The sequence below is a fragment of the Trachypithecus francoisi genome, unplaced genomic scaffold (assembly GCF_009764315.1).
Source record: "Trachypithecus francoisi isolate TF-2019V2 unplaced genomic scaffold, Tfra_2.0 Lachesis_group12, whole genome shotgun sequence".
Lineage (NCBI taxonomy): Eukaryota > Metazoa > Chordata > Mammalia > Primates > Cercopithecidae > Trachypithecus > Trachypithecus francoisi.
Window position 1 is genome coordinate 14,126,946 of NW_022681457.1, and position 144,179 is coordinate 14,271,124.

The 144,179-nt window shown below is 41.0% G+C and overlaps 5 protein-coding genes and 1 pseudogene across 10 annotated transcripts in view; 3 read left to right on the top strand and 3 right to left on the bottom strand.

The window, feature by feature from the left end:
• Positions 1-22,383: 22,383 nt before the first annotated feature.
• Positions 22,384-26,945, bottom strand: LOC117092463 (DNA-directed RNA polymerase II subunit RPB1-like). The gene is made up of 2 exons (XM_033226061.1): positions 25,734-26,945; positions 22,384-22,668 (listed from the first exon to the last, which is right to left on the bottom strand). The coding sequence occupies exons 1-2, from the start codon at positions 26,643-26,645 to the stop codon at positions 22,384-22,386; spliced, it is 1,197 nt and encodes a 398-aa protein (XP_033081952.1). The 5' UTR covers positions 26,646-26,945.
• Positions 26,946-33,203: 6,258 nt separating this feature from the next.
• On the top strand, positions 33,204-48,271 carry ZNF285 (zinc finger protein 285). Of its 3 annotated transcripts, none has more exons than XM_033224791.1 (4): positions 33,204-33,247; positions 37,804-37,861; positions 41,707-41,833; positions 45,973-48,271. In XM_033224791.1, the coding sequence occupies exons 1-4, from the start codon at positions 33,240-33,242 to the stop codon at positions 47,601-47,603; spliced, it is 1,824 nt and encodes a 607-aa protein (XP_033080682.1). In that variant the 5' UTR covers positions 33,204-33,239; the 3' UTR covers positions 47,604-48,271. The 3 variants fall into 3 exon arrangements, with proteins under 3 accessions (XP_033080682.1, XP_033080684.1, XP_033080685.1); XM_033224793.1 differs by having other exon boundaries at positions 33,239-33,338; XM_033224794.1 differs by lacking the exons at positions 33,204-33,247; positions 37,804-37,861; positions 41,707-41,833 and adding an exon at positions 44,035-44,068.
• A 9,913-nt stretch (positions 48,272-58,184) lies between these two features.
• ZNF112 (zinc finger protein 112) lies at positions 58,185-90,798 on the top strand. Of its 2 annotated transcripts, none has more exons than XM_033224796.1 (4): positions 58,185-58,263; positions 76,185-76,311; positions 79,781-79,876; positions 87,417-90,798. In XM_033224796.1, exons 2-4 carry the CDS (start codon positions 76,188-76,190, stop codon positions 89,918-89,920), a joined length of 2,724 nt encoding a protein of 907 aa, XP_033080687.1. In that variant the 5' UTR covers positions 58,185-58,263; positions 76,185-76,187; the 3' UTR covers positions 89,921-90,798. The 2 variants fall into 2 exon arrangements, with proteins under 2 accessions (XP_033080687.1, XP_033080686.1); XM_033224795.1 differs by lacking the exon at positions 58,185-58,263 and adding an exon at positions 73,434-73,476.
• Positions 90,799-108,825: 18,027 nt separating this feature from the next.
• On the top strand, positions 108,826-131,062 carry ZNF235 (zinc finger protein 235). Of its 3 annotated transcripts, none has more exons than XM_033224805.1 (6): positions 108,826-108,892; positions 110,441-110,503; positions 113,820-113,946; positions 114,641-114,736; positions 128,129-130,142; positions 130,227-131,062. In XM_033224805.1, exons 2-5 carry the CDS (start codon positions 110,489-110,491, stop codon positions 130,105-130,107), a joined length of 2,217 nt encoding a protein of 738 aa, XP_033080696.1. In that variant the 5' UTR covers positions 108,826-108,892; positions 110,441-110,488; the 3' UTR covers positions 130,108-130,142; positions 130,227-131,062. The 3 variants fall into 3 exon arrangements, with proteins under 3 accessions (XP_033080696.1, XP_033080697.1, XP_033080698.1); XM_033224806.1 differs by having other exon boundaries at positions 128,129-130,118; positions 130,203-131,062; XM_033224807.1 differs by having other exon boundaries at positions 114,641-114,724.
• LOC117091886 lies at positions 119,658-120,056 on the bottom strand (annotated as a pseudogene).
• Positions 131,063-142,910: 11,848 nt separating the features above from the next.
• ZNF233 (zinc finger protein 233) overlaps positions 142,911-144,179 on the bottom strand; it is a 15,813-nt gene continuing 14,544 nt past the window's right edge. The window contains 2 exon segments of the mRNA XM_033224808.1: positions 142,911-143,582; positions 143,585-144,179. The exon segment at positions 143,585-144,179 is cut by the window's right edge and continues 1,148 nt beyond it. Coding sequence (XP_033080699.1) covers positions 143,554-143,582; positions 143,585-144,179 — 624 coding nt within the window. The 3' untranslated portion in view covers positions 142,911-143,553.

Sequence of the window (144,179 nt, forward strand, 5' to 3'; positions counted from 1 at the left end):
AATAAAGTCATGTTCATAGATACTGGGGGTGAGGACTTGAATATATTTTTGGGATGGGGGCACAAAATTCAACCCACAACAAAGCCATGCATTTTTTTCTGGTCTTTGTGATATAACAATTATGTATATGTGTATATTTATAGCATTTTATATTTCATAACCTTTGTATCTTTTCATTTAATGTCACTGGCTCTGTCACTTTCAGAACGCAAATGATGTCCTTCATCACACTTGATCCCTGATCTATGTGAGTGCATGTCCATTCTTAAAAATCCCATCCACCCAAATGGCATACTATTTGGTATCTGTTTCTTTCCCCACGGGTCATATATCAGGGATAATTCTCCAAATCATTAGATAACCAAATTATTTGCAATGCCTGCCTGGGATTGTTCAGTTTTTAGGACGTTACCACCTTGTCCCCCAGTGAGCTTAACACTTTCCATTTCAGCATATCCAATGTAGACCTGCTGACGTTCTTTCATTATTTTATGTTTCATAGACTACATTTGCCAAGGCTCGCATGTTCTATTATTCTGTTTATAAAAACTATCCAGACTGGGCAAATCTATGGAGATAGAGTGGAGATCTCTATGGAGCTGTGACCTAGGGCTGCAGTTGTGGTTGGGGGTTTGGGTTGGGGCCCGGAGACAGAATGAGGAATGTCTAATGTTTACAGGGATTTTATTAGGGGGGGTTGATGAAAATGTCATAAATCATATTGTGATTGAAAATGGACTGTGCACAATTATGAATACACTAAAGGCCATACAATTCATCACCTTAAATGGGTGAATCGTATCCAGGGCATCCACGTGGAGACAGGGGCGGAGACAGGGGCAGAGACAGGGAAAGAGGATGAGTAAATGTCTGAAATAGAGGCTGAAAGAGAGACAGTGAGAAGGCCTGTGAATGGAAGACACGGATCGCACGGAAAACGGTCATATGTATACATCAGGGATGTGAGAACAGGGGTTCACACCGACAGTGTCACTGCCAGGAAAGCAGGTCAAGCAAGCGATGTCACCAGTGGCGTCTCCGGCAGTAACGCAAATAGGCCGGGGGTTCTCCCTGCCATGGGCGCCGGCAGCCATGTCGGCAGGCAGGAGGGTCCCTCTGCACAGCTGAGGGGTGACGATAGCCCGGGTGGTGATGCTGGCCATTAGAGGGGTCTCTCCTGCCAACAAGTGTGTGACAGTAGCAAGTAGGGCAGGTCTGTGTGTGAGGCTGGAACATGGGAGGGGCTCTTCTGTGGCTGGATGTGGGGCCCTGAGTAGGAATGTGAAGTAATGGCCAGGTAACTGCATCACGTTGGCCAGGAGGCTGGCAAGGACTTCGAGCTGAATGATGATATCGGGGAGTGACTGTGAGGCCCCGTGAGGATCTAAGTGTAAAAGAAGATGGGTGCAGGGCACCCGGGGAGTATGTGGCAGCCACTGCTATGTAGATGGAGGTCGCTGAGGAAGAGTCTGGTGAGCTCTGTGAATTTCTAAGGGTCTCCTGAGTGCTGGAGACTGAGTCTGCAGAAAACTGGGGATGGTTGGAGAGTAGCTGGGAGACATGGAAGAGATCCTAAGTAATGGAGGTACAAAGGTCAGAGAGGTGGGGGAGGAGCACAGTGAGGTCTGTGAGTTTCCAGGTGACTCCTGTGTGTTAGGGGCTGGCCCCAGGAGAAATCTGGGGATGGTTGGAGAGGAGCAGGGAGACACGGGAAAGACTCTGAGGGATGGGGATGCAGAGATGGGAGACATGGGCGAGGAGCACAGGGAGGTCTGTGGGTTGCTAGGTGATTCCTGGGCATGAGAAGTTGACTCCTGGGCAAGAGAAATCTGCGGATGGCTGGAGGGGAGCTGGGAGACACAGGAGAGTCCCTGAGGGCTGCAGGTGAGGAAATGGGAGACATGATTGAGGAAGGCACTGAGATCTGTGAGTCCGTCAGTTACCCCTGGGTGTGGGGGGCTGAGTGTTGCAGAAATCTTGGGATGATGGGAGACTAGCTGGGACAAACAAGAGAGTAGCTGAGGGCCTGGGGTCAAGAGTTGGGAGACATGAGTTCGGAGCCCCGTGAGGACCCTGAGTTTCTAGGTGTTTCCTGGGTGTGGGCAGCTGACTGGTGGGGAAACGTGGGGAGGTCTGGAGGGTAACTGGGAGTCCTGGGATTGTCCCTGAGGGCCGGGGGTGAGGAGATAGGACACATAGGGGAGGAGTGCAGTGAGGACTCTGAATTACTGGGTGTTGCCTGGGTGTGCAGGCATGAATGTTGTAGAAATCTGGGGCTGATTGGAGAGGAGCTGGGAGAAACCGGAGAGTCTCTGGGTGATGGGGCTCAAGAGATGGGAGACATGGGGGAGGAGCACAGGGAGGTCTCTGAGCTTCTAGGTGATTCCTGTGTGTGAGGGGCTGAGCCCAACAGAAATTTGGCGATGGTGGGGGAGGAGCTGGGAGACACAGGAGAGTCCCTGAGCGTTGCAGGTGAAAAGATGGGAGACGTGATGGAAGAGGGCCCTGAAATGTGTGAGCCTGTAGGCTATTCCTGGGTTTGGGGAGCTGAGGGTTGCAGTAAGCTTGGTATGATGGGAGAGTAGCTAGTAGACACAGGAGAGTACCTGAGGGCCTGGAAGAAAGAGTTGGGAGACATGGGGCAGAGTCCTGTGAGGCCCCTGAGTTTCTGGTTGTTAGAGTATGGTTGGGACGTGACAGTCTAAGGAATCCAGGGATGGTTCAAGAGTAACTAGGAGACATGGGAGAGTCCCTGGGGTCTGCAGATGATGAGATGGGAGACATAGGGCAGGATCCCAGTGAGGTCTGTGTCTCTCTACTTCCTGGGTGTGGCAGGCTGACGGGGTTGGAAATCTGGGGTTGTTTGGGGAGTAGCTGGGAGACACAGGAGACTCCCTGTGAGCTGGGGGTGAGCTGCTGGGCAATGGCAGTAAGAACATGTGGTATATTACTGATGAACGTGGCCACCCTGAAGAATCCCAGGGGAGCATATGGGAAAGCACAATGGCTTCAGTGACTGTCCATCGTGGTTAGGAAAGGGAAATGGGGAAGTGTGGCATTCTGGTGATGATGGAGGTGAGCTTCTTGTAGCCCTGCAGGGTGATGAAAAGCATCCCTGGGTCTTTGGTGAGGAGGCCGCTCTTGGGCCTACGTTTCTGAGAGGGGTGAGGGAGATGCTGGGTGAGGCTGCCATGGATCTTGAGGAATTCATTGCACTTCAGCCTGTAACCATCTAGTGTTGTGATCTCACATTGTGGTTTTTAGAGCAGCAGCATCCTTGCCGCGGTCAAAGCCCGGAGACCCACAAATCTCTATTCTAAAAAACCCTCCTCGTGACCCTGATACTTGACACTATGAGAACTACCCGTGTAAGTGAAGAGACTTTTAAGAAAAAGTGGCCATATGTGTCGTAGAAACATTCTTCTGCTCTGGAACCTTCTAGCGACACTGATGCCAGGGGGTGGTGCATTCATTAGATGAGGGTGATGGGAGTAGGAATATCAAGGCATGGCTCCAGATAATTAGATCTTCTAACTGAATTCTCACTTAAGCTAATCTGTTTTAAAATTACATCTGTGAATTCTATTACTCAGACTGAGAGTGCCGACATGCTCCAGTGTAACAAAAACCTAATTTGATGTATTTATGTCAAAGGTAGATCTTATTGTGTGTTCTCATGTGCCTGGTGGGCTCGCTCAGGGTCAACAGCTTTCTATTACCAGGGTTGATGTCTCTCGGTGCAAGTCAAGACGGTGATGACAGGAATATTCTGTGGATCACTGTATTGCCGAATACATGAGTGCCACTTTATCTCACCGGACTGGAACGCTTAGCTTTAAGACACAGTCCAGAATTCACAGCTGAGGATGACATGGCATAGTTTGAAGCTCCTTGGTTCAAAATGCTCCTTCATTTGATGGAGGAGATGGTTGCATAATTACACATTAATTGCTTTCTGTCAGTTGTTGACATAGAAGCCCCTTTAAAAGGATGTGGAAGGGAAGGGAGCTGTGCCAGCAAACAGCAGGGGTTGCCCAGCTGCTGATGAAGGAGGGATCACATGATTCATGACGAACATCATCTTTTCCCAGACACTGGCACACTCCAGGTACTCTTAGGACTGATTTACCAGAAACCAAAGTCCAGAAGAGCAACATGAACACTACTTGGATTCTAGAGTGTCCAGGATCAGGGAAAATACATCATCGTCCCACATGGGGGTTGCTGTGGTGTGACAACAGTCCTAAGAGAGACATATTGATTTCCTGCCCCGTGAACTGTGGCATCTTCCATAGAGGAGCTGGTTGGGCTGCATCCGAGGTGAGCTACAGGTCACATAGTCATTGGCAATATAACTTATTTTGCTCTAGGACTGTGCTGCCCAACAGGAAGTCAATGCAAGCTGCAGCTGAGATTTGAACATTTCTACAACCATACTAAAGAGAATACAAAGAAACACACGAAGTTAACCTTCATTTTTATTTAACTGCCATATCCAATATATTATCATTTCTGCATGAAATCAACATAATATTTTACTAATGAGATAACTGACCTTCTTTGTTCATGTAGGAAGTCTTCAAAATTCAGTGTTTTACACTTAGAGCCTATCTATCTCAATTTGGACTAATCATAGTGAAGTATTCAATACAAGTTGAGGATTCCTTATCTGATATGCTTAGGAGTGGAAGTGTTTCCAATTTTGAAATTTTTTGATTTTTTGAGTATTGGTATAAACATACTGAAATATCTTGGGGTTGGTACACAAGCTTAAGCACGAAACTCTTTTTTGCTTTTTTTTTTAATTGAGATGAAGTGTCGCTCTGTCTCCCAGGCTGGAGTGCATGGTGCAATCTCGCTCACCGACACCTTCGCCTCCCTGGTTCAAGCCATTCTCCGGCCACAGCCTCCTGAGTAACTGGAATTACAGGTGCGCACCATCACACCAGGCTAATTTTTGTATGTTTAGTAGAGATGTGGTTTCACCACGTTGGTCAGGCTGGTCTCAAACTCCTGACCTCATGATCTGCCTGCCTTGGCCTCCCAAAGTGCTGGGAATTCAGGCGTGAGCCACCATGCCCGGCACATTTATGTTTTATATACAAAGGTATACGCGTAGTCTGAAGATGTTTTTATACACTATTTTAAATAATTTTGTGCATGAAACAGTGTGTTGAGCACTGACGTGTTGAATTTTAGACTTGTGTCATCTTGTTAGTGCTCAGAAAATTCCAGATGTTGGATCATTTCAGAGCTCAGATTAGGGATGCTCCATCGGAATCACATATAGTTATTGGCTACCATGTTGACCATGAAACCCTAGGAGGTCAACCTTCATTATATGGGTTGTTGAAGTCGTCTTGTCCAAAATTCCTTCCATGTCAACTGTTTACCAACTGTGCCCCATTTGCAATTTTGAAGCTTGTGTTATATGTGAGCTCCTGCTATACAAGACAGAGTTTAAATGCTTTAGTTTTCTGGTAAGTAAACTTGTTTCTGCCTTGACCCTACATTTGTGGGTCACATGTCAAAAGGATCAAAGTAGGTTAAAATTGAGAGTCCATCTGAACTACTAAATTCTGAAGGCTTAATTTCTAGAAATGGAGGAGAGGAGTAAAAGCCAAAATTTAACATTTATGGATATTACTCACAAGCACCTTGTTAGGGCTGACATTGTATAGTAGTTCACATACCGCTTTCACTGTTCTAAGAACTTCAGACGTAGTAATTCACTTAGTCCCAAGGACAGTGTAAAACAGGGAATATAATTATCCACATCTGAAACATGAGGAAATCAAGTGACAAAGAATTTAAATATTTTAGGAAATCGTGTAGCTGAAATTTAAACAGGGGCATCCTGGCTCCAGATTGTGTCCTGGTCAGTGCCATGTCTCAGAGTCTTCCAAGTAACTGTCACTCTCAATATTCCTACCAACACTGGGCGAGAGGCCTTTTTTCCCCATCGATGTGAAGTCTTTATGAGGTTATTGGTATTAATTGTAAATAACATAAGAATGTGATGTACAGTATTAGTCATTACTAAAAAATTCTAGTGAAATCAATTCCCCCACATCCATCCTTTGTACCCCTTCTCTGTGGCAACTGCAGTTAACACTTTCTCAATATGTTCTTTGAAGGATTTTCTATATATATACACGTGTATATATACATGTATATATGTACATATATGTATATACATGTGGGTACATGCATGTACATATATGCATATACATATGTATATGTATATATGGATGTGTGATGTACTTATATACATATGTGTGTATCCGTGTGCATGTATGCATGTGCATATATGTGTATATATGTATGCATGTATACATACATATGTACATGTGTATAGGTGTATGTGCATATATGCATGTATACATATGTTTATGTGTATACATGTATACCTATGTATATGTATATACATGCATGCATGTATATATGTCACCATATATGTGTATACATAGGTACGTATGTGCACATATATGTATGTGTATGCACATATACGTATATATGTATTTACATATATGTGTATATAAAGAGAGAGTATTTTATATAAAAATGAGATCAATTTGCCAAAATTTTACACCTTTGATTTAAAATTTAATTTGGAAATTTTTTCACACCAAGTATCTGTTGGCCCAGATAGTCTTCATCTCTTGGCCTTGTGATCCACCCACCCAGCCTCCCTTACTGCCGGGATTACAGGTGTGAGCCATTGCGTCTGGCCCTTATATACATTTTTATAAGCTTATTTGGAAGAGTCTTTGTATCAATTCCTAGATATGCAATCATTTCAAGGTTAGGCACATTTTAAAATGTAGCCAGTATTGCCGACTTTTCTGAAAAGATTTTATACCAATGTTAAGCATGTTACATATATATTTGGTCTTCAGCCTTGTTTCCTGGCATATAACTCAAATTTTAAGAATGTTCAAAGTGATAAGTGATTTTCCTTTGGCCATATGCTAATGAGTTTGCTGATGTCTGGTCACCCATAGGTAGCTTCAGGAGAGGGATGTTCACCAGACAGGCCAAGGCAGGATTAGAGGGGTGTGATTTTCAGCCTCATCCCCAATTTCCAGAAAGGGGAGAGAGGCTGCAGGTGGATTTGATCACCCATAGCCTATGGTTTAACCCATCATGCCTATGTAATGAAGCCTCCATAAATCCTCAAAAGGACTGGGTTTAGAGAGCTTCTGGATAAAACTTCCTGGAAGGTAGTGCACCTCTTCCCCATGAATCTTTTTTTTCTTTTTTTTTTTTTTTTTTTTTTTTTTTTTGAGACAGAGTCTTGCTCTGTCGCCCGGGCTGGAGTGCAGTGGCCGGTTCTCAGCTCACTGCAAGCTCCGCCTCCCAGGTTTACGCCATTCTCCTGCCTCAGCCTCCCGAGTAGCTGGGACTACAGGCGCCCGCCACCTCGCCCGGCTAGTTTTTTGTATTTTTTAGTAGAGACGGGGTTTCACTGTGTTAGCCAGGATGGTCTCGATCTCCTGACCTCGTGATCCGCCCGTCTCGGCCTCCCAAAATGCTGGGATTACAGGCTTGAGCCACCGCGCCCGGCCTGAATCTTTTTTTTCATGCCTTGCCCCATGAATCTTTTTTTTCTGAATTTTTTGCAATATCCTTTCTCATAAACTCGTAAATGTTTCCCTGAGCACTGCAAGCTGCTTTAGCAAATTAATGAAACTCAAAGAAGGGGTGTCAGAAACCTGATTTATAGCCAGTTGGTCAGAAGCACACATAAAACAACCTGGGACTGGCCACTGTCATTCCAGTGGAGGCCAGTCTTGTGGGACCAAGTGGCCTGTGGTATCTGATGCTGTGTTTAAGTTGATAGTGTCATCAATGAATTGGAGGACCCCCAGCTGGTGTCCACAGCAGAAGTGACAGTGTGCTTGATTGATGGAAAGAAATCACACATGTGGTCACAGAAATCTTCTGTGTTTACTGCTGTGGTGTGAGAGCAGAGGAAAAACAGTTTTTTGTTTTTTGCACTCAGCCTATAATGTGAGTCTATTTTCTCACACCACAAAGGATCACATGACTTATAATAAAAATGTTTAATCTTCATCAACTTGAGATTAAAAAAAGGATGTTGGGCCGGGCGCGGTGGCTCAAGCCTGTAATCCCAGCACTTTGGGAGGCCGAGACGGGCGGATCGCGAGGTCAGGAGATCGAGTCCATCCTGGCTAACACGGTGAAACCCCGTCTCTACTAAAAATACAAAAAACTAGCCGGGCAAGGTGGCGGGCGCCTGTAGTTCCAGCTACTCGGGAGGCTGAGGCAGGAGAATGGCGTAAAACCGGGAGGCAGAGCTTGCAGTGAGCTGAGATCTGGCCACTGCACTCCAGCCTGGGCGACAGAGCGAGACTCCGTCTCAAAAAAAAAAAACAAAAAAAAAGGATGTTGGTTTTCATTTCATTGCTAACAATCAGCGTGGTCATAGTTGATGTCTTTTTCTCCCTTTTCTGTTAACTGCCTTTTCAAACCTTTCACCCATTTTAAAATTTTTAATTAAAACAACTTAGATGCAAGGTCTTGCTGTGTCACCCAGGCTGAAGTGTAGTGCCATAGTCAAAGCTCACTGCAGCCTCCAACTCCTGGGCTCAAACAATTCTCCCACATCAGCCTCCCAAGTAGCTGGGAGCACAGGCGCACACCAACACACCTTCCCGTTCGTCCATTTTCCAATTGTTCATTTTCCCCCCTTCTCATTGTTTTGTGACCATTTCCTCTTTTATAGAGTAGCTACTATCTGTCATATGTGTTAAGAATCATTTCCCCCAGTCATTTGCTATATGTTTTGATTTTAATATGTGATGAAATTCATAGTCTCTCCTTTATGGCACCTGGGTTGAGAACCATTATTGGAATCAAAAATGAGTCTGTCACTTCTTTGGTTTGAGACTTTATTTCACTCCGAGTGTCTTTTAAATGTCTCCATATTTCTTGGACTAAAGGGGTGGCCTGCCCCTCCACACCTGTGGGCGTTTCTCGTTTGAGAAAAGAAATGAGACACAGAGACAAAGTATAGAGAAAGAAAAAGTGGGCCCAGGGGACCGGTGCTCAGCATACAGAGGACCCACGCCGGCACCGGTCTGTGAGTACCCTCAGTATTTATTGATCATTATCTTGACCATCTTGGAAAAGGGGAAGTGGCAGGATAATAGGATCATCGTAGGGAGAAGGTCAGCAGTAAGACATATGAATAAAGATCTGTGACATGAATAAGTTTAAGGAAAAGTGCTGTGCCTTGATATGCATATGCAAACATCTCCATAAACCTTTTTAGTGCATAAAGAGCAGGATTGCTGCTAACAAGTCCCACCTTCAGCCCTAAAGCGGTTTTCTGCCATCTCAGTAAATAGAACATACAATTGGGTTTTACAGCCAGACGTTCCATTGCCCAGGGACAGGCGGGAAACAGATGCTTTTCTCTATCTAAACTGCCAAGAGGCTTTCTTTCCTCTTTTACTAGTCCTCCTCAGCACAGACCCTTCACGGGTGTCAGGCTGGGTGACAATCAGGTCATTCCCTTCCCATGAGGCCATATTTCAGACTATCACATGGGGAGAAACCTTGGACAATACCTAGCTTTCCTAGGCAGCGGTCCCTGCGACCTTCCTTCCGCAGTGGATGTGTCCCTGGGTACTTGAGATTAAGAGAATGGTGATGACTTTTCACAAGCAAGCTGCCTTCAGGCACTTGTTTAACAAAGCACACCCTGCACAGCCCAAAATCCTTTAAACCTTGAGTCACCACAGTACATGTCTCTTGCAAGGACAGGGTTGGGGGTAGGTCACAGATTAACAGCATCTCAAATACAGAACAAAATGGAGTCTCTTATGTCTACTTCTTTCTATATAGACACAGTAACAGTCTGATCTCTCTTTCTTTTCCCCACATAGGACTTCATTTCTCTTTTTCCTTTTTTTTTTTTTTTGAGATGGAGTCTCGCTCTGTCACCCAGGCTGGAGTGCAGTGGCGCGATCTCGGCTCACTGCAAGCTCCGCCTCCCGGGTTTACGCCATTCTCCTGCCTCAGCCTCCCGAGTAGCTGGGACTACAGGCGCCCGCCATCTCGCCCGGCTAATTTTTTTGTATTTTTTTAGTAGAGACGGGGTTTCACCGTGTTAGCCAGGATGGTCTCGATCTCCTGACCTCGTGATCCACCCGTCTCGGCCTCCCAAAGTGCTGGGATTACAGGCTTGAGCCACCGCGCCCGGCCCTCTTTTTCCTAATGCAAATTACATGTAAGTTTCAGATAATATTGGCTTATGTTTCAACAAAATAGTTAAAATGCAAGCCCCCTTCCTACATCAACAGCCCCTCCCTTAATTCTGTTTCTCTCCCAAAATAACCATCATTAGCAATTTCACCTTTGTTGTTTCAGAACAGTTTCTATATATTCACATGCATATTTGTGTACAGTTAGAAATAGTTTGACAGTTAGTGTTTGTTTTCACTTAGGTGGTGCCATATTGACTAGATATTCTGCACCTTGTTTAGTTTTGTTTTGTTTACATTGTCTCAGAGCTCTTTCCATGTTCATATATATTAATGACCTTATGATTTTTCATGGGGTATAGCATTCCGTACTATGGGTCTATTAGGTTGATACACTGCTATTGGTGAACATCTACATTTTCCTCTTAATAATTCTGCAGTGAACAGTTTTTGGACATATTCTTATAAATGTGTGTTTCCGTAGGATCATTCTTTAGAAATAGTAAATTTAAAACTTTAAAAGAAAGCTTCCATTTCTTTTAAAAGTCTGAGCCAATTTATATTCTAACCAAGAGTAGAGGAGATATCAATTTCCTCAAGCGTACAACAAAACCTATTGTTGATCCTTTTAATTTCTTTTTTTTTTTTTTTTTTTTGAGACAGAGTCTTGCTCTGTCGCCCAGGCTGGAGTGCAGTGGCCGATCTCAGCTCACTGCAAGCTCCGCCCCCTGGGTTTATGCCATTTTCCTGCCTCAGCCTCCCAAGTAGCTGGGACTACAGGCGCCCGCCACCTCGCCCGGCTAGTTTTTTGTATTTTTTAGTAGAGATGGGGTTTCACCGTATTAGCCAGGATGGTCTCGATCTCCTGACCTTGTAATCCGCCCGTCTCGGCCTCCCAAAGTGCTGGGATTACAGGCTTGAGCCACCGCGCCCGGCGATCCTTTTAATTTCAATGCCATGAACGATCACTGCATTCTATTACTGTGAATTTTTCTAGGTAGGGGATATTGGCCATCCTTTTAATTTTTGACAAGGGACTCACTCTGTAACTCAAGGTGTAGTCAATCAAAAGCTCACTGCAGCCTGGAACTCCTGGCCTCAAGCCACTCTCTCACCTCGGCCTCCTGAGTAGCTAGGACTACAGGCATGTGCCATAGGACCCGACTCATTATTTTGTTTTATTATTTTGTATACATGGGGTCTTGTTATGTTGCCCAGGCTGGTCTGCAACTCCTGGGCTCAAGCGATTTTCCTGCCATGGTCTCCAAAAGTATTGGGACTACAGGCGTGAGCCTCCTTACCCAGCCTATCCATCCTCTCATATGCTTAGTCCTTTGTATTTCCCTTGCTATTTACACGGTTTTTTTTTTTTTTTTCTGTTTATGCATTCATCTTATTTATGAACTCTTTTTGTGTATTTTTCCAGGTTTCAATTTTTTTTTTTTGAGACGGAGTCTCACACTTTTGCCCAGACTGGAGTGCAGTGGCATGATCTTGGCTCACTGCAACCTCCCCACGCCTCCCTCCCCCAACCTGGGTTCAGGCGAATTCCAGTTAATGTTTGTGTTTTTAGGAGAGACAACGTTTCATCATGTTGGCCAAGTTGATCTCAAATCCTGACCTCAAGTGATCTTCTCACCTCAGCCTCACAAAGTGCTAGGATTACAGGCATCAGCTACCGCAGCCGGCCTATTATATATTCTTAACAACAAAGTTACTCCCAATCTGTTGGTTGACTTTTAATTTTCGTGGTCTTTTGTTTTAGAAAGTATTATTTCTAAATAAGGTGAGTTACATTGCTAATTGTAGTAGTGATGAATTTTCCATGCATTACTGTTTACCGTAATAAATTTAATGTGCTGATGGACTTTGTATGCTACTTTTTGTAAGTATTTGCAGTTTGATTTATAGGGATATTTGCCTATTGATTTTCTGGCATTTTTGAAGTTTTTGGTTGCTCTATTATCATGTGATTATCAGGGCTATACTAGGATTTGTGGTAGTAACATAATGAATCCAGAAGCTTCCCAGAGCTTTCTGCTCTCTCGAATAGTTAATAATCAACTCATTAAAGGTTTGGCATAATTCTCCCTTAGAACATTCAGAATATATTGCCTATTTGGGCACTAACCTTAGACTTCTGAGGTTTTTGTTTTATTTAGCATTTATTTAGCAATTAAGTTTTATTTAGCTTGTCAAACATGTTTTGGTGCTTTATACATTTCTTGAAAATTATATTCTCCATTTCATTCACTTCTGTTATTTTATTATTATTATCTGCTTTCTGCTTGCTCTGGCTTGGCTTTGTTGTTCTTTATCTGAGACATAGTTCAGTGTTAAGAGCACGAGCTCTGGAAGCTTCCTCGCAGTTTATTGTACTAGATTGTTTAGTAGATACTATGCCTCAGTGTCCTCATCAGTAAAATGACAATAATGCCTGTATTGTAGGATGGCATAAGTCAAATAGCTGAAACACTGAGAACATACAAACTCTCAGTGCATGTTAGTTACCCTTGTTATTACCAGTTTCTTGTAGTGGGAGATAAGTGAATTTATTTTCACTCTTGTTTTCATGAAATCAACTAAAGTTACAAGTCTTCCTTTGAGTATGACTTTCAACTGCCTCCTACTGTCCTGGGTATGTACTACCTCTGTTTCTTTTCAAATAAATACACCTATTCCTTTGATTTCCTACTTAATCCAAGCCTGCATTTAAAAGGTGTCCTGTGGTTCCTTTCAGTCTTCAGGTTGATAAATAATTTACGGAAGCACTTTTTTTGTTTGTCTGTTTATTTTGTTAATTTGATTGCATATGGTCAATGAATGTGACCTATATTGTCGCTGTTGTTGGATATGTGTTCTATTACCTTTAAGAACTATCATGTGGCCGGGCGCGGTAGCTCAAGCCTGTAATCCCAGCACTTTGGGAGGCCGAGACGGGCGGATCACGAGGTCAGGAGATCGAGACCATCTGGCTAACATGGTGAAACCCCGTCTCTACTAAAAATACAAAAAAACTAGCCGGGCAAGGTGGCGGGCGCCTGTAGTCCCAGCTACTCGGGAGGCTGAGGCAGGAGAATGGCATGAACCCGGGAAGCGGAGCTTGCAGTGAGCTGAGATCCGGCCACTGCACTCCAGCCCCGGCGACAGAGCGAGACTCCGCCTCAAAAAAAAAAAAAAAAAAAAAAAAAAAGAACTATCATGTGTCGAACTCATGATCATGAATCAGCAGTTTTGGAGGGGCTCAGCAAGCCTCATTCATGCATCTGAGTCCACTTGTAAGTTGACTCTGCATATAAGTCAACTCATGTATCCCTGGTCAACTGCATCAGCAGGGGCATGGTTGTCTTGGGGTGGGGTGGTTGCCTCCGCTGGGATGTCTGCTCCAAATTGTCTCATCTTCTGGCAGACCACAAGCTCACAAGGTCATAGCAGTCACCATGGAGCAAGAGGCTGAGCAGAGGTGTGCATTCTGTTGGATAAAGCAAGTCACAAGGCCAGCATAAGTTCAAGGAAGGGGGAATAGATTTCACTTCTTGAAGAAATAAGGGGTTACAATGTCACATTGTCAGGAGCGAATAATTTGGTCACTTTAGCCATATCTCACAGAAGAAGATTCTTGAGCTCTCAGGTGTGGTCTCTATTTTGTTCATTTTAGTTTCTCCCAGCTTTTTAATGTGTGTTTGAAAACCGTGTTCATTTTCTTGAGCTGCTGTAATAAACTACCAGAAACTAGGTGGCTTCAAACAACAGAGGTTCTCTCTCTCACAGTTCTGGAGGACAGAAGTCTGAAATCAATTGTCAGCAAGGCCATGTTTTGTCTTAAAGCTCTAGAGAAGAATCCTTCATTGCTTCTTCCTAGCCTTGGCTGACAGCAATCTTTGGCGTTTTTTTGACTTGCACCGCTCCAATTTCTGCCTGCATCTTCACATGGCCATCTGAGTGTGTCTGTGTCCACATTTTCCACTTTTCAGGATACAAATCACTGGATTAGCACCTACCTTAATCCAGTGTGATCTCCTTTTAACTCGATTACATCTGCAAAGATCCCATTGGCAAATAAAGTCATATCTATAAAAGTACTAGGGGTGAAGGGAATGCAGCTGTGACCCTGCCCGGTCGACTGGAGTAGGAGAAGTTGAGGCAAAAATAAAGTACTTCTTTGAAACCAATGAGAATGATGAGATCACATACCAGAATCTCTGGAACACAGCTAAAGCAGTGTTAAGAGGGAAATTTATAGCACTAAATGCCCACAACAGAAAGCACAAAAGATCTAAAATCAACACCTTAACATCACAATTAAAAGAACCAGAGAAGAGCAAACAAATTCAAAAGCTAGCAGAAGGCAAGAAATAACTAAGATCAGAGCAGAACTGAAGTAGATACTGAGATGAAACACCCTTTAAAAAAAATCAGTGACTCCAGAACCTGGTTTTTGGAAAAGATTAACAAAATTACATGGACCACTAGCTAGAATAATGAAGAAGAAAAGAAAGAAGAATCAAATAGACACAATAAAAAATTTATAAACAGGATATCACCACTGATCCCACAGAAATGCAAACTACCATCAGGGAATACTACAGATACCTCTACACAAGTAAACTAGAAGAATATCTCTACACAAGTAAACTAGAAAATCTAGAAGAAATGGATAAATTCCTGGACGCATACACCCTCCCAAGAATAAACCAGGAAGAAGTCAAATCTCTGAGTAGACCAATAACAATTTTTGAAATTAAGGCAGTAATTAATACTATACCAACCAAAAAAGCCCAGGACCAGATGTATTCACAGCCGAATTCTACTGAATTCTACAAAGAGAAGCTGGTACCATTGCTGCTGAAACTATTCCAAACAATAGAAAAGGAGGGATTCCTCCGTAACTCATGTTATGAGGCCAGCATCATCCTCATAGCAAAATCTGGCAGAGATACAACAAGAAAAGAAAATTTCAGGCCAATATCGCTGATGAACATCAATGCGGACATCCTCCATAAAATACTGGCAAACTAAATTCAGCAGCATATCGAAAAGCTTATCAACCACAATCAAGTCGGATTTATCCCTGGGATGCAAGTCTGGTTCAACATACGCAAATCAATAAACATCATCCATCACATAAACAGAACCAATGACAAAAACCACAGGATTATCTCAATAGATGCAGAAAGGCCTTCGATAAAATTCAACATCCCTTCATGCTAAAAAAGACTCTCAATAAAATAGATATGGATGGAACACATCTCAAAATAATAAGATATATTAATGACAAACCCATAGCCAATATCACATGAAATGAGAAAAGCTGGAAGAATTCCTTCTGAAAACCAGCACAAGACAAGGATGCCCTCTCCCACCACTCCTATTTAATATAGTATTGGAAGTTCTGGCTGGGGCAATCAGGCAAGAGAAACAAACAAAGCATATTCAAATAGGAAGAGAGGAAGCAAATTGTTTCTGTTTGCATACAGCATAACTGTGTATTTAGGAAACTCCATCATCTCAGCCCAAAAACTCCTTAAGCTGATAAAAAATCAATGTGCAAAATTCACAAGTATTCCTATAAACCAACAATAGACAAGCAGAGAGTCAAACCATGAGTGAATTCCCATTCACAGTTGCTACAAAGAGAATAAAATACCTAGGAATACCACTCACAAGGGATGTGAAGGACCTCTTCAAGGAGCACTACAAACAACTGCCCGAGGAAATAAGAGAGGACACAAACAAATGGAAGAACGCTCCATGCTCATGGATAGGAAGAATCAATATGAAAATGGCCACCACCATCCTGCCCAAAGTAATTGATACATTCAGTGCTATCCCCATCAAGCTACCAGTGACTTTCTTCGCAGAATTAGAAAAAACTACTTTAAATTTCATATGGAACCACAAAAGAGCCCGTAGAGCCAAGACAATCCTAAGCAAAAAGAACAAAGCTAGAGGAGGCATCACACTACCTGACTTCAAACTATACCTCTACAAGGCTACAGTAACCAAAACAGCATGGTATTGACACCAAAACAGATATATAGACCAATGGGACAGAACAGAGACCTCAAAAATACCACCACACATCTACAACCATCTGACCTTCGACAAACCTGACAAAAACAAGCAATGGGGAAAAGATCCCAATGTAATAAATGATGCTGGGAAAACTGGCTAGCCATGTGCAGAAAATAGAAACTGAAACCCTTCCTTACACCTTATACAAAAATTAACTCAAGATTGGTTAAAGACTTAAATGTAAAACCCCAAACCATAAAAACCCTAGAAATAAACCTAGGCAATACTATTCAGGACACGGGCATGGGCAAAGACTTCATGACTAAAACACCAATAGCAATTGCAACAAAAGCCAAAACTGACAAATGGGATCTAATCAAATCAAAGAGCTTCTGCACAGCAGAAGAAACCATCAACAGAGTGATCAGGCAACCTACAGAATGGGAGAAAATTGTTGCAAGCTACCCGTCTGACAAGGGTCTAATATCCAGAATCTTCAAGGAACTTAAACTTACAAGAAATAACAAACAAGCCCATCAAAAAGGAAAGTGACCTCCCTCCCTACAGGACTCAGGGACAAAGGGCCACACCATTGTTGCTGTCCAATGCAACACCTTTCAGGCGACAATGAGAATTAACCCACAAACTCAAAACGTGAACTCAGAGCCGTGACTCTCTTACGCTGTGTGGCACTTAAGAGTGGAATTCTGAAAAAAAAAAAAAAAAAAAAAGAGTGGAATTCTGCCTGTGTGTGCCTAGATGGCTACAAAAGCAGAGCCAGCAACAATACAGAAAACCATCTCTCGGCCGGGGGCAGTGGCTCATACCTGTAATCTCAGCACTTTGGGAGGCCGAGGTGGGTGGATCACAAGGTCAGGAGTTCCAGACCAGCCTGACCAGTATGGTGAAACCAGTATAGTTGTATACTAACTATACAAAATATACAAAAAAAAAAATACAAAAATATACAAAAAATTAGCTGGACGTGGTGGTGCATGCTTGTAATCCCAGCTACTCAAGAGGCTGAGGCAGGAGAATTGCTTGAACCCAGGAGGCGGAAGGTTGCAGTGACCCGAGATCACGCCACTGCACTCCAGTATGGGCAAGAGTGAGACTCTGTCTCAGAAAAAAAAAAGAAAAGAAAAAAATTAAAAAAAGGAAACCGGCCGGGCGCGGTGGCTCAAGCCTGTAATCCCAGCACTTTGGGAGGCTGAGACGGGCGGATCACGAGGTCAGGAGATCGAGACCATCCTGGCTAAACCGGTGAAACCCCGTCTCTACTAAAAAATACAAAAAAATTAGCCGGGCAAGGTGGTGGGCACCTGTAGTCCCAGCTACTCGGGAGGCTGAGGCAGGAGAATGGCGTGAACCCGGGAGGCGGAGCTTGCAGTGAGGAGAGATCCGGCCACTGCATTCCAGCCTGGGCGACAGAGCGAGACTCCGTCTCAAAAAAAAAAAAAAACAACAACAACAACAAAAAAAACCGTCTCTCACAACTTAACACAATGCTTAGTAAATTTCAAAAGAATAAAAAGAGAACACAAGGAATCAACTTCTGTAGCTCTTTACAAAAATGACTTCACGGTCCCAAAACTCTTAAATTAGTACAGATATGGGTGGGCAACTACCCTGAGAGAATTGATCATGGATCTGAGACTGCCGTGACTGGAGTCTCCCACGCTGAGAGATGGCATCTCAAAGCCACAGCTGCCCAACCGGGCCCGGCCCAATGCCCCAGGCCAGGATGCTCAGTGCCTTGGCCTCCTGAGACCCCTTCTTGCCAGGCCAAGCTTCTGGAAATTCCCTGGCTCTGATTCTGCACCACAGGCCACCCCTTCCTGCAAGTCCTAGATAATCAATCATAATTGAGAATAGAGAGAAGACCCCCACCGAGACCCACCTCCTCATACACCTAACCGTTGTCTGAGAGGAGCTCAGTGGGATGCCGGACGGAAGCGGAAGTGAATGACTCCAGACTGTCGGACATTTCCCAGAACCCTCAGTGGCGGGGGCCAGGAAGGCGGGCGCGCGGTCTGAATTAGGGTCAAGATAGGGCCATAAATGCACGCCCGCTCGAGTTCCGCCCACTGCCCAGCAAGGAGAGCTGTCCCTGCATGGTGTCCTATGGTCGGGTTTCTGCACCACCCCACCTTTCTTTCTTTTTTTCTTTCTTTCTTTCTTTTCTTTTTTTTTCAGACGCAGTCTCGCTCTGTCGCCCAGACTACAGTGCAGTGGCACGATCTCGGCTCACTGCAACCTCTGCCTCCTGGGTTCAAGCGACTCTCCTGCCTTGGCCTCCCAAGTAGCTGGGATTACAGGCTAATTTCTTCTGTTTTTAGAACGTCTTTCCTTACTCCTGAGGTATTCGTGTTGAAGAAAACCTTACAATATTCTCAAAAAATCCATATCCATCACCATTGGATATGCAGTATTACTGGTTGTTTTGGTGTAAATTATGTTTAAAGGTTTATTTCTTTTTTTTTTTTTTTTTTTGAGACGGAGTCTCGCTCTGTCGCCCAGGCTGGAGTGCAGTGGCCGGATCTCAGCTCACTGCAAGCTCCGCCTCCCGGGTTCCCGCCATTCTCCTGCCTCAGCCTCCCGAGTAGCTGGGACTACAGGCGCCTGCCACCTCGCCCGGCTAGATTTTTTTTGTATTTTTTAGTAGAGACGGGGTTTCACCGTGTTAGCCAGGATGGTCTCGATCTCCTGACCTTGTGATCCGCCCGTCTCGGCCTCCCAAAGTGCTGGGATTACAGGCTTGAGCCACCGCGCCTGGCTAAAGGTTTATTTCAAAAGGTGTGCATATTCAATATAAAGAAGGAAAAATATTCTAACAAATTTAAAGTCTTCTGTAATCCTAGCACACATGAACACACTATTAATATGTTGGCTTATTTATTTTCTGATGTTTGTGAGTCTACATATTTTTTTAAATCCCCTTTCCCAAATGGCCCATAAGACCTTGTAACCACTTTTTTTTTTCATTCCCAGATCATATATTGTAGATGGTTTTTCACTGCATACTGAAATCATTTGTAATGGTTGCCTAGGATCATTTAGTTTTTAGATTCCATACTACCTTATCCTCCAGGAAACTTATACTTCCAATTTCAGTGTAAACCAGAAAGAATCATTTTCTTAATTTTATCACTACGTGATAAACTAAACATGCTGACTTATTATTGACTGCATTTCCTTGATCATGGAAATGTTGAACAGGCGTCGATACATCAATGGTGGTGAATTTTCCTTTTCTATCCTTTGTAAAGAATTTTAAAGAAATTTAAATTAAAAACACCTTGATTTGTCCAAATTTGTATGTTTTTATTCTAGATTCTGTATATTCCTGTAGGATCATAAAGACTTTCCTTACCCTGACTCCCAATAAACACATGTCTATATTCACTTCTAAGGCATCTATTGTTTTTAATCCCTGTGTGTGGTAAAAGGAAGATCATGTTTTCTAATTCTCCAAATGTTTGTCGAGTTTTGTCAACATTATTTCCTGAAAAATGTATTCTTTCCCTGTAGAATGAAATACTATTTTGATCACTTACTACATTATTCTACATAATTAGATATATTCTGGGATACAATTCTGTTTCCAAGATAGAACAGACATGTCTAAAGATAGACATGTCTTTTTCTGTGCCATGACAAGAGGTTTCAATTCGAGTGATAACACATTTCCTTATTTCTCCATTCTCATTATTGTTCAAAACCTACATCGTAGAAGTTCCAGGACTCTCTCCCAAATAGACTATTTAATTGTTTTGATACATTCTCAAAAACTGTCAAGGGCTCCACGGCATCCAAAGCCTCCAGGCATTTGGTTACAAACCTACCTCTTTTTGCTTGGCTATGAACTGTCCTAGTTTCCAGCCGTCTTCCATTTTTACAAGTCTCTGACTTTGCCGCTATTGTTCTTCTGTCTATCCTCTCCTTTGTTTTTGAACTCTTACTCAGAATTCATGACCCAACTTGAATATCACTTTCTCCATGGAATCATGGAGAACTGAGGACCAATCCCTATAAAATGTGGGCCCATGAATCTGTTCAAAGACGCAAGATGAACTTTCAGCCCTCATCCTCCCTCATATAAATGACAAAATATTATGTGGGATCCCTCTAATAACTGATTTTTTAAATGCTATAAATCATATCAGTTTGCCATTGTTAAAGGTGTACAGCATTATTGAATACAATGGAATTGATGAAACCCATATCCATGGACAAACCGTGACTTATGATGGTTTGATTTACGATTAAACTTTAGGATGGGTTTTTCTGGATATTAAATAGATTTTCGAGTACACTAGGTTTATCAGTATGTAACCCTATACTCCAGAAATAGCTGTAAAAAGAAAAACACGTGTACCGAAGTAATAAATACTTAGTGACTTCAGAGAAATCAATAGATGTTTACAATTGGAGAACCATGAAAGAGAGATACCAGGCCGGGCGCGGTGGCTCAAGCCTGTAATCCCAGCACTTTGGGAGGCCGAGACGGGCGGATCACGAGGTCAGGAGATCGAGACCATCCTGGCTAACACGGTGAAACCCCGTCTCTACTAAAAATACAAAAACTAGCCGGGCGAGGTGGTGGGCGCCTGTAGTCCCAGCTACTCGGGAGGCTGAGGCAGGAGAATGGCGAAAACCCGGGAGGCGGAGCTTGCAGTGAGCTGAGATCGGGCCACTGCACTCCAGTCCGGGCGACAGAGCGAGACTCCGCCTCAAAAAAAAAAAAAAGAGAGATACCAGTAAATAAAAACAATAACACAATTTTCCTGCAACTGTCGAGGATTTTCGAACAAAACACAGGAAGTAGGATGCACACAATGAATATAAAAGAGAGAGGGCAGAAGCAGCAAGAGAGAAACGGAAGGAAGGAAAGAAGAAAGGAAAGAAGCAAGGAAGGAAGGAAAGAAGGAAGGAGGAAAGGAAGAAAGGAGAGAAGGAAGGAAGGGGAAGGGGAAAACTGGTGTTACTGAAACAAAAAAATGGTTTCTCACATTTAAATATTTGAAATAGAAGGGGAAAACTAAATGTTTGCATATTTCAAATATGTGTGGACTGCAAGGTCAAATAAAAAGAATATCTGTAAACAGTAAAAACACAAACATTTCCATCATGACTAAAAATATGAATCCTGAAAGAGAGTTTTTGGAGACCTGAATGTAAAATACATATACTAGATTATTACAACACAAAAACCACATGATAATTTCAATAGACACAAAAGAGCGTTTGACAAAATCCAACATGATTCATGATAGAAAGATTCTAGAAACTAAGAAAACGTCTTTAACCCGGTAAAGAACATCCACCAGAAACCCACAGCAAACATCATGTTTAATGGCAAAATATTAAATGCTTTCCACCTGACATCACAAACAACACAAAGGGTCGGGTGCAGTGGCTCATGCCCATAATCCCACTACTTGGGAGAATCGCTTGAGCCGAGCAGGTTGAGACCAGCCGAAGCAACAAATGAGAGCCAGTCTCTAGGATAAATGACAATTATGAAAAATTAGTTTGAAAAAAAGACAAAGATGTCTACTCTTGCCATATTTATTCAAGATTTTACCAGAATTTCTAACCAGGAAAATTAGGCAATAAAAAGCATCCAGATAACAAAGGATTAAGTAAAAAAAAAAGATTCTGTTTCTCAAAGACATTATCCTGAATATAGAAAATCTTAAGGAATGCATTAAATGATCTATTAGAACTAATACATGAGTCCAGCAAGGTTTCAGGATACAAGCTTAATATTCGAAAATCCATTAAATTTCCATACAATCGCAATGAACAATTTGAAAATGAAATGTAGCAAATAATTCTACTAACAATAGCATCAAAAAGAATAAAAGGCTTATGGAGACTTATGCCAGTCATCTCAGCACCCTGGGAGGTTGAGGCAGGAAGATCACTTGAACCCAGCAGATTTAGACCAGCCTGGGTGACATGGTGAAACCCCAACTCTAAAATTAAAAAAAAAAAAAAAAATAGCCAGTTGTGGAGGTAAGCACCTGTGGTCCCAGCTATGTGGGAGGCTTACATCAACAGTGTCACTGCCATGTAGGACAGTCATGCTAGCCATGTCAGCGGTATTGTCTCCCGCAGGGACGCTGATGTGCTAGAGGTTGGTGTCAGTATGGACGCTGGCAGCCACGTCGGCAAGCGGGAGGGTCCCGCTGCACAGCTGTGGGGCGATGATAGTCTGGGTGGTGATATCGGCCATTAGAGGAGCCTCTTCTGCTGGCAAGAGTGTGACAGTAGCAAGTAGATGGACAGGACTGTGTGTGAGGACGGAATGCAGGAGGGGCTCTTCTGCGGCTGGATGTGGGGCCCTCACCAGAAATGTGGAGAAATGGCCAGGTAACTGCATCATGTTGGCTAGTAGATTGGCCAGGGCTTCGAACTGAAGGACAATAACAGGGAGTAGCTGTCAGGCCCTGGGAGTGTCTGAGTGTACATGGAGATGGGTTCAGGGTCACCGAGGGATACATGGGAACCATCCCTGTATAGACACAGGTCCTAGGGAAATAATCTCGTGAGGCATGTGAATTTCTAGGGTTCACCTGGGAGCCTGGGGCTGACTGCTGCAGAAATCTGGGGAAGGCGGGAGAGAAGCTGGGAGACACCGGAGAGTCCCTGAAGCCTGGGGGTGAAGAGGTGAAAGAATTGGGGGAGGGTTGCAGTAAGGACTGTGAGTCTGTAGGTGATTCCTGGGTGTGGGAAGCTGACCCCAGCTGAAATCTGGAGACAGTTGGAGAGTAGCTGAGAGAGACAGAAGAGTCCCTGAGGGCTGGGGGTGAAAACATGAGAGAGACTGGGGAGGAACTCAATGAAATGGGTGAGTTTGGTGGTGTGTCCTGGGTGCCTGGAACTGACTCCAGCTGGAATCTAGAGATGGCTTGAGAGTAGCTGAAACTGATAGAAGAGTCCCTGTGGGACGTGAGAGAGACCGGGGAGGATCTCAGTGAGGTCTGTGAGTCTGTAGGTGATTCCTGGGTGTAGGAGGCTGACTCCTGCTGAAATCTGGGTATGGTTGGAGAGTAGCTGGGACAGATGGGAGAGTCCCTGAGGGCTGGGGGTGAAGACACGAGAGAGAATGGGGAGTAACTCCGTGAATTGGTGAGTTTGTAGGTGATTCCTGGGTGCCTGGAACTGACTCCAGCTGAAATCTGGGCGTGGTTGAGAGTAGCTGAGACAGACAGGAGAGTCCCTGAGGGCTGGGGGTGAAGACGTGAGAGAGACTGGGGAGGAACCCAATGAAATTGGTGAGTTTGTAGGTGATTCCTGGGTGCCTGGAACTGACTCCAGCTGAAATCTAGGCGTGGTTGGAGAGTAGCTGGGACAGACGGGAGAGTCCCTGAGGACTGGGGGTGAAGACGTGAGAGAGACTGGGGAATATCTCAGTGAGGTCTGTGAGTTTGTAGCTGATCCCTGCCTGCCTGGAACTGACTCCAGCTGAAATCTGGGCGTGGTTGGAGAGTAGCTGGGACAGACAGGAGAGTCCCTGAGGGCTGGGGGTGAAGACACGAGAGAGACTGGGGAGTAACTCCGTGAAATTGGTGAGTTTGTAGGTGATTCCTGGGTGCCTGGAACTGACTCCAGCTGAAATCTAGGCGTGGTTGGAGAGTAGCTGGGACAGACGGGAGAGTCCCTGAGGGCTGGGGGTGAAGACACGAGAGAGACTGGGGAGTAACTCCGTGAAATTGGTGAGTTTGTAGCTGATCCCTGCCTGCCTGGAACTGACTCCAGCTGAAATCTGGGCGTGGTTGGAGAGTAGCTGGGACAGACAGGAGAGTCCCTGAGGGCTGGGGGTGAAGACACGAGAGAGACTGGGGAGTAACTCCGTGAAATTGGTGAGTTTGTAGGTGATTCCTGGGTGCCTGGAACTGACTCCAGCTGAAATCTGGGCGTGGTTGGAGAGTAGCTGAGACAGATGGGAGAGTCCCTGAGGGCTGGGGGTGAAGACGTGAGAGAGACTGGGGAATATCTCAGTGAGGTCTGTGGGTTTGTAGGTGATCCCTGCCTGCCTGGAACTGACTCCAGCTGAAATCTGGGCATGGTTGGAGAGTAGCTGGGACAGACGGGAGAGTCCCTGAGGACTGGGGGTGAAGACGTGAGAGAGACTGGGGAATATCTCAGTGAGGTCTGTGAGTTTGTAGGTGATCCCTGGGTGCCTGGAACTGACTCCAGCTGAAATCTGGGTGTAGTTGGAGAGTAGCTGAGAGAGACAGGAGAGTCCCTGTGGTCTGGGGATAAAGACATGAGAGAGACTGGGGAGTAACTCCGTGAAATTGGTGAGTTTGTAGCTGATCCCTGCCTGCCTGGAACTGACTCCAGCTGAAATCTGGGTGTGGTTGGAGAGTAGCTGGGACAGACAGGAGAGTCCCTGAGGGCTGGGGGTGAAGACATGAGAGAGACTGAGGAGGAACTCAGTGAAATTGGTGAGTTTGTAGCTGATTCCTGGGTGCCTGGAACTGACTCCAGCTGAAATCTGGGCATGGTTGGAGAGTAGCTGGGACAGACGGGAGAGTCCCTGAGGGCTGGGGGTGAAGACGTGAGAGAGACTGGGGAATATCTCAGTGAGGTCTGTGAGTTTGTAGGTGATTGCTGGCTGCCTGGAACGGACTCCAGGTGAACTCTGGGTGTGGTTGGAGAGTAGCTGAGAGAGACAGGAGAGTCCCTGTGGTCTGAGGATAAAGACACGAGAGAGACTGGGGAGTAACTCAATGAAATTGGTGAGTTTGTAAGTGATTCCTGGGTACCTGGAACTGACTCCAGCTGAAATCTGGGCATGGTGGGAGAGCTGCTGGGACAGACAGGAGAGTCCCTATGGGCTGGGGGTGAAGACGTGAGCGAGACTGGGGAATATCTCAGTGAGGTGTGTGAGTTTGTAGGTGATTCCTGGGTGTCTGGAACTGACTCCAGCTGAAATCTGGGTGTGGTTGGAGAGTAGCTGAGAGAGACAGAAGAGTCCTTGTGGCCTGGGGATAAAGACGTGAGAGAGATTGTGGAGTAACTGAGTGAAATTGGTGGGTTTGTAGGTGATCCCTGCCTGCCCGGAACTGACTCCAGCTGAAATCTTGGCGTGGTTGGAGAGTAGCTGAGAGAGACAGAAGAGTCCCTGTGGCCTGGGGATAAAGACATGAGAGAGACTGGGGAGTAACTCAGTGAAACTGGTGAATTTTGTAGTGAGCCCTGAGTGCCTGGAACTGCCTCCAGCTGAAATCTAGAGAGGGTTGGAGAGTAGCTGACAGAGACAGAAGAGTGCCTGAGTGCTGTGGGTGAAGACATGAGAGAGACTGAGGAGGATCTCACTGAGCTGTGTGAGTTTGTAGGTGATTCTGGGGTGTGCGAGGCTGACTCCCCCTGAAATCTGGGCGTAGTTGGAGAGGAGCTGGAACAGACAGGAGAGTCACTGATGGCTGGGGGTGAGCTGCTGGATGATGGCAGTAAGAACATATGGTATACTATTGAGGAACGGGGTGACTGTGAAGAATCTCCAGAGGAGGACAAGGGAGAGCACAATGACATCAGTGATTGTCCTGCTTGGTTAGCCAGGGGAAATGTAAAGTTGTGAAATTCCGCTGATGATGGATGTGCACGTGGTGAAGTCCTGAGGGATGATGAAGGGTACTTCCACATCCCTGGTGAGGAGCTGCCCCTTGGGTCTGAGTTTCTGGGAGGGGAGAGGGAGAAGCTGGGAGAGGCAGGCATGAATCTTGAGGAGTCAGGGCTGGGGGACCGCTCATAATCTCCTGAGACCTGTGAGTTTCTGGGGGACTCCTGGCTGCATGGGGCTGACTCCCGCAGAAACCTGGGGATGGTTGGAGAGTAACTGGGAGACACAGGAGAGTCCCTGAGGGCTGGGGGTGAAGAGATGAAAGACATAGGGGAGGAGCGCCCTGAGGCTTCTGAGTCTGTAGGTGATTCCTGGGTGTGGGGGGCTGACTCCAGCTGAAATCTGGGGTTGTTTGGAGAGTAGCTGGGAGACACAGGAGACTCCCCTAGAGCTGGGGGTGAGCTGCTGGGTGATGGCAGTAAGAACATGTGGTAGATTACTGATGAACGTGGTGAAGCTAAAGAATCCCCAGAGGAGGACACGGGAGAGCCCAGTGGCTTCACTGATTGCCCATCACGGTTAGGAAAGGGAAATGGGAGCTTGTGGGTTTCTGGTGATGACGGAGGTGAGTGTGGTAAAGCCCTAGAGGATGGTGAATGGTAGCTCCAGATCCCTGGTGAGGAGCTTTCTCTTAGGTCTGAGTTTCTAGGAGGGGAGAGGGACAAGCTGGATGAGGCTAGCATGGATCTTGGGGAGTCCGGGCTGGGGGACCGCTCATAGGAAGAGCCAGAAAACACGCCACTGTTCTTAGACACAGACATGATTAGGAAACCTGTAGCTCCCAGGGCCCCCTACCAATTTTCTGACCCCCAGAATAAAGGAGTGTGTGTGTGTGTGTGTGTGTGTGTGTGTGTCTGTGTCTGTGGTGTGAGGTATGTGCTCGTTAAGAAAATGGAAATAAACAAACCAATGAGATAGACAGACAGAGATTCACTTACCCAAGTGTTCTGTCCTGTCGTCTGAATCCGCTTCCAAGTCGCAAGACGCTGTAAGCTCCAAGTCCACGCAGAGACCTGCCGCAAAACGCTCCGAGGGCTGCTCTCTTCTGCGAAGATCTGAGCACAGGCTCGCCAGGGCGGGTTTAAGTAGCCTTGGGCGCAGCCTGTCAGCGGAAAGGGCGGAGCTTCACTCCTCCTTCCTATGAGTCTCCCCCAACTTTCCCAGGCTCCACCTCGTAGGAAATTGCTCCCCTGATTTGATGTCATGTCACGTATTTGACACCATCTAAGAACTTCAAGTTTTATTGGCCAAATATACTATGAATTAAATGCACTTAAACACTGAAAACCATCTAGTGCTGTGGTTCTGACATTGTGGTTTTGAGACCAGCAGCATCCTTGCAACCCTCAAACCCGGAGATCCGCAGATCTGTGTTGTAACAAGCCCTCGCCCCGACCGTGATGCATGGCAATTTAAGAAGCACCCGTGTAAGCGAAAAGACTTTTAAGAAAAAGTGGAGATATGCGTTGTATAAACATTCTTCTGCTCTGGAACCATCTAGAGACTTCGGGGCCAGTTGGGTGGAGTATTCATAGATGAAGGTGATTGAGTTAGGAATATCAAGGTGTGGTTCCAGATAATTCAATCATCTAATTAAGTTTTCAGTTACGCTAATCTGTTTTATAATTCCGTTTGTGTAAATCCTGTCACTCAGACTGAGAATGGCAATGACCCAATTCCAATTTCCAGGGAGAGTTGAGAGCCTGAGGTTGAGCTGATCACCAATAGCCTATGGTTTAACCCATCATGCCTATGTAATGAAGCCTCCATAAAAACCCAAAAGCACTGGGTTTAGAGACCTTCTGGATAAAACTTCCTGGAACGTACTGTGCCCCTCCACCCATGCGGGGCCCCATGAATCGTTTTTCTGAATTTTTTGCAATATCCTTTATAGTAAAATGGTAAATGTAAGTGTTTCCCTGCGTGCTGTGAGCTGTTCTAGCAAATTAATGGAACTAAAACAGGGAGTGGTGGAAACCTGATTGGTAGCCAGTTGGTCAGAAGCACAGGTAAACAACGTAGGGTTTGCCATTGTTATGAGAGTGGGAGGCCGGTCTTTTGGAACTGAGCCCTGTGTAATCTAATGCTATGTCCAGGTACATAGTGTCATAAATGAATTAGAATATACCCAGCTGGTGTCCACAGCAGAATGGATTGTGTGCTTGACTGACCAGGAGAAATCCCCATACATGTCGTCACAGAAATCTTCTGTGTTGATTCTTGTGATGTGAGAGCGGTTGAAAAACCGTTTTTCTTTTTTCACTGAACCTAAAATGTAAAAGTGTCTATTTTCTCACACTATTGAGGTTCACGTGATTTATAATAAACATGTTGAATCTTTGTCAACTTGATATATAAAAAGGATGTTGGTTTTCATCTCATTGCTAACAATCAAGGTGGTCGTAGTTGATGTCTTTTTGTCATTTTTCATTTCACTGACTCGTCAAGCCTTTCACCCATTTTTAATTATTTCATTTTTAATTAAAAAAAAAGTTTAGGCCGAGCGCAGTGGCCCACGCCTGTAATCACAGCACTTTGGGAGGCCGAGGCGGGCAGATCATGAGGTCAGGAGATCGAGACCATCCTGGCCTACATGGTGAAACCCTGTTTCTACTAAAAATATAAAATTTAGCCAGGCGTGGTGGCACGTGCCTCATAATCCTAGTAATTCAGGAGGCTGAGGCCGAAGAATTGCTTGAAGCCAGAAGGCAGAGGTTGCAGTGAGCTGTGATGGCGCCATTGCACTCCAGCCTGATTACAGAGCTAGACTCCATTTCAAAAAAAAAAAAAAAAGTGTAGAGACAAGGTCTTGCTGTGTCACCCAGGCTGAACTGTAGTGGCCCAATCATAGCTCACTGCAATCTCCAATCCCTGGGCTCAAACAATTCCCCTGCATCAGCCTCTTGAGTAGCTGGGAGCACAGGCACACAGCACCAGGCTTAGCTGTTCACCCATTTTTCAAGTGTTCATTTCCCCCCTCTTCATTGTATTGTGACCACTTCCTCTTCATGAAATTAGCTACTAACAGTCATTTGTGTTGAGAATAACTTTTCTAGTTATTTGCTGTAGGTCTTTTTTTTTTTGAGGCGGAGTCTCGCTCTGTCGCCCAGACTGGAGTGCAGTGGCGCAATCTCGGCTCACTGCAAGCTCCGCCTCCCGGGTTCACACCATTCTCCTGCCTCAGCCTCCCAAGTAGCTGGGACTACAGGCGCCCGCCACCTCGCCCGGCTAGTTTTTTTTGTATTTTTAGTAGAGACGGGGTTTCACCGTGTTAGCCAGGATGGTCTCCATCTCCTGACCTCGTGATCCGCCCGTCTCGGCCTTCCAAAGTGCTGGGATTACAGGCTTGAGCCACTGCGCCCGGCCTTACTGTAGGTCTTAATTGCAATATGTAATCAAATTCTTTGTCTTTAGTTTATGGCACCTGAGTTGAGAACCAGAATTTGAACCAGAAATTGGTCTGTCACTTTTTCAATTTGAGAGTTTGTTTATTTTGCCACTAGTGTTTCATTTTTGGGTTTTTTTGTTGTTTGTTTGTTTTGTTTTTAAGTTCTGGGGTATATGTACAGATTTGTTACATAGGTTAACGTGTGCCATGGAGGTTTGCTGCACCTACCAACCCATCACCTAGGTATTAAGCCCAGGATGCATTAGCTATTTTTCTTAATGCTCTCCCTCCCACAACCCCACCCCATGACAGGCCCCAATGTGTGTTGTTCCCCTTCCTGTGTCCATGTGTTCTCATTTTTCAGCTCCCACTATGAGTGAGAATGTGTGGTGTTTGGTTTTCTGTTCCTGGGTTAGTCTGCTGAGGATAATGACTTCACATCACTAGTGTTTTTTTAAATGTCTGCATATTTCTAGGACTTCATTTCTCTTTTTGCTATTGCAAATTACATGTATGTTTAAGATGTTTCCTTATGTTTTAATTTTTTTAAGTTAAAATGAAAGTCCCATTGCTATATCAACCTCCTCTCTCTTGTTACTTTCATTTGTCTCCCCAAATTACCATTATTAACGATTTCACCTTAGTTGTTTCAGATCGGTTTCTAAATATTTATACCCATATTTCTGTAGAGTTAGGAACAGAGTTTGGGGTTTGTGTGTTTGTTTTTACTTAAGTGCTGTCATATTGACTATCTATTCTGCATCTTGTTTTGGTTTGGTTTTTTACATTGCCTCGGAGATCTTTCCATGTTCATATATGTAAATTACCTTAATATTTTTCACTGTGCATAACATTTCATACAATAGGTATCTTAGGTTAATAAACTGCTATTGGTGAACATCTACTTTTTTCTCTTAATAATTCTGCAGTGAACTGCTTTTTTACATATTCCTATAAATGTGTATTTCTGTAGGATCGTTCCCTAGAAATCGTAAATTTAATAATTAAAAAGGAATTTTCTTTTATTTTTTATTTTTACTTTTTACAATTTATTTATTATTATTATTATTTGAGACAGAGTTTCACTCTTGTTGCCTCAGCTGGTATACAGTGGCACGATCTTGGCTCACTGCAACCTCCGCCTCCCAGGTTCAAGCAATTCTCCTGCCTCAGCCTCCTGAGTAGCTGGGATTACAGGCATGCGCCACCACACCTGGCTAATTTTGTATTTTTAGTAGAGGTGGGGTTTCTCCATGTTGGTTAGGGTGGTCTCGAACTCCTGACCTTGGGTGATTCACCTGCCTCGGCCTCCCGAATGTGGGATTACAGGCATGAGCCACTGTGCCTGGTTTAGGAATTTTCTTGTAAAAGGCTGAACCAACTTATACTCTAACCAGAGTAGATGAGATGTTCATCTCCTCAAGCACACAATAAAACTGGCTGTTACTTTGGGAGGCCAAGGCAGGAAGATCACTTGAGGTCAGGAGTTCAAGACTGGCCTGGCCAACATGGTGAAACCCTGTCTCTACTAAAAATACAACAATTAGTGGAGCATGGTGGCAGACGCCTGTAATCCCAGCTACTTGGGAGATTGAGGCAGGATAATCACCTGAACCTGGGAGGCGGAGGTTGCAGTGAGCCAAAATCACATGTCACTGTACTCCAGACTTGGTGACCGAGCAAGACTCCAGCTCAAAAAAAAACCCACAAAAACTGGCTCTTATTAATCCTTTTAATTTTTACTTTTTTTCCATCAGGTGAACAATTATGGCATTATATTACTGTGAATTTTTCCAGGTAGAAGATATTGGCCATCCTGGTTTTTTTTTGAGACAGGATCTCACCCTGTCACCCAGGCTTTAGTGCAATGGTGGGTTCAGCCTCAAGCGATCCTCAGCCTCTTGAGTAGCTGAAACTACAGGTGTGCACCGCTGCACCTGGTTAATTTCCTTTTAAATTTTTTTGTACAGTCGAGGTCTCACTATGTCGCCCAGGCTTGTCTCAAACTCCTGGTCTCAAGCGATCCTCCTGCCTTGGCCTTCGAAAGTGCTGGGATTACAGGTGTGAGCCACCCCTCCCTGCCTCTTCATCCTCTTATAAGCTTATTCTTTTGTATTTCCCTTGCTATTTACTCCTTATTTCTTTCTGTTTAGGTATTCCTCTTATTTATGAACTCTTTTTGTGTATTTTTATAGGTTTTGATGTTTTATCTTCTGTTATATGCATTAACAAGACAATTACTTTCAACCTGTTGATTGACATTTATTTTCATGGTGATATGTTTTAGAAAGTGATATTTCTTAATAAGATGAATTATATTGCTAAAAGTTATAATGATGAATTTCCATGTATTACTGTTGTACTGTAATAAATTTAATATATTGATGAATTTTGTTTGCTGCTTTTCATAAAATTTTGCAGTTCTATTCATTGAGACATTTTTCTTTAGTTTTCTGGCTTTTGTTGTTATTGTTCTCGTATGGTATAATTTGGTTATCAAGATTATACTAGGATTTGTGCTACTAATGTAGTAAGTTAAGAAGCCTCCCAAAGTGCTGGGATTACAGGCGTGAACCACCACCCCCAGCCTGGGAGCCTTTTTGACATGCACTTTTCAATAATTGACAGATGCATAATGAAAAAATCTAAGTATGCACACAAATAAGCATGTAGCAAATTTAAATAGCACAATTAGCAAGTTTGGTGAAAACATAAATGTATGCATAGCCATCTGATAGAGGACACACATGGTTTTCCAATAGACACATATGTCAGAAAAATTAACCTTGTATTAGGCCAGAAATAAAAATATTCCTGAACTCGTTAAAATTCAAGTATGTCAAATTAAATCAAGTAATCCTTCAACTTAGAGCAACGTATAAGAACATCAAACATGTAAATATCAAAAGACAGAGATAAGCCATAAGAATTTCACTGTCCCTTTATGTGCCCTAAGTTGCAATGTCAAGCTATAGTTGGATATTATTCAACCATTTCCTCCCATTGCCTAGAGGTGTGGGTCTTCACTTACCTGTCTAGTCCAGGACTGGAACTGCCTCACAACCCCTACAGCTTGAGGGTGCATGGAAAAGAGAATGCCAGCCAGATATTCCATGCAGAGCCTCTGCCAGCAGGACCAGGTGACCATACCTAGGAGAGATTGTTCTCACCCATTATTAGGGCTTTCCTCTAGGCTAAAACTGTGGGCCTCTAATGGAATTCTTACTCAATTTTCTTACCCCATTAGGGTACCCAAATTTTTGTTTAATAGAAATCTTAAATCTTAAATGCAATAACATACAGTAAAATAAAGCCTAAGGCCAAACAAGGGGAAATTTTCAAAAATAATCTGAAAACTTCCCGTTTTCTTGTTATGCTGTGTTGTGTCTCTTCTAGGAGGCTCTCAGTATTCCTGCAATTCCGCTGTTAAGGATTCAGACTGTGGTTGTTAATTCTTTCTGCTTCTCCTGAGTCTAGGAAACAAATTACAGGGCTATGTTATATCGCAAGTGTAGATTATCCAGAGTCTTCATCAACAGAAACAAAACATGGTGAGGGGCGGGGAGGGAAAATATTTAAATGAATTTTAATTGAAAAGTTTCGTGGTTATAACATTGAAGGACATGCCTATAAAATAAGAACCTATAAAAGTCTTCACTAAAATGGTAAAGTGTTCATTTCCAAGTAGTAAAATATTGAAACTTTTTCTTTTCATCGTTGATAGTGATTTATTTAACATTTCATTAGTGATTTATTTAACATTTCATTATTTTATCGTTATTATGATTGTCATTATTTTAGACGAATGTACGGAAGTTAAAGGACTTCCGGCCAACCCCTGACTTCACCTCGGTAGCTTTGTGAATAGTCACTGCGGCGCGCGGGGCTTTCTGGGGATTGTAGTCCATAGGCCTCCTAGCGCATGCGCCGTGGTACCGGACGCACGCTGCGGGCGACATTGTTTGGAATGCTGGGGTGAGTCCCGCCTGGACCGCGCCCCTCTTGGAGGCATAACCAGGAGTAGGGGTGTAGGATGTGCAGCTGTGACCCGTCCCTGTGGACTGAAGTAGGAGAAGTGGAAGGGGAACTGGTTTCCAATGATAAGTCCTCGTGGGTGGGGTAGGCTGGGGAAGTTCAGCGGCGCTACCTACCTGGGATGGAATGGGGAGAGCTTGGGCTCGGTTTGGATAGCAGCCTTGGGTTTGAGAAAACAGTGCATCTTCAAGTTTCGTGACAGCGACTTGCGCTGTGCGTCCTCGGGTCGAAGCTTAGTGTCAGTCTTGGGATGTGCATCTCTAGATGAGGGCAGGGGAGCGCTGGCTCAGTGTTTAGGAGTAATGGCTGGGGCTGTGCGTCCCTGAATGGGATGAGGGATTTGCCTAATCAGCGTATCTCTGGGTATAGAGGATGGCTTGGGCTGTTCTCGCTCAGTTTGGTGGGGGCGATTCTGGCTCAGCACCCCTAGATTCTTGGAGGGGGAGTTGTCTTGGGTCAGAACTCTGGATTTTGGCAACTCTGACTCCAGCGGGGCATTTCTAACTTTAGGGCAGAGGTTCTGTCTTCTGGCAATAAAGAAACAACTCAGACTGTAATAACTCTGGAGTTTAATGTCACCGAATTTATTTTGAAAAGAACTGCCCCAGGCCGGGTGCGGTGGCTCACACCTGTAATCCCAGCACTTTGGGAGGCTGAGGTGGGCGGATTACGAGGTCAGGAGATCGAGACTATCCTGGCTAACACGGTGAAGCCCAGTCTCTACTAAAAAAAATACAAAAAATTAGCCGGGCATGGTGGCAGGCGCCTGTAGTACCAGCTACTCGGGAGGCTGAGGCAGGAGAATGGCGTGAACCCGGAAGGCGGAGCTCGCAGTTAGCCGAGATCGCGCCAAAAGAAAAGAAAAGAACTGCCCCAAATTATTAACTCCATTCTCACCTCACATGCTGTGAGCCAGGGAGTAGGGACTTTGAGGATTATAAAGCAGATGAGCAAATATAAGTTGTTAAATTGCACTCAACAAATTTGAAGTTTGAACACTCTCTGTATATTTAACAAGTTAGAGAATTTGTGTTAATTATTTTAGGTGTAATAGCAGCATTTATTACATTTCTGATTGTGTTTCTGGGCAATTGCAACTCCAGATTCAGCTGCACTTTTGTTCTAGGTCCTCATTCCCTGAAGAGGTTGATATGGGCTTCTGGTCTCATTCCTGATGCATTCCTCAGATCAGAGTAGTTGTCAGGTTGAAGGATGAGAAAGGCATTTGTGTGCGAGAGCTGTGTGGACTTTGGCAGGTAGGGAAAAAACAAGAGTCTTGAGGTGACATGTGCCCCATGTCTTTGGCTTCCCTACCTTCTCCCCTGCTGTCTGCCCTGAAAGGCCACAATTGCCTTCTGGCCTTGCTTGTCTTTGGCCAATGGGAAGTCTCAACAGAAAAGTTTGGAGAGAGGAAGAACTGTGATTTGGAGTATCTTGTCCCTCAGTTCTCTCTCTGCAGGATTGTCACAGATTAGCTGCCCTTCTAACAACAGATCATGGTTTGGGTAGCCCTGGCCACACAGTCCTCTCAGTTCCCCGCTCCAGGGACTGCTCCCTCCCCTTACCTCTTAAGGCCCAGGTATTATAATGGCACCTCCCTGTCACTTCCCAGGATAGTCTTATCCACTGTGATTTCCTTACCCCCAGAAAACACCATTGTAAGCCGTCTGTTTATTAAATTCCCTTCAAATTTGAATATGCCATTCTGGTTCCTGCCACAGCCCTGACTTGATACAGGCAGGTAGTGTCTGAAGCCGGAAGTTCAGGAAACCAAACCCCCACCCATATATGTGTGAGTGCATGTGTGTAGATGTGTGCTTGAAAATAAACCTGTCCCATTTTTGGCTCTTAAGTGAGAACAGGTGCTGGAGGTAGAGGGTGAGTTTATGTCTTTGCACATGCATCTAATGTATAATATCCAAGTCAATTCTATTTCTGCATTTGTTAATATCGAGAAACATTGATTGAGTGCTTGTTAAATGATAAGATCCTTACCAAGTACAGTGGATAAAAGACCACAGCTTGGTTATTTTTGTTTTTAGGATTTGTAGTTTTTTGACAGGGGAAAGGAGGAGTGTTTTCTTGGTAGGTTTTAATTATTGTAAAACGATGTAATTCATGCCATACTAATGAGTTGAATACTCCTTATTTTGCCCTTTGTTGGAACCCAAAATAAGATGTGATTAATGATGTCTCTTTTTTTTTTTTTTTTTTTTTTTTTTTTGAGACGGAGTCTCGCTCTGTCTTCCGGACTGGAGTGCAGTGGCCAGATCTCAGCTCACTGCAAGCTCCGCCTCCCGGGTTTACGCCATTCTCCTGCCTCAGCCTCCTGAGTAGCTGGGATTACAGGCGCCCGACACCTTGCCCGGCTCGTTTTTGTATTTTTAGTAGAGATGGGGTTTCACCGTGTTAGCCAGGATGGTCTCGATCTCCTGACCTCGTGATCCGCCCGCCTCGGCCTCCCAAAGTGCTGGGATTACAGGCTTGAGCCACCGCGCCCGGCCTAATGATGTCTCTTAAAGGTAGGAAAGGAGAGAAAAGGAGTCCAAGGATTTACCAAAAAGACATTTCATAGTCTTTTAACCTGATTCTATAACCCTGTGAGCTGCAATTCAAAGGGTAGCCAACAGACCAGTGCCAATAAATGATATTGGTCTGTGACCAGATAATTTGAGAACTTGAGTGTAGATGTTTAAAATTTTGTCTTATCGATTAACATAATAATAACAACTGGGCTTTAAATTGCATACCTTCTTAATTTTCTTTTTCCAGTAATTTCTTTTTCCTGCATCTTACCAAAATATCAGTCTGTGACAGACTGAAAGTAACAGTAATAATAATTTTAAAACTCGTTCTTTATCACAGATAGTCTGAAAAGCACTATGTGAGAAGGCAGAAACATGGTTTTGGGCTTTTATTTTTTAATCTTTGCAGTTCCCACAGTGCCTAAAGTGGCAATTTTATACAGTAAGTTTCTCCACAAAGGCCAGAGACAATTGTGTTTACAGGGTTTATCAGATGGAATCCCAATAAAAAATAAACAGAACACTCAAACTGGGTAATTTGAGAAGAGCTTAATAAAGGGACAATCTATAAAGTTATAGGCAGGCTGTGGTAATCAACAAAGGATATTGCAATATTTCAGAGCTAGTGATAGCTCTGAGGCAGGATAACTTACTGCCTTTAGGACTGAAGGGCTAAGTGAGGAGGCAGTCACTAAAACCTGAAGAAAGATTTATGGGATGACAGCTGCCTGATGGAGGCCACGACCTTTGGTAAATGGATATGGAACATAGCCATTCCACAGCTTACCTGGGAGGATAAATATCCCAATTTCACTCTTGTCCCTTCCCTGGATCTCTTGCTGGCTTTCCCCATTGGCTGAACCAAACTGGAAGCTAATTGGCAAGGGAATCCACTGATAAAAGCAGAACAGGAAGGGCCTTTAGTGTATATGAAGTGGCAAGCTTAGAAGGTCTCTGTCTACCTACTTTGGTCTACCTGCAGTCTGAGAACATTTATGGTTCAGTATACTGTGAGCATTTCCAGAGCAGAGGATGTGTCTTATATGTCATAGGTATGTCATCAATATTTGCAAAAGCAGGGGATAGAATCGGTGCTGGAGAGATAGTTTGGGAAGCCAAGAGTCAAGGTGTAGATGTTTAAAAATTTGTATTATTGATTAATATAATAATAAAAATTGGGATTTAATTTGTATATCTTGGCTAACCTCAAGTTTTTTAGACCACAGGCCTAGCCATACAAGATCAAGTCTTGCATGTGAAAGTGGAAATAGCAGAAGGTTCCTGTCATCCTGAGATTGCTCTCTCTCTCTCTTCTTTTTTTGAGACAAGTCTGTCTCTGTTGCCCAGGCTGGAGTGCAGTGGTGCAATCACGGCTTACTGAAGGCTCCGCCTCACAGGTTCAAGCGATTCTCCTGCCTCAGCCTCCTGAGTAGCTGGGATTATAGGCGCCCGCCACCACACCCAGCTAATTTTGTATTTTTAGTAGAGACAGGGTTTCACCATGTTAGCCAGGCTGGTCTTGGGTTCAAGCGATCCATCCATCTTGGGTTCCTGGCCTCAAGCGATCCATCCATCTTGGGTTCCTAAAGTGCTAGGATTTCAGGCGTGAGCCACTGTGCCCAGCCCTGAGATTGCTCCCTTAATCAGCAATTCTGGGGCCTCTTTTCCTGCGAAATTCAGATGTAGATTATGTCAGTTCGTTCACAAGTCTGAGCAAAGGAAAAGAATGTGCAGGTTTTGACCCAAAACCTTGAGGAGAGAGATAGGAGTTACACAGTGGTTTGAGATTGAGGGACTGGGGCCAAATCGAGGGAAGTCTTGAGGAGGTGGGAGTTCAGTCTGTTCCGAGTGAGAAGAGATGATATCTAGGGAGTGGAGAAATTGTGAGAAACTTTTACAGATAAGGAAGGAACCAATGTTCTTTCACAACTTGTTGAATCCATGATCTCATGGATTCTTTCTTCTTTGCAGTTCTGCTTTTCCAGAATCCTGCCCTTTCCAAAAGGAAGATGGTATGATTAAGTTTCAGGTAAGTTAAGGGTTTCTTTCTCTTTAAATATACTGTTCATTCTGAGGAACCAGACACTTCTGTTTTCTGAAAGGAGGTCAGCATTTTTTGAGTGACTACTATGTATTAGGTACTTTATCTTGCTCTTAATGACTTTGTGAGGCAGGCGGTTTGACTCCCTTTATAGAAGTGAAGAAACAAACTCACAGATTTCAAGATGTCTACTTTGGTGCTACTCTAAGTGTGGTTCATGTACTGGTACCAGTACCAGTCCATGAACTGCTTGTTACTGCCCCATGAGGGAAAAATAATGAAGAGTAAGTTCAGAAACTTTTATAGCAATTTGGTGTTGCCACAGCATCCGAGTGCATGGGCAGCATATACATGACCATACTCTAAGTGTCACTGGTCTAGTTCCATAAGTAGAAAGATTTGAATGGGTATATATTGGTCAGAGTTCAACCAGCAAGGCAGAACCAGTAAGAGATATATATTAAGAGATTTATTGTAAGGAATTGACTTATATGATTATGGGGGCTAACTAGGCAAGTCCAAAATCTATAGGGCAGCCCATCAGGAGGGGTAGGCCAGAACTCTTGGACAGACTGAAGCTGTGGGGGGAATTTCTCCCCCTCTCAGGGAAGCCTCAGTTCTGCTCATAAGACCTTTCAGTTTATTGAATCAGACATACTCAGATTAGTTAGAATAATCTCCCTTAAAGTCAACTGATTATGGACTTTAATCACATCTACAAATTATCTTCACAGCAATACCTGGATTAGTGTTTGATTCAATAACTGAGCACTGTAGCTTAGCCAAGGTGACACATCAAAAAGACCATCACAGTGTGGAGGAAGGATTTTCTTTTAATCATGAAAAAAATTAATTATGAAAGTACACAAAAAGAGCAAATGGTATTATGATCCTCCATTTGCAGTACCCATCATGCGGTTTCAACAATTAACTTTTTGCCAAAGAGATTTGCTTAATCTCTTTTTCAGTTTTTTCTTTCCCAAAGTATTTTAAAGAGGCATGTTATTTCACACTGTATTGGTTTTTCTCTGAGTACATCACTTTTGTGTAGTACCTTATTATATATGCAACCAAAATGAATGAGCTCACACTTTTATCCTTCTGCCTAGAAACCATCTTGCCCAAGTCCAACATTCATTATGTCCATTTTCTATCTTCTAACTTACAGTTTACCAAATGTTCACCACTACATCACCCAGGTCACCATTTTTCCAGCCTCCTATAACAGTGTCCTCAATTGTTATCTCCTGGACCTAAAGCCAATGCCATGAATATTTAGTAGCACTCTGCTGGTTTTGGTTAGCTTGGGTGTGTCCTCATAGTGAAGACAGAGGGGCAAGAGAGCAAGTGGACACGTGAAATCTCTTAAGGCCCAGGTTTAGAACTGGCACATTATCACTTCTGCTTCATTTTGGTAGCCAGAGCAAGTTACATTGCCAAGTCCAAACTAAAGGGGTAAGGAAACACACTCTGGTCCTTTAGTGGGACTGGAGAGCGTGGAAGAGGATATTTCTAAACGGCAATCTAATTTACCACACTCTATGTATTTCAGTATATATTTCCTTAAAAATGGACTAATGAGATAATCAATAATTATTTGGTATTATCTAATACCCAGACAATAATCAAATTTCCCTGATTATCTAAAAAAAATTTTTTTTAACAGTTGATTTGTTCAAATGGGATCTTAACAAGGTCTATACTATCATGTAGTTGGTTGTTACATCTCATAATCTCTTTTAATCCAGAGAAATCTGCCCCTCTACTTTATTCTCTCCTGCTATTGACTTGTTGTAGAAACCAAGTTGTCCTGTGTTCTTTCCTACATTTGGAATGCATTTGTTTACTTCCTTTTGGTGTCTTTCAATGTGTTATTCTATCCACAGTATTTCTTGTAAGTGGAAGCACCAGATACTTGAATAGATTCAGGTTCAAGGTTTTACAAGAATACTTCATAGATGGTTTTACAAGAATACTTCATAGAGGGAAAGATTTAAAGATTTTTGCATGTGTTTATTAGTTTATACATTTGGTTTCTTAATATTTTGGAGTTGTCCTTGTACCTGTATCCTGTGACAATCGCTGCCTAGGATTCCTACAAGGGATCCATCCAGCTACAAGGGTGGTGGAGAAATGAGTGTTTTATTTTCCCAGGCTCTATAGTTGAGGCAGAGAATGGAGAATGGGTAGTATGCTGGGTGAACCTCTATTCCTAACCCCTTCTCCCTACATTGGAACACCCGAAGCAGGCTTCAGGCTATCTGTATTTCCTGAATGATTAACTCCAAGTCAATTTTGTTGCCTCTAACAGTAGTGCTACTGAGAGAGTGGTGCTATTAGGACAATAGTGCTGACTCCCCTAGATTTTGGTTTTATTTTTGTTTTGTTTTGTTTTTTTTTTTGAGACAGAGTCTTGCTCTGCCACCCAGGCTGGAGTGCCCTGGCCGGATCTCAGCTCACTGCAAGCTCCGCCTCCCGGGTTTACGCCATTCTCCTGCCTCAGCCTCCGGAGTAGCTGGGACTACAGGCGCCCGCCACCTCGCCCGGCTAGTTTTTTGTATTTTTAAGTAGAGATGGGGTTTCACCGTGTTAGCCAGGATGGTCTCGATCTCCTGACCTCGTGATCCGCCCGTCTCGGCCTCCCAAAGTGCTGGGATTACAGGCTTGAGCCACCGCGCCCGGCAGATTTTGGTTTTAATCATTGTCAGATTTTGGTAATTGGACAATTGTTAGTAACATATTCCTTGTGAAGTCCTTTGTAACTGCTTACAACTTTTGTTTGAAAGCTCTGCCTTAGTTAGAGATGCAGAGTCTGTTGAGAGAACATATCTGTAAATACTTAACTCTGAGCAGTGTGATATATGCAGCGAGAGAAATATTTTATGTAAAAATTGGTTTCTTGATTAGGAGATGGTTATTAATATCAGCTTATTCCCCACATCCTTTCATTTTGAGAAATTTCAATTTATCAGGAAAATGAAAGAATAGCATAATGTGTAATCTTCACCTAGATTCACCAATTGTTCAGAATCACCCACCAACATATGCATAATATACGTATATACACACACATCTATATTTTATTTTGATGACCCACTTGGGGATAAATTGCAGGCATCATTATAATTCATCCCTAAATATTTCAGCTGATAGCTCTTAAGAATAAGAGCATTCTCCTACATTTCCACATTACTACTAACATACTCAAGAAATTTCACATTGATACCACTATTTTTTTAATACCTAGTTGACATCGAAGTGTTCTTATTTATCCCAATCTCCCTTTTCTCTTTTGTGTTTTTTGAATCTAGGGGCCAATGCTTTTAGTTACCCTGTCTTCTTAGTTCCTTTTAACATGATAAAAATAGATTAATCTGCCATGAAAAAGTGAAAATACCAAATCTTGGTGTGTGATGAGAAATAAACTCATGGAACACTACTAGACTTGTGTATTGGCACAACACCTTAGTGTAGATTTATCTGCACCTGTTTCCTGGGCCATATTTTATAATTTGATTAATATTGTCCTTTGGGAATCCCTGATCCAACAGGATTAGTGTCCTTATGAGAGAGACTCAACACATCTTGCTCTCATTCTCCCTATGCCACGTAAGGACACAGTGAGAGGACAGCTGTCTACAAGGCAAGAGAAGAAACCTGAATGAAACCTATCTTGGTGGTACTTTCTTAGACTTTCCAACCTCCAGAACAGGAAGAAATAAATTTATTTTGTTTAATCTAATCAGACTGTGGTATTTTATTAAGGCAGCCCAAACAGACTAAGACCAGTCATTTGTGTGGATGATTGATGTGGCATGTGGTTGACGTTTTAGGAAAGGGTGACATTCAAGGATGTGGCTGTTGTCTTCACCAAGGAAGAGCTGGCACTATTGGATAAAGCCCAGATAAACCTGTACCAAGATGTGATGCTGGAAAACTTCAGGAACCTTATCTCAGTGGGTGAGTAACTGAGCATCAGACCACTGAACCTGTTTCCTCAAATCATCATTTCAAACCGGATAGAATATTCCAGTGAGATCACAAAGAGAAGCATTGGCCACTGGAAAGAAAAATCCTAAGAGATGCATGTGCAGGTTAGAACCCTGCAGTTAATGAGCTTTTACAGATCAATGTGAGGATGTGGCCACTTGTGATGTGAGGGAGCCCTCCCCAAATCTCATACCCCTGGCCTGTGGGCATTCAGTGCAGGTAGTAACCCCTCCCTCCCTACTCACACATTTAGGCTCTCATTCTTTCCGCATATTTCTCAGAATGGGACTGATAAAATTCACACATCACCAAGGGCTTGATCTGTTGGTTGCTTCTGGAGAAAAATCAATGTTTATCCAATGTGTTGGATAAACCAGTGTTAAAGGAACCAAGGGAGAACTTTGGTTTGGTTGGCAGTTACAATAGCCAACACTTACTGGTATGTAGTAAGTGTAATCTAAGTGTTGGTTTATTTGATTACTTTTTGATAAATATCTAACCTCATTTTTATTTCTCAGAGGTTCATATACAGTTATGTGTTACCTAAGTTTAGCTTATGAGATAGAGATATGGTTTGGCTATGTCCCTACCCAAGTCTCATCTTGAATTGTAGCTCCCATAATTCCCACATGTTGTAGGAGGGACCTGGTAGGAGGTAACCGAATCATGGGGCAGGGGTCTTTCTCATGCTGTTCTCATGAGAGTGAATAAGTCTCATGAGAGCTGATGGTTTTATAAATGGGTGTTCTCCTGCACAGGCTTTCTCTTTGCCTGCCGCCATATAGGACGTCCGTTTGCTCTTCCTTCACCTTCTGCCATGATTGTGAGGCCACCCCAGCCATATGGAACTATGAGTCAATTAAACCTCTTTCCTTTATAAACTACCCAGTTTGGGGTATGTCTTTATTAACAACGTGAGAATGGACTAATACAGATAGTTACGTTATTATCCCCCTTTTATGATGTATTACTCTGTTTTCACACTGCTGATAAAGACATACCCGAGACTGGGCAATTTACAAAAGATAGAGGTGTATTGGACTTACAGTTCCACATGCCTAGGGAGGCCTCACAATCATGGTGGAAGGTGAAAGGCACGTCTCACATGGTGGCAGACAAGAGAAGAGAGCTTCTTCAGGGAACTGCCCCCCGCCCTTTTTTTTTTTTTTTTTTTTTGACAGAGTCTGGCTCTGTAGCCAGGCTGGAGTGCAGTGGTGCTATCTTGGCTCACTGCAACCTCCACCTCCCGGGTTCAAGCAATTCTCCTGCCCCAGTCTCCTGGGTAGCTGGGACTACAGGCATGTGCCACCATGCCCAGCTAATTTTTGTATTTTTAGTAGAGACGGAGTTTCACCATGTTGGCCAGGATGGTCTCAATCTCTTGACCTTGAGATTCGCCCGCCTTGGCGTCCCAAAGTGCTGGGATTACAGGCATGAGGCACCACATCCAGCTGGAAACTCCCCTCTTTAAAGCCATCAGAGCTCATGAGACTCATTCACTATCATGAGAACAACACAGGAAAAACCCGCCCCCATAATTCAATCACCTCCCACTGGGTTCCTCCCATGACACATGGGAATTGTGGGAGTTACAATTCAAGATGAGATTTGGGTGGGGACACAGCTGAACCATATTATCCCACCCTGGCCCCTCCCAAATCTTATGTCCTTACATTTGAAAACCAATCATGCCTCCCAACAGTCCCCCAAAGTCTTAACTCATTTCAGCATTAACTCAAAAGTCCACAGTCCAGTGTCCCATCTGAGATAAGCCAAGTCTATTCCATCTATGAGCCTGTAAAATCAAAAACAAGTTATTTACTTCCTAGGTACAGTGCAGGTACAGGCATTGTGTAAATACAGCTGTTCCAAATGGGAGAAATTGGCCAAATCAAAGGGGCTACAGGCCCCACGCAAGTCTGAAATCCAACAGGGCTGTCAAATCTTAAAGCTCAAATGTGATCTCCTTTGACTCTATGTCTTGCATCCTGGTCACACTGATGTAAAAGGTGGGTTTCCATGGTCTTGGGCAGCTCTGCTCCTGTGGCTCTGCAGAGTATAGTCTCCCTTCTGGCTGCTTTCATGGGCTGGTGTTGTGTGTTTGTGGCTTTTCCAGGCACACGGTGCAAGCTGTCAGTGCATCTAGCATTCTGGGGTCTGAAGGACAGTGGCCCTCTTCTCACAGCTGCACTAGGCAGTGCCCTGGTAAGAACTCTGTGTGGGGGCTCTGACACGTGGGAATTATGGGACACGACACGTGAGAATTATGGGGGTTACAATTCAAGAAGAGATTTGGGTGGGGACACAGCCAAACCATATCAATGAATGAAACAACTGAGTCACAGAATTAATAACTTGCCCACGATCACAACTGCTTGTAAGAAGAACTAGGATTTGAGCCCTCCTAACCTGGCCCTAAGTCCTATGTTTTTAATAAATAACCTCATGAAACCAAAGTGTAAACTGTAGACACAGGGCCTTTTGCATAAATCTGCATATCCTTGCAGTTGTTTCTCAAACTGCAGTATAAAACCCTCTTGGTGAGTCCTGAAATCAAATTACCGTGTCATAACTAGCAATTTTTAAAAAGCAAAGTAGATTAATAGAACAGAAAACAAAAGAATTTATCAAAGTGCATTGCACATAGTATGTAAGCATCAGCTGATAAAACTTCTGTTTTAGTGACCAGTCTGTGCTGATGCTTGTGCCTATTCCTACTGAGTCACAATGCCAATTTTACTGTGGGTTACAAACAAAACATTTGGGAAACCACTGCTTAAGCCCATTCGGGGCAGCTCATGGTCTTCCTTTCCCTGATACTATCTTATAAACTTAAAGTCACTTTCAATTAACCCAGAAAGGAGCTTGAACCAGAAGCGGTATCCAGTGGGACTTGACTCTGATATTCATGCCATTTTGAAACCCATCTTAGGGTCCCAAGAGTATGATCATAGTCTTCTGCCTCAGGCCCCTGTTTGTTATATACCACAGTCTTGCTTCCCTGGGTGCCAGGCCATTGACAGCGCCACAGTATCTGTTCCCCATTCTCATAGTCATGGCTGTTTGAGATTCTGCAGTAACTTAAAAGGGTAGAACTTAAGGAAATGGATTGTAGGATCCGAGTGGTCTTTATCTTTTCATGAAGACAAAGAACCTTGGGGAAAGTAAAAAGGATGTCTCTTAAAGCTCGTCTCAGAGGTTTACGTATGCATCCCTGCACAATGCCAGGACCATATTTCACAATGTTTATCCCCATTTCAATCCCCATTGCCTTTTCATCCCCATCCCCTTTAGGCTCACCATGTACAGTTGTGCAGGTTGTACACAAACATACATGATAGTCCTCCATATGACAGTGATGTGAAGGAAGGGAAGCTATCAGGAGACAGGACTTATTGCTTGTTTCTGAAACCTCTTGTGACCCTTTATGTCCCTCACTCTGCCCAACATATAGAAAACACTCTATCAATATGTATTATTTATATACACACATACACTACATAAAATGGGAGCCTTTCCCATACCTTTTGTAGCAAGATTATTAAAAGCTTTTTATCGACTACTCTTATAGCAGGGAGATGAATTTCTTCCTTCATAAATTTTTCCTAAGACTTCCTTTTTTTCTTTTTTTGCGGCATGGGGGTGGAAAGGTCTTGTTCTGGCACCCAGGCTGGAGCGCAGTGGCACAATCTTGGCTCACTGCAGCCTCTGCCTCCCAGGATTAAACAATCCTCCAACCTCAGATTTCCAAGTGGCTGGGATCATAGGCAAAACTGACCCAATTTTTAATTTTTTTGTAGAGATGGGATCTCACCATATTGCCCAGCCTGGTCTTGATCTCCTGGGCTTGAGTAATTCTCCCACCTCAGCCTCTCAAAGTGTTGCTATTACAGGCATGAGCCTCTGCACCTGGCCAAGATTTCTCTTAATTTCCCTACAACACTTGATTTCTAATTGGCAGCTCACAGGTTAGAATTACCATGGCTCTAATTGTTTCACATGTCATAGAAGCCAGGGACAACTTCCCACTCCATCATATTTCATTTTCTCAAAACCTCTGTACAGATGATTGACTTGTTCTCTCAGCCACATTCTCTTTCTTCTCATAGGAGATGGGATTAAAAACAACATTTTGAATCTTCAGGAAAAGGGGTTAAGTTACCTTTCGCAAGAAGTGCTTCATTGCTGGCAGATTTGGAAACAAAGGATCTGGGATTTAACTGTGAATCAGGATTATATCATGAACCTTCAAGAAGAGTGTTCCCCACATTTAGAAGATGTTTCCCTCTGTGAAGAGTGGGCAGGCGTGTCTCTTCAGATTTCTAAAAATGAAAATTATGTAGTAAATGCCATTATCAAAAATCAAGATATCACAGCATGGCAAGGCCTGACACAGGTTCTTACCCCAGAATCATGGAGGAAAGCCAACATAATGACCGAGCCCCAGAACTCTCAGGGAAGATATAAGGGAATTTACACGGAAGATAAATTGTACAGACGTGCTCGTCATGATGGCAGCCTCAATTGGACTGCACGTGATCATCATGAGTCCCAAGAATGTAAAGGAGAGGACCCTGGCAGACACCCCGACTGTGGGAAAAACTTGGGTATGAAATCAACAGTTGAACAACATAATGCGGCCCATGTATTACCACAGCCTTTCACATGTAATAACTGTGGGGTGGCCTTTGCAGATGATACAGATCCTCGTGTCCATCACAGCGCTCACCTAGGAGAAAAATCTTATAAATGTGACCAGTATGGAAAGAACTTTATTCAGAGCCAAGATCTTATCGTTCATTGTAAAACTCACTCAAGCGAGACTCCCTATGAGTTCCACGAATGGCCTATGGGCTGCAAACAGAGCTCAGACCTTCCCAGATATCAGAAAGTACCCCCGGGAGACAAACCCTACAAATGTAAAGAATGTGGCAAGGGCTTCAGGCGCAACTCCTCCCTTCACAACCATCATCGAGTCCACACAGGAGACATGCCCTACAAATGCGACGTATGTGGGAAAGGGTTTGGATTTAGGTCACTTCTTTGTATTCATCAGGGAGTACACACAGGGAAAAAGCCCTATAAATGTGGTGAGTGTGGGAAGGGCTTTGATCAGAGCTCGAACCTTCTTGTCCATCAGCGAGTCCACACTGGAGAGAAGCCCTACAAATGCAGTGAGTGTGGCAAGTGCTTTAGTTCAAGCTCCGTTCTTCAGGTCCACTGGAGGTTTCACACAGGGGAGAAACCTTATAGGTGTGGTGAGTGTGGAAAGGGCTTCAGCCAAAGTACACACCTTCACATTCACCAGAGAGTCCACACAGGGGAGAAACCATACAAATGCAATGTGTGTGGAAAGGATTTTGCATATAGCTCTGTTCTTCACACTCATCAGAGAGTTCACACTGGAGAAAAACCATATAAATGCGAAGTGTGTGGAAAGTGCTTTAGTTACAGCTCATATTTTCACTTACATCAAAGAGATCACAACAGAGAGAAACCATATAAATGTGATGAGTGTGGTAAAGGCTTCAGTCGGAATTCAGATCTTCATGTTCATCTCAGAGTCCATACAGGAGAGAGGCCCTATAAGTGTAAGGCATGTGGTAAGGGCTTCAGTCGTAATTCGTACCTCCTTGCCCATCAGAGAGTGCATATAGATGAGACACAGTACACACATTGTGAGCGTGGCAAGGACCTTCTGACTCATCAAAGACTACGTGAGCAGAGAGAAACATTATAAATGTAGTAAGTCAGGGTTAAATTAGGAAAACAGAAGCCACACTATATTCCAGATGATAGAGGCTTACTCAGCCTGTGGGAGGGCTGGGGGAGCAAAAGACAGCAGCACTGCCATCGATGATGTCAGCCTGCAGCACTGGAGTGTGGATTTCAAGAACTTCTGTGAAGTTCCCATCGACTGCTGTATGCTGCAATGGCAAAGTAGGTGACTCTCGACAAATGGGTGGTTTTTGGGAGTGGTTGTAGTTAAAGGTCAAATTTCCTTTAAAGGGTGTATCCAGGAAGGAAATTCTAATTGGGATGATTATGATAAGGTCTTCAGTTCAGCCAAAGTCTTTAGATTTTTTTTAGTCCCCACTAGAAAAATACTCCCTGTATGAAGAACATTCAAAAGTGTGCTCAGAAATGAAACCTATGCTTTTACTATGAAAGAACATTAGTACTCAGGTTTTCCATGAGATTCTGTACACAGGTGAGAAGCTCTAAAGAAGTGGTATTTGAAGGATATGGCAGAGGCAGTGCTGTGTTTATCATTTCCTTGCAAATAAGGCTCTGTTTCCCAATAACCCTTGCAGTTAAGAATGTGCCCATGTGATTGAGTTCTAGCCAATGGAGTGTGAGCAAAAGTGATAGAAGCCACTTTCTGGTCGAGCCTTTACACACATCCTCAGGCTTCTCTTTTTTTTTTTTTTTTTTTTTTTTGAGGCGGAGTCTCGCTCTGTCGCCCGGACTGGAGTGCAGTGGCCGGATCTCAGCTCACTGCAAGCTCCGCCTCCCGGGTTTACGCCATTCTCCTGCCTCAGCCTCCGGAGTAGCTGGGACTACAGGCGCCCGCCACCTCGCCCGGCTAGTTTTTGTATTTTTAGTAGAGACGGGGTTTCAGTGTGTTAGCCAGGATGGTCTCGATCTCCTGACCTCGTGATCCGCCCGTCTCGGCCTCCCAAAGTGCTGGGATTACAGGCTTGAGCCACCGCGCCCGGCCTTCCTCAGGCTTCTCTATCCCTGCCAAGGTGACCTTGGAGGCTGCTTATTCCAGACTGGGTTGATAGAAGGTTGCTATCTGATCTGTGTTGGATTTCTTTTTAGAGTAAGAAATAAAAATTCATTGTGTCTCACCACTGAGATTTTTGGTGGTTTATTTTGTTACTGCAGCATTTCCTAGGCTATCTTGACTAGCATGGAGGGATTTTATAGCAATATGTTTCATTGTCATTGGAGTCCATATACAGAAGTAACAATATAATTCAGAGTTCAAAACTTTTAAATCTTTAAGGCTTGATGTGGCAGTGCAACCATCTAAAATGGTATGGATGCGACTTCGTCAGTGATAACTTCATTCGTTGGTATGTACACCAAAGAGAAATGTTCCAGATGATATAGCTGTGGTAAAACTTTACGGAAAAGTACAACCCACAGTCGTAAGAGATCTCATACAATAGAGAAACTCTATAATGTGGGATGCTGAATAAGTTTGTCAGCTCACACTTTAAATGTGATTAAAAATTAACTAGAAGGCCGGGTGCGGTGGCTCACGCCTGTAATCCCAGCACTTTGGGAGGCCGAGGCGGGTGGATCATGAGGTCAGGAGATCGAGACCATCCTGGCTAACACGGTGAAACCCCGTCTCTACTAAAAATCAAAAAATTAGCCGAGCGTGGCGGCAGGCGCCTGTAGTCCCAGCTACTTGGGAGGCTGAGGCAGGAGAATGGTGTGAACCCAGGAGGCGGAGCTTGCAGTGAGCGGAGATTGCGCCACTGCACTCCAGCCTGGGCGACAGAGCGAGACTCCGTCTCAAAAAAAAAAAAAAAAAAAAGAAAAGCCAATATTGAGATTAATTCATTGGTGGATTCTAGTAAACAGTAAAGATGTGAATTGTAAATAAACCCAGAAATGAAAAGAGAAGGGAACACCCACCCACCCCCAGCTTGTTTCATGAGGCCAGCATTAATCTGACAATACCAAACCAGACAAAGAAATTATAAGGAAAGAAAACTGCAGATGAATATCCTTCATGAACTAGGTGAAAAATCCTGAATACAGTAGTCCCTTTGTATCGGTGGAGAATTGGTTCAGGGACCGTTATGGATATCAAAATCCGTGGATTCTCAAGTCTGTTATGTAAAATGGCCATAGTATTCTCATGTAACCTTTTCATATCATCCTGTATACTTCAAATTATTTCTATCCCTATACAATAAAAATGTCATGTAAATAGTTGTTATACTATATTGGGTTTTTTATTTGTGTTATTTTTATTGTTGTGTTGCTAATTTTTATTGTTTTTTTTCTTAATATTTTTGATCCCTGTTTCATTGAATCTGTGGATGATTCTGTAGTCTCCACTGGCTTGAAGATCTTGATGACAGAGATTGAGGTGACCACAAGACCTGGAAAGTGAGGGAAGAAATCCAGGGAAAAAGATGTCAAGCAAAGAACTGCCCCTTATTCTACATTAAACTCGGCCCAAATTTCAGACTGACTGACACCCAGAATATATAAAGACTTGTACAATACAATATTAAAGAGCCCAACACCTCAATTATAATGGGCTTGAACAATTACTTTACAAAGGAAGACATACAGATTGTTAATATAGCCTGTGAAGAAGTGTAACATTATTGATCATCAGGAAAAAGTAAATGCAAACTGCAGAGAGATACAACTACATAACCACCAGAATGGCAGATATTAAAAATACTGATAACAGGCCAGGTGCAGTGGCTCACACGTGTAATCACAGCACGTTGGGAGGCCGAGGTGGGCAGATCGTCCAAGGTCAGGAGTTCAAGACCAGCCTGGCCAACATGGAGAAACCCCGTCTCTACTAAAAATACAAAAATTAGCTAGGCATGGTGGCAGGTGCCTGTAATCCCAGCTACTCGGGAGGCTGAGGCATCACTTGAACCCAGGAGGCAGAGGTTGCAGTGAGCCAAGATCATGCCACTGCACTCCAGCCTGCATGGCAAGAGTGAAACTCCATCTCAAAAAAAAAAAAAAAAAATTTACAGATAACAGCAAATTCTTGTTAGGATTCAAAACAATCAGAAAGTGCATATATTTTGGGAGGCAGTGTAAAATTAATCTTTTGGGAGATGATCTGGTGGTTTCTTAAGCAGTTAAACACATCAAGCAATTCTAATCATAGATATTTATTCCAGAGAAAAGAAAGCATATGCCCGCAAAAAGACTTTTGTAAGTATGCTGCAGGATCTTTATTCATAAAAATATTTAAACAATTAAAATGTAAGTAAGTTTCCAAAGACATATATTCATGCAATAGAACATCACTCAGTAATAAAAAGGATCAAATGACTGATACGTGCATCAACATGGATGGATCTGAAAAACACTATGCTCAAAGAATTGTAATGCAGAAGAGTACTTACCATATGGTTCCATATATTTCATATTCTAAAAATAGTAAAATTTATGGTGGAAAAGTAGAATGGTGGTTGCCACTGGGGGAAGGGGTTAGAGACCGACTGGGAAGTGTCATGAGGGAATTTGTGCAGTAATGTTAATGCTCTGATGGATAAGTGATAAGTAAAATAGCTAGATGGATGGTTAAGACATAAATGTTGCCAATTTTAGAATCTAAGCTGAGAATATATGGGTGACTACTGTATAATTCTTCCAACTCTTCTTTATGTTATACAATTTCAGGGCTAGGCACAGTGGCTTCTGCCTGTAATGCCAGCACTTTGGGAGGCCAAGGTGGGAGGATCACTTGAGGCCAGGAGCTTGAGACCAGCCTGGGCAACATAGTGGGACCCCATCTTTGCAAAAAAAAAAAATTAGCCAGGTGTGGTTGGGCACACCTATACTCCCAGCTACTTTGGAAGCTGAGATGGGAAGATGGCTTGAGCCCAGGTGGTCAAGGCCACAGTGAACTGTGATCATGCCACTGCACTCTAGCCTAGGTGACAAGCTGAGACCCTGTCTCAAAAAAAATTATTTTTGGGAGGCCGAGACGGGCGGATCACGAGGTCAGGAGATCGAGACCATCCTGGCTAACACGGTGAAACCCCGTCTCTACTAAAAAAATACAAAATTAGCCGGGCGAGATGGCGGGCGCCTGTAGTCCCAGCTACTCGGGAGGCTGAGGCGAGAGAATGGCGTAAACCCGGGAGGCGGAGCTTGCAGTGAGCTGAGATCTGGCCACTGCACTCCAGCCTGGGCGACAGAGCGAGACTCCGTCTCAAAAAAAAAAAAAAAAAAAAAAAATTATTTTGTAGTAAACTATTGAGAAAAACATAATTTTGAGTGAAAAATTTTAAAAGAGTTTTATAACACTATATATATATCTCCAAAATTCCACACATTTTGCCAAAAGGACATACCAGCAACAGACACACATTAAACAGATCCGCCTGGCTACTGATGCAGCAGGGGAGAAAATGAGAGTGGGTAGTGGGGGATATAATGGAATAAATAAATGATATGTTTTTTTTTCTTTTATGTATTACTTATTTATTTTGAGACGGAGTCTCGCTCTATCGCCCAGGCTGGAGTGCAGTGGTGCCATCTCAGCTCACTGCAAACTCTGCGTCCCGGGTTTACGCCATTCTCCTGCCTCAGCCTCCTGAGTAGCTGGGACTACAGGCACCCGCCACAACGCCCGGCTAATTTTTTTGTATTTTTAGTAAAGACCGGGTTTCACCATGTTAGACAGGATGGTCTCAATCTCCTGAACTTGTGATCAGCCCACCTCGGCCTCCCACAGTGCTGGGATTACAGGCGTGAGCCACCGTGTCCGGCCTTTATTTTTAATATGTGTGCCCTCAAACATTCTCCTATTCAAATAAATATTTTTATGTTCACATTTTATTCAGCAGTTCTATGTAAACAAACTAGGAAGACAGTCTGTGGAAGCTTTATCTGTGTTGTTGCCAAAGGCTTGTAATATTTTTTTTTTTTTTTTTTTTTTTTTGAGACGAGTCTCGCTCTGTCGCCCAGGCTGGAGTGCAGTGGCCGGATCTCAGCTCACTGCAAGCTCTGCCTCCTGGGTTTACGCCATTCTCCTGCCTCAACCTCCCGAGTAGCTGGGACTACAGGCGCCCGCCACCTCGCCGGCTAATTTTTTTGTATTTTTAGTAGAGACGGGGTTTCACCGTGTTAGCCAGGATGGTCTCGATCTCCTGACCTCGTGATCCGCCCGTCTCGGCCTCCCAAAGTGCTGGGATTACAGGCTTGAGCCACCGCGCCCGGCCATATTTTTTGAAGAATATTTTCCAGAAATAATTTAGAAGTGATTCACAATTGAATCTTGTATGCCAAGAATACAGCACATGAACAAAACATTCTCTGACCGTGGATCAATCTTTTCATCTCAAAATTCCATAGATTATTTTTATATTTTATTACTACTTTTAATGTTGCAGACAATAATTAAAATGCAAAGCTTATTTTTTCATTCCTTTGAAATTGACTCTATTCTTTATTCTTCAGCCTTGCCATTAAAAAATTTGTCAATGTCTACAAGTCTCTTCCTCCTTTTACTCTTACTCTTCCTCCTCCTACTTCTCCTCCTCTTAGACACCCTCGCCTTCCTCCCCCTTCTCCTCCAGCTTCTCCTCCTCCTTCCAATATGTGATTTTGCCCATGAGGATAAATTGTTTATTCTCTCTTAATGATTTATTTGTTACCATCTGCTTCCTTCTCTAATCCTCATTTTTTCTCATTAGTTTATAAGATACACCTGATCAATATGTTCATATTCATTATAGAGTTTCTCATTATTTTTAGCCCTTCCCTCTAAGTTCTGAAAAAAGTTCTATGCCATGTATTCAGTTTCCTTTGAAGCATATCATTGATTTTTTTGAAATAGACTTTATTTTAAGAGCAGTTTTAGGTTTACAGAGAAATTGCAGAGAAAGTAATAATATTTCCCATATACTCTCCTTTCCCCTGCCCAGTTTCTTCTATTATTTGCATCTTGCATGTGTGTGACATATTTGTTACAACTAGTGAACCAATATCGATACATTATTACTAACTAAAGTCTGTGGTTTACATTAGGGCTTACTCTTTGTGTTGTACATTCCATGGGTTTTGACAAAGCATAATGTCCTTTATCCAGCATACCATATCATACAGAATAGTGTCACTGCTTAAAAATACCTTGTGCTCTACCAATTAATCTCCCACCCATGAACCTCTAACAACCACTGATAACTTTACTGACCTTTAGTTTTGCCTTTTCCAGATTATCATATAATTGAATTATAGTATGTAGCTTTGACAGACTAGCTTCTTTCCATTAACAATATACATTTAAGGTTATTCCATGTGTTTTTATAACTTCATATCTGATTTCTTTTTATGGCTGAATAATACTTGATTGTATTGATGTACCACAGTTTGTTGGTCATATATCATTTTTTTTTTTTACAGATTTAAATATCACTAACATTCAGAAAAGTGTCTAAAATCATAAATATACATGTGAAAGCATGAACATAAAATGAACAAAGCTGTATAATCACCACCCACAACAAAAAATGAAGCATGGTAGAATTGCAAAAACCCCACTCTCACAGCATCATGATGCTTTCTTCCCCATGAAAAGAAACCACTACCCTAAGTTTTAAGATTCCCTTGCTTTTCTTTATATTTTTACTATTTAAATGTCCAAAATCATCCTACAGATGAATTTTGCATGTCTAATGAACTTTGTACCAATGGAATCACACTGCATCTACTGGGTTTGTCTAGTTATTTTGCTCAACATATTTATGGGAGTAATCATGGTGTTGCATGTACAGCTAAAGTTTGTTCAATGTCCTTGCTCTTACCTTGTGTAAATAACAAAAATATTTATCCATACTATGATCGATAGACATCTGGAGTATTCTCAGCAAGTCATTGTGATGAATGATGCTGTTTGAACATTCTTATATGTGTATTTTGGTACACATTTCTTATGAGTTTATACACTGAGTAGATTGAAAGTGTCATAAGAAATGCTTTTCAAATCGGGCTCTACAATCCACCAGCCTTATATTGTTGCATATAGTCGGAAGTATAGGTCAATTTCAGTTTTATTTCACAATACTCAATTTAACAGCAACATGTATTGAATATTTGCCCTGTTCCCATGGCGCTGCAGTGCCACATTTGTTGCAATTCTGAAGTCAACATGACAGTGCATGTAAAATTCAAAAGATCTACACATAAATTATTAAAATTAATTAGATTAGTTGACAAGATTGAAGGATAAAGAAGCAAATGTGGTATTTAGTAGAAATGGTTGGGGTGAGCATCATTATTCTGTTCCCCATCGTAGAGGAAATGTTTTCAATATTTCACTGTTCCTTTTGATATTTGTTGCCATTTTTGTAGATCTTTACTATTGCTTAGTTGCCTAAATTTTCTCATGATGAATGGGTGATGAATTTAATCAAACTCTTTTTTTCAGTTTTTGATACTTAGGTCATGATGTGTTACCCTTTTATATATTGTTGGCGACATTTTGTTCAGGATTTTTGCAAGTTAGTATTTATGATGAGATAGACCTGTCATTTTCTTTTTATCTCTTTCTTTCTTTCTTTCTTTCTTTTTTTTTTTTTTGAGATGGAGTCTCGCTCTGTCACCCAGGCTAGAGTGCTAGAGTGCAGTGGCACCATTTCAGCTCACAGCAATCTCCACCTCCCGGGTTCAAGTGATTCTTCTGCCTCAGCCTCCTGAGTAGCTGGGACTACAGGTGCGTGCCACCACGCCCGGCTTTTTTTTTGCATTTTTAGTAGAGACGGGGTTTCACTGTATTAGCCAGGATGCTCTTGATCTGACCTCGTGATCCGCCTGCCTCAGTCTCCCAAAGTGCTGGGGTTATAGGCATGAGTCACCGTGCACAGCCAGACCTGTCATTTTCTATTCTAATGAAGCCTCTCACAAATTGTGTCAGTGTTATTATAGTGGCCTCATAAAGTTAGTTGGAAAGTGTTTCCTATTTTCTTATTCTCAGGAATAATCTTAAGATGAACATGATTTCTTCTTTAAATATTTGGTAGAATTCACTGATGACACCAGATTTCAATGCCATACTCTTTTATCTGTGGCTTACTTAAAAGTGCTTTAATTTCCAAACACAGTTTATAATTTAGGATCCACTGAGGAGATAGAAATCTTACCAATTATTTGAAAAGAAAAATTCACATATTACAGAGTTGGTAGCTAGATTTCTGAAAGAGCAGAAAAAGAACTCTAATATATGATAGAAGTAGCAACTGCTGGAAGTGGCACCTGCAGCAAAGCATCAACCACCTGAGGTCTGCGGAAACAAAGTGAAGAGACAGGAATTACTAAAACTTAGAAGTCTGGAGGAAGGTCATGCACTTCTGAAACTCAGACCTCTGAAGAGAGGCCAGTGTTTGGCTGGTTCTGCTGTCTCTGAGCTCAGAAGCAGGGCCCTGCGGTTTCAGGACTTAGACAACGAAGAATCAGTCTTTGGGAAGTTGTTTAATAATGTTTACAAGGAGCCATGATGAAATTGGTTATTCAAGTGTTAGAAAAACTGCAAATTAGGCAGCTGCTACAAGAAAAAGTACTGTTGACTGGCAGGCACAGGATATAGTATATCTCCCTGCCCCCACCACCCCTATACTCTTCTGCTAATAGTTGCCGAACACAGAACCAGATTGGGGGTGTGGAGGTCGGGAAAGATTGGCTGCAGATTCCGCCATTCCAGCCCCATAAAGCAGAGTGAAAAATGGTGGGTTTGGAGATGAGACAATATTTATTAAATGCACACATGAATCATTTAGTTGTATTTTTATTGATTTCTAGCCAAATTTCATTGTATTCAAAAACATATTTAGTATTTCAGTATTTTGAAATCCCTTATCATTTTACTCATTTGTACAAATCTTATGTGTGCTTGAAAAGATGTGCATTTTAGTTTTTGCTAGAATCTTTTGTTCCCCCAGCTTCATATAGGTGTCAAAAGTGCTGCAGAGCTTCTAGGCGTTTCAGATCCTAGACTAGACCATCATCCCCAGGAGAAAAGTAGCCCCAAATGCATGGTTGTCCCAACTGTTTCTGAATTTTGACCCACCATTTCTCCATTATCTTGTCTTTTGATGCCTTTTGACATTTAAAAAGTTTGCTAACTTTTCATCTGCCAGATGTTCGTTCCAAATCACTAGTTTTATTATTACTGGAAGTGGAAGTACACAAAGTATTCTTCTGTCCCTTGTATTTTTAAATTTTCCTTTCATTTTATCAAAAAAAAAAAAAAACACCTCACCTATTATCAGATTGATCCTCTTTAATAGGTAAACCATATGTATTTTTAACAACATTTCCTTGGAAAGGAGTTGTTAAGAATCTAATAGTCTCATCTCTTAATAGTGTCTTTTAAGCCACTGAGTATTTTCACAGATTAGTTGTTACGTCTTTTTATTTTCACCTTCCTTTTCTTGATTGAGTCAACGCCTTTACGGTCCTCCCTAAATCATCCTGTCCTCCATGAGACAACTTACAGTATTTGCTATGTCAAGAGCAGGGTGAAAACAGGTGATAGATTTTTCTCAAAGAAGAAAAAAATTTCAAGATTTTGCAAGGGACTTATCCCTTCCCATAATAATAACATTTTATCTGTATCACTACAGCTTTTCCATTTGCCTTATGACTCGCATTTCATCATCAGTAGTTAAAGCAGAGGAAACGTGGGAACCATTTGCTGTTTCTGCTTACGGCCTCATCAACGGCTGCATCTGTTTTTTGTGGATTCTTGGCATCCACGTTCTTGTGGATTAACAAACACATTATGGTAGGTAGCAATAGCACTATCGGTTTCAGACGCGTCCACACCAAAATGGAATAAAAAAGTAATCCAAAGAAAGGTTGAGATCCTGTATTCCTTAAATTCGGTGTCCAGTACAAGTCAGCCCAATTTCCTTTCAGTACCTGCATTTTTAGCGCACACATCGCTTCCATTCTGTAATTCTTTTTTTTTCTTCCTGTATTGCAAGCTTCTCCGTTCTCTCCTTTATGGGATATTTTCTTGGTTGGTAGATAGGTAGGTAGATAAAGTCCGATTTGGTTGAGTTTATTTGGGTTTGTGTCGCGTTTGAAGAAAAAATAAATTCAAACTTTAGGGGGAAGGCAGTAGAGCTGGACTAGCAGTAGAAAATTAAACAGCTAACCAAAAGAGAATAGTGACTATACAAATACTGACTATCCAAACGAGAAAGAGACGACCTAAGGGGAAGTGCTGCCCCGCAAGAAATTCCGGGAATTGTCCATAAGATCCACAGGGTCAGAGACACACGCGCCAGGAAAGGCGCCTTTCATGCACGGTCCGCTGGGGAAAATAGAGAAACATATATACGAGCTCTCTGTCTTTGCCACCATTTCGGTTCCGGGAAGGAGGCGTTAAGGAATTCCTTTGGGACCCTCACATGTGACATACGATCCAGACTGTCAGCTTGGCAGCCTGCACTTGCGTCCCAGGCAGGCAGAGAGGCAGAGCGTTATTCTAGGAATTCTGGGAAGTGTAGTTTGGGAGCCCCGTGTAGTCGGGTAACTTCCGCTCTAGGAGGCTGAGGCCGGCTCCCTGATCCCGTCGGGAATTCTGGGAAGCGTAGTCCAGGAGGTCTCTGCAGGCAGAGCCACTTCCGCCCCAGGTACGCTAGGCCGCGGCCTTCGTTCCTCCCAGAAAGGTGAGCCCTCCCCGCCCTGCGTCCTGCTCCTTCTGTCCATACTGATGTTCCTTTTGCTGGGGGCCCGTAGCAACGGGGCAGTCGCTCTAGGGGAGGAGAATCCACTTGCGGCGAAGGGCGGGATTTGTGTTTTCTTTGAATGAGCCTTCTCCAGTGTGGGGCGGCTGGCGCATCCCCACTTAGCGCTGGGAGTCCAGGATCCTACATCGCAGGGACTGGGAATCTCCTGGGTTCTGTACTCCCCCAGCCCTTTCCCTTGACCATCAGCCAGCTCTGCCACTTAATAGCAGTGTAATAACAGGCGCGTATCTTAATCTCTCTGCCTATGTTTCTTTTTCTTATAAATGGTACTAATATCTATCTGATGGAGTTCTTTTGAGAGTTAAATAAAAGAGTTAGAACAGAGCCTGACAGATGATAAAAGATGGGTCTCTTGTTATTAGCACTTTTTCATTTTCTGAGAAGCACCCAGTTCCCTGAAAGCGGCTGTGAACCCAGGATGGGGTCAGAGCTCCGCTGCAGAGTATCCCTGGCCCTTTTCTGATCACTGAGAGATTTTTCTTTAGGAGAGGATCACTCCCGGCTGTCTGGGTAGTCCGCTGTAATTCATGCAGGAGTTCTGATTTCTCCCATCCTCCTTTCCTTCTTTAGCCTTGACTTCTTGAAAAAGGCTGCAGGGAGAAGGAGGGAATGACCCTTTGGCACTTGGCAGTGGAGTCTCACCTGAGTAGTACTTATCATCCTTTCTTTCCAGGGGAGACGATATTTCCTTCATTCCTTGGGAAATTCTGCTCGAAGATGCCCTGATATTTGTTCAATAAATGCAGAAACGGATGAGGGAGTACTTGGGTATGAGTAATAAAGATAGTATTTAAACATTTAGTACTGATTATTCTAAGAGTTTGATATGAATTAACGTATTTAATCCTCAGAAGAGCCCTTTGAGGCTGGGTTGGGTACTACCATTTTCATCTCAAAGATAAGCAAACAGACACAGAGCATAGGCTGGTTTAGGTCACCCAGGTGGTAAGAGCCTGAGCTGGGATTTTAATTCAAATAGTTTCCATCCATTGCTTTAGTTGTTGATGTGTTTAGTATCAGCTTCAGAAGACATGTTTGGATTTTTCTAGAGGACCCTGAAAGCGAGGTTAATGAGCTTTGAATTTTTCATGTTGTTTTAGTTATCTGTAATTTAATTTTACTTGAAATATTTATGGTTCACATTCTAATTCTATAAATAATTGCGTATTGTAAAAGATTAAGAAAGTATAGAAAGTGTAAAAGAAAAAACTAATTATGCTAACTACAGGCTATAACAATAACAATATTAATATTTCAATATTTTCCTCTTCCGTAGACTTCTTTTTGAATTTTTACCCATGTTTAACCAAATAGGCTTCATAGGTTTAATTTTCCCTTAAGTTTTTACTACGGAAATTTATAAGCATAGCCAAATGTAATATGACTAAAATAATTCTGTGGAAGCATCACTCAGCTTCAACCTTTGTTAACATTTGCCAGTCTTGTATCAACTCCCCGCCCCTATTTTTTTGTTTCAGTATTTTTAAGCAAATCTCTAATATCGACTTAGTATAATATTGTTTGATTGATTGTCATAATTGTCAAACCTTGATGATCATAAATTGCTTATATCCAAGACTGTGAAAGGGAAATGCCAGCAGCTACTCTAAGGTTTTCATTCGTTGCAGCTTACAGAATGGTCCTTACTTGGGAAAACTAGGGGATGCAAGAGAGTTGTACCTTGGAGAAGGATGGTGATAAATTTTGTGTTCAAGTGTAGAGTTTGCCTTGCCTAAGTCTTGTAGCTCTTTGTTTCTTATTTCTCTGTATCTATATCCATACACTGAAAGTTCTTCTATTTCTAGGACCCTGTCATATTTTTCTCTGTGTGCCCAGCACACCGTACAAGGTTGTTAAAGGTTTATGGTTAGAGTAGCTACTCAACAGACAGCTGGCCTCAAGGATTTGCCGTGTAGAATTGGAATTAGGTATCAAAATAAAATAGGAATAACCCCTGGAGATATTCCTTAATCTTACTGAATATTGGTAGGTTATAGAATCCACCAACTATTTCAGAGTATTGAAGAGTTGAAGAACAATGATTGGTTATGTTTTGATAATCTAAAAAAAAATTCCTAGGAAACCAATTGTTAGAAATGATAACATTTATAGACCATGCCTTATAACTGAGGTCGTGTTTCCAGGTTTTTTTTTTTTTTTTTTTTTTTTGAGGCGGAGTCTCGCTCTGTCGCCCGGACTGGAGTGCAGTGGCCGGATCTCAGCTCACTGCAAGCTCCGTCTCCCAGGTTTACGCCATTCTCCTGCCTCAGCCTCCTGAGTAGCTGGGACTACAGGCGCCCGCCACCTCGCCCGGCTAGTTTTTTGTATTTTTAGTAGAGACGGGGTTTCACCGTGTTAGCCAGGATGGTCTCGATCTCCTGACCTCGTGATCCGCCCGTCTCGGCCTCCCAAAGTGCTGGGATTACAGGCTTGAGCCACCGCGCCCGGCCGTGTTTCCAGGTTTTTAAAACAGGTTTTTAAAAAATGTTTCTACGATAAAATTGACTATTTTGTTATTTTTGGTGTACCATTCTATTACAACACAGGTATAGTTTGTATAACAACTACCATAGTTAGAAAAAGAACAGTTCCATCACCCCAAAAACTCCCCTCATGTCTTCCCTCATAATCACCCCTCACCATACCTGTAACCACTGGCAACTGCCATCACCACTAAAACTCTATAGTTTTGTCTTTTTGAGAATGTCATGTAAATGAAGTGATGCTGTGTGTAAAATTTGAGACCGGATTCTTTTACTTAGCAAATTGCGCTTGACATTCATCCAAGTTGTTGTATGTATCAGTACTTCATTTCTGTTTACTTCTGTTTAACAGAAGTATCCACTTTATGCATATATCACAGTTTATCTATTCACTGGTTGATAGACTTTTCCCCCCACTTTTTGGCATTTATGAAGAGAGCTGATGTAAATATTCATGTACAGTTTTTTGTGCTTATTTCTGTAGGGTATGAAACCAGGAGTGGGGTTACTGAGTCATATGGGAAATGTATGTTTAAGAAACTGCCAAACTGTAGTATCTGTACCATTTTGTATTCCCACTAATGATGTAGAAAGTTCCAGTTTATTTACATCTTCATCAGCACTTAGTATTTTTCTTATTTTTTTTTTTTTAATTTTAGCCATTCTAAGCATTGTGACTTTAATTTACTTTTCCCTAATGGCTAATGGTGTTCAGCAGATATTTCTTTTTGTTGTTGTTGTTTCTTTGCCATCCTTATATCTTCTTTGCTGTAGTGTCTGTATGCATGCTTTGCCCAGTTTTACATTGGGTTATATTTTTCCTATTGTTGATTTTTGAGAGCTGTTTATATATTCTGGATATAAGTCCTTTGTTGGATGTGTGATTTGCAAATATTTCTTCTCAGCCTGTAGCTTGTCTTTTTATTCTCTTAATAGCGTCTTTACAGAAGTTTCTAATTTTAATGACATCTGATTTATCAATGTTATCTTTTTTGGATTGTGCTTTTGATGTCATCTCTAAGAAGTCTGCCTAGCCCCAGGTCATGAAGATTTTCTCTTGTTCTAGAAGTTTTATGGTTTTACACTTAAATCTGTGATCCATTTTGAGTTAAGTTTTTTATAATATGTGATGGTTAAGTTGGGGTATATTTCTTTACATATGAATGACCATCCCAACACCACTTGTTTGGGTTTATTTCTGTACCGTGTTCTGCTAAATTGATCTATGCGTATATCTCTTCACCAGTAACAAGATATCATATTCACTATAGCTTGATAGTAAATCTTAAGACTGGATAGTTTGATTCATCCCAATTTATTCTTTTTTTCCAAAATTGTTTTTAGCTATTCTGGTTCCTTTGCCTTTCCATATGCATTTTAGAATTGGCTTATTTACATCTACCAAATATTTAGCTGGGATTTTCATTGACATTGTGTTAAATCAGTAGGTCTGTCTTTATCACATTGAGTTTTCCAGTTCATGAATATAACATGTCCCTTCATTTAAGTGTTCTTTAATTTCTTGCATTAGTGTTTCATGATTTTCTGAATACAGATCTATACATGTTTTGTTTAGACATATGTTACATTACATAATATATAATTTATTCTTCCAGAGCTATTTTTAATCATATTGTTTTAAAATTTTGGTTTCCAGCTGGGCGCAGTGGCTCACGCCTGTAATCCCAGCACTTTGGGAGGCTGAGGCAGGTGGATCACGAGGTCAGGAGATCGAGACCATCCTGGCTAACATGGTGAAACCCTGTCTCCCTAAAAAATACAAAAAAATTAGCCGGTAGTGGTGATGGTCGCCTGTAGTCCCAGCTACTCGGGAGGCTGAGGCAGGAGAATGGCGTGAACCCAGGAGGTGGAGCTTGCAGTGAGCCGAGATCGGGCCACTGTACTCCAGCCTGGGCAACAGAGCAAGACTACATCTCATAAAAAATAATAATAGTAAAAAAATAAAAATTTTGGTTTCCAGTTGTACATTGTTAGTGTATAGAAATACACCTGATTTTTGTGCATTGACCTTGTATTCTCTGGCGTTACTATACTCACTAGAAATTTTTGTTTTTTGGTAGATTCTTGGGATTTTCCATAGAGACGCATGTTGTATATTATTAATAGGGTCAGTTTTACTTCTTCCTTTCTAATCTGTATTCCTTTCTAATCTAATCTTTTCCTTGCCTCACTACACTGGCTGATTTTCAGTACAGTGTTGAATAGGTATGTCAAGAGTACACATCTCTGCCTTGTTCCTGATCATAGGGGAAAGCATTTTTATAAGTTCCATTATATTTTTAGTCTGCGAAAGTTCTGTCATGAGTGGATGTTGTATTTTGTCAAATGCTTGTTCTGCTTCACTTTTACTGGAGCTGGTGATTGTTGTGCACTTAAAAGTTTGACAAGTACCTGTAGAACAGCCTTATTTAATTTTTTTAACATTTATTGTTTAGCTTATCTACTTATGGTAGAATTTCTTCTTTTTGGTGTACATTTCTGAGTTTTGACAATTGCATTGTCATGTAGACTTCACCACCACAATCAAGAGTCACTAGAGTTCCATTGCCCAGAAACATGCCCTTGTGGTACCTTTTTGTAGTCAAACTCTTCCCCAACTCTTAACCCTAGGAAACCCCTGGTTTACTCCCCAACCCCATTGCCTTTTCCATAACATCACATGAACGAATCAATGCAGTATGTAGAATTTTGAGTGATTTTTTTCATTTTTCTCTTTGATTTCTCTCATCAGTATTTTGTGTTTGTGTCTTTCAAGGAATTAAACCATTTCATCTATCACTTTGAATTCATTAATGTGAATTCATTTATATTTCTAATGCCTGTTAAGTCTGTAGTGATATCTCTTCTTTCATTCTCGATTTTGGTAATTTGTGTCTTTTTTGTTCTTCATCTGGAATTTAATTTTTACTAGTCTTTGCAAAGAACCCCCTGTGGGTTGAATTAATTTTGTCCAGGAGCCGGCAAACCTGTTTTTTTTAGGCCCAGACTGTAAATATTTCAGTTTTTCCAGTTAACTAGAAATATCAGTACTATTATTTAGGTATTTATATAATGAGAGGAAACTTTAATTGACAAAATGTAAGATATAATGATTGAGTACAACTTAATTGAAGTTCAAGGTTGCTATTCCCTGTCATCAAAATTGACTGTAAATGTTCATCTGTTAATGCTGATTTGTAATGAGATTTTATGTATTTTATCTTTGAAAAGAACTTTTTTAAACAAATAGGTCCTACCAGGTACTAATACTAATCCACAAGCAAATGATTTTAATTGTGAATATTAATGAGTTGAAAGATGTGGTAAACTGAATGACTCCCTAAATATATTCATATCCTAATTTCCAGAGCTTGTGAATGTTACTTCACATGGTATGAGAGATTTACTGGTGTGATTAAACTTATGGATTTTAAGATGCGTAGGTTATCCCGGGTTATCTGGTTGGGCTCAGTATAATTACAAGGATTCGTATAAGAGAAAAGCAGAAGGATCACAGTTAGAAGAAAGTGACATGATTAACAGAAGCAGAAATTGGAGTGCTGCAGCCGTAAGCTGAGGAATTCCAGCAGCCTCTAGAAATTAGAAAAGGCAAGGAAATGGATTCTGGTGAAAAGCAACCGGTCCTGCTGACACCTTGACTTTAACCCAAGGAAACTGATTTTAGACTTCTGATCTCCATAACTAATAAAGAATAAGTTGCATTATTTTAAGTCACCAAGTTTGTGGTAATTTATTATAGCAGCAATAGAAACTAATACAGAAGACATTTAAAGAATTCTTGTAGACTCTTGATATTTACCTTTTAGTATGTCACTACATTTCAGAATAATCACTTCCAATGGAAGGTTAGGAGAATTATGCAGTGTACAATGAAATGGACTTTGAAATGTGGAACGGTCCTTTGCACTTGCATCGAGGTCTGAAAACACTGTTACAATTCTGAAGTTTGGGCTCAGATAATATATATGTTACAAATTTATGTGAGAATTGAGATAACAACTTTTGACAGCACTGGAAATTTGTGAAGTAGCTTAGCATTACCTGTGATTCAGACATTACTTGTCTTTGAAATAATTCTCCTGCACTATAAGCTTCACAAATAAGTACTGTTTTGCCTTCTAATTTTAGGTTGAATTCATTAAGAAACATTATCAAGTCTGCAGCTAAAGCTAATTTCCAATGTCATTCACACTTGAGGGAAGTTCTTACTCAGAAATATTTCAGTCTCAGCCTTGAGATTTTAAAAAAATCACAATAAAACTTTATTGCTGCTCAGACGTTGAACTCTCATGTGGTAGGGCAAGTCAGGATTTTTCTACTTCTCATGAAATTCATGAAACTGATGATGGTTAAATCTTTGAGTTTGAATGAAGTTCACTGTTGCCATTACTGGTTCAATAGCACATGATAGATTAAAATATTCTCTGCAGAGTACCTGCTGATGAATAATACAATGAGTAACCATAGGCTTTAAATACACGTTTTTATAACTCCAACCTCTGCCTTTTTCTGCTCCAACATATCTTTTACCACTATCAATTTTAACACATCATTTAAAACTGCCTCAGGTTTACTGAATTAATATTTGCACCTTCTTCGGTAATATTTTCACCTGTGGTTGTTCCATATAGACTGTTCCTAGAGGCTAATTATTCAACCCCTCAAACTTGGCATTGATGCCTTAAATACACAACATCTGAGCAACATTAGTAACATCTGTGAAATCATCAAGAGCCAAATAAAATTTATCAGAATCATTTCCCTTGTATTTTAATGGTCCATAATGTTGTTCCCATTGTCCTCAACTCTTAGAGCAGTTGGTCTTGCCCAAAGTCTAATAATCGTAAACAAATTTATTTTATCTGGACACATCTTTTTTCCTTCTACAATCAAACATGATTTAATTAACTCATCACTGGTAAATTACTTTCCTTGCTTGGGGCAGAAATAGAAGCTGAATATTGATTAAACTTACCGAACTTGAAGATCTTAAAACAAAAGACTGTAGTATCTAAAGATTTTTAAAGTACCCAAGTGGAATAATTAGCAAATCATTACTGAAAGATAACTCACTGACATTTTCTGACATTTCATTATGTTTAAGATCTGAAATAATGGGATGCGCTATATTGACAATGAAAAAATAGATTTCAAAAGGTTGCATGCTTCAGTGTAATTTATTTTAGTGTCTGAAAAATTGGTTTTATCCAAAAATAGTTTGTCTTTTAAAATGGCCAGTGCTAGCAATTAAAATGAAAATAAAAGCCACTCGGTTTACTTACATGTGAAACATATTGAGCAGATCTGCATTAGAAATGGAAAGACTTTCAAATCTGCCTTAAACGTGTTGCACTCTTGATACCATTTTCTGTACTGGCTCATTAGAAAATATCTTACATAGTTTGGGATTGTGGTTAATTAAAACAGGAAAAAAGAAAAAAAAAAGAAGCTGAATATCTGAATATCGAAATGTACTGTAGTTGCTTACATAGTTTGGGATTGTGGTTAATTAAAACAAGAAAAAAGAAAAAAAAAGAAGCTGAATATCTGAATATCGAAATGTACTGTAGTTGCTACCTCATTTTCATTATTTTTTTGTGAAAAAATTCTGCTCTGATGAGATATTTTATTTAAAATTTTCTAATTTTTCTGACCATTTATTGTGAATTGAGACTATTGTGATGAGTGCTTAATGTGACAGTGTTGACATATGTTTGATTATTTTAGCATAGATATGTTGTCACTGCATAGGAAGCACAATAAGCATGATAAGCTTTGTCATCTAATTCATTAACAAAATATTTCACCTCCATTGTGCCTTCAAAGTGTAACAAAGTCTGTTTTTCTGGTTTTTTTTGTTTTTGTTTTTTGTTTTTTCCTTGTGTTTGGCTTGATAAGTGTGTACTAGTAATACAGAAATTAAAATGTAGTGGTGGCCGGGCGCGGTGGCTCAAGCCTGTAATCCCAGCACTTTGGGAGGCCGAGACGGGCGGATCACGAGGTCAGGAGTTCGAGACCATCCTGGCTAAGACGGTGAAACCCCGTCTCTACTAAAAAATACAAAAAAAAAAATAAAATAAAATAAAGCTAGCCGGGCGAGGTGGCTGACGCCTGTAGTCCCAGCTACTCCGGAGGCTGAGGCAGGAGAATGGCGTAAACCCGGGAGGCGGAGCTTGCCGTGAGCTGAGATCTGGCCACTGCACTCCAGCCTGGGCGACAGAGCGAGACTCCGTCTCAAAAAAAAAAAAAAAAAAAAAAAATGTAGTGGTACAGCAATACATATGGTACTTGAAATGCTGTTTAATTAATGGCATTTAACCCAATTGAGTTAACCTAATGCTGAGTCACTGTGGTTTAAATTATGCTTAGCAACAATATGAAGAAATGAGAGTGCCACCTATGGCCTCTGTTATAACTACATAGCCCTGCTGCTGTAATGCAAAAGCAGTCATAGGCTGTAGGTAAACAAATGAGCATGGCTGTGTTACAGTAAAACTTTATGGACACTGAAATTTGAGTTTCATGTAATTGTCACATCACAAAATAATCTTTTTAGGATTTTTTTCAACCGTTAAAAAGTAAAAATCATTCTTAGCTTACATCCTGTACAAAAACAAGCAGTGGGCTGGATTTGGCCCAGCCATATTTTGCTAGGCTTGATTTTGTCTAGTGTTTTTGTGTTTTCAATTTCATTGATTTCTGTCTTAGGTTTATTATATTCTTTTTTCTGTTTGCCTTTAAGACCTCTTTTCTAATATATGCATCGTTGCTATACATTTCTTTATAATATCTGCTTTAGCTGCATCTCTTACATTTTGATATGTTGCATTTAAGTCTTGATTCCATTTAAAATATGCTCTAATTTATTTTCTAAAAAGTATTTCCACTTCACTGCATCTAATTTCTTTTGTAACTAATTTCATTGGTTGCTTAGAAGTATGCTGCTTAATTTCCAAACATTTGGAGATTGTCCAGATATCCTTTTCTTGTTCATTTCTACTTTAAATCTATTATAGTTAGAGAAAACACTTTGATTTGAATTATTAGGAAATTAAGATTTGTTTTATGAAAAAGATAACATCTGAGGTAACAAAAATTATTCGATGGGCTCAGTAGCAGGCTGGAGATGACAGAAGAAAGAATCAGTGAACTTGAAGACAGATTAGTATAAAAATGCGATTTAAGCAACAGAGAGAAAAAAATTGAAAAAAAAAAAAACCACGAGCAGAGCCTTTGAAACCTGTGGGACGATATCAGAAATCTAATACTCCTGTCTTTGGAGTCTCAGGAGGAGAGGAGAGAAATGTTTATTTGGAAGTACTAGCTGAAAATTGCCCAAATTTGGTGAGAGACATAAATTTACAGATTCCAGAAACTCATTGAATACCAAATACGATAAACTCAGAGAAAATCACTTCTGGATACATCATAATCAAACTTCTGAAAATTAAAAATAAACAAAAATTCTTGAATACAGCTAGAGAAAATGACACATTATATATCTGGTAGAACAATGATTCAGATATATGTAGATTTCTCATGGGAAGCCATGGAGGCCAGAAAATATTGGAACAACATCTTTAAGATTCTTAAAGGAGTTGTCGGTACAAAGTTCTATATCCAATGAAAATGTCCTTCAGGAATGAAGGGAAAAAATGCCACACCTGTGCTAAAAGGAGCACTAAAGGAAGTTCTTTAGGCTGAATAGAAATGATACTAAATGGAAACTCTAGGAACTTCAGAAATGATGAAAGAGCACCAGAAATAGTAAGTTTTTTGGCAAATATAAAATACTGTTTTTCTATTCTTTAAGATATGCATGACTGTTTAAATAAAAATTATAACTTTCTTGGCTAGAGGTTTTTGTGTATATAGAGTAGTATATACAAATGAAACGAAGTGGGGAGGTAAAGGGAACTATTTGTTGGTAAGGCATCTGCATTTTACAAAAAGTAGTAAAACAGTAATGCTAAATACACTGTGAAAGATTAGATATGTATATTACAACCCTAGAGCAACCACTGGAAAAAAAAAAAAAGGACATGTAGCCAAAAGCTAATAGATAAAATGAATGGAATAGTAAAAAAAAAAAAAAAAAAAAAAAAAAAAATCAAATACCCAAAAGAAGGCAGAAAAAGGGGTAATAGAGGGACAAAATCAGGAAAGACAAACAGGAAAAAAAATAATAAAATGGTATACAGAAATCCAGCTATATCAATAATTATAGGAAATGCTAATAGCCTGAATACATCAATTAAAAGAGATTGTAAGATTGGATAAAAAGCAAGAACCAAGTATATGTGGTCCGGAAGAACTCCATTTAAATACAAGGGCATAAATAGTTTGAAAGTTAAAAAGAGAAAAGGAGCTATACTATGGAGTGGCTATATTAATATCAAAGCAGACTTCAGACCAAGGCCAGGGATGCTGAGGGGTCAGTTCCCCAAGTAGACATAACAATCCTAAATGTGTACCCCCAAAACAACAGTTACATGAAGAAAAACTGACAGAATTAAAAGAAAAAATAGAGAAACCCACAGTTCTATGTAGAAATCTCAACACTCTTTTACCAATAATCAGAACAAGAAGACTGAAAACCAGGAAGGGTTCAAAAGACCTGAATAATGCTATTAACATCTTGACCTCATTGACATTTGTAGAGCACTCTATCAGCAACAGAATGCACACTGTTTTGACGTGCTTCAGGTTTGATTGTTTCTGCTGACCTGTCTTTGAGCTCGCCGATGCTGCTGCGGCTTATTTCTGATCTGTCTTTCCCGCTTGGCTACAGATTTCTGTGTAGTGGGAACTGTGTCAAATTCTCCATTTGCTTATTACCAAACATAGGGATTGGCAGAGAGGAATTATTTGGTACCTGTCTGTGGTTGGTACAGCTTTCCAGCAGGCAACAGGAAATAGGGACCTTCAACTCAGTGAGCGTGCATTCAAATTTTCTGAAAATAGATGTAGGAGAAATAAAAGATGTGAATATTCCCTGTCCCTTATCTCTGATCAGTTTTGGTGGGATGCTGAAGCCAATAGATTTTTCAGAATGTCAAAGGGTGATGTACACCTATGTTAATTACTGACCTAACATAAACATGCTTTGAAACAAACCAGAGCTAATGAGCAACTTGTAGATTTATTTCATAGTGATAACAATGAGGATGGTAGTAACAATGGCTAACGTTGATCAGATTTTATTACCACTCACACTGACTTTCTAATATTATGATGTATTAAACTCATTTATCTCACATAACAACCCAACTTTTATCTCCATTTTACAGATGAAGAACAGAGGCATTGAGAGGTTAATTAATGTGTGTCAGTTTATGCTGCCAGTAAGTGGTAGAGTCAGGATTGAAGCTTAGCAGCTTGATTCTGTAGCCTGGGCTCTTGGCCAAAGCATTCTGCTTTCATTAGGCTGGCAAAATGGGCTTTAGGAGCTAATAAGCCTGCAGCAAAATCTTAAAGGTATCGTAGAGCAGAGCACATACAAGCTCAGTGTTAAAAGCTAAGAGGATCTGTGATGCAGGTGGGCAAATTGCCTGTGACTTGTTTTTGTATGTCTCCTCTTCAGCTAAGAATGGTTTTTACATTTGAAGGGTTGTGAAAAGAAGGAACAATATTGCACAGAGACAGCATGTGACCCACAAAGCCTGAAATATTCACTATCTGTCCATTTTACGAAAGCTTTCCAACCCCTGCTCTAAGTGAAAAGAGAAGGAGTACAGGAGGGATGGCACATGGAAGGGCCTGGAGACGTTTTTATGAGATCAAGTGATTTACATGACTGGAGATCAAAGGGGAGAGAAGATTTGCAGAGAATGTGAGCAGACAGACATGAAAGATTCCTGTGTGGCTTGCTAAGAATCTAGACTTTATACCAAAGGCAGCTATGCACATGTTTTAACCAAGAAAGGAACATAATCAGGCTTTAATTGTATCAAACATGAAGAGGCAACAATAGTCTATAGGATGGCCACTGTGTGACTTTATATTTAACAAGAATTCCCGTTTCTTTTGAATTCTCAAAGTCCCTTGGCTGATTAGTGACCCCTTGCTTGATAAAGATGATCAGAGAGGTCTAGACTGGAAGGCTATCTTCACACGGAGTGCGTGCCTGCAGACATCTACAGCGCATGTTACTGCTCCTTCCTCTTAGTGACAGCTCCAAGAGTATCTTTTGAAAGAGAGAAATGGGGATCTGGGAATCAAGAGGCCTGGCTCCAGGCCCTTCTCTGTTCCTGGCTTGAGTGTTCTCTGACCATTTTCTTGAGAGGCCAAATGGCCTAGTGGTTAATTGCATGGGCTTATCCTGCAGACTGCCTCAATTTGTGTCCTGGTCTGTGGTTTGCAATCCTCTCTACACACTGTAGTCATCTGGGGAATTTCATAAAAACTCTTCTTCCACAGATCCTCATTTATGGATCCTGGACTTGGGTCTGGGCGTTGGTATTCTTTTTTAAACCTCCCCATTGATACCGGTTAGCTGGCAGCTTAAGATCCACTGTCCTAGTAATTGAGAACACAGACCCTGGGCTAATAGTCCTGGCTGTTCTGCTAGCTAAAATGACAAAGCCGCTTAAAATATGGATGCCTCAGTATTCTCAACTGTCAAAGGAGTTACAAATTGTCCCAACTTCTTGGGTGGTTGTGGGATTAACTGAGGGAGTTCCTCTAAAGCATATGAGTTGGTCTTCTCACCACATTTTCTGCCTCCTCTCCTGCCCTAGATACCCACTAACTCTCAATAGTCTGATGACTCCTTTCTCTTTGAGCAGCAAATATAGGTCAGTCACCTTCCAACACTAAGAGCAACCCTCATTTTCTCCATTCTCATCCATCTTCCCTCATCATGTATGGGTTTGAGGGCCCTTCCATGCTCTCTTAAAGGACTCCATGCACTGTCTACCCTGGCATCTATCTGGGCATTGTATCCCTTTTAGAAGGCTATCCATAAATACTGGATAAGTGAAAGAAACCTCAGCTCTTTTTTTTTTTTTTTTTTTTTTTTTTTTTTTTGAGACGGAGTCTTGCTCTGCCACCCAGGCTGGAGTGCAGTGGCCGGCTCTCAGCTCACTGCAAGCTCCGCCTCCCGGGTTCACACCATTCTCCTGTCTCAGCCTCCCGAGTAGCTGGGACTACAGGCGCCCGCCTCGTCGCCCGGCTAGTTTTTTGTATTTTTTAGTAGAGACGGGGTTTCACCGTATTAGCCAGGATGGTCTCGATCTCCTGACCTCGTGATCCGCCCGTCTCGGCCTCCCAAAGTGCTGGGATTACAGGCTTGAGCCACCGCGCCCGGCCACCTCAGCTCTTTTACTGCTGATTACACAGCCAAGTTCATACTTGTCCTTGGTAGTTGTGCTTACATCCTGTGGATTCTACAGCAGAGGCCAGGTGGAGGAGGAGGGAGCAGGTGCCTACTGGAGTAGTGGACCTCTCTTTGAGGTGGTGCTAGAAGGCTCTGCCTTACTCACAGTTCATGTTCAATTCCTTTTTTATTTTTTTTCAGTTCTTTCTCTTCTACAGATAGCCTTAAAGTTGCCTGAGAACAGTAAGTAAAGTAACAAACCTTGAGGAAGAACCATGAAATTAAACTCCTGGTGTCCAGTCCTCCCCAGGGTCAAGCACTGAGCTGCTTTTCACAGAGGAGCACACACAGCCCCGCAAACAACCCTGCAGGCTAGGTGTTCTCATCACCAATGAGATTTTGTCATAGCTAGACAGAGGATCACATTTTTGTTTAAGGAATGTAGTAGTCTCACAGGTTTCATTAGTCTTTTGTTGTACCCTGTGGGAAGAGGGATGTACCACTGAACTTCCCCTGAGCTCAGGAGGAATATTTACTAGCCACTGTATTATTCATAAGGGTGGTCTCGATGTATATAGTATATACCATGGCAACAAATAAAAGTAAGAAGCCAGAGCTACAGACATTCCAGAAGTTAGGGGTGACTTTCCAGGGACAGAGCAGTAATCTCTGCTGTCCAGATGTCTTACAAAATACATTTGCCAGGGCAGTTTTGTGATACAGAATACTATCTGCATCTCTGTAGTTGCAAGGAAATAGAGATCCCTGGTGTGGGATTATATGCACACAGATAATCCTAATAACGATCATCTATTGTTGGCACTGTATGGTCTGGATTTTGCAGATGACAGAACTGAAACCTTAGAAAGGTTCATGAATTTAACCATGGTTACTCAGAAAGTATAGAGTAACCATGCACCGGGTTTTCAACATAGACATTTTGTCCCCAGAGCCCACTTTTAACCAGTACATGACATGCCACTGCCTCTCCTTTCCCACCTCTCCCAGGATCAGAATGAGCATGCTGGGAGCTGTAAGGCATGTGAGGCTACTGGGTACAGCTGTGCAGGTTGCTCCATGCATGAGGGCACCCTGCCAGGAGGGCCAAGTGGTAGTTGGAATCCAGCCCATGCTACCTGCTCCTTAACGCAGGTGTGTGGCCACATCTGCTGGGGGAAGGGACACCTTTTCCTAATTTGCACAAAGATACATTTCCCTTTTAATCATGGCTTCTTTCGTATTACCCTGTTCTCCCTTCTCAGGTCTCTGCCTTTCTCTAGAAAAAGAAAGAGAAAAATGACCAAATTCCAGGTGAGCTGGTTTTCATTTCTGCCATTTTACATGTGACCTCATTTTGCAGTGAGTGGACGCATTTTTTTCCCCCTTCTTTGCCAAGGGTAAAGAATGACAGCAGGCATCTAGTATCATTTATGTATCAGGCTCTTGCTTTTGCTTTTGTGCTTTTCTAAAATTTCCTTTTAGTTGTAAATGTGTTTTATTATTTATTTCGTAAATAATAGTACAAAGAAAAAATAGAAATTTAAAAGTCCTACACCTTATTACCCTGCTTACAAATCTGTTTGTGTCCATGGTCATTTTTTAAAAATATAACTCTTCTGGCAGTAATACATAACAATTTTGAATTAGGCTTTTTATCTGCATAAAATAATAGCAGTTAATTTTTATCATCTAATATTATTGAAGTAAACTGTTGTTATCCCTCTCCCCCTCTTTTCTTTTTCTTTTTCTTTCTTTTTCTTTTCTTTTTTTTTTTTTTTAGTTGAGATGGAGTCTCGCTCTGTCGCCCAGGCTGGAATGCGGTAGTGTGATCTTGGCTCACTGCAACCTCCATCTCCTGGATTCAAGCAGTTCCCTGCCTCAACCTCCCAAATAGCTGGGATTACAGGTGCCCACCACCACACCCAGCTAATTTTTTGTATTTTTAGTAGAGATGGAGTTTCACCTTCTTGGCCAGGCTGGTCTTGAACTCCTGACCTCGTGTTCCACACACCTCGGCCTCCCAAAGTGCTGGGATTACAGGCGTGAGCCACCGTGCCCGGCTCTTTTCTTTAAATTATTTCCAACTCACAAGGTTTTAAGTTCCTGAGGATTCTTGCAGTTTTACATTGCAGTTATCAGTTTTCCTACAAATAATCTTGACTCAAAAAGTAGTCTGAGAGAATTTTGATATTATTTGTCCATAATGTTCTAGGGACTCAAAACTAAAAATATTTTCTCGAAAGTGATGTCTCAGGTGGAATACATAAAATATGGTTTTGTCTAACAAGATTATGTTGAAGCTAAAGTTGGGGGAAAAAATAAATGTTTTTGTACAAGAAGAGCTGGATTCTTCTTAGTACCTGTAGCTATGTGTTTGTCTATGTATGTTTGTATGTCTGTGTGTGTTCCATTATTAATTTTATTAGAGTAATATAGGTACTTAAAGTTTTTAGTCATACCATAGGATGTATAGGCACTTTGCATCTGTCACACTATTCATGGCCCCAGATGACTGTTAGAGGGGGACCGTAGAGTCATTTGCACTGTTACCTTGAAGATAAGAGGTTCATGTTCATACAGGAAGATAAGCATCTGGCCAACCCTAAAGCCTTTGCCTTCTGGGTCAAGAGTTTCAGGCATATCACTGGGGTGGAAAGACGGACAAAAAAGCAAAGCAAATCAAAGCAGAGTTCTGCATTCAGAGCTGAAGTTGTTATGCTCAGAACTGCAGCCAGAAGAAATATGGGAATGAACAGTTGTTCATTTAAAAATTTAAAATTATCCTACAGCAAAAAGTTATAAGAGAGCAAAGTGGAATGAAAAATGTTTACAATGTCCATGGAAGAAAAGACCTCATTGTCCCCCAAATGAATTATTATTACAAAACAAGAAATAGAGATGAACAGCAAATGTGTGCAAAGAGAATGAACTTTATTACTAATAAGTTTGTGAGAATTTTTTTAATAATTGGTTTTTATTTCCCAAATTTACTTGTGAGATTATGAAAGATTTTTTAAAAAAGCTTTCATATCCAGTGTTGACTAGGATTTATACTTTCTTGGAAGAAGGCTAAGATGGAAGGCAAAAATCTGTCTTGGGAAAACACCTGCCATTATGGTTTCAGAACTTTAAAGGTCATTATTCTTCAGCATTGCCATTTTTACTTTTTGCTATTTATTTTGAGGAGATAATCAACAGAATTCCAAAGGCTAACGTCAATGCAAAAAACTGGTTTTGCAACATTGTTCGTATAGGTTACCTCAAACTAAGTGTGCATTAGTTGGATCAAATCATTATATTCTAGACCATTCGTTTTCTGAATTACTTTGCAGCCCAGAAACGGGATAGAAGATACGATGAAAATATTAATAATGTAGCTAACATTTGTTGGGTACTTACTGTGTGCCAGGCACTGCTTTTCAATGCTTTACATGTGGTCACTCATTTTAGTACTGGGACTCTATGGTATAAGTTTCACCATACAAATGAGAAGGAAGGAAACTTGTCCAAGATCATAGAGCTAGCATTGGGCAGAGCGCCCAGATCCAGACACAGGCAGTCAGGCTCCAGAGCTGTGCCCATCACTGCAACAGTCTCCAGATGAGCACAGAGGATGAGCTACATATTTGAGCAGTAAGGATGACTGATACCCTGTAAATTTGACAAATTAAGTAAGTGATGTGTGTGTGTAAATGAGGAGAAACAGCATCAGTCACTGTTAGAACTAAAGCTTTTGTGGAGCAAATGACATTATTAATACAATTTAAAATATTGGTAACCTAGGGTGCAACAGAGTTCCAGAGGCTTATTTATAAGTGCTAACAAAAGGAAGTAATTTTAAAGTGTAAGGATTTCTTTTCTTGCAGCCCTTTTGGTGAATGGTATTAGCATTAAAGAAGGCAAACAGAAAAGAACTGCAAATTTGATTCAAGTTGCCCAGACTCCAGAACAGCTTCCCATCATTTACACCTTCTCAGCACTGCCCTTCTTCTGTAAACTTGGTGTGTTTGGTATGGTAGGAGATGGTGACCTTCAAGGACGTGGCTGTGGTCTTCACCGAGGAGGAGCTGGGGCTGCTGGACTCTGTCCAGAGGAAGCTGTACCGAGATGTGATGCTGGAGAACTTCAGGAACCTGCTCTTAGTAGGTGAGGACAGGTGCTCTTGGTAACTCAACGGCAGTCTCCTGGGATGTCTTTGTGTGCTCAATTGTTAGAAACTCTGAAGTCCCTGAAATTATTCTCTGAGATTGGGTGCCTGAGAGTCCTAATAATCCCTGTGCAACACAGGCAAGATGTTTCTGACGGTTCTCTCCAGTCTATCCTTGGAATAGTCAATATGGTCCTGCTTCATTGATTTGCCATCTAACAGTTTAGTAAGTTGTTTCAGGTTAGTAAGTTTATTTTTCAGGGCACCAGTAACTGTTGATGAACTTGACTTTTTAGAGGGTTTTTTTAAAAAAAACAATGTATTTGTAAATAACTTTAAACTCACCGAAAACTTACAAAAGTTTTATAGAATAGATTCACCGAGATTCTACCTAGATTCACCTCTAATAACATTTTACCCTATTTGCTCTATCATTTATGTTCATGTTCTTTCTCTCTCCATACATACTTATGTATGTATATGAAAAAATATATATAGTCGTTAATATCTTTTTCTGAACGACTTGAGGGTAGTGAATATACCATGGCTGTTTTTCTCTAAATACTTCAGTGTATATGCAGAGTTCAGGAGTCCCCAAGTTCCCTCTTACCTCTGATACCAATTGCAAGATTAGGAGTCCCCAAGACCCAAGAGTATTGAGCCCCACACTCAGGCTCAATAATTCCCTAGAAGGACTCACAGAACTCACTGAAAGCAGTCGTCCTCACGGTTAATGATTCATTACAGGGAAAGGAATCAGATGAAAGTCAGCCTAGGGAAGAGGCCCAGGGAGCAGAGTCCATGAGTGTTCCAGGTGTTGGCTTCCACTTGTCATCTTCAGTGGAGTTGTGGACAGCACTGACTCTTCCCAGCAGCGGTGTGTGACAATACACAAGGAGCACTGGCAGCCAGAGAGGCTCATTCGAGCCTTGGTGTCCAGAGTTTTTGTTGGAGCTTAGTTCCCTAGATATGATTGACCACCTGGGTGGCTGCTCTTAGATTCCAGTTTCTCCAGAGATTAAGCTAATACCACGTGGCTCAAAGCCCCTACTATAAATCAGTTGTTTAATTATCTGGTGTGTGGCCCAAGGCTTCTAGGTAAACAAAAGACACTCTAATTGGGCAGAATATTCCAGGGACTTAGCGATTACCTTCCAGAAGCCAAAGGCTAAATCCAAATCTCTCTTTGGACAAGATTAATTATTTCCTTTACTGCACAGTCTGTTTAGAAAAAGAGGAATATTCTCTTACCTATTCTCAGGACAGATTATAATGCTTTTATCTTATCATTTATGCTGTAATGTTATCCATAAAGCCAATTATATATATATATTTTATATATATAATATCAATTTTTTTTTCTTTTGAGACAGAGTCTCACTCTGTTGCCCAGGCTGGAGTGCAATAGTGCAATCTTAGCTCACTGAAACCTCTGCCTCCCAGGTTCAAGTGTGCCTCAGCCACCTATAGCTGAGATTACAGGCATCTACTACCACGCCCAGCTAATTTTTATATTTTTAGTAGAGATGAGGTTTCACCATGTTGGCCATGCTGGTCTCAAACTCCTGGCCTCAGGTGATCTGCCCACCTCGGCCTCCCAAAGTGCTGGGATTACAGGCATGAGCCACCACGCCCGGCCTAATTTTATTCTCTAAAGCTTGTTTTTCTCCCTCCAGAACAGGATCTAGTCTAGAGTCTAGTATAGTTGTTCTGTCTCTTTAGCCTTCTTTAATTTAGAACATTTCCAAAGCATTTCTTTGTCTTTCATGACAGTAACATTTTTGAAGAACATTATCACCTCTTCCCTTATTTTTAATAGAACATTCCTAATGATTCCACAAAATTAGATTCAGATGATCCATGCAGCAGGAACTCGACATAGGTAGAGTGTGCACTTTTGAGGGAATCACGTCTGGAGGCACACAAAGTCATCTGTCCCTCAAAGGTGGTGTTAACTTTGATTACCCAGTCACGATGTTATGCAGTTTCCCCACTATATAATTACTGCTTTTTTTCCCCCATTTGTAATCATAGGGTAACACAAGTATTTTCCTGTAGATTTAGCACCCGGTGATGATCTTGCCTTATCTGGTCCTTACCGTGACAGTTACAAAATGACGATTTTTCTAACTTCACCTCCTTCACATTTGGCAGCCAGCACCTGGCATAAACTTGCAGTCAACGAGAGCCCCCCACTTCTCAAGCATCAATTCATTTGTTATTTGTAGGGATTTGTGAAATTTTTTAAAGATTTATAGTTTATTACTGTAATTATTAGATGTTAAAATTGTCCCAAGTTTGGCCTCTTTAAGCTGGCTTCTGTGACCTTGTAACATGTCCACAATTTTTTTTTTTTGAGCACTTTCTTACTTTATTGGCAGAGCACAGTATTTTGTGCTCATCTATACTTTGCCTTGGCTCTGCAATTATCTATCTATCTATCTATATTTTTAACTGGGGAATGGTATTTAATGCCAAATTCTGGATGCTAGGTATGGTCATTGTAGTATCTACTTTTCTTTGTCTCAGAACATAGAGCTAGGGTGTGTGTATGGGGGGGTATATATATATACACATACAAATATACACACATATAAATATGTATACATATTAATAGATGTTCAGTTTATTGCAAAAGAAATGTTCATTACAGTTATACTGAAATGCCATTTCTCACCCATGAAATTGGCAAAAATTCAAAAACGTAACAATATACATTTTTTGGCAAAGCTGTGGGGAATGAGGAACTCTCATGCATTGGAAGGAAGAATGCAAAATGATATAACCCTTAGGGAGGGCAAGTTGACAGCATCTAACAAAGCTAGGTATTTCCCCTTCCCCAGCAACCCATTTCTAGGAATTTTCCCTAAAAATAGCCATGTCCAAAAGAACATTAATAGTATACTACAATTCATTTAAGAAAGAAGGTAAAAGAAGTAAATAGACAGTGTGTGGGTACAGACATATATATATACTTATTTTTATAAGAAGAAACACAAGAAGGAAGATTTAACCAAAATAATGGCCGGGCACAGTGGCTCACACCTGTAATCTCAGCACTTTGGGAGGCTGAGGCAAGAGGATTGCTTGAACCCAGGAGTTCAAAACCAACCTGGGCAACATAGGGAGACCCTGTCTCTACAAAAAATTTAGCTGGGCATAATGATGCACACCCATGGTCCCAGCTACTCTGGAGGCTTAGGTGGGATGATTGCTTGAGCTCAGGAGGTTGAGGCTGCAGTTGTAGTGAGTCATCATCATGCCACTGCATGCTGGCATGGGCAGAAGAGTAAGAGCCTTTTTCAAAAATAGAAAACCATGAAGTTAGTTTCTTAGAGTGAGTGGAAGGTAACAGGGTGGAAGGGATGTGGGAGAGTCACACTTGTCTGTGTATACCTTTTTGTCTAGTTTTGACCAACTGAATGTCATCAAACTTAAAAACTTTTGCTCTCCTTGCCTTCTTTACAGCACATCAGCCCTTCAAGCCAGACCTAATATCCCAGTTGGAGAGAGAAGAAAAGCTTTTGATGGTGGAGATGGAAACCCCAAAAGATGGGTGTTCAGGTAAGAACTGTGCTGCAGGAACACAGCCGCCATGGAGCACCTTCTAGAACGAGTCAGAACACATCACTTCTCTGTTTAAACTTTCCTGTGGTTCCCCATTTCACACATAGTAAGTTTAAAGTACTTAAAGTGGCCTATTAGGTCCTAAGGTCTTTGTCCCCTCAACCTCCTCTCACTTTCCATATTCACCTACTATTGTTTGTTTTTGCTCATTCAGTCTGTTTCAGAGGCACTGCCCCATGATTGCCCCTCAGACCTCTCAATTATGCTTCTGTGTCAGTTTCCTTGACTTACTTTTCTCTCTGAATGAATTGGGTAATAGATGCATGATCTTTGCTCTCTTTCATTCACCCTGAGGCAGCTAATAGGTGTAGAATAAATCTTTTTTTTTTTTTTTTTTGAGACGGAGTCTCGCTCTGTCGCCCAGGCTGGAGTGCAGTGGCCGGATCTCAGCTCACTGCAAGCTCCGCCTCCCGGGTTTACGCCATTCTCCTGCCTCAGCCTCCCGAGTAGCTGGGACTACAGGCGCCCACCACCTCGCCCGGCTAGGTTTTGTATTTTTTTTAGTAGAGACGGGGTTTCACCATTTTGGCCAGGATGGTCTCGATCTCCTGACCTCGTGATCCGCCCGTCTCGGCCTCCCAAAGTGCTGGGATTACATGCTTGAGCCACCGCGCCCGGCTTAGGTGTAGAATAAATCTGTGTAACTGAAGGATATTCTAGAATACTGTTTGTCATCTGATGGATGCCTGTTCTAACTGCTTAGCTGTCCTTGGGTATTCATAGATGGGTAGCCATTAATCCTAAAAGATAAGAATAGCCAGTCAGCTAAAGTAAGTATCAAAAATGACCAGTGCCAACATTATAACTGGTCTTCCTCATGCAGCATTTTCAAGTGAGACACTCTTGTATTCATATGTCCAGTTTCTTATCCTCCCATTCTGTCCCATACTCTTGCCCCAAACGGTCTCTTGACATAGCCACAGTCTTAAAGTAGAATTTTCAAGTTGGACATTTGTGTGAATTGAAACATTTTGATAGTTTCTTGAGTCCTCAAGACTGACATCAAAAGCCACTGTTGTGACTGTGTAGCTAAGAATGCTGCTGGGTAAGAAGAAAGAGTCAACAAAAAATTCAAAAGAAATTAACTTACTTCTATAATTGTTTGTTTCCATCTTGGTCAAGATTCAGGGTCCTACATGACCCTTGAGAGTAGGAGTTAAACTTTTTCTCTAAAGGTCCCAGTATTAAATACTTTAGGTTTTCCTGGCTACATGTGCTCTTTATCACATAGTCTTTGTTTTTCTTACACCACTTTGAAAATGTAGAAAGCACTCTTGGTTCCTGGGTTGTACAAAAACAGGCTGAGGCCACGCCATGCCAATCTACTTTCCTGATACTGTCAGCTGGAACATAATGTCACCTTTTAAAATACCTCAATTTTTTTTTACCTATACTAATATGATCATATACCTCATAGTAATGTAAAAATTTGATATGTATATTCTTATTTTTAATATACTAATTTTTCTTCTTTGCCATTACCTTGGGGAAATCCCTCCCAATCTAAGATTATAACTTGTTTTTGTAATGGATGCATAATATTCTAATAAACAAGCTAGTTACTTCCAAGATACAATGGGGGTACAGCCTCTGGGTAAATGCCCCCATTCCGAAAGGGAGAAATCAGCCAAAACAAAGGGGCTACAGGCCCCATGCCAGTCTGAAACCCAGCAGGGCAGTCATTAAATCTCAAAGCTCCAAAATAATCTCCTTTGAATCCATGTCTCACATCCAGGCCATGCTGATGCAAGGGATGAACTCCCAAGGCCTTGCCCCTGTGGCTCTGCAGCGTATAGCCCACTTGGCTATTTTCATGAGCTGGCGTTGAGTGCCTGCATCTTTTCCAGGCACATGGTGCAAGCTATTGGTGGGTCTAGGGTCTGGAGGACAGTGGCCCTCTTCTCGCAGCTCTACTAAGCAGTGCCTCAGTGGGGATTCTGGGGGCTCCAACCCCACATTTTCCCTCTCCATTGACCTAGTAGAGGTTCTCCATGAGGGCTCCACCCCTGCAGCAGACTTCTGCCTGGACATCCAGGTGTTTCTCTAAATCCTCTGAAATCTAGGCAGAGGTTCCCAAGCCTCAGCTCTTGCTCTCTGCATACCCACAGGCCCAACAGCACGTGGAAGCTGCCAAGGCTTGGGGTTTGCAACTTCTGAAGCAATGGCCTGAGCTATACCTTGGCCCCTTTTAGCCATGGCTGGAACTGGAGCAGCTACAATGCAGGGTGCCATGTCCTTAAGCTGTAGAAAACAGCAGGGCCTGGCCGGGCGCGGTGGCTCAAGCCTGTAATCCCAGCACTTTGGGAGGCCGAGACGGGCGGATCACGAGGTCAGGAGATCGAGACCATCCTGGCTAACACGGTGAAACCCCGTCTCTACTAAAAAATATAAAAAACTAGCCGGGCGAGGTGGTGGGCGCCTGTAGTCCCAGCTACTCGGGAGGCTGAGGCAGGAGAATGGCGTGAACCCGGGAGGCGGAGCTTGCAGTGAGCTGAGATCCGGCCACAGCACTCTAGCCTGGGCGACAGAGCGAGACTCCGTCTCAAAAAAAAAAAAAAAACAGCAGGGCCCTGGGTCTAGCCCATAGAACTATTTTTCCCTCCTAGGCCTTCAGGCCTGTGATGGGAGGGACTGCCGTGACCGGCTCTGAAATGCCCTGGAGGCATTTTCCCCATTTTCTTGGCTGTTAACATTCAGCTCCTCTTTACTTAGGCAAATTTCTGAAGCCTTGAATTTCTCCCCAGAAAATGTACTTTTCTTTTCTATCACAGGGTCAGGCTGCAAATTTTCCAAACTTTTATGCTCTGCTTCTTTTTAAAATATAAGTTCCAGTGTCAGATAATCTTTTTGCCCATGAATATGAACATATGCTGTTAGAAGCAGCCAGACCACATCTTGAATGCTTTGCTGCTTAGAAATTTCTTCCACCAGATAGCCTAAATCATCTCTATCAAGTTCAAAGTTCCACAGATCTTTGGATCAGGGGCATAATGCTGCCAGTCTCTTTGCTAAAGCATAGCACCAGTGTTGGGAAAATGTATAAATGCATTTACAAACCTAAATATATCTAAATATATCACCAGTACCAGTTCCCAATAACTTTCTCATCTCCATCTGAGACCACCTCAGCCTGGACTTCACTGTCCATATCATTATCAGTATTTTGTTTAAAACCATGTAACAGTTCTCTAGGAGGTTCCAAACTTTCCCTCATCTTCCTGTCTTCTTCTGAACCCTCCAAATTATTACAACCTCTACCCATTACCTATTTCCAAATTGACTTCCACATTTTCAGGTATCTTTATAGCAATGCCCTACTTTTCTAGTACCAATTTTCTTTTTTTTTTTTTTTTTTTTTGAGACGGAGTCTCGCTCTGTTGCCCAGGCTGGAGTGCAGTGGCCGGATCTCAGCTCACTGCAAGCTCCGCCTCCCGGGTTCACGCCATTCTCCTGCCTCAGCCTCCCGAGTAGCTGGGACTACAGGCATCCGCCACCTCGCCCGGCTAATTTTTTTGTATTTTTTTAGTAGAGACGGGGTTTCACCGTGTTAGCCAGGATGGTCTCGATCTCCTGACCTCGTGATCCGCCCGTCTCGGCCTCCCAAAGTGCTGGGATTACAGGCTTGAGCCACTGCGCCCGGCCCAATTTTCTTTATTCATCCATTCTCCCATTGCTGTAAAGAACTACCTGAGACTGGGTAATTTATAAAGAAAAGAGGTTTACTTGACTCACGGTTCCATAGGCTATACAGGAAGCATGGCTGGGGAGGCCTCAGGAAACTTACAATTATGGTGAATGGTGAAGGGGAAGGAGGCATGTTTTACATGGCAGAGAAAGAGGAAGAGAAAGAGGGTGGGGAGTGCTACACACTTTCAAACAACCAGATCTCATGAGACAGCACTTAGGGGATGGTGCTAAACCATTAGAAAGCACCCCCATGATCCAATCACCTCCCACAGGCTTCAACTCCAACACTGGGAATTACAATTCAACATGAGATTTGGGTGGGGATGCAGAGCAAAACCATATCAGTGGTTAAGAAAGGAGTCAAAATGTTTTTGCAGCTTAAATATTTGTGATCTAAATATTGTCACCACTATACCTTGTAGTGCCCACAAAAATGCCTTAGTTTCTCTATCTAAAACAAAGTAAGAATGGAAGGTGATCTCAGCTGGGTTACCTGAGCTGATGTTCTCACTTAGCTTTAGTTAAAGGAGAAGAAAAAGAAGAAGACATAAAGATTTTTTTTCTCTGAGTTCCTTATAGCTAAGTATTAAATTCAAAGGAATTATTTGTTTTTATGACAAATATAGCACCTTTCTTATTGAATTGATTGATTTGGGATGCTTGAATGGTTGACTTTCTCAACCTCTAAGTGCTGAAGCAGGATTGCTATGAAGACGTAATAAATTCTCAACATTCTTACCTCAAATGAGGTCTTTGTCATCTTTTGTCATGCTTATTTTCTCCATCAAATAAAGTTCATTTATAAACAACATCATTTCTTATTACCACTCTACCATTGATATTGAAATATAACTTAAATGTTGAGATATTTAAATAAAGTAACAAAGTGTTTCAGTCTGTACCATTGACTAAAGGAAACTAATGTTGTTACGTGTGTGGTCCTTTTTAGAAGAATTTGAAGCAAAGTGAAATGACCTTTTGTTTTTTTTTTCCTCTATGTCCTTAACATTGCAAAACCCACTGGTCAGAGAGAAACTTTAATCTCTTATATATTTGAGAGATTTTTATATCATGAATTATGTACTAATTTGCATTGAAGCAGTTGCTTTGTAAGAAATTGGGTTTAGACTAACAAGCTGCTTTCATGTTCTCAAGCCACTATATTAGTCCCAAAAGATAGGACATAATAAACTGTATCTTTATGGATGTATATTGAGTGTTTTTTATAATAGTAAAACAAAACTACAAGGATTATGATTAACCCAAGCTGGAAGCTCAAACTTCTCACATATAAGCTATATACTTTTTCTGATATGCCTCCTATAATATATCCTTTCATTTCATCATTATATGATAAAATATCATTATAATAACTGAAAGCTTCACCTTTGAGAAGGCAAAGACATCAGTAAATGTGCTTTTAAAGTACCAAGATGCATACCTACGGACATACCTTGAAGTGTTGTCCCACAATCAGTGTGCTGCCCCAGAGCCTAGTGACACAGAGTCATCAGTGTGGCCTTTTCTTTTTTCCTTTTTTAAAAATTGGGATAGGGTAGGGCTCACAGGGAATATTTTGTTCAAGAAAAATTACACCATTTTGGGTTTTTTGAGACAGAGTCTTGCCATGCTGCCCAGGCTGGAGTGCAGTGGCTGTTCACAGGTGTGATTATATTAATAGGTCACTGCATCCTCAGATGCCTGGGCTCAAGCATTTCTCCTGCCTCAGCTTTCTGAGTAGCTGGGTCTACAGGATTGCACCACCATGCCTGGTTCGAAGTTATACCATTTAAAAAGTTACTTTAAAAATGAGAAAGACTCAATCCACAGGCCCTGCCTGTTGGTATTTTTGATCTTACATTTTTATTTCATCCACAGTAGACTCTTGTGACCTTTGCTTTTCTCATCAGCAGTATCACTCTGAATTGTCACCCTACCTCTCCTATAGCCTTTCAGCTTTCCAGCAAATTTGTCACCATCACCAGTTCCTTTCCCATTTAAAAAGCTACAGTATATGCCCTTTTAATTCTATGAGTGAGAGCAACTCAAACTATGATTTATTCATCAATGTTTATTGAGCAACTACTGTTCACTTGGCAGTGAAAGGAATGCAGTGCACAAAACAGTGTTTGTTTTCATGGACAATACATTCCAGTGTGGAGAGGCAGACAAACACAAAGAAATAAGGCAGGGTTATGTTTGAGGGTAATATTCATGAAAAAACGTTCCTTTTACTGCTTTTCTTCTGGATATTATAAAGACTTAATCTACTTCTAAGTGTTAGAAGAGTGCATGTTATTAATTCAACCCTGTTTAACCAGTTGTCCTTAGGGAGGATATTTGTCGCTAGTATATGAAGATCTGCTCTCTGCTTATAATCTGAACTTTAATAACTCGATAATAAAATATTTTACTCAAATATCCTATCTTCAGCCCCTTCTGGTGCCTCAAATTTCCTAAACATTAACATAATTTTCCAGTAAAATGGCACAAGCAAAAGTCAGTATTCATTGAGTTTTTTTGTTCATGGCTCATGAACACCTCAGAGGACCTACAGGTGCCATAATTTTTTTCTGATTTTTTTAGTTGAATTCTGTCACAGTCCTTCACATTTTGACCTACACCATGGCCGTTGATAATTGTGAAATATATTTTGAAAAGAGTTAAAATTTATAATGGCCTACAGGGACTTAGAAGAGCTTATTATTCTCATGAGGATAAATAGCTCATTTGTGACAGGATATGTGATGCCTCAAGCATAAAGTAAAGGTCTGTGTTTACCTTCTTCAGCATATCATTTAATGCATACAATACCCTTACAAATGAACAACATTATCATGTTCACGTGCCAGACAAAAAAGAAAAAGTTATTAGGACAAAAGGCGTTTGTCCATTTGCAACTGTATTTTTTCGAATTTAAGAACATCATCTTTTCCCCTTCAGATTTCCTGGAAACCCATGATAAATCCATGATAACATGTTTATGGTTGTGTTGTTTCATTTTGTGTTTTTGAAACAGGGTCTTATTCTGTTGCCCAGGCTGGAGTGCAGTGGCATGATCTCAGCTCACTGCAACCTCTGCCTCATGGGTTCAAGTGATTCTCCTGCCTCAGCCTCCCCAGTAGGTGGAACTACAGGTGTGCACCACCATGCCTGGCTAATTTTTGTATTTTTAGTAGAGATGGGGTTTCACCATGTTGGCCAGGCTGGTCTCAAACTCCTGAGTTCAGGTGAGCCACCTGACTCAGCCTCCCAAAGTGCTGGTATTACAGGCTTGAGCCACTGTACCCAGCCATGTTTATGATTTTACTAGGCCTTTCGAACATAGCCATCATATTCGCTGTCCAGGTTGTGCTGCAACATCCTGATTTTGAGGCATACAGATATCCTGAATTATGTAGATGCTATTTGTATGTAGGTTGAATATTCCTTCTCCAAAATGCTTGGAACCAGAAGTGTTTTGTATTTCAAATATCCCTAATCAGAAATCTGAGCATCCCTAATCAGAAATCTGAAATGTTTCAATGAGCATTTCCTTTGAACATCATGTAGAACATTCAAAAAGTTTTGGATTTTGGAGCATTTCAGATTCCAGATCTTTGGATTGAGAATACTCAACCTGTAACTGGTATAACCAAAGAAGAGGCATTTTGTAAGTATTCTTAGAAATGGTGGCATGAATTTTCCTCTGGTTCATTCAAGTTTCATGTTATGACCTAAGTGTAAAATCTTCAAATCTCTTGAATAAAGCATTCACTCATGCACGTCTGAATTCTCTTTATCCATATAGGAAGGAAGAATCAACAAAAGATGGAGAGTATTCAGGAAGTAACAGTAAGCTACCTTTCCCCCAAAGAGCTTTCCTCCTGTCAGACCTGGCAACAAAGTGCAGGTGGGTTAATCAGGTGTCAAGATTTCCTGAAAGTTTTTCAAGGAAAGAATTCTCAGTTGCAAGAACAAGGTGATTCCCTCTGCCAGATTTGGGCAGGAATACCAGTTCAGATTTCTGAATATGAGAACTATATATTGACTCATATAGGGAATGGCTCCAATTATATAAAAAGTCAAGAGTATCCATCTTGGAGGGCACATCATTCTTGGAGAAAAATGTATCTGAAAGAGTCATGTAATTATCAGTGTAGATGTCAGCAAATTTCTATGAAAAATAATTTCTGGAAGTGTGACAGCGGCAGTTGGATCTCACATCACAGTGATAAACTGGAAGTACACAGAAAAGAAAACTACAGCTGCCATGACTGTGGAGAAGATATCGTGAAGGTGTCGTTATTTAATCAGCATTCAATTCAAACAGAGGAGAAGCCCTATCCATGTACTGGGTATAGAAAAGCCTTCAATAATGACTCCAGCTCTGAAGTTCATCAGCAGTTCCACTTGGAAGGGAAGCCCTATACATACAGTTCATGTGGAAAGGGCTGTAGTTATAGTTCACTTCTTCACATTCATCAAAATATTCAGAGAGAAGATGATATTGAGAATTCACATCTGAAATCCTATCAGAGAGTGCATACAGGGGAGAAACCATGCAAATGTAGTGAGTATGGTGGGAATTTCAATCATTATTCCCCTCTTAACACCTATGAACTTATCCACACAGGTGAGATGTCCTATAGGCGCAACATTTATGAGAAAGCCTTCAGTCATAGCTTAGACCTTAATAGTATTTTTAGGGTCCATACTAGGGATGAACCCCATGAATATGAGGAAAATGAGAATGTCTTTAATCAGAGTTCATGTCTTCAAGTCCATCAAAAAATCCACACTGAAGAGAAACTATACACAGATGTAGAGTATGGAAAGAGTTTCATTTGTAGTTCAAATCTTGACATGCAGCGTAGGGTTCATATGGAAGAGAATTCCTACAATTCTGAGGAGTGTGGTAATGGCTTCAGTCTGGCCTCACATTTTCAAGACCTTCAGAGAGTCCACACCGAGGAACAACCATATAAACGCTATGTGTGTGGTAACAGCTTCAGCCATAATTTGTATCTTCAAGGTCATCCAAAAATTCACATTGGAGAGAAACCGCACAAGGAGTGTGGGAATGGCTTCAACTGGAGCTCAAAACTTAAAGATCATCAGAGAGTCCACACTGGACAGAAGCCATACAAATGCAATATATGCGGCAAAGGTTTCAATCATAGATCAGTTCTAAACGTTCATCAGAGAGTCCACACAGGAGAGAAACCTTATAAATGTGAGGAATGTGATAAGGGATTCAGTCGGAGTTCATATCTTCAAGCCCATCAGAGAGTACACACTGGAGAAAAACCTTATAAATGTGAGGAATGTGGGAAGGGGTTCAGTCGAAATTCATACCTTCAAGGCCATCAGAGAGTTCACACTGGAGAAAAACCATACAAGTGTGAGGAGTGCGGGAAGGGCTTCAGTCGGAGTTCACACCTTCAAGGCCATCAGAGAGTCCACACTGGAGAAAAACCATTCAAATGTGAGGAGTGTGGGAAGGGGTTCAGTTGGAGCTTTAATCTTCAAATTCATCAGAGGGTTCACACAGGGGAAAAACCCTATAAATGTGAAGAATGTGGTAAAGGCTTCAGTAAGGCCTCAACACTTTTGGCCCATCAGAGGGTCCACACGGGAGAGAAGCCATACCAATGTGATGAGTGTGGTAAGAGTTTCAGTCAGAGATCATACCTTCAAAGTCATCAGAGTGTCCATTCTGGAGAAAGACCATATATATGTGAGGTATGTGGAAAGGGCTTCAGTCAGAGAGCGTATCTTCAAGGTCATCAGAGAGTCCACACTAGAGTGAAACCGTATAAGTGTGAGATGTGTGGGAAGGGCTTTAGTCAGAGTTCACGCCTTGAAGCACATCGGAGGGTTCACACAGGAGGGAAACCATACAAATGTGAGGTGTGTACAAAGGGTTTCAGTGAGAGTTCACGCCTTCAAGCACACCAAAGGGTTCATGCAGAAGGGAGACCCTATAAATGTGAACAGTGTGGTAAGGGTTTCAGTGGGTATTCAAGTCTTCAAGCCCATCACAGAGTCCACACTGGGGAGAAACCATACAAATGTGAGGTATGTGGAAAGGGCTTCAGTCAGAGATCAAATCTTCAGGCTCATCAGAGAGTCCACACAGGAGAGAAACCATACAAATGTGATGCATGTGGTAAGGGTTTCCGTTGGAGCTCAGGTCTTCTGATTCATCAAAGAGTCCATAGTAGTGATAAATTCTATAGAAGCGAAGACTTTGGTAAGGACTACCCTTCATCAGAGAATCTACACAGAAATGAAGATTCTGTTTTGTTTTGAAGTCCTCAAATGGGAGCTGAAATTTTCCAGTCACTAGAGTTCTTTCAGTAGAAAAAGAATTTTTAAAAATTAAAATGTAATATATCTGCCCAACTTCAACATTCATAATAGCCAGGAGACCACACAACAGAGACATTTAATGAGAGGGGTTTCACGAGGGATTTTGTTAGAACTTTAACATCAGTCATTGCACAGGAGCTAAGGCTTATAAAATATGAGTATGGTCAGGTATTTAATAAAAGTACAGTGATGAGCATACCTAAATCCATGTTCTCTAGAATGTAAGCTTGGTGAGAGAAGGGACTTTGTTCATTGCTAGTCTACAAAACTATGACATTTCATAACTCAATGTAGGTGCTCAGTACTTTTTGCTAAATAAGTAAACGTATATAAAGGTAAAATGTTTGAAAATTTTTAAGCTCATTTTTTAAAACTTCACTTAAAATTTATTTGAAAGAGGAATCTTGCAAGTAATCTTAATAAAATCATTTCAAGTAAATATTTGGAATGTAGAACAATATGCATTATTATGATCTGAAATAACATTAATTTGGTTGTAACCCTATTGGGGTTAGTTCCTATCCTTTGTTCCATCTTGAGCAGAGATGTACTGCATTGCTTAACGTTGGGTCTCTATACATTATACCATCTGTTGAAGTTTAGCTTTGTGTGTATATATACACATGTGTGCACTTTAAATATCAGCACAAACTGATAATGTTTCTGGTTAATATTGCAAAAATGGGACACTGTATTTTACATAATTGATTTTCTACTCCTGCCCTGTGAGTTAAGGCAGAGTTTTACTGTAATATTTGCAAGTATCCAAAATGGTTACTGATGACAAATACTTTTTAATAAATGTCAAAATCACAATACTTGTTTTTTTTTTATTCTCCATATTTCTCTCAAAGTCCATTCGATCTGACTGATTTCTAAATGTTGTGGCCTTTTCCAATCCACACCTCCTTAAGCAGGGTCAAGTTTGAAGGATTTTAATTTTGTCAAGTTTTCCATTCCCATACTTCTCCCACTGACACACAAAAAAGGGGAAAAATCTTGAACTTTTCTGAGCATATTTATCAATGTATTGACTAGTAAGATACAGTTACCATTTACTTGCTAGTGTCTGTCTTAAAGAATGATGTATTTTGTTGGTGAAAGTGAAAAATACAAGCTTGTCATTTAATATATATCAAAATATTTATCAAGCTGCCCATATGTATCAAAATGTAAAATGTGCATACCGATCTGGAAATCATAGAACAGTAATTTATAATTAAGCAATTTTAGCAGTAAGGAAGGATTTTACAATGATAGTAATGTTTTAAGCTGAAAGTAATTGTCCATCAATATGAATTTGGGTAAGTTTCTGTATGTTCTATACTGTAGATCTACAGAAAGTATGATTTAGCTCTAAAATGACAAGAATGGGTCATGCATATTATTTGGTAAAAACCTGGATTGTACGTTCATAATAACCAGCTAATTTAAGTCTGTTTACATGTATGTTCAAATATATGCTTATAGATAATGTGTGAAAGATTACTCATTATTATATATACAGTAGTTTTCTCTGGAAAGCAAAATTTTTGGCTTAGTTTTTTTTGTGCTTTATTTAAAAATATTTGTAATGGACATTTACCAATTATACCAAAGCAGTGAACAGCTATTGATATTATCTCTTATACTTAAGAACTCACGATATGATTGCTCGATTTCGTTGTATGACATTATGACCAACAGTAAAGAATAAACCCCCTGAAGTTAATTTTTTAAATTTCCTGGATTTTTGAGAATACAGATAAATTAGGTGTACAGTAACTTTATATTTCTGTGAAATTTCCTTAGGTCTCAAAATCCATGTTGCCTAGGATGTCCTAGTACAATCCAGTTTTATAAATTGATGCTCACAGCTTTTCCATCAGATTTCCCCTTGCTGGATGAATATGGTGACCAAAGCACTGGCATAACTTGACTTGCAAGGTGTTGGTTCAAGTTGCACGGTGTCATCAGAAATCCAGGGCTTCTAAAGCATGTCTTTGATATCATCACTTACAGGGGAGAGCTCATGGTGGTTTTATCAATTGGAATGCTTTTAGTTCTAAGTAACAGAAAATTTAGAGTTGCCTAAACCAAAACTGTTTCTTAGTTCATATAAATGAAAAGATACAGATAGTGTAAGGCTAGGGTCTGGGTAAGGTAGGGGGATTTTATATTGCTTTCCTTTAATTCTCTGACCTCTCTTTTCTTGTGAATTCTTGTTGTCACATTATTCACAATATAGCAGCATCACCTGCTTTCTTATTTCACAACTGAAGGAAGAGATATTCTGTACCATTTTAGTCCTGTGTGGTTCTGGCTCCCTAAAATGAAAAATGCGTAGAATCTCTCACACTCCGATTCCCACTAACAACTGAGACGAACCAAGACAACCAAGGACACTGCTGGTCCCCAGCCTACTCCTAGTGAGAAGCAACAGCAGGCTACCATGAGAAAAGGGAAGAATATGGAGAATCCTTCTGTGGCCCCGGTGCAAAGGGATGGCCAAAAGCTGAGGACGGGGCAACAGGAACACTGAGAAAACTTTAGCCATCCAGTTCTCACCCGAAGCACAAGATAACACTAGAGAAATTTGAAGCCAGTGGTACAACTAAGATATATATTGCAACAACAAAACCCAATTCCAGCTTAATTCCTGACAAGATTAATTCACCACTCCACTCTGACATCCTAGCAGAACATGTGTGCCCAGTTTTAGGCAAAAAATAATGTTTTCCTCAGTCTCTACTGTTCTGTATATGTTTTCTGGCATTTTATTTTAAAAATACAAGATCAAAAGTTGAGAACAATCTTCTGCCAATAGATAGCAGACCAATCAATAAAACCACACTTATAGATAACAATATTTTGGAAATATTGGAGAATTTTACATAACTGATTGATGTACTAAAGACTCCAGTGAAAAGGGCAGATAATATGCATGAGCTGATAGGGATTTCAGTAAAATTTAATAGTCATATGGGAAATGCTAGGAAAAGAAATTTTATGCTACTGCTTTTACTTTTATCAGAACACTTTTGAAGGACTTATGAGTAGGCTCAACATAGTAGAGAAAAGTGTCAGAACTTGAATATAGGTCAATAGAAATCACACAAACTAAAACACAAAAAGAAAAAGTGTGAAGAAAACAATACAAATCTGATATTTGCATACTTGGAAACCCAGGGGCAGGGGGAGAGAATGGGAAGAAAAGATATTTACAGAGATAATGGCTGAGAATTTTTCAAAAATAATAAGACTTCACCCAGATTCAAGAGGCTCAGAATACCAAAGCAGTATTTTTTAAAAAAAGAACAAAACTAGATTATTGCCAAGTAGCTAAAAATGGATGGACAGTGCAAAGAAAATACTAATGGCAGACAGAGGAAAGGGACACATTATATGTAAGAAGCAGAGTGAGAAAAACATCAGACTTATCACAAACTATGCAAGCAAAAGACAATGGAGTTATATCTTTAACATTTAGAAACAACAACAAAAAATATGATCAATCAAAAATCTAAGCCTGGTGGAAAAAATCTTTCAGAAGGTATGCAAAATAAAGACATTTTCAGATGAACGAAAGCTGATAGAATTCACTGTTAGCAGACCTGCACTGTAAGAGATATTTAGCATACCAGAAATAGACTTGGATCTACCAAAAGACATAACTATGAAAATAGTTATTTCAATCATTTTAAGTGTAAAATAATTTTTATTACTCCAAAATGTAATTCAGTAAAGCAAAATTAGGAATGAGGTTTTATTAATTTAGAGGACATATACAAGTAAGATGTTTTGTAAGAACACTGCAAAACAGGGAAGACAGAAATTAGAAATATACCAGCAGGCCGGGCGCGGTGGCTCAAGCCTGTAATCCCAGCACTTTGGGAGGCCGAGACGGGCGGATCACGAGGTCAGGAGATCGAGTCCATCCTGGCTAACACGGTGAAACCCCGTCTCTACTAAAAAAAATACAAAAAAAAAAAAAACTAGCCGGGCGATGTGGCGGGCGCCTGTAGTCCCAGCTACGTGGGAGGCTGAGGCAGGAGAATGGCGTGAACCCAGGAGGCGGAGCTTGCAGTAAGCTGAGATCCGGCCACTGCACTCCAGCCTGGGCGGCAGAGCGAGACTCCGTCTCAAAAAAAAAAAAAAAAAAAAAAAAAAAAAAAATATATATATATATATATATATATACCAGCAGAAATTAGAGGTATATGTTGGTACTCTATACATTAATTGGCATAATATGATTTGAAGATAGACTGGAATATATTTTAAGCCCTAGAGTAACCATTTAAGAATTTTTTAAAGTACAACTCATAAGTCAGTAGTAGAGATTAAATTCTGGTTCCAAACATAGCAATGTAGAAGCAAGCTGGCTTCACTCCTTTCTTTTTTTTTTTTTTTTTTTTTTATTATACTTTAAGTTCTAGGGTACATGTGCATAACGTGCAGGTTTGTTACATATGTATACTTGTGCCATGTTGGTGTGCTGCACCCATCAACTCGTCAGAACCCATCAATTCATAGTTTATATCATGTATAACTTCCCAATGCAATCCCTCCCCCCTCCCCCTCCCCATGATAGGCCCCAGTGTGTGATGTTCCCCTTCCCGAGTCCAAGTGATCTCATTGTTCAGTTCCCACCTATGAGTGAGAACATGCGGTGTTTGGTTTTCTCTTCTTGTGATAGTTTGCTAAGAATGATGGTTTCCAGCTGCTTCCATGTCCCTACAAAGGACGCAAACTCATCCTTTTTTATGGCTGCATAGTATTCCATGGTGTATATGTGCCACACTTTCTTAATCTAGTCTGTCACAGATGGACATTTGGGTTGATTCCAAGTCTTTGCTATTGTGAATAGTGCCGCAACAAACATACGTGTGCATGTGTCTTTGTAGTAGAATAATTTATAATCCTTTGGGTATATACCCAGTAGTGGGATGGCTGGGTCATATGGTACATCTAGTTCTAGATCCTTGAGGAATTGCCATACTGTTTTCCATAATGGTTGAACTAGTTTACAATCCCACCAACAGTGTAAAAGTGTTCCTATTTCTCCACATCCTCTCCAACACCTGTTGTTTCCTGATTTTTTAAGGATTGCCATTCTAACTGGTGTGAGATGGTATCTCATTGTGGTTTTGATTTGCATTTCTCTGATGGCAAGTGATGATGAGCATTTTTTCATGTGTCTGTTGGCTGTATGAATGTCTTCTTTTGAGAAATGTCGGTTCATATTCTTTGCCCACTTTTTGATGGGGTTGTTTGTTTTTTTCTTGTATATTTGTTTGAGTTCTTTGTAGATTCTGGATATTAGCCCTTTGTCAGATGAGTAGATTGCAAAAATATTCTCCCATTCTGTAGGTTGCCTGTTCAGTCTGATGGTAGTTTCTTTTGCTGTGCAGAAGCTCTTTAGTTTAATGAGATCCCATTCGTCAATTTGGCTTTTGCTGCCGTTGCTTTTGGTGTTTTAGACATGAAGTCCTTGCCCATGCCTATATCCTGAATGGTACTACCTAGATTTCTTCTAGGGTTTTTATGGTATTAGGTCTAACATTTAAGTCTCTAATCCATCTTGAATTAGTCTTCGTATAAGGGGTAAGGAAAGGATCCAGTTTCAGCTTTCTACTTATGGCTAGCCAATTTTCCCAGCACCATTTATTAAATAGGGAATCCTTCCCCCATTTCTTGTTTCTCTCAGGTTTGTCAAAGATCAGATGGCTGTAGATGTGTGGTATTATTTCTGAGGACTCTGTTCTGTTCCATTGGTCTATATCTCTGTTTTGGTACCAGTACCATGCTGTTTTGGTTACTGTAGCCTTGTAGTATAGTTTGAAGTCAGGTAGCGTGACGCCTCCAGCTTTGTCCTTTTGACTTAGGATTGTCTTGGCAATGCGGGCTCTTTTTTGGTTCCATATGAACTTTAAAGCAGTTTTTTCCAATTCTGTGAAGAAACTCATTGGTAGCTTGATGGGGATGGCATTGAATCTATAAATAACCTTGGGCAGTATGGCCATTTTCATGATATTGATTCTTCCTATCCATGAGCATGGTATGTTCTTCCATTTGTTTGTGTCCTCTTTGATTTCACTGAGCAGTGGTTTGTAGTTCTCCTTGAAGAGGTCCTTTACATCCCTTGTAAGTTGGATTCCTAGGTATTTTATTCTCTTTGAAGCAATTGTGAATGGAAGTTCATTCCTGATTTGGCACTCTGCTTGTCTGTTACTGGTGTATAAGAATGCTTGTGATTTTTGCACATTAATTTTGTATCCTGAGACTTTGCTGAAGTTGCTTATCAGCTTAAGGAGATTTTGGGCTGAGACAATGGGGTTTTCTAAATATATAATCATGTCATCTGCAAACAGGGACAATTTAACTTCTTCTTTTCCTAACTGAATACCTTTATTTCTTTCTCTTGCCTGATTGCCCTAGCCAGAACTTCCAAGACTATGTTGAATAGGAGTGGTGAGAGAGGGCATCCCTGTCTTGTGCCAGTTTTCAAAGGGAATTTTTCCAGTTTTTGCCCATTCAGTATGATATTAGCTGTGGGTTTGTCATAAATAGCTCTTATTATTTTGAGGTACGTTCCATCAATACCGAATTTATTGAGCGTTTTTAGCATGAAGGGCTGTTTAATTTTGTCAAAAGCCTTTTCTGCATCTATTGAGATAATCATGTGGTTCTTGTCTTTGGTTCTGTTTATATGCTGGATTACGTTTATTGATTTGCGAATGTTGAACAAGCCTTGCATCCCAGCGATGAAGCCCACTTGATCATGGTGGATAAACTTTTTGATGTGCTGCTGAATCCGGTTTGCCAGTATTTTATTGAGGATTTTTGCATCGATGTTCATCAGTGATATTGGTCTAAAATTCTCTTTTTTTGTTGTGTCTCTGTCAGGCTTTGGTATCAGGATGATGCTGCCTCATAAAATGAGTTAGGGAGGATTCCTCTTTTTCTATTGATTGGAATAGTTTCAGAAGGAATGGTACCAGCTCCTCCTTGTACCTCTGGTAGAATTCAGCTGTGAATCCATCTGGTCCTGGACTTTTTTTGGTGGGTAGGCTATTAATTGTTGCCTCAATTTCAGAGCCTGCTATTGATCTATTCAGGGATTCAACTTCTTCCTGGTTTAGTCTTGGGAGAGTGTAAGTGTCCAGGAAATTATCCATTTCTTCTAGATTTTCTAGTTGATTTGCATAGAGGTGTTTATAGTCTCTGATGGTAGTTTGTATTTCTGTGGGGTCGGTGGTGATATCCCCTTTATCATTTTTTATTGCATCTATTTGATTCCTCTCTCTTTTCTTCTTTATTAGCTTGCTAGCGGTCTGTCAATTTTGTTGATCTTTTCAAAAAACCAACTCCTGGATTCATTGATTTTTTGGAGGGTTTTTGTGTCTCTATCTCCTTCAGTTCTGCTGATCTTAGTTATTTCTTGCCTTCTGCTAGCTTTGAATGTGTTGCTCTTGCCTCTCTAGTTCTTTTAATTGTGATGTTAGAGTGTCAATTTTAGATCTTTCCTGCTTTCTCTTGTGGGCATTTAGTGCTATAAATTTCCCTCTACACACTGCTTTAAATGTGTCCCAGAGATTCTGGTATGTGTATCTTTGTTCTCATTGGTTTCAAAGAACATCTTTATTTCTGCTTTCATTTCGTTATGTACCCAGTAGTCATTCAGGAGCAGGTTGTTCAGTTTCCATGTAGTTGAGTGGTTTTGATTGAGTTTCTTAGTCCTGAGTTCTAGTTTGATTGCACTGTGGTCTGAGAGACAGTTTGTTATAATTCTGTTCTTTTACATTTGCTGAGGAGTGCTTTACTTCCAATTATGTGGTCAATTTTGGAATAAGTGCGATGTGGTGCTGAGAAGAATGTATATTCTGTTGATTTGGGTGGAGAGTTCTATAGATGTCTATTAGGTCTGCTTGGTGCAGAGATGAGTTCAATTCTGGATATCCTTATTAACTTTCTGTCTCGTTGATCTGTCTAATGTTGACAGTGGAGTGTTGAAGTCTCCCATTATTATTGTATGGGAGTCTAAGTCTCTTTGTAAGTCTCTAAGGACTTGCTTTATGAATCTGGGTGCTCCTGTATTGGGTGCATATATATTTAGGATAGTTAGCTCTTCCTGTTGAATTGATCCCTTTACCATTATGTAATGGCCTTCTTTGTCTCTTTTGATCTTTGTTCGTTTAAAGTCTGTTTTATCAGAGACTAGGATTGCAACCCCTGCTTTTTTGTTCTCCATTGCTTGGTAGATCTTCCTCCATCCTTATTTTGAGCCTATGTATGTCTCTGCATGTGAGATGGGTCTCCTGAATACAGCAGACTGATGGGTCTTGACTCTTTATCCAGTTTACCAGTCTGTGTCTTTTAATTGGAGCATTTAGTCCATTAACATTTAAGGTTAATATTGTTATGTGTGAACTTGATCCTGCCATTATGATATTAACTGGTTATTTTGCTCGTTAGTTGATGCAGTTTCTTCCTAGCCTCGATGGTCTTTACATTTTGCATGTTTTTGCAATGGCTGGTACGGTTGTTCCTTTCCATGTTTAGGGCTTCCTTCAGGGTCTCTTGTAAGGCAGCCTGGTGGTGACAAAATCTCTAAGCATTTGCTTATCTGGAAAGGATTTTATCTCCTTCACTTATGAAACTTAGTTTGGCTGGATATGAAATTCTGGGTTGAAAATTCTTTTCTTTAAGAATGTTGAATATTGGCCCCCACTCTCTTCTGGCTTGTAGAGTTTCTGCCGAGAGATCTGCTGTTAGTCTGATGGGCTTCCCTTTGTGGGTAACCTGACCTTTCTCTCTGGCTGCCCTTAAGATTTTTTCCTTCATTTCAACTTTGGTGAATCTGGCAAGTATGTGTCTTGGAGTTGCTCTTCTGGAGGAGTATCTTTTGGCGTTCTCTGTATTTCCTGAATTTGAATGTTGGCCTGCCCTACTAGGTTGGGGAAGTTCTCCTGGATGATATCCTGAAGAGTGTTTTCCAACTTGGTTCCATTTTCCCCCTCACTTTCAGGCACCCCAATCAGACGTAGATTTGGTCTTTTTACATAATCCCATACTTCTTGCAGGCTTTGTTCATTTCTTTTTCTTCTTTTTTCTTTTGGTTTCTCTTCTCGCTTCATTTCATTCATTTGATCCTCAATCGCTGATACTCTTTCTTCCAGTTGATTGAGTCGGTTACTGAAGCTTGTGCATTTGTCACGTATTTCTCGTGTCATGGTTTTCATCTCTGTCATTTGTTTATGACCTCTCTGCATTAATTAGTCTAGCTGTCAATTCTTCCACTCTTTTTTCAAGATTTTTAGTTTCTTTGCGCTGGGTACGTAATCCTCCTTTAGCTCTGAGAAGTTTGATGGACTGAAGCTTCTCTCTCATCTCGTCAAAGTCATTCTCTGACCAGCTTTGATCCGTTGCTGGCGATGGGCTGCGCTCCTTTGCAGGGGGAGATGCGCTCTTATTTTTTGAATTTCCAGCTTTTCTGCCCTGCTTTTTCCCCATCTTTGTGGTTTTATCTGTCTCTGGTCTTTGATGATGGTGACGTACTGATGGAGTTTTGGCATAGGTGTCCTTCCTGTTTGATAGTTTTCCTTCTGACAGTCAGGACCCTCAGCTATAGGTCTGTTGGAGATTTCTTGAGGTCTACTCCAGACCCTGTTTGCCTGGGTATCAGCAGCAGAGGTTGCAGAAGATAGACTATTGCTGAGCAGCGAGTGTACCTGTCTGATTCTTACTTTGGAAGCTTCCTCTCAGGGGTGTACTCCACCCTGTGAGGTGTGGGGTGTCAGACTGCCCCTAGTAGGGGATGTCTCCCAGTTAGGCTACTCAGGGGTCAGGGACCCACTTGAGCAGGCAGTCTGTCCGTTCTCAGATCTCAACCACCGTGTTGGGAGATCCACTGCTGTCTTCAAAGCTGTCAGACAGAGTCGTTTGCGTCTGCACAGCCTCTGCTGCTTCCCCTGTTGTTTTTTTTTTTTTTTTTTTTTTGTTGAGACGGAGTTTCGCTCTGTCGCCCAGGCTGGAGTGCAGTGGCGGATCTCAGCTCACTGCAAGCTCCGCCTCCGGGTTTACGCCATTCTCCTGCCTCAGCCTCCCGAGTAGCTGGGACTACAGGCGCCCGCCACCTCGCCCGGCTAGTTTTTTGTATTTTTTAGTAGAGACGGGGTTTCACCGTGTTAGCCAGGGTGGTCTTGATCTGCTGACCTCGTGATCCGCCCGTCTCGGCCTCCCAAAGTGCTGGGATTACAGGCTTGAGCCACCGCGCCCGGCCATCCCCTGTTGTTTTTTAGCTGTGCCCTGTCCCCAGAGGTGGAGTCTACAGAGACAGGCAGGTTTCCTTGAGCTGCTGTGAGCTCCACCCAGTTCGAGCTTCCCAGCGGCTTTGTTTACCTACTTAAGCCTCAGCAATGGCGGCCGCCCCTCCCCCAGCCTCGCTACTGCCTTGCGGTTAGATCACCGCAGACTGCTGTGTTAGCAATGAGGGAGGCTCCGTGGGCGTGGGACCCTCCTGGCCAGGTGTGGGATATATTCTCCTGGTGTGCCCGTTTGCTTAAAGCGCAGTATTGGGGTGGGAGTTACCCGATTTTCCAGGTGTTGTGTGTCTCAGATCCCCTGGCTAGGAAAAGGGATTCCCATCCCCCTTGCACTTCCCAGGTGAGGCGATGCCTCGCCCTGCTTCAGCTCTCGCTGGTCAGGCTGCAGCAGCTGACCAGCACCGATTGTCTGGCACTCCCTAGTGAGATGACCCCAGTACCTCAGTTGAAAATGCAGAAATTACCGGTCTTCTGTGTCGCTCGCGCTGGGAGTTGGAGACTGGAGCTGTTCCTATTCGGCCATCTTGCTCCACCCCCTTAGTAAATATCCACTCCTTTCAATAGAAAACTAAAGACAAATATACAGCTCCAAGATTATCACCAGCAATGTCCCAGAACTCAAATAGAAGGAGACAGTTCCTGAGGATACAAATAAGTGAAAAAAACTGAGCAGATGGTAAGAGAATTTGACTTTCCTATCCACATGCCCTTCCCCCTAATCTGCCTGGCACCAAGACTGTGGAAAATTTTCCCCGTCTCACAGTTTCTACACTGGAAAATGTTAAGGTGGACAACCAGCCTCCTCACCATCTTGGGTTCCCTGGCAGGAGACTTGTCTCTGACTCAACCTGCAGAGAGCATGAGGAGTAACTGAAGAGAGAAATATCCCTGAGGACAGCCAGAGACAAAGGAGGGAGGTGGGAATACTGCCCCTGTCATGGAAACTCTATTCTGCAACTCAGCCAAAGGAGACAACAATCAGAGTGGCTGTTCAGCATCACTACACTGTAGGTCCCCAATCATGAACCACTAGCCAGCTTTCTTACAACTAGGATATCCTCTGTGGACCTACCCCTTTTGGGATGAGTGGCACTGTGATTACTAGAACTGAGGCAAGCCTGGAGTTAATATGCCATCTAGTACCAAAAAGAAGTCAGTAACCCAGCAGGAAAGAAGAAAATCAACAGGTAAAATAAAAAGAATCTCTAGGGAGCCATATCCAATAAAAAACAAAACCAGCCAGACAGAGAAGACTGGAATATATAATCATTCGATGCAAAGACAGACACACATTCACAAGCAACAACAGCAAACAGGGAGCCATGGTGTCCCCCAAATGGACAAAGCAAGGAACCAGTGACGGATCCTAACAGGAGGACAATATATGAACTCTCTGACCAAGACTTCAGAAGAGCTGTTTTAAGGAAACTCAGTGATCTCCAAGATAGCACAGAAAAGCAATTCAGAAGTATATCAGAGAACCTGAACAGAGAATAAAATAATATTTTAAGATCAAACAGAAATCTTGGAACTGAGAAATATGTTTGCTGAACTGAAACATGCATTAGAGGCTCTCAATAGCAGAATGTATCAAGCAGAAGAAAGAATCAGTGAGCTCAAATACAGGCTATTTGTAAATACACAGTCAGAAGAGAAGAAAAAGAAAAAGAGCAAACATTTCCTGAAAGATACAGAAAATACAGAAAAACTAAGAATTATCGATGTTCAGGAGGGAGTTGAGCAAGAGCAAGGAATAGAAAGTGTATTCAACAAAATAAAAGAAAACTTTCCAAAATTTAAGAAAGAGATTAATATGGCCGGGCACGGTGGCTCAAGCCTGTAATCCCAGCACTTTGGGAGGCCGAGACGGGCGGATCACGAGGTCAGGAGATCGAGACCATCCTGGCTAACACGGCGAAACCCCGTCTCTACTAAAAAATACAAAAAAACTAGCTGGGCGAGGTGGCAGGCACCTGTAGTCCCAGCTACTCGGGAGGCTGAGGCAGGAGAATGGCGTGAACCCGGGAGGCGGAGCTTGTAGTGAGCTGAGATCCGGCCACTGCACTCCAGCCCCAGCGACAGAGTGAGACTCCGTCTCAAAAAAAAAAAAAAAAAAAAAAAAGAGATGAATATGCAGGTACAGGGAAGTAACAGAACAGCAAACAGATTTGACCCAACTAAGACTACCCCAAGGCATATAATAAACTCTCATAGGTCAAGGAGAAAGAATTCTAAAAGCAGCAAGAAAAAAAACAAGCAAATAACATATAAAAAAGCTCTAATTCATCTGGCAAAAGACTTCTTAACAGAAGTCATACAGGCCAGGAGGAAGTGGAGAGACATTTTCAAAGTGCTGGGGAAAAAAAAAAAAAACTATCGTCCAAGAATACTGTATCTAGCAAAGTTATCCTTCAAATATGGGGGAGAGATAAAGTCTTTGTCAATGTCTAGGAATGTTTAAGGCCCCGGTTTGGGTTCAAGCCTGCTGGAAAAATGTGCAGCTGTTTGGGTCACAGAGTGGTCAAAGCACTCTGTGATTTTTGATCAGGACACAGAAAAAGACAGTAACTGGAGGACTCTACATTAGCCATTTGTGTGTACTGGACACTTCTTTGGAGGACTACCTATTGAAATTCTTTGCCCATTTTAAGTTGGGTCTTTTCTTCTCATTGTCTTCCACATGCTAAATATTATATAACAGTCTCCTCCATTGTTGTCTGTAATGTAAAACCATCTTGGGAGGGAGATCCTGGAAAATGGGTAGATGCTTGCTTTTCTTCTTCAATACAGACAAGTTGTTAAGAAGGGGTTGTTGGTGATGCCAAGTTAATAACAGCCAACCCAACACAGGGATCTAAGGGTCTGAAGAGTAGCAAGAGTCTTAACATTAGAATCCATACACGTGTGTGTTCAGACCCTTTATGTGATACTGCAGTTAGGGCTATGGTGAGATTTTACCTCCTTGGAAACAACAAAAGTGCCCACACAGCTGAATATCCCTATCAGTGATATGTGAGATAAATAATATTTCACTGTGTGAACAAAACCAAAGGATTAGAAATCAGAGAGAGGAAACTCCAACAACACATATTGCAAAAAATAAAAAATATATATAATAGAAAAAAACATAATGAACAGGCAAGTCATTTAAATAAAAGTTCAAATTGACAATGAAAATATGTAAAGATACCCAACCATGTTAGTAACTAGGGAAGTCAAAACTACAACCAGATCTATTTTTATCCCTTAAGGTTGTCAAAGTTTTTTCTTTTTCTCTTCCTTTCTTTCTTTCTTTCTTTTTTTTAATTTTTTTTGAGACAGAGTCTCACTCTGTTGCCCAGGCTGGAGTGCAGTGGCGTGGTCTCGGCTCACTGCAAACTCTGCCTCCCAGGTACAAGTGATTCTCATGTCTCAGCTTCCAAGTAGCTGGGATTATAGTCATGCACCACCACACCTGGGTTTTTTTTTTTTTTTTTTTTTTAGTAGAGATGGGTTTCACCATGTTGGCCAGGCTGGTCTCAAACTCCTGACCGCAGGTGATCTGCCCACCTCGGCCTCCCAAAGTGCTGGAATTACAGGTGTGAGCCACTGCGCCCTGCCAGATTGTCTAAATTTTTTCAAGAAAATGTGGTGAATCTGCTACTCTCATAAACTGTTTGTGGGAGTGGAAACTAGTGCAGTTGCTTTGAGGAATTAATTAGCAGTAGCTATTAAAAGTTTAAATATGCTTACCACATGACCTAGCAATTGCATTTTTTCTGTGCCTCCCATGGAGAATGCTCACACCTCATAGGAGGGCATGAGTGAGACGTTTATTGCAGCTTTTTTGTAATAGTGGAAAAATTGAAAACAATTTCAATGTCTTTCATCATAAACTGTATAAACACATTTGCAAAATATGTAGCATATAAGGTGAATGATGTTCTTTAAGTCTTACAAGGATACACATTCTACACATTTAAATGCATATAAACGAGTCCAGAATAGTAATAAATAAATAAAAATAAACAAAAAAGAGTCCATAAGAATAGATACTAAACTGATAATAGTCTCTACCTTAAAGACAGGGAATGAAGAGTACTGGGCAGCTGTGGTGGTCGAAGGAGATGTTAGCTGTATCTTTAGTGTTATAATAATTTAGAAGAAAATAGTAGATTATCATTTTATAATTTAAAAATATTAATACTAATAATATTACTACTAATAGGGGAAATCGAGTTAACAAATACCCAGTTATATGATAGAAGTGGAAAATGCAATTTCTCAATCCAGAATACATGAAAAAAGTATAGCTTAGCTAAGCATGGTACCAAGAGAAATATGCACTGACTGGGTGATGTGTCAAAGATTAGCAGCCTTTAGAAAAAGGAACCTTTTGCCCAAAGAGAAGCATTGTTACAGGTTTCATTCCCCGGAAAGTAGACTCTGAAATGGACAGCAGCACTCAGGTGGTGCAAATGTATTACAAATATCAAGAAAAGTATAATTGGAAGTGGAGCATGAAGATATGATGAAATGGCTACAATTTCATGATAAAACTTGAAAGAATAAGGAGTTATTTCTTAAGGATGAACAAAGAAAGTGGTTTCATGAAATGGAATCTACTTTTAGTGAGGATGCTGTGAGCACTGTTGACATGACAACAAAGGATTTAGAATATGATGTAAACCTAGTCGATAAAGCGGTGGCAGGTTCGAGAAGACTGACTCCAATTTTGAGAGATATTCTATTGTGGGTAAAATGCGATCAAACACCATCACATGCTACAGAGAAATCTTTCATGAAAGGAAGAGTCAATCACCAGGGCAAACTTCATTGTTGTCTTATTTTAAGAAATTTCCACAGCCACCCCAGCTTTCAGCAACTACCACCCTGATCAGTCAGCAGCCATACACATCAAGATAAGACCCTCTCCCAGAAAAAAGATTACACAGCTCACAGAAGGCTCAAATGATTGTTAGCATTTTTTTTTATCAACAAAGTATTTTTAAATTAAGGTATGTACATCGCTTTTTTTTCTTTTTTCCTTTTTTTTTTTTTTTTTTTTGAGACAGAGTCTCACTCTGTCGCCCAGGCTGGAGTGCAGTGGCGCGATCTCGGCTCACTGCAAGCTCTGCCTCCTGAGTTCACGCCATTCTCCTGCCTCAGCCTCCCAAGTAGCTGGGGCTACAGGCGCCTGCCACCATGCCTGGATAATTTTTTTGTACTTTTAGTAGAGACGGGCTTTCACCATGTTAGCCAGGATGGTCTCGATCTCCTGACTTCATGATCCGCCCATCTCAGCCTCCCAAAGTGCTGGGATTACAGGTGTGAGCCACCGTGCTTGGCCGTACATTGCTTTTTTTTTTTTTTAGACAAAATGCTATTACACAGGTAAGTGGTATGTTTACAGTATAGTATAAACATAACTTTTATGTGCACTAAGAAACCAAAAAATCATGTGACTCACTTTATTGAGATATTCATTTTATTGCAGTGGTCTGGACCCAAACCTGCAATATCTCCCAGGTATGCACATATTAAGAAAACTTTGGTCAAGTAAGGTGGTCATGCCTGTAATCCTCTGCACTTTGGAAGGCTGAGGTGGAAGGATTAGGGTTGCTTGAGGCTAAGAGTTAGAGACCAGCTTCTGCCACATAGGAAGACCCCATTTCTACAAAAAAATTACATTAAAAAATTATCCAGGCATGGTGGTACATGCCTGTAGTCCTAGCTACTCAAGAGGCTGAAGCAGGAGGATTACTTGAGCCCAGGAGTTTAAAGTTACAGTGAGCTATGATGGTTTCACCAGTGCACTCCAATGTAGGCAACAGAATGAGACCCTGTCTCTAAACAAAATACTTTCTGCCCTGAGGTTCATAAAGGTATTAGCCCATATTATTAAGTGGTGTAATTACTTCTGAAACTAATTACCCAGTGTTAGGTCAAACTTCACAGATTAAGTGCACAGTCCTCATAAGACTTTTTTCATTCCAAACTGCAAGTTCAAGGGTTTCCATGCCACCCTCACTTCTGACCAGCTGACCACTTCTGATCACTAACCTCTCAGGTTTAATAATTTACTGAAACAACTCACAGAACCCAGGAAAATTATGTTTATTAATTACAGCTTTATTATAACAAAAGGATACAAATCAAAACCAACCAAAGGTAGAAAATGCATAGGGCAAGGTCTGGGAGGGTTCCAGATAGAAAATTCCATGGTTCTTTCTCTTGGAATCAGGACACATTACCCTCCCAGCACACAGCTGTATGAGATATAGTTGCCAACCAAGAAGTCTATCCAAGCTTGTGTTCATAGATGTTATTGGGGCTCTATTACATAGGTGTGACTGACTGAAGAACTGACGTGTAACTAATCTCTAGCCCCCATCCTCTACACAGGCTGATGTTATTTGGCTCAGAGTCCTAAACTTCAAATCACATGATTGATCTGTCTGGTGTAACCAGCACCTATCTGAAGTAATCTCACTAGCATATCTTATCTAGAGGCCCATGATGTGTCTCTGTCAGAGACAGTCTGTCAGATACAGTGTGAGTGGCCCACTGTGAATAACAAAGAGCTTCTATAATTCAGGATATTTTAAGAGTTTAAATGCCATCTCCCAGGAACTAGGGACAGAGGCCCAAAAAGTTGGAGAAATCCAGAATGTGTAACATCATAACAACTGACCTAATTCCTTCAACAGGTCAGGGTCTGAAAAAAGGGATGATGCAGGCCGGGTGCGGTGGCTCAAGCCTGTAATCCCAGCACTTTGGGAGGCCGAGACGGGTGGATCACGAGGTCAGGAGATCGAGACCATCCTGGCTAACATGGTGAAACCCCGTCTCTACTAAAAAATACAAAACAATTAGCCGGGCGAGGTGGTGGGCGCCTGTAGTCCCAGCTACTCGGGAGGCTGAGGCAGGAGAATGGCGTGAACCCGGGAGGCGGAGCTTGCAGTGAGCTGAGATCCGGCCACAGCACTCCAGCCTGGGCGGCAGAGCGAGACTCCGTCTCAAAAAAAAAAAAAAAAAAAAAAGAAAAAAGGGATGATGCAGTAGTGTTCAATAATAAATACACCTAAGTAGATAAATAAAATGAATGAGCTGGATATTGATTTGACAAACCAGTCATAAGATACTTTTAGGTAATCAGGAAATTTTTAAAGGAGATTGGGAATGTAAAGGAAAATAAAAATCTCAGGATCCTCCAAACTTAGGCAAATATGGAGATTAAGCCCTGGAGTTCATTAATTGTAATACCCTCTTCCAAATGAACAGCTGTGCACTAGCCCGATCCCCATGAAAGGTGAAAAGCCTCAGGATTTGGGAAGAGCTTTCCCCATAGATCATTCATAAGTAAACTTATGTGCAAGTAAAACCTTGCACTCTTTCTCCAAGCCCATGTGTGATACAATTCTTCTGGTACACCAAGGCAAGAAACTCTGGGATACAAGACCCCTCTTGTGCTTGCGATAAGGCAGGGATCTAATTGAGCTAACACAAGCCTCCTACGGATGGCTAAACTAAAAAAGTACCCTGTAAAACACGCCCACTGGGGCTTCAGGAGCTGTAAACATTCACTCCTAGACACTGTCGTTGGGTTGGAGCTCTACAACCTGCCGTGTGCATGCTCCCCCTAGAGGTTTGAGCAGCTGGGCACGAAGAAGCGAGCCACACCCCCATTACATGCCCTGGGAGGGGGACAAGCCCTTTCCCGTTTTATCACAATTTACTTTCGGCACTAACATGATTGTTCAACTGTCTTCATCAGCAGGCCTTTATTCCAGGAGATTCCTGCCCAAGCAAACTGTTTAATTGTTCATTATGCTTCCGCAGAGACCCATCAAATTTTCAATCTCTTCCAAAGAAAGTACCAATAGATTGCACCTTAAGATTCTTTGCTTCAAAAATCCTTGCTATATCCACCAATCCCGGACTGTAGTATCATGATCATTATGCAATACTAATGAAATCCCTTGCATTGAAAGACCCGCCTTAAACATCCAGTTCTCAATCAGTTCCAACCTTGCCTTGACACTTTGCTCTGTGAAAGTGCCAACGCTCCGTCGAAGTGTTGTCCTCCATTGCTGCAATCAACAACAAATTCTGTTTTTTGTCTTATCAACAGGTTGAGTTGATGATATTCGGGGAGCCGGCATTTGACACAAGTTTGAGATTCCTTAACGTTCGGCGTCCATCGGAGCTCAGCCTAAGTCACTTTTACGCATCCCATTTTTAGCCTACCCTTTGTTTCTGCTAAAAATTTTGGTTTCTAACTTATTTTCATAATACAGGCTGAACTTTTCACTTTTATATGCCATCACTTTAAAAATTTTACAATTATTTTCTCATGAATTTTTAAAATGAATAAAACTAAAAGGAATCTGACAGTAGTAGCGCCAGAGAAGTGTCTCAAACCCAACCGGCTTGAGTCAAAACAAAACCCAGCTGGTGGGAAGCGCGGCTCTTGGAGCATTCTGGGAACTGTAGTCCAGGAGTGAGAGAACTCTGAGACGCTTCCGCTTAGGAATTCTGGGAAGTGGAGTCCACGAACCGTGGGCACTCGGAGGCACTTCCGCTCCAGGAAGGCGAGGTCGGATCTGAGATAGCTCCCAGGGAGGTGAGTCAGCTCCGGGTCTCCAAGACTTCTCCGAGCCCTCTTTGCCTGGGCGTGGGGCCAGCGATGAACCGGTCCTTGGCTTGGGGAAGAGAAGCCGCGGCCAGCGCTGGAGGGCGGGGTTGGGAGACTGCGGGAGTTTTGCGTCCCCTCGGCGGAACCTCTTGCGTTGGGGGCGGGCTCGCGTCGTGCTTCGAGGTTGAGGGTCTCCCGCCCTCTCTGCTGCCCTAGCCATCCTCATGCACATACCAGCCAGTCCTGCCTGTTCCTCGCTGTAAAATATTGGGCAAGTTACTTAATCTTTCCTTGTCTCAGTTTCCTCATGCCTGTAAAGGGTTAGTGCGTTCCCAGTGATGTTCTTGTGAGAATTAAATGAGATTTTATAGAAATAAGCTTAAAACCAGTGCATAGGAAAATGTTGGATTTTATAACGCCGTTAATTCTGTAATACTCAAAAAGACGCCTGTTGTTTGGAAACTCCTCTGAACCTGGGATGGGGTCGGCGATCCAGCTACGGAGCCGCTGTCCCTTCTCTAATGCTTGCCTAATGTGGGGCCGTTCCTGGATTCTTGTACTTTTCTAGCCTCTTGACAGGAGATTAGTTCCAGCCGGAGCCTGAGGAATGTCCTCTGTGTTTTATCTCAGAGAAGCGATCGTCATTACAGATTTGCAGAGTGCCAGAGGTGTCCTGAGGCGCTAATAAGTGTTCAGTATTATGTGGTTATAACTAGTAGTCCCGTGTGGTTAACTGAAGTGTAATACCATTTCTTAGAGAGTTTTAGGTTTTTAGTAGTCATTGCTTTCATGCATTTGGAAAAAGAGACTTTCTTGAGGCTCCTCCCGCTTAGTAACATTTGCAAGTAATTACATCTATTGGAGGAAAAAAAAATCCGTAGCAGTTTAACTGTCATTACCAAGGGAACTAATTATGTTAGACAACCAATCACAGTTACAGACTTTTCTGAGGGTCATGGTAACTCACAGGACAGAGCAATTATCTTTGAGTTCTGGGTTTCTTAAAAGATTCATTTTCTAGAAAGCATACTCAAAAGGGCAGTTTTATGAAGCATAATAGCACTTGCTTGTCAGAAGCTGCAGGAAATAGAGAATACAGGCATTATTGTCCCCATTTACAGGTGACTGAATTAAGGCACAGAGAGATTAATAATTCGCTTAAGGTTTATACTGCTTATACTGTTTATACTGATCAGTAGAAAATAAGTAGAAATGCCAAAATTTGAAGCCAGGCATTTTGGCTCTATTACATTACCCTGCCTGTCTTTGTCTCATTTCCTTGGAGACTAAGGTTCAGAAGGAGTACGCAAGCAGCTGCATTTGATTTAGGTCTGTTAATATGAAATGTTCTTGAACAAAAGCAGCTGGGTGAGGGGGCCCAGTGGTAGCTGGGATCCAGCTCCCGTTCTCCTCACTAAGCTGTGTGTAACTGTGCCTGCCTAGAGAAAGGGAGACCTTTCTCTAAAGTGCCACATAAAGTGCCATGTTGACTAATGGCATCCCTAACCTATCTCATGATGCCTTTCCCTCCTCCAGGTTCACTCCCCCAGAACTCTGCCTTTTCCTGGAAGGAAGAGGGGGAAAATGACCAAGTTCCAGGTAAGTTTATTTTGCCTTTCTATTTCTTAAAGTAACATCTCATTGCACAAAGATTGGACACATTTTTCCCATTTGGAAGAGTGAAGGGAACGAAAGGTGCTTGAAAGATTGTTATATGCCAGGCTCTTGCCTTTTATTTCCAAATAATAGTATAAACATTAACAGATATATATATCTTAAATATTTTAAAATCTATTTCTGTGTAATATATTTATATATGTAAATATAAATTTCTAAATATATATATTTAGAGACAGAGTCTCACCTTGTTTCCCAGGCTGGAGTGCAGTGGCTTACTGCAGTCTGGGCCTCCTGGGCTCAATGGATCCTCCCACCTTAGCCTCTTGAGTAGCTGGGACCACAGGCACGCACCGCCACAACCGGCTAATTATTTTTAATAGAGAGGGGATGTTTCTGTGTTGCCCAGGCTGGTCTTGAACTGCTGGGCTCAAGCGATCCTCCTGCCTTGGCCTAACAGATACATTTTTTAAATGGAAAATAACTCTCACATTACAAATAATGTTTACAAATAATTTCCCACCTTCCTTTTCATTTGCACTCACAAATATATATATAATCATACTTTATGTACAATTTTGAATTTTTTAAATTTAATTTTATATCACCTATATTTTATCATGTCATTTTCCATCATTTACCTGGTTTTACTTTTCCTCATTCTCCATGTTTATGTAATCTACGAATTTTGCCATTTTAAGGACATTGACAATAGCAGTTTTTCCCCATATAACTTCTCTTCCCAAATAGGAATTCTGAGAATTCTACCATTTTTTTAATCTTTAAAGTTTTAGACTCATTTTCTCGTACGCGACACCTCATTTTTATGGAAAGAATAAAGTATAGCTTGGTGTTGTAGCATCTGACTGATGCCAAACTCAGAGAAAGTAATTTTAGTTTCAAACAAGAGCTAGATTTCTTTCTTTAATTCTGAGTAAAACCTTGTATTATAGTTAAGTATCTGTTTTATTCATTAACATGTTATTATATTTTAAAGATGTACATACTTAGTTTAAAAGTTTTATAGCACTTGGAGATTCGCCAGGAAATTTGCTCCATGGAACAGCTTTGTAAGGATGTAGATGGCCTTACCTATATTTTAAACATAGACAGGTGTGAACCTTTAAACTTACTGAAGTCCACTCAATGCCCAGCTGAAGTTAAAGCTTTCAGTGCCTAAACCAGAAGTTTCAGATATTTCATTTGGGTGAAGGCCAGGCACAGTGGCTCACCTGTAATCCCAGCACTTTGGGGCTGAGGTGGGTGGATCACTTGAGGTCAGGAGTTCGAGACCAGCGTGGTCAACATGGTGAAACCCTGTCTCTACTTAAAATACAAAAATTAGCTGGGCGTGGTGGCGCATGCCTGTAATCCCAGCTACTCATATAGATGAGGCAGGAAAATTGCTTGAACCTGGGAGGCGGAGGTTGCAGTGAGCCAAGATCACACCACTACACTCTAGCCTGGGCGATCGAGTGAGACTGTCTCAAAAAAGAAAAAAACAGAAGAGACTATTCAGGGACCTGAGGCTATGCTATACGTGTATGTGTCCCTGGCATGTCCTGGTGGATGAAGAGCTCCAAAAATAACATGACTCTTCACCAGATTCCCTGTCTCAGTGCATGACTCTTTGCCAGGTGTGTCATCGAGTTGTTTAGTACATGGATGATCAGAACTCCAGCCAAAACAAATGTAGGGATGAGCAGTGTCTTCAGATAAAAAAATGTTAATTTCCATACAGAAAAATGCCATATACAGACTTTATGAGACAAATAGGAAACAGGTGCAGGGGTAGGAATTTATATATTCTAGAAAATGACTTAATATCCTTAATGGTAATGTTACTGATACATGAAAAATCCCAATAGGATTAAGCAAAGGCAATATGTGAAGAAAAATAATATCAGATCATCTTTTAAAAAATTAAATAAATAGCTGTTTATATCACTCACCAAATTGCTCAAGATTTAAAAAAAAATAATATAGTGTCCAGTTTTGGCCAGAGTACGGAGAATCGGGAGTACTTACAATTTCTTACAGGAAGAGTTAGTTGAGAAAATTAACATTATACCAGCAAAACAAAGGTATATATATTTTTTACAATGTAATTACCACTTCTTGGAACTTTGGAACTTATCTTTTTTGTTTTTGTTTTTGGAGACAGAATCTTGCTCTCTCATTCAGGCTGGAGTGCAGTGACATGAACTTGGCTCACTGCAACCTCCACCTGCCAGGTTCAAGCGATTCTCCTGCCTCAGCCCCCCGAGTAGCTGGGATTACAGGTTTGCACCACTATGCCCAACCAATTGTATTTTTAGTAGAGACAGGGTTTCACCATGTTGGTCGGGCTGGTCTCGAACTCCTGACCTCAAGTGATCCGCCCGCCTTGACCTCTCAAAAGTGCTGGGATTACAGAAGTGAGCCATCGTGCCCAGCCGGAACTTATAATTAAGAAGATAACCATATGAGCTGGCTAAGATCTATGTAAAAATATGTTTTTTGTGGCATTGTTTGTCATTTTTGAATTTAAAATGATCGAATGTGCATTATTTAGAATGGTTAAATATATTGTAAATCATGTTTGTGAGCTATCATGCAGCCATGAATGGGATGAAAGAGATGATGGTGATGATAATAAGAGTAATGACCAACATTTATTGAGTACTTACTGTAGGTCACACAGTATCCTAAGTTCCTTATAGTATTCACTCATTTAATCCCTTCAAGGACCCTATGATATAGGTCTTCTTATATAGATGTGGAAATTGAGGTATTGAGAAGTTAGGTGGCTTGACCAACGTCACAAAACTAACAGTGGATAGACACTTGGAATGTGAACTAAGGCAGTCAAACTCAAGAGCCTGCACTGTTAACCTTGACCCTAAATGCTGCTGCAATTGACCAATATAGCATGTTCCTGAGAACCCAGAGAATGAACTGCATACTTGTCTCAGAGCTTTGTGAACGCCTGTTGGATTGACAAAATAGTGGTACTATCCAATGAGAGAAGATAGGCACCATCAAACACTGTTGGGAAGAAATTAATTCAAAATTTCTTATAAAATTTGGCGCTATCAGTCAAATGGTAAAATGTGTGTATGCCATGATTTAACAGTGACAGTTCTAGGGATTTAACTATATAAAGGGCACCATGTTACATGTACAAGGTATTTTCATTTTTCCCCTTAGCATTTTTGGTGTGATTGTGGAAAGGAAAGAATAGTAACTCTACAGAAAGAGTTTCTTAGGTGCCAGTGGCCATTAGGTATGAGATTGAGGTATGTGCTTGATGTTCTAGGAGGCAGTGACATTCAAGGATGTGGCTGTGGCCTTCACTGAGGAGGAGCTGGGGCTGCTGGACTCTGCCCAGAGGAAGCTGTACCGAGATGTGATGCTGGAGAACTTTAGGAACCTGGTTTCAGTGGGTAAGGACAGGCATCCTCTGTAATTCAGCAGGGTTTCTCAACCTCCATGCCATTGATGTTTTGGGCCACATAATTCTGTATTGTATGAGGCTATCCTGTGTGTTCTGGGATGTTTAGTGGCATCCCTGGCCTCTGTCCCCTTGTTAAGGCTTTGGGACTGCTCAGAGACTAGAGTTTTTCTGTCTCTTTAGAGCATAGTGACAAGATGTTTCTGGCCTTTATTCCAAGACAAATGATTTTCTTTTAAAAATGAACTATAAAAGAACAGTTGAGCTTGGCTCCTCCTGATTTCTTTAAACTTGTCGGTCATGATCCATTGGTGGGTCAGGAAATTAATAAGTTGCATCAGCATTTCTGTAATAAAATAGAGTAACAATATCAGAGCCCCTTAGCCAGAATGGTGCACATTGTGGCAATAACTGCTGCTGCTTGCAGTAAGGGATGTGATGAAAACAGATATAGATTAGAAACAGGTCCTTTAATATTTTATTTCAATAGTTTACATAGGGTAATGTATTTCCAATGATAGTAAATGTATTTCTTATAATGTGTTGTGATAAAAAAAAAAATGTTTCCTAAACATTGCATGGAGGGGCAGGGAGGAGACTTACATCGTGTGATTGGAACCGGAATTTTTCAGTACTCTTTGCTTTTAACACTTTAACATTTTCACTTAAATACTATCTTTTTATAGGACATCAGTCCTTCAAACCGGATATGATATCCCAGTTGGAGAGGGAAGAAAAGCTTTGGATGAAGGAGTTTCAGACCCAAAGAGGTAAGCATTCAGGTGAGAACTGTGCAGCTGGAATCATAGTTAACAGCTGTTATTTTTCCTTTATTCAGGATAATTTCTTCTCCACCCAGCCGAGAGACTTTTTTAAAAAACGTCTGTCATGGCTGGGTGCAATGGCTCAAGCCTCTAATCCCAGTACTTTGGGAGGCTGTGGCAGGTGAATCACTTGAGGTCAGTAGTTCAAGACCAGCCTGGGTAACATAGCAAAACCCTATCTCTACAAAATATAAAAAAATTAGCTAGCTGTGATGGGTGTGCCTGTACTCCCAGCTACTCAGGAGGCTGAGATGGTGGGTTGCTTGGATCTGAGAGGCGTGGGTTGCCGTGAGCCAAGATCCGCCACTGCACTGCAAGCTTGGTGACAGAGCAAGACTCTGTCTCAGAAAAAAAAAAAGAATAAAAACATCTGTCACATGATACCACTCCTCTGCTTCAGACCCTCCATGGCTTCCCATTTCACTGAGTGAGATCTAGTGTTTTTAAGGAGCTTGTAAGACTGTATAATGTTTGCCTACTCACCTAGCTTTATTATTCTATTTTTCCCTCTCCCTTTGTCTCTGCCATCCTCACTTGTTCCTCAAATATGACATGTGCATCACAGCCTTTTACTTTCTGTTCGCTGGCTGGAATGCTGTTTTTTCTTAAACCTCTGTCCTCTTTCTGGTTGGTTGATTGATTGATTGATTGAGATAGGGTCTCACTCTGTTGCCCAGGCTGGAGTGCAGTGACACAGTCTCCACCCACTGTAATCTCCACCTGCTGTGTTCAAGCGATCCTCCCACCTCAACCTTCTGAGTAGCTGGAACTACAGGTGTGCACCACCACACCCGGCTAATTTTTGTATTTTTTGTACAGACAGGGTTTCCCCATGTTGCCCAGGCTGCTCTTGAACTCCTGGACTCAAGCAATCTGCCCACTTCAGCCCCTCCAAAATGCTAGGATTATCGACGTGAGCCACTGCACCCAGCCCCTCTTCCTTATTTCATTCATACCTCTGCTCAGAAGTCATTTCATGAGAGGCTTTCTTAAAATACCATCTTCTGGCCGGGTGCAGTGGCTCATGCCTGTAATCCCAGCACTTTGGGAGGCCAAGGTGGGCAGATCACGAGGTCAGGAGATTGAGACCATCCTGGCTAACATGGTGAAACCCCATCTCTACTAAAACTACAAAAAAAAATTAGCTGGGTGTGGTGGCTGGTGCCTGTATTCCCAGCTACTCGGGAGGCTGAGGCAGGAGAGTGGCATGAACCCGGGAGGCAGAGATTGCAGTGAGCCAAGATCACGCTGCTGCACTCCAGCCTGGGCAACAGAGCGAGACTCCGTCTCAAAAAAAAAAAAAATTCCATCTTCCCTTCACTCTCCATGTCCTTAATTTGCCTGAATTTGTGTGTAAGCACTGTACCACCAAGGCTGATTCACATACGTTTATTTTTTAATTGTGGTAAAATATACATGACATAAAACTTTAACATTTTAACCATTTTTGAGTATATAGTGACATTAAGTACATTTACATTGTTGTGTAGCCATTACCACGATCCATCTCCAAAGGGTTTTCATTGTTCATAACGAAACTCAGTACCCATTAAACAATGACTCCACATTGGACCTCTCCCTCCAGCACCAGTTAACCATTGTTCTACTTTATGACTCTGAATTTGACCATTCCATGTACTCCAGTTAAGTGGAATTATCTATTTGCCCTCTTGTGGCTGGCTTATTTCACTTAGCCTAATATCTTTGAGGTTCATCTGTGTTGTAGCATGTGTCAGAATTTTCCTCTTTTTTATGGCTGAATAATATTTCATTATAGTACAGTTGACCCTTGAACATTGTTTTCCACAACATCAGCACCATTTTACATCTCTGCTAGCAGTACACAAGGTTTCTAGTTTCTCCACATCCTCACCAACACTTGTTATTTTGTTTTTTTTTGTTTTTTTTTTTTTTTAATAATATCCGTCTGAATGGGTTTGAAGTGGTATCTCATTGTGGTTTTGATTTGCATTTCCCCAATGATTAGTGATGTTGAGCACCTTGTCATATGCTTATTGGCCATTTGTATTAATATATCCTCTTTGGAGACATATCTGTTCAAGTCCATTGTCCATTTTTGAATCAGGTTTTTTTGTTGCTGAGTTTTGGAAGTTCTCTGTATATTCTGGATGTTAGTTCATTATCAGATGTATGACTTGAAAATCTTTTCCTCCTCTCTGTTTGTTGCCCTTTTTACCCTGTGGATACAGTGTCTTTTGATATAAAAAGTTTAGGTTGGGCACGGTGGCTCATGCCTGTAATCCTAGCACTTAGGGAGGCTGAGGCGAGTGGATCATGAGGTCAGGAGTTCAAGACCAGCCTGGCTAAGATGGGGAAACCCCGTCTCTACTAAAAATAAAGAAAATTAGCCAGGCATGGTGGCGGGCACCTGTAATCCCAGCTACTTGGGAGGTTGAGGTAGGAGAATCGCTTGAACCCAGGAGGTGGAGGTTGCAGTGAGCCAAGATCGTGCCACTGCACTCCAGCCTGGGCTACAGAGTGAGACTCCATCTCAAAAAAAAAAAAAAAGTTTTTAGTTTTCATGAAGTCTAGTTTGTCTGTTTTTTCTTTTATTGCCTGTGCTTTTGTTGTCACATCCAAGAAACTACAAAATTCAGCATCGTGAAGCTTTTGCCATATGGTTTCTTCTAGAAGTTGTGTAGTTTTCATTCTTTTTTTCTTTCTTTTTTTTTTTTTTGAGACGGAGTCTTACTCTGTTGCCCAGGCTGGAGTGCAGTGGCGTGATCTCGGCTCACTGCAACCTCTGCCTCCTGGGTTCAGGCCATTCTTCTGCCTCAGCCTCCTGAGTAGCTTGGATTACAGGTGCCCGCCACCACACCTGCCTAATTTTTTTTTACTTTTAGTAGAGATGGGGTTTCACCATCTTCACCAGGCTGGTCCCAAACTCCTGACCTCATGATCCACCCGCCTCGGCCTCCCAAAGTGCTAGGATTACAGGCGTGAGCCACCACACCCAGCCAGTTTTCACTCTTACATTTAGGTCTTTGATGCATTTTGAGTTGATCTTTGTATAATGTCAGGGTTGACTTTCATTCTTTTGCATGTGGATATCCAGTTTTCCCAGCTCCATTTGTTGAAAAGACTGTCCTTTCCTCATTGAATGGTTTTGGCAACATTATCAAAAATGATTTGGCCCTACATGCAAGAGTTGATTTCTGAGTTCTCTAGTCTGTTCCTTTGTCTATATGTCTTTATAACAGTTTTGGTTAATGTAGCTTTATAATAAGTTTTGAAATCAGAAAGGAAAAAAGATTCCTCCGTATTTTTTCTCTTTTTCAAGATTGTTTTGATTATTTGTGGTCTCCTGCAATTACATGTGAGTTTTAGGATGAGTTTTTCTATTTCTGCAAAGAAGAAATTGGGATTTTAGTAGGGATTGTATTAAATCTATAGATTGCTTTGGGTGATATTGATAACAATATTAAATTGGTAACTTTTTTTTCTGTAATCTTTAGGGTTTCTACATACATCTTTTGTGAACAAAGATAATTTTACATCTTTTCCAATTTAGATGCCTTTTCTTTATTTTTCTTGCATAATATCTCTGGCTAGAACTTTCAGTACTACTGTGTTGAATAGGAATGGTAAAAGTGGGCAACCTTGCCTTGTTCTGGTACTAGAAGAAATGCTTTCCATTTTTCACCATTGAATATGATGTTTACTGTGGGTTTTTAATGTATGGCCTTTATTATGTTGAGTTAGATTTTTTCTATTCCTGGTTTAAATATTTTTATCATGAAAAGATTTTTAATTTTGTAAAATGCTTTTTCTACATCAATTGAGATGATCATATGTTTTCTTCTTCATTCTGTTGGTGTGGTATATTACATTGATTGGTTTTCATATGTTACACCATCCTTGCATTCCAGAACTAAATCTCATTTGGTCATGGTATAATTATTTTAATATGCTGCTGAACTCTCTTTACTAGGATTTTGTTGAGGATATTTATATCAGTGTTCATAAGGGACATTGGTCTATAGTTTCCTTTTCTTATAGTATCTTTGTATTTGGTATTGGGGGAATCCTGGTCTCATAGAATGAACTAGGAAGTATTCCCCCCTTCAGTTTTTTGGAAGAGCAAAATGGATTGGTGTTAATAATTCTTCAGATGTCTAATAGAAATCACGAGTGAAAGTCCAGGACTTTGCTAGGAGGTTTTTGATCACTGATTCAATATCCTTTGCAGTTATAGATCTATTCATATATTCTGTTTCTTCCTGATTCAGTGTTAGGTTGTGGGTTTCTGAGAATTTGTTCATTTCATCTAGGTTATCTAATTTGTTGGCATACAATTGTTCATGATACTGTCTTATCTTTTTGTTTCTATAAAGTCAGTAGTAATGTACCAACTTTCATTTCTGATTTTAGTAATTTGAGTCTTTATTTTTTCTTAGTCAATCTAGCTAAATGTCAATTTTATTGATATTTTCAAGGAACTATTGTTTTATTTTCTCTATCCTTTATTCTCAATTTTATTTATTTTTGCTCTTATCTTCATAAGATTAGATTCCTGGCCAGGCGCGGTGGCTCATGCCTGTAATCCCAGCACTTTGGGAGGCCAAGGGAGGCAGATCACCTGAAGTTGGGAGTTTGAAACCAGCCTGACCAACATGGAGAAACACTGCCTCTACTAAAAATACAAAATTAGCTGGGCATGGTGGCACATGCCTGTAATCTCAGCTACTTGGGAGGCTGAGGCAGGAGAATTGTTTGAACCCGGGAGGCAGAGGTTGCGGTGAGCTGAGATCACACCATTGCACTCCAGCCTGGGCAACAAAAGTGGAACTCTGTCTCAAAAAAAAAAAAAAAAAAAAAAAAAATTAGATTCCTTTCTTCTGTCAGCATTGGGTTTAATTTGGTTTTGTTTTTTGGTTTTCACATTTTTACTGGGAGCCACTGAGGAGGGTCCTCCTCCCTGTCAGTGGAGATGTTCACAGTTTATTCAGCCACTCCAGGCTTGGGCCCTAGGAGTCCTGGGGTTGGCTGGACACGTAAGGCACACTGCCATCATCTCAGACAGGCATTGGGTAATTGTAGGGTGTGGCCTGGTTGATCATGATGGCGTACTTGGTGTAGGGGCTGAGTGGGGGCAGAATTATAGCATGGCCTGCAATGGTGAAGGACACAACCAGCACTGACTCTTTGGTCCAGGCATTCTTGAAGAAGGCAGCAAGTCTTGCAGCCATCTTGGCTTGTTAGTTTTTTCAATTCCTTAAGGTGTAAGGTTATGATGTTGATTTGAGACCTTTCTTCCTTTTCTTTATAAGCATTTATAGCTATAAATTTCCCCCTTAGCACTGTTTTTGCAGTGGATTTGTTTTCATTTATCCCAAGATATTTTCTAATTTCCCCTGTAATTTCTTCTTTGATCTGTTGGTTGTTTGTGTATTAATTTTCACATATTTATGGAATTTTCAGGTTTTATTCTGCTGTTCATTGCTAGTTTCATTTCATTTTGATCAGCAGAGATACTTTGTGTGATTTTAATCTTTTTATATTTATTAAGGCTTTTTTGTAGTTTAACATATGGAGTATCCTAGAGAATGTTCTGCATGTACTTCAGAAAAATGTGTATTCTGCTGTTATTGGGTGGAGTGTTCTGTATAATCATAGTCTACATGTATATATTTCCATATACTTCAGAAATTTATAAAACATAGAACTTTGATTAATTCTAAAATTGCTTATGTCCTTTGTTAAGATATCATATAATCCACCAAACTGAGGGAGATATGTGATAAAAATGACTTAGTAGGATACCATTTGTAATGCCACCATTCAGTTCAGTTTTAACATTAATTTTACATCTTTTTCTGTTAATGAAAATTGACTTGATAGTTTAAATGGATAATTTCTGCTTCTTCACCCTTCCCCCAACATACACATAATTTGGATGACCTATTTGTTTTCCTTTCTATGACTTTAAACTTTTTGTTTTGAAAACTTAAAAAACATAGAAAAGTAATAATGCCACAAACTGTATATCCATACTGTCTTAGCAGTTATCAACTTTCCACTGTTCCTGTTTTATCTCTTCTCTTCTATTTTTTTCTGGAGAATGTCTTATCACCCATAGATTTATCAGTGTCTATCTACAACAGTAACTCCTTATTGTCACTTAATATCCATTGTGTAATCAGTATGGGCTCATATGTATTTATTGTATACTTTGTGTTATAATCCAGTATTGCATTGTTTATTTTGTTACCAAGTTGTTTCTACTTTGACCACTTGGAGCCTTTTCAGGTTGCCTCCTGTGGTTGAAATCACCAGTGATTTCTAGAAATGCAAATTAAAACAATAGTGAGATATCATCTTATACCCGTCAGAATGGCTATTACTAAAATCTGTCATGGATCTCAGGAGATCTCAGATAATGAACTCAAGATGGATTAAATAGTACCATTTACTCAATAGGATGTCCTTTCCCCAGTGTATGTTTTTGTCAACTTTGTCAAAGATCAGTTGGCTGTAGGTATGTGACTTATTTCTGGGTTCTCTTTTCTATTCCATTGATCTATGTATCTATTTTTATGTCAGCACCATGCTGTTTTGGTTACTATAGCTGTGTAGTGTAATTTGAAGTCAAATAATGTAATGCCTCCAGCTTTGTTATTTGCTTAGGATTGCTTTGTCTATTTAGGCTCTTTTATGTTTCCATATGAATTTTAGAATTGTTTTTTCTCATTCTGTGAAAAATGACATTAGTATTTAGATAGCCATTGCACTAAATTTGTAGATTGCTTTGGGCAGTATGGTCATTTTAACAATATCGATTCTGCTGATCCATGAGCAGGGGATATTTTTCCATTTTTTTAATGTCATCTGCAACTTCTTTCATTATTGTTTCATAATTTTCCTTGGTTAGCTCTTTCCCCTCCTTGGTTAAATACATTCCTAGGTATTTTAATTTTTTTTGTAGATATTATAAATTGGATTATGTTCTTGATTTGGTTTTTGACCTGATCATTATTGTTGTATAGAAATGCTACTGACTTTTGTATATTGATTTTTTTAATCCTGAAACTTGACTGAAGTCATTTATCAAATCTAGGATTCTTTTGGAGGAGTCTTTAGGGATTTGTAGGTATAAGATCAGATTGTCAGAAAACAGATACTAAATGACTTACTCTTTTTTTCAATTTAGATTAGTTTTCTGTCTTTCTCTTGCCTGATTACTTTTCCTAGGACTTTCAGTGCTATGTGGAATAGGAGTGGTGAAAGTGGGCAATTCTTGTTTTATTCCAGTTCTTAGACGGAATGCTTTTAGCTTTTCCCCCATTCAGCATGTTACCTATGGGTTGTCATATATGACTTTTATTATTTTGAAGTATGTTTCTTCTGTGCCTAATTGGTCAAAGGCTTTTATCATGAGATGATGCTGAATTTTGTCAAATGGTTTTCCATATCTGTTGAGATGATCATGTGATTTTTGTTTTTAATTCTGTTTATAGGCTGAATCACATTTATTGGTTTGTGTATGTTGAACCATTCTTGCATCCTTGGAATAAAACCCACTTGATCATGGTGGCTTATCTTTTTGATGTGCTATTAGATTTGGTTTGGGGTATTTTGTGGGGGGTGTGTGTTTATTTTTGGAGGATTTTTGCATTTACGTTCATCAGGGATATTGCTCTGTAGTTTTCTTTTTTTGTTTTGTCTTTATCTGACTTTGGTGTCAGAGCGATACTGGCTTTGTAGAATGAGTTAGGGAGGATTCTCTCCTCTTAGATTTTTTGGAAGAGTTTTAATAGAATTGATACTAGTTCTTTGTTCCTTTTGTGGAATTCCACTGTATATTTGTCTAGTCCTGGGCTTTTTTGTTCTTGGGAGGTTTTGCATTGCTGATTCAATCTCACTGCTCATTACTGGTCTGTTCAGGATTTCTGTTTCTTTCTGGTTCAATCTTGGAAGGTTGTGTGTTTCCAGGAATTTGTTCATTTTCTCTAGAATTTCTAGTTTTCAAGTGTATTGTTCGTAATAGTCTCTGATCATGTTTTGTATTTCTATAGTATTAGTTGTAATGTCTCCTTATTCATTTCTGATTATGTTTATTTGGATCTTCTCTTTTTTTGCTAGTCTTACTGGCAGTTTATCAGTTTTATTTTTTCAAAGATAAAAACAAGCTTTTCATGTCATTGATCCTTTGGATGGTTCCTTGGTTCTCTATTTCATTCTGTGGGTCTTTGTTACATCTTTCTTCTGCTAGCTTTAGGTTTGGATTGTTCTTGTTTTTCTTTCTTTTTTTTTTTTTTTTTTGAGACGGAGTCTCGCTCTGTCACCCAGGCTGGAGTGCAGTGGCCGGATCTCAGCTCACTGCAAGCTCCGCCTCCCGGGTTCACGCCATTCACCTGCCTCAGCCTCCCGAGTAGCTGGGACTACAGGCGCCGCCACCTCGCCCAGCTAGCTTTTTGTATTTTTAGTAGAGACGGGGTTTCACCGTGTTAGCCAGAGATGGTCTCGATCTCCTGACCTTGTGATCCGCCCGTCTCGGCCTCCCAAAGTGCTGGGATTACAGGCTTGAGCCACCGCGCCTGGCCTGTTCTTGTTTTTCTAGTTCCTGGAGGTGAGACATAAGGTTGTTAATTTGTTAATTTTTTATCTTTTTTTTTTTTTTTTAATGTAGACATTTAACGCTATAAGCCTCCCTCTTAGCACTGCTTTTGCTTTGGTATATTGTATTTTCATTTTCATTCATTTCAAGAAATTTTAAATTTGTCTTAATTTTGTCATTAACCCAAAGATTGTTTAGGATCATGTTTAATTTTCATGTATTTGTATAGTTTCTAGAGTTCTTCTTGGAATTGATTTCTAGTTTTATTCTGAGGTATGAGAAGATACTTGGCATGATTTTGGTTTTTAAAAATGTGGTGAGACTTGTTTTGTGACCTAACATATGTTCTATCTTGAAGAATGTTCCATGCACTAATCAGAAAAGTGTATATTCTGCTGTTGGGTAGAATGTTCTGTAAATGTCTGTTAGCTCCATTTGACCTAAAATTTAAGTCCAGTGTTTCTTTGTTGATTTTCTGTCTCAGTCATCTATCTAGTGGTGTCTGTGGGGTGTTGAGGTCCCCCACTGTTATTGTATTGCTGTGTATTTTTTTTAGGTCTAATATACTTGTTTTATGAATTTGGGTGCCCTGATGTTGGGTGTGTATATATTTAGGATTGTTTTATTTGTTATTGATCCCTTTATCATTATGTAATAACTTTGTCTTTTTTTTTTTTACTGCTGTTGATTTAAAGTCTTTTTTTATCTGATCTAAAAATAGCTACTCCTGGTCGTTTCTGGTTTCCATTTGCATGGAATATCTTTTTCTACCTCTTTACCTTCAGTCTGTATCTCTATCAGTAAGATGAGTTATGTTGCCATTTGATTTCTTTATCTTCTTTCTTTGTGTAATTATTTTATAAGGCCTGCGAGTTTTATACTTTTGTGTCTTTTATGATGGCAAGTATCAACTTTTTGTTTTCATGGTTAGAACTCACTTGAGCATTCCCTGTAGAGCGGGTCTAGTGGTGACAAACTCCCTCAGTGTTTATTTGGGGAAGGCTTATTTTTCCTTCATTTATAGAGCTTATTCTAGTAGGATACAAAATTTTTTTGTTCTTTGAAGTAACTTGAAAATAGAATCCCAATCTCTTCTGGCTTGTAAGGTTTCTACAAGTTGAATTGTCTGATGGAGCTTCCTTTATAGGTGACTAGACACTTTTCTCTTGCCAATTTTAGGATTTTATCCTTCATATAAACCTTAGTCTGATGACTGTATGCTGTGGTGAGTTCCATCTTGCAATGTATTTTCCTGGAGTTCATTAGATCTCTTTTATCTGGATGTCTAAAGCTCTTGCTAGATTAGGAAGTTTTCCTCAATTATTTCCTTAACTAGGTTTCCAAACTCTTTACTTTTTCTTCTCCCTCAGGAATACCTTTGATTCATAGGTTTGGTTGCTTTATGTAGTTTCATATTTTTTAAAGCTTTGTTTTTTCTTTATTCTTTTTTCTTTACTTTCGTCTGACTGGATTAATTCAAAAGACCTGTCTTCAAGTACTGAGATTCTTTCTTCTGCTTGTCTAGTCTATTGTAAATGCTTTCAACTGTATTTTGTAATTTCTTCAATGATTTTTTCATTTCCAGAAGTTTTTATTTGTTTGGCTTTTTAAAAAAGATATCGATCTCTTTCTCTTTGGTAAATTTCTCATTGATATCCTGAATTGATTTTTTGTATTGCTTTTCAAATTTCTTTTGTATCTCATTGAGCTTCCTTAAAATTAGTATTTCAAATTATTTATCTGGCTCATTTTTTCCTTTATGATCTGTATTTCTTTTATGTTGTTTTTTTCCTGTCTTACTACACTGACTAGAACTTTCAGTAATGTTGAATAAAGGTGGCAAGAGTGGATATACTTGCATTGTTTCTGATTTTCTGAGGGAAGCATTTAGGTCTAACTTTAGAATGTTAAATCAGCCTTGCATTCTTGAGATAATCACTACTTTGTCATGATTTATCCTTTTTATACATTGTTAGATCTGATTTGATAACATTTTGTTAAGAATTTTATAAATATGTTTATTAGGAATATTAGTCTGTAGTTGTCTTTTCTTGGAATGTGTTTGTCTTATTTTGGTGTTAGAATAATGCTGGCTTCCTAAAATGTGTTGAGAAGTATTTACAGCTTTTCATTTTTCTGGAAGAGTTTGTCTAGCATTGGTATTGTGTCTTCCTTAAATGTTTTGTAAAATTCATGGATGAAGCTCTATAAGCCTCAAGTTTTGTTTGTGGAAACGTTTGTAAGTATGAATTCTATTTCTTTGGTAGATAAGGGCTATTCAGATTATCTGTATGTTCTCAAGTAAACTTATTTTGTGTGTTTAAAGAAATTTGTCCATTTCATCTGCATTGTTACATTTATTGCCATAAAGTTCATAAGTCCCTTATCTTTTTAATAATACATACAGGACCTATAATGATGTCACCTTTCATTACTGATATTTGTAATTTGTATCTTCTGTTTTTATCATGCATGCTAGAGTTTATTAATTTTATTGTTCTTTTCAAAGAACTAGCTATTTATTTCTCTTATTTTCTGTTTATGCTTACTTTGCATTTAATTTGTTCTTGTGTTTTTAGTTTCTTTGACACATTTCTGCTTTATAAATTTTGCTTTAAGTAGAAATTTTGATATGTTGGTTTTTTTATTTTCACTTAATTTCTAAAGTTTTGAATTATTTTTGATCCACAGTTTATTTAGAAGTATGTTATTTATTCTCTGAATATTTGAAGATTTTGCAGAGACATTTCTATTCATAATTTCTGATTTAAATCAGTTGTGGTTAGAATACCCTTTGTATGACTTGACTCCTTTTGCTTCTGTTAGAACTTGTTTTATGGTCTAGAATATGGTCTATCTTGGAGTATGTTCCATGTGCACCTGAAAATAACATTTTCTGCTCTTATTGGATAGAGTGTCCTATAAAGGCCAAGTAGTCAACTTGGTTGATAAATTGCTTCAAGCCTGTATCTTCACTTATTACCTCCTTGTTTTCTGTTGTGTTTGCTTTATTTTTAACATAATTGATTGTTTTTGTTTTGTTTTGTTTTCTGGCTGCTGCTGCTGCTGCTGCTGCAGCTAAGACCTTTTTTGTTTCTTCAGCTTTTGTGCATTCTGGAAAACCTGAATTCACAGAGCCTTCTTAGTCAAAAGCCACGGTCAGTGGGCTGTTTAATAATTCAGAGGGGAAAGGTGTCTTCAATCCCCAGTTCCCTGCATGTCTTCCCAGAGTTGTCATAATAGGTCTTATGGAGGTTTTTGAGCATCTTTTTCCTCTGGTTGATGTTCATCAGCAGATAGCATTTGTGGGCTTTGTCCTTTTAATGTGTTGGCATGTGTTTTTTGTAACTGCAGATCTTGGCCAGGCACAGTGGCTCATGCCTGTAATCCCAGCACTTTGGGAGGCTGAGGTGGGAGGATCGCTTGAATCCAGGAGGCAGGGGTTGCAGTCAGCCGAAATCGTGCTACTGTACTCCAGCCTGAGTGGCAGAGCAAAACTCCATTTCAAAAGAAAAAAAAAAACAAACCGTGGACCTTGATGTTCAAGTCGATAATTCTAGTCTCTGGGGAGCTGGTGTCCTCAGGGCTTGCCATGTCCTTTTTTAAAAACTATTCTGGCTTAATTTTTGGCTTCTACTGGTTGGCCGCCTCCAAAGACAAGTGTCTTCACAACATCATCAACCTTCTCAATTATGGGAAAGTTCTGGTAGTCTTTGAGCAGCATACAAGGGCACAGGTCATCATGTTGGCTGGGCTGGACTGGTTTCTGGATGGCATATCCACAGGCGGCCTGGAGGAAGAGACTTGGAGGCTACCAGCACCACTGTTTGGAAGGAAGTCTGGTGCTCCCTCCTCTTGGCTTCTCAAGAACTGGAGCTTGGGTCCCAATGGAACTTAGCGCCCTTCACACAGTCCTTGGCATGGTGACTTCTGACCCCCAAGGGGCCAGGGCAGCTGTCTCTTTCACAGCATGGACTGGGTTACATGAGTGCCACCACGCATCTTCCTACTTGCTTTACTAGCTGTTGGAAAGGGGTATTGAAATCTCCAGCTATAAATATGGATTTGTCTATCAGTTATTTTGAGCACATTTCTAAATGTGCAGGTTGTATAATGAGAGCCTATAATTGAGGCATGTATTTTGCCTGATTTATGTAGTTGCTACTTATGATTCAGTTCCTGTAGCCAAAGAAGAGGTGACTTTTAATTTACCATTCTTATAGGCAAGGAAGTCAATTTTTTCCTTTCCAAGTACTTACTGAGATATCATTTTGTTGCTCTGCAGCTGACTGGTTTCTACCTCCTGTCCTATTCTTAGATCTGTAGTTCTGTGTTTCCACAGGCAATAAAATCCAAGAAAATCCATGGTGGTAAAGATAAGCTGAAAATTTCCATCACGAACTAAAGCCCGATACCGAAGGAACTATGTGTAAAATTTGGAAACATCTGGACAAAGCATTCATTTTGGAGTTGTGTATACTGGAGAATACACACAGACAGCAAGACACACACTCAGAAAAGACCCAAGATAAATCTTAAGCACTCACCCTGGGCTGATCTCAAATTATCTATCTTAAATATGGCTTTTTAAAACATTTAGTGTTCTCTTGGTTGCAGCTGCTTTTCGGAGCTCCTATAAATTTATTTCAGCCAGTCTAGTTGTTTTTTTAACGTTTCCATGGGGAAAATGAGAGCTTAGATCCTCTTAATTTCTCTACTTTGCTAATGTCAGTCTCTTGGTCCTTTGTTCCTTATTCTCTCTATCCTTTCAGGAGACAGGAATCTAAATGAGATGGCGACTCTTCACAAAGCAGGATTAAGGTGTTTTTCACTGGGAGAGCTTTCATGCTGGCAAATCAAGAGACATGTTGTGAGCAAATTAGCCAGAAGTCAAGACTCCATGATAAATATTGAAGGAAAGAGCTCTGAGTTCCCCAAGCACCATGATTCCCCCTGTCAGGTGGGAGCAGGAGAATCTGTTCAAGCTTCTGTGGATGACAGCCGTCTAGTGAATCACGTAGGGGATAACTCCAGGATCATTGAAAATCAAGAATTTCCAACTGAGAAAGTTCCGAATTCTTGGAGTAAAATATATCTGAATGAGACACAGAATTATCAGAGAAGTTGTAAGCAGACTCAGATGAAAAACCAATTATGTATATTCGCTCCATATGTTGACATTTTCAGTTGCATTTCACACCACCATGATGATAAGATACTGCACAAAAGAGAGAAAGCTCCTAGCAATAGTGACTGTGGTAAAGATACCCTAAAGGTATCACCTCTTACCCAGTGTAGTGTTCACACAGGACAGAAAACCTACCAGGGTAATGAATGTGAAGAAGCCTTCGATGGTAGCTCCAGTCTCGAATTTCATAAGCAGGTACACTTGAGAAAGAAGTCTCCAGCGTACAGTACGCACGAGAAGGACACCAGTCATAGCCCAGGTATTCCTGTTCAACAAAGTGTTCGTACTGGAAAAAAACGCTACTGGTGTCATGAATGTGGTAAAGGTTTCAGTCAGAGCTCAAATCTGCAAACTCATCAGAGAGTCCACACAGGGGAGAAACCCTATACATGCCACGAGTGTGGTAAGAGCTTTAATCAGAGCTCCCATCTTTATGCTCATTTGCCTATTCACACAGGAGAGAAGCCCTATAGATGTGACAGTTGCGGGAAGGGCTTCAGTCGTAGCACAGATCTTAACATTCATTGCAGAGTTCACACTGGAGAGAAACCTTATAAATGTGAGGTGTGTGGGAAGGGCTTCACTCAGAGATCACATCTTCAGGCCCATGAAAGAATTCACACCGGAGAGAAACCCTATAAATGTGGGGATTGTGGTAAACGCTTTAGTTGTAGCTCAAATCTTCATACCCATCAGAGAGTCCACACTGAAGAGAAACCATACAAATGTGATGAGTGTGGTAAGTGCTTTAGTTTGAGCTTTAATCTTCATAGTCATCAACGAGTCCACACAGGAGAAAAACCATATAAATGTGAAGAGTGTGGCAAGGGTTTTAGTTCAGCCTCAAGTTTCCAGAGCCATCAGAGGGTCCATACAGGAGAGAAACCATTTCGATGCAACGTGTGTGGTAAAGGTTTCAGTCAGAGTTCATATTTCCAGGCACATCAGAGAGTCCACACTGGAGAAAAACCATACAAATGTGAAGTGTGTGGGAAGCGCTTCAATTGGAGCTTGAATCTTCACAATCATCAGAGAGTCCACACGGGAGAGAAACCCTACAAATGTGAAGAGTGTGGTAAGGGTTTCAGTCAGGCCTCAAATCTCCAAGCCCATCAGAGCGTCCACACTGGGGAAAAACCATTCAAGTGTGATGCATGTCAGAAGCGATTCAGTCAGGCCTCACACCTTCAAGCCCATCAGAGAGTCCACACCGGAGAGAAACCATATAAATGTGACACTTGTGGTAAGGCCTTCAGCCAGAGGTCAAATCTTCAAGTCCATCAGATAATTCACACTGGAGAGAAACCATTTAAATGTGAGGAATGTGGGAAAGAATTCAGTTGGAGTGCTGGTCTCAGTGCTCATCAGAGGGTCCATACGGGAGAGAAACCCTATACATGTCAGCAGTGTGGGAAGGGCTTCAGTCAGGCCTCACATTTTCACACGCACCAGAGAGTCCACACTGGAGAGAGGCCTTACATATGTGATGTCTGTTGTAAGGGCTTCAGTCAGAGGTCACATCTTGTCTACCATCAGAGAGTCCACACTGGAGGGAATCTGTAGAAATGAGAGAGGTGTGGTTCAGCCTTCAGTCAGAGGTCACATTTCTTCTACCATCAGAGAGTCCACACTGGAGGGAATCTGTAGAAATGAGAGAGGTGTGTTTCAGCCTTCAGTTAGAGCTCACATCTTTGTCTCCGTTGGGAAGTCCATGCTGATGATTGTGAAAAGTTCTTGTAAAACTAGAAGCTTCAAAGAATCGTGATGGGAAAGAAGTCTCTCAAATGCTGTGTTTTAGACTTGGTCAGGACATGAATTCTTTACAAACGTCATATTTCACAGATGAGAGAAAACTTTGTTCTGTAAATATGATCAGTGTTTATATCAGAGTTACCAAGTGTCCCCGTTCTTAAGATGTAACACAGCAGAAAAGTCTTGTCAGAGTCTGCGCAGGAGAGAGGCCTTCCTTTAACAAAACTATGATTGACAGAAAAAATTGATGTCAACTAAAATGTAACCTCTATGTAAGGAGGTGTTTTTCACCACTGTATCTCTACCATGTAGAATTGTGCTTAGCTCATAATAGGGCCCAGCAATTACTGAAGAAAGTGAAGAAAATACCTATAATTAGGACAAATACTTGAAAATTCTAGTCTGTTTTGTACCGTAAATTTATATTAATTTATATTCAAAAGGAATCCTGCAAGTAGCCTTAATAACGTTAGTTTCAGTAAGTACTGAGAAGTGTATAATACTGCCATCCATACTAATACAGATTTGGAAAAAAGACATGACTGGCTCCCATCCTTCAGCCTTAGTTCTTTGTACAATGTATCAGCTGTGTACAGTATGATTTTTAGCGTCATTAGTTTATAGACTGAACAATACTGTTTTTATCTAATGTGACTCTGCAATTTACATGATTAGAATTTTTGGACACTAAGCTTTACTGTAACTCTGAAAGTGTTAAAAGTAGTTACTGATGACAAAAAGTTTCTTAGTAAACTTGAATTGTTAATAATTGGTTTCATTATTTTCATTCAGGTTCAGGTCTACTTGCTTTTCTATGTGTAGTCTTTCCTGCATCTAGACCACTTTAGAAGGAGCTTTGGCAGATTTCAAACACATTAATTTGTCACATTTATCCCCTTAAAAGGAAGTGGCAGGGCAAGAAACCTCTTGGGTCTTTACTGGAATTTTATCTTATTGTTTATTTATTCTGTTTAATAGAGCCTTGCAATGTTGTCCAGGTTGTTCTCAAACTCCTGGCCTCAAGCATTCCTCCCACCTTGGCTTCCCAAAGTGTTGCGATTACAGATGTGAACCTCTGTGCCCAACCTTGAAATTGTATTCAATGTAATGATTTAGATGGATTACCGTTTACACAGCATTCTATGCTTAACACCTCTTGGTATTAGTGGACAATAAATACTCTTTGACCTGGCTGTCCTAGCACTAGAAATTTCACTTAGGAGATTGTGACAAAAGTGAGAAAGATTGTACACAAGGATCTTTATACTGAATTCAAAAAGGAAAATGTCAGTAAAATATTTGAGTAAGTCTTGATAAATCCTTATAATATACAGCCATTAAGATTATCAGAGGTCTATAATGACTAGAGAAAACATTATTCATGAGAAAACTAGGTTAGATCCTTCCTTGGATGGATCCAATTAATAGAAGTCTGTCCACCTAATGATGTGATTATATGCATAGAAATAATAGAAGGGTATTAATATGCTAACAATTGTTTACTGTGACATGGAAGGTTGGGATGATATTTTAACTGTTCAAAAAATTACAGATAATCCCTTACAGCGAAATCTTGTTTGCTTTATCTCATTATATGGCATGTAATCCTGTGTTATGGATGTATAACCGGCTTAAGTCCAGCTGCTTGCTACTCAGAGTCTGAAAACACGAAAAGCAAAATGTAGTGAAAGGAAAGCAGTTTTACTAATCAAATGTTAGCAATTGGGAAATGGCCAGGCTCATGCCTTAAAAGACCATTCCAACTTTTTGGGCTGAGTGAGGGAGTTTAAGAGGGAAAACTTGGTGTGGGAAATAAGTGGGAGCGGTGCAGTCAGGTGCAGGTCTTGCATGTCTTCTGATGGTTTTCTTGCGTAATCTGCCCATCTGGAGGTCCAATTTGCATCATCTTGATATTGGCCCAGGGGTGGTGGATGAATTGTTCATAACTGCCCCTAAGTGGGAGGATTGTGCGGCTGATTTGTTTAGTCTCTATGTCTGTTTTGCTTTAAAATTAGTCCCTGGAATTTCTAAGCAAGCACAATTATATAAGGGAGCACTGTGCATGAAGTACCTGGTGGGAAAGGGAGAGATGAAGAGTTTTAACATATAAGGCCACATTCTGAGATTGGGGAGGAAAGGGAGAAAAGTTTTTAAATGCATTTCAAAGCTGGAATACTCTTGTTAGAATTCCCCACTGTCAAACTTCATCCTATTTTTATGGAAAGTGGGCAACACAGTTAATCTGGCTGCTTCCTGCTGAAAGGGGGCATACTTGGGAAGTACCAGAATGGAATCTATTCACTTGGAGTTGGAAATATATCCGCATTCCCAGATTTATAGCAGGAACTTGCTGGAGCCGTACAGTGGGAGGACCAAGGACCTAGGAACTTTTGAGAAAGTCTGTCCTCAGTGTATAACAGTAGTAAAATCCACAGCAGCTGATGAGGACAATGAGAAGAATACCAACCATACTGTATATGAAAGTCTTTTATGAGGAAGTCAGCTGGACCACACTGTTCAAGGGTCCTGGGAGAGGATCCTATATCTGTATCAGAAATATGGGTGTCCAATGCATGCATAGCTTGGGTCATATTGTGAGAATAATGTGGTATATATACGCGATACTTAGTCTTTTTTTTTTTTTTTTTTCCTGAGACAGTCTTGCTGTGTCACCCAGGCTGGAGTGCCATGGCACAATCTTGGCCCACTGCAACCTCTGCCTCTCAAAATCAATTCTCATGCCTCAGCCTCACCAGTAGCTGGGATTACAGGTGTACACTACCATGCCCAGCTAAGTTTTGTATTTTTAGTAGAGAGGGTTTCACTATATTGGCCAGGCCAGTCTCAAACTCCTGACCTCAAGTGATCCACCCTTTTCGGCCTCCCAAAGTGCTGGGATTACAGGCACTGTGGTCCGTTGTTCCCGGACAGAACATTCAGTCTTAATCAGTGCACAAGGGCTGCCTTGTGCTGAGTCAGGGTATCTAAGGCCGTATAGTTCTGCAGGGCCACTTGTCTAATCTTGTGAGGGTCTTTCAGTGAGAAAGGGAATGGCATGTTGGATATTATTAAAAGTGGCGGCCGTATGTTTAACCAGGTCTTTTATTTGTAATTTTACATCTATGGCCACTGCCTGGGGGGGAAGAAAAAGACTAGTGAGTACAACCACCTTGATGCCTATTTTTGATGGCTTTGTCTAGCCTTTACACTTTCCCAGTTGGCATGGAGAGAGTCTAAATGGGAAAGGATACATCCTGGTAGGGAAGGGCGCACGCAGGTGCGTCTACCAGTCCAGTTGTAAGTGTTGGGAAAAGAGCTTGTGGGGTGCCTACATAAACTGGCCATAAAAATATAGAACAATAATTTGTGGAAAGCCACAAGAGGCCTTTGAGGAAGAAAGCCTCCTAATTGCCATCATGTTCCCATACTCAGAGTGAGACCTGCTCTCTTATCTGTAAACACTGTGTTCAAGAAAAAAGACACTCCTTTAAAGCATTGAAGTGTAGACAGATATGCAGGCTCCTATTTAAGCCCACTCCCACCAGCTGCTCTCCAATAAATTAAAGATAAACTGTTTGAGCATAAAGGAGATTCACTTAAACCACCACTGCTGTAGATCATGCGTATAACGCACTGCCTCCCTTTCACTGTTTTGCCCTGAACATCTTAGATCTAAGTGATTATACTCAATAAATAGTGTAGAGACTGAAACTCTGGGCCTTTGCAGCTTCTGATTTGCTCTGGCCCCCCGGCTCCCACCTTTATGAACTCTTAACCTGTCTCTTCTCATTCCTTTGTCGCCACTTCGCCACTGGACTTCAGGTACCCTACCGGTGGTATTAAGGCTGGTCCCCAACAGTAAGGCCAACCGTGAGTGCTGCAGACCCATAGCAAACCCCAGGGGGAAGGATAAGGCTCTGTTATGGAGGTGGATGCTATTTTGATTGTGCATCGTGGTCACATGTTATTAGTCAGTCCAAGGGTTTGGCCACATTGTTGAAGAGGTAATCATCCCATATCGTGGGAGATAGTGCAGGGTGTACTGTTATTGTGTTTTTCAGTGCATAGAAGTCTTGACCCATTACCTGGATTTACGCTGCCCTCAACCATCCTATATGGCATATCCTGTAGTGGGGGTGGCATTAACCTGTTTATGAACCAGAAGGAAAATATGTTTATGTGTTTTCTCAGAGGTGGGGAACTCATGGTAAGTGCTGCTCTAATCATAGAAGGGAAACAGGTGAGTATTTTTACCCTTAGTATAAAAATACTCAAGTGCTTAGGTTAGCAGTTTGTATGCACCATGGCAAGCCTGTGATTAAAGAAAGGGGTGGCACCCCGCAGACCCAACAGTCTTTTATTGTAGAGGTGACTCACCAGCTGTGCCCATTCAGCAAACAGGTTAGTTTTAGCAAAGATAAAGAATGTACTTATAGGCCGGGCGCGGTGGCTCGAGCCTGTAATCCCAGCACTTTGGGAGGCCGAGACGGGCGGATCACGAGGTCAGGAGATCGAGACCATCCTGGCTAACACGGTGAAACCCCGTCTCTACTAAAAATACAAAAAAAAACTAGCCGGGCGAGGTGGCGGGCGCCTGTAGTCCCAGCTACTCTGGAGGCTGAGGCAGGAGAATGGCGTGAACCCGGAGGCGGAGCTTGCAGTGAGCTGAGATCCGGCCACTGCACTCCAGCCTGGCGACAGAGCGAGACTCCGCCTCAAAAAAAAAAAAAAAAAAAAAAAAAAGGGTGTTACTTATTTGTATGATTTTTCTTTAATAAATAGCTTTAGGTCCTCTTGGTTTACATGACCAAGCAGTCTGGTTGTCTGAGGTATCAGGTTGAGGAGGAGCTGCCTTCACCTGAGTGTGATGTATCCATGGTCTGATTCCATCCAATCTGACAGATGAATGGATGGTTGAGTTACTGTCTACTTTTTGGCTAGCTGTTGGTCTGGCCCTTGGTTTCTCTAGGATTTTAGTAGCACTTTATTTTCAATTCATAAAGATCTTGACCCATTACCTGGATTTACACTGTCCTCAACCGTTCTATGCCATAATGTATGGGAAAGTAGAAAGGGTGAATGAGTATTATTTAATTTAAAATTTGTAGGGTTTTAAATTACACAAAAAGTCTATAAGCATTTATCTCATTTATATGTACTCAATATTTTCTCATTTTTAACAGCTTATCTAGATTACTACTGAAAACTGAGATATCACATAAAGTTGGTCATTATTTAAAGTTATTTCCCTGTTAACCATTTTTTAAAGTCTGAATATCAGATATACATCTAACTAAGAGCCTTAAACACTGGGCATTTTGCCAATAACTCAGAAGATTTAGCTGTTTTCGTTAAACTAACAATTGTAAATTTTATTTTTCAAAAAAAAAATTGCACAAAGATTACTCTGTTTTCAGTTGGGTTTATAGTCTCAGAAACTTTGTGCCAAACTGTGACACCTTAAAACATTTAGCCAAGGCAACTATAAAACTTATTTACCCCAACAAAAATGTATGCTGACAATTCTGAAGACATTTTAATCTTACTAATGATTTTAAAACCAGTTTTATTTACTGAAGATCTGTGTGAACTTGAAGCATTTGTACTTACTTAATTTATAATTACTCATCTACTTATAAGGTCATTTGGTAGCATGCTAGAGCAACACATAACGATACATGTTACATACATGTAATAATGCAATCACATAAACATATCTAAATATGTACACACATATATACAAACAAAGATCCAACAGCTTTTACCTTAGAGTTCTAGCCATAAGGTAGCAATACAGACTCACCATTTTATAAAAGATAGCTGTATCCAAAAAAATTTTTTTTTTTTTTTAATGAAATGGAATCTGTTTACATGGCTAAACTTTGTTTGCCCTGATAGGTAATCCAAGAAAAAGGGTGGATCAAAACTTTGGGTAAAACAGTTTTTATGGCAGTTTTAATTTTTAAAAACCTCTTTTACTTTTTTTAAATTAAGTTTTAAAGGAGTTTGCAATGTTTATATTTTAGCCAGAACTAGCTGAACTGTATAAGAATAAAAAATTATCTACATTACTTTGAAACGGTGAGTTTTATCTCAACATCAGTAGCTTACTAACAGTAGAGTCAACACAGGCTGAAAACAAAAGAGAGACATAAATAGAGAGCTTTAGAAGATTCTGCTTAACTTTATAGTTGCAGGTTAACCATTTGAGCTCTGAATTTTTATTGCTGTAATTTTCCCATCAATTTAAAATGTGTACAAAAACGGCCATAGATACATAACCAGCTGGATTCCCAGATAGTCTAGAAAAGAATTCTCACACATTCTCCTCCCCACAAAGCTTGACACAAGTGTCTAAAACATTCTAAAGTCTCAGAGTTACAAAATTGGTGGCCAAAATGATAAACCCTGCTTTTCCCCTAGCAAGGAGAGAAGCCTATCTTGCTGCCCTCTGATAATCAGTTGGACCTACCTGGTCTTGGCTGGTGGGATGGAAACTGCCAAAGCACCCTCAGAAGGATAGGTACCACTAAACAGACAGAAACCACAGATGGATCCAGTGTAGACAGTGTTCCAGACTGGTACTCAGGGTATTTTAGAGAAAAGTCCTGAGATCTTGTCTCAAACCCAGATGGGACCATAGAGTGACCTGCATTAGGTCCTGATGGCTGGAAAGCCCAGATGGCAAAGACAGAGGATTTCTGGATGCACTCTGGTTTCCCAGTTCTTGAAGCCCATCAGCTTCCCAGATGTGGCTTTCCTCACTGCAACAGAGTATTATAGCAGCTGATGCCATGAAGAAGAGGGAAGGGCAAATCCCCAAGACAAAGAGTATTGACAGTTGTTGGGAATTCTGTAAGGTCCCAACTGCAGGGTCAGCTAGCCATAAGCAGCTAGCATTTGCAAGTGACTGCTGTACTGCCTGGTAGCATGAATGGGTAAGTTCTGGCATCTGCTGTGCCCAATTGCTCCATTCATTGGAAACCAGGTGTACAGGCTGAGCTGCTCAAAACACACAGTTCCTCACATGGGGCACGAAATTTGTAACCAGCTAAAATCCAGTGCTTGCCACTCAAAGGCTGAAAACACAAGTGAGGTGTAGTGAAAGAAACGCAGTTTTATTAATTGAATGCAAGTAGTTGGGGAATGGCCAAGCTCATGCCTTAAAAGTCCAGTCTCACTTTTTGGGTTGACTGAGGGGGTTTAAGAAGGAAAACTTGGTGTGGGACATATGTGTGGGAGTGATACAGGAAAATGCAGATCTGTATGTCTTGTTCCAATGGATATCTTGAGTAATTGCCCATCCAGAGAAATAGTTTGTGTCATCCTGATTTTGGCCCAATTAGTGGTAAACTAACTGTAACTCTCCCTAAGTGAGAGGATTGTGCAGCTGGGTCTCTATGTCTGGGCTGTTTTATAATTAGCCCCGGAATTTCTAAGCAAACACATAATTAGATAAGCAAGCACTGTGTGTGGAAGTACCTGGTGGGAAAGAGAAATATAAAGAGTTTTAAAGTACAAGGCTATGTTCTGAGATTGGGAAGTGTATTAGCTTGTTTTCATGCTACTGATAAAGACATACCCCAGACTGGGTAATTTATACAGGAAAAAGGGTTTAATGGGCTTACAGTTTGACATGGCTGGGAGGCCTCACAATCATGGTGGAAGGCAAGGAGGAGCAAGTCACATCTTACATGGATGACAGGCAAAGAGAGAGCTTGTGGAGGGATACTCCCCCTTTTTTTTCTTTTTGAGACGGAGTCTCTGGATTGCAGCAGGCAAAGAGAGAGCTTGTGCAGAACCCCCCACCTATTTTTTTTTTTTTGAGATGAGGTCTCACTCTGTCATCCAGGCTGGAATGTAGTGTGCGATCTCAGCTCACTGCAACCCCCCCCCCCCAAGTTCAAGCAATTCTCCTGCCTCAGCCTCCTGAATACAGGCACGTGCAAATTTTGCTATTATCAACAATGCAACTGTGAACATCCATTTACATACATCTGTAACCGAGTGTCTCAGTCTTCAAATGCATCTTAAAACTTTTTTCCCTTTCCTTCCTGATATGGTTTGGCTATGTGTTGTGTAATATGTGTAATACACATATTATGTGTAATACAGGATTACAGGCACGTGCCACCGCTCCTGGCTAATTTTTGTATTTTTAATAGAGACAGGGTTTCACCATGTTGGTCAGGCTTGTCTTGAACTCCTGACCTCGTGATCCGCCTGCCATGGCCTCCCAAAGTGCTGGGATTACAGGCATGAGCCACAGCGCCCAGCCAAACTCCCCTTTTTAAAACCATCAGATCTTGTGAGACTTATTCACTATCATGAGAACAGCACAGGAAAGACCTGACCCCTTGATTCAATTACCTCCTACCAGGTCCCTCCCACAACACATAGCCAAACCATATCAGAAAGGAGAGGGAAAAAAGTTTTAAGATGCATTTGAAGACTGAGACACTCGGTTACAGATGTATGTAAATGGATGTTCACAGTTGCATTGTTGATAATAGCAAAATTTGCATTTATCATTTGGACTGACAAAATATTTGATGACTTATCCATTCAGTGGAATATAGAGTGAAATGAGAGGAGGTAAATTTATAATTATTGACATTGGTAGTTACTCAGAATATGTTTAGGAAAGTGGGCAGAGACAGGATTTTGTATGAATGTGTATATATGTATATGTGATGTGTGTATATATGTATGTATACATATGATCTTGTTACTTTAGGGGGCAAGTGTAGTAATTTTTAACATTTTTGTAATGTTTTTTAAATGTTCTAAAACTTTTATTTTGAATTAATTCTAAACATTAAGAAAAGATGCAAGAATAATACAAAAGAATCCCACATATTCTTGGGGTCTCTAATGTGATTGCAGTTAAACCTGTTCATTTCCATGTCTACTGCCTGAACTGAGAGAACGACACAGCTTTGGTTCCTCAGGCATGTGACCTCTTCAGCATGGTGACTTCACAGAAACTGGACGTTACATGGTGGCTCAAAGCTAGTATCCAAATAAAAGCCAGCGCAAGTACTATGGCGTTTTCTTATCTAGCGTTGGAAGTTCCAACATCACTTCTGCCTCAGTTCGTTGAGACAGTGAAAAGCCTATCCACAATCAAGGGGGTAGGAAAATAATCTGTAAACATATTTTAAGACCATTGTAGGTTGATACAGTAATGTTTCCTAACCTACAGAATTTATTCAATTTCCACAGTCGTCCTATAATGTTTATAGCATTTTGTATTTCAGGGTCCAATCTAAAATGTGTCATGCCCTGCATTTCATTGTCATGTTTCTTTAGTTTTTAACCTAGATCAGTTCCATAGCCATTTTTTCTTTCATGAAATGAGCCTTTTTGAAGACAACAAGCTATTTTGTAGAACAACCCTAAATTTTAGTTTGAGTCCTCATGATTAGATTCAAGTTAAATGTTTGTAGATTGAGTATTGCATGAATAATGCATACTTCTCAGTGCATCACAACAGGAAACACATGATGCGTTTTGTTGGTGTTAGCATTGATAACTTGTATAAACTGGTGTCTCCCAGGTTTTTCCACTAAAAAATGGCTATTTTGGCTTTGAAATTGATAAGCAATTTGCGGGAAGATCTTTGAGCAATTTGTGTGGAAGATCTCATCTTTCACCCACTGGTTTTAGTGTTCATTGATGATTCTTGTCTGAATCAATTATTACTGTGATGACTGCAAAATGATGACTTTCTGACTCCGTCGTTCCTTCTATTTTTAGGAATTGGCATCCTACTGTTTGTTAGAAGAGCTTTTTCTTCCCCTACCCCCATATCTCTCTACCTGTCTGTCGTCCATATGAACCTTTGTTTTCTGGTACAATAATATATTAGGTTTATCTTGTATATTCCCTGTCCCAGCCACAGATTCTGTAGAGCTCTGATTGCTTTTAGTGGGGAATGATACTTAGAAACCAAGATCTGGGTGCTGTGCATACTAATCATTATTGGGATAATAGTCGTGTGTGTGTGTGTCTGTGCAAAATAGTGATCTCTCTCATTTTAAATAAGTATTGCAGGATTCTTGCTAAGGTATTTTCCCATTCCAAATTTACTTCTTTCTCTAAGAGTCAGAAATTGGCCTCCAGCATCATCAGTATGTTTACTCATCTATTCAGTTCTCCAGTACATGGCAAGTAGTTTTGCAGTTGCCAAATAACATGAATGCACATAACAAACTTAGTGTTCATGATTTGTTTGCAGGTCTTTTTCTCTTTAGACCAAGTATATATAGGTAAAATTCTTTATTCAGGCCAAGCGCAGTGGCTCATGCCTGTAATCCCAGCACTTTGAGAGGCCAAGGCAGGAGACTCACTTGAGCTCAGGAGTTTCAGACTAATCTGGGCAACATGGTGAGAGCGTCTTTACAAAAAAAATTGGCTGGGCATGTTGGTGCATGCCTGTAGTCCCTGGTACTCAGGAAGCTGAGGTGGATTGGTTGAGTCCGGCAGGTTGGGACTATAGTGAACTAGGATTGCACCACTGCACTCCAGCCTGGTCAACTGAGACCTGTCTCAAAAAAAAAAAAAAATTACAAAAACCAGACAATCTCTTGCCACAAATGACAGGATTCTATTATTTTAATGGCTGGACAATATTTCATTGTGTGTGTATATACCACATTTCTTTCTCCCGTCATTTGTAGCAACATGGATGGAACCAGAGGATATTATGTTAAGTGGAATCATCCAGGCATAGAAAGACACATTTTGCATATTCTCATTCCTATATGGGAACTAAAAATATTGATCCCAAGGAGGAAGTGATTTAGAATGGTGGTTATCAGAGGTTGGGATGGACAGGGGTGAGGGAAAGATGGAGAGGTTGGTTAATGGGTACAAAAATATGATTAGATAGAACAGTGTCAGTAACACTAGAACTTATTTATTCTATCTTCTCAATAACACAGTAGGGCAACTACAGTTAACAATAATTTATTGTATATTTCAAAATAAATAGAAGATTTAGAATGTTCCCATCACAAAGAAATGATAAATGTTTGAGGTGATGGTTATGCCAATTACCATGATCTGATCATTACACATTGTATGTGCACAAATCAAAATATCAATGCATCCCATAAATATATACAACTATTAATATATTAATAAAAACTATTTCAAGTGTTTATTTTTAGAAAAAAATTAATTTTACTCTGGAAAAATGTATATACTTTAAAAGATTCTCCAGAAGGTTGATGCATGGTTCAAATGGCAAACCATAACCCACAGTACCTCTATGAATATTTGTTTAGATATGATATATTTAGGAAAATGAAAAGTCTCTACATGACTAAGAGCAAAAAGAGGTTCATAAAATAGCTGCTTTAGAAGTGCACAGAAAAGGGAGTATGATATGAGAATGTTAACTGAGCATCTATTCTTCAAGTAAATTTCCTCAGTAGGTTGAAATGAACAGATATGGGAATCAACTCAACCAGAAGGGCAGAGGTGAGGGAATCACAGAATTGACCCAGAGCCCTATTTCAACCAGACCTAGTCCTGTCCTACCTGTATTCTTTTTGTTGTTTGTTTTGTTTTGTTTGAGATGGAGTCTCACACCGGGCCCCTGGGCTGGAGTGCAATGGTGCCATCTCGGCTCATGGCAACCTCCGCCTCCCGGGTTCAAGCGATTCTCCTGCCTCAGACTCTTGAGTAGCTGGGATTACAGGCACCTGCCATCACACTCGACTAATTTTTGTATTTTTAGTAGAGACAGGGTTTCACCATGTTGATCAGGCTAGTCTCGAACTCCTGACCTCGTGATCCACCCGCCTCAGCCTCCCAAAGCGCTGGGATTACAGGCATAAGCTACCGTGCCCAGCCTCTTCTTTTTAATTATGCATGCCAATAAATTTTGTTCCAGCTAGTTGGAGTGTGATTTTCTATTTCTCACAATTGAAAACATCTTGATTTAAACCACCATGAGCTCCAGCAGCCCACCCTAGTAATCTGGTGGTGACAGAGCATTATGGCCCTGTATTTCTTTTTTTGTTTTTATCTTTTTTATTTATTTTTTCTTTTTCATTTATTGGCCCTGTATTTCTGATGGTAGCATGAAACAAGATATCATGGAACTTAAGTACTCATTGTCCTGGAAGGTAAGGTTCAGGACAAAAAAAACCAGTGGGAAACTTTCTCCCACCTCCACTAAATATACACCTGAGTAAACCCTTCATCCAATTACTATGATTTGATCATCACACACTGCATAACGTGTAATGATGTCTGAGAAGTGTGGGGTGTTGTCCAAAATGCTGTGTCCTTAACAGGTTAGTCTAACATCTAAAATGCATGCCATATGATGTTCCCCTTTTTTGCAAAACCTTTCTCATGAAGCTTTATGGAACTAAAAACCAGTTGGGATTTTTTTCCTCATTCAGTCTGTTTCTATCACAAAAGCTCCCAGAAAGAAAGACAGCAAAAGCCCCCACCAAAGAAACACAGCACAGCTGTACACTGTATGGAAAAAGTCTTAAATGATCAGATAGAAATTTTGGCCTGTTACTGCTTGAAAAATGAAGCTGAACTGAGGACAGAAGCCAACTGCTAAAATATTACTCAAATTGTAGGCTGCATGGTTTTCTGTTTTTTAATTAAATGTCATTTTCTTGAATTTATTTTAAGGCTTCTTGCAAGAATCCTTTTCCCAGTACAATTATAATGACGAATTGGGGCTGAGCTCACTAAAATGTTCAAATATATGTCCTATATATGATAGATTTTTCCTATCAAGTTAAACAATTCCAGGGAATCCACTATTTGTTGGGTACTGGTTCAAGGTCACGATCATACAGCAGCAAACAATGTTCCTGCATGGAGCTTAGATTCTAGTGGACACAGATTTTGTCATGTCCCTCATTATACTTTTGCTAAAGTTCTGACCTTACTTATCATTTTGAAGTCTTCACTCCTGCATATTGCTTATTGAATGTGAAGGTTCTGATTGAAATGTATTGTATCGTTCTTTATAAGGTTTCTCTGTTTTGTGTTCTCTTGACAACTGTGACATTTTGAGATCTGCTTGAAACTGGTCATATACAAAAAAATAAATTTTCTTCAATGGAATTCAGATGAGTATAAAAACTCAGCTCACTCATGAATTCTTAAAACATGACTTTATAAATATTTTCTGTAGTGCGGATTTTCTAGGAAAATGAGAAGTCTAAGTCTTGAAGAGCACCTCTATCACACTCATCATGATTAATGGATTTATCACCATCATGGACTCTCTGATGAATCTGAAGACATGAACTCTTACTAAAGCCCTTACCACACACAAAACATTTGTAGGGTTTCTCTCCAGTATGGACTCTCTGATGGGCTTGAAGATGTGAGGTCTGACTGAAGCTCTTACCACACATGCCACATTTATAGGGTTTCTCTCCCGTGTGGATCCTCTGATGAACGTGAAGATATGAGTTCCAGATGAAGCCTTTCCCACATTCTTCACATTTGTATGGTTTCTCTCCTGTGTGGACTCTCTGATGGGCTTGAAGATGTGAACTCCAACTGAAGCCTTTCCCACACACATCACATTTGTAGGGTTTCTCTCTAGTATGGACTCGCTGATGGTCCTGGAGATGCGAACTCTGACTAAAGCCCTTCCCACATGTCTCACATTTGTATGGCTTCTCTCCTGTGTGAACTCTCTGATGGGCCTGTAGGTGAGAGATCTGACTGAAGTCCTTCCCACATGTGTCACATTTGTAGGGTTTCTCTCCTGTATGGACTCTCTGATGGGCCTGAAGGTGGGAATTACGGCTGAAGTTCTTATCACACACATCACATTTGTAGGGTTTCTCTCCAGTGTGGATTCTCTGATGGGCTTGAAGATTTGAGGCCTT

Bases quoted from the DNA above. Each gene is read 5' to 3' on its own strand.
- ZNF235 (XM_033224805.1), top strand. The intron at 113,947-114,640 runs GTAAGGACAGGC...ATCTTTTTATAG, and splicing joins TAGGAACCTGGTTTCAGTGG to GACATCAGTCCTTCAAACCG. The intron at 114,737-128,128 runs GTGAGAACTGTG...CTATCCTTTCAG, and splicing joins CCAAAGAGGTAAGCATTCAG to GAGACAGGAATCTAAATGAG.
- LOC117092463 (XM_033226061.1), bottom strand. From the start codon at position 26,645: ATGTCTGTGTCTAAGAACAGTGGCGTGTTTTCTGGCTCTTCCTATGAG. The intron at 22,669-25,733 runs GTATACCATATG...ATTGTCCTTCAG, and splicing joins AGTCACCCCGTTCCTCAATA to TTCGAAGCCCTGGCCAATCT.
- ZNF112 (XM_033224795.1), top strand. The intron at 76,312-79,780 runs GTGAGGACAGGT...CCTTCTTTACAG, and splicing joins CAGGAACCTGCTCTTAGTAG to CACATCAGCCCTTCAAGCCA. The intron at 79,877-87,416 runs GTAAGAACTGTG...TTATCCATATAG, and splicing joins CCCAAAAGATGGGTGTTCAG to GAAGGAAGAATCAACAAAAG.
- ZNF285 (XM_033224791.1), top strand. The intron at 37,862-41,706 runs GTAAGTTAAGGG...TTGACGTTTTAG, and splicing joins ATGGTATGATTAAGTTTCAG to GAAAGGGTGACATTCAAGGA. The intron at 41,834-45,972 runs GTGAGTAACTGA...TTCTTCTCATAG, and splicing joins CAGGAACCTTATCTCAGTGG to GAGATGGGATTAAAAACAAC.